The 129712-nt window shown below is 38.7% G+C and overlaps 14 protein-coding genes across 20 annotated transcripts; 4 read left to right on the forward strand and 10 right to left on the reverse strand.

Annotated features, from left to right (window-relative positions):
* Positions 1-7066: 7066 nt before the first annotated feature.
* Positions 7067-12482, reverse strand: LOC116204629. Of its 2 annotated transcripts, XR_004156384.1 has the most exons (4): positions 12130-12482; positions 11207-11468; positions 10254-10401; positions 7067-7260 (listed from the first exon to the last, which is right to left on the reverse strand). XR_004156384.1 is itself a non-coding variant. In XM_031536799.1 (3 exons), the coding sequence occupies exons 1-3, from the start codon at positions 12313-12315 to the stop codon at positions 10334-10336; spliced, it is 516 nt and encodes a 171-aa protein (XP_031392659.1). In that variant the 5' UTR covers positions 12316-12482; the 3' UTR covers positions 10110-10333. The 2 variants fall into 2 exon arrangements, 1 of the variants encoding a protein (XP_031392659.1); XM_031536799.1 differs by lacking the exon at positions 7067-7260 and having other exon boundaries at positions 10110-10401.
* Positions 12483-14567: 2085 nt separating this feature from the next.
* On the reverse strand, positions 14568-17631 carry LOC116204628 (disease resistance RPP8-like protein 3). Its single transcript, XM_031536798.1, has 2 exons — positions 16396-17631; positions 14568-15956 (listed from the first exon to the last, which is right to left on the reverse strand). Exons 1-2 carry the CDS (start codon positions 17372-17374, stop codon positions 14731-14733), a joined length of 2205 nt encoding a protein of 734 aa, XP_031392658.1. The 5' UTR covers positions 17375-17631; the 3' UTR covers positions 14568-14730.
* A 6367-nt stretch (positions 17632-23998) lies between these two features.
* LOC116204632 (cation/calcium exchanger 2) lies at positions 23999-26434 on the forward strand. The gene has a single exon (XM_031536803.1). It carries the CDS (start codon positions 24417-24419, stop codon positions 26172-26174), a length of 1758 nt encoding a protein of 585 aa, XP_031392663.1. The 5' UTR covers positions 23999-24416; the 3' UTR covers positions 26175-26434.
* Positions 26435-29652: 3218 nt separating this feature from the next.
* On the reverse strand, positions 29653-31830 carry LOC116202834 (cation/calcium exchanger 1). Its single transcript, XM_031534459.1, has one exon. The coding sequence runs from the start codon at positions 31676-31678 to the stop codon at positions 29900-29902; it is 1779 nt and encodes a 592-aa protein (XP_031390319.1). The 5' UTR covers positions 31679-31830; the 3' UTR covers positions 29653-29899.
* A 4776-nt stretch (positions 31831-36606) lies between these two features.
* On the forward strand, positions 36607-47442 carry LOC116205863 (polyribonucleotide nucleotidyltransferase 1, chloroplastic). Its single transcript, XM_031538551.1, has 25 exons — positions 36607-36984; positions 37388-37456; positions 38207-38313; positions 38412-38454; positions 39238-39321; positions 39502-39566; positions 39689-39845; positions 40263-40319; positions 40415-40528; positions 40926-41189; positions 41787-41861; positions 42151-42264; positions 42860-42952; positions 43341-43519; positions 43748-43931; positions 44050-44097; positions 44398-44470; positions 44856-44929; positions 45009-45116; positions 45203-45297; positions 45606-45669; positions 45970-46023; positions 46110-46151; positions 46434-46886; positions 47040-47442. The coding sequence occupies exons 1-24, from the start codon at positions 36688-36690 to the stop codon at positions 46800-46802; spliced, it is 2829 nt and encodes a 942-aa protein (XP_031394411.1). The 5' UTR covers positions 36607-36687; the 3' UTR covers positions 46803-46886; positions 47040-47442.
* A 569-nt stretch (positions 47443-48011) lies between these two features.
* Positions 48012-51698, forward strand: LOC116205866 (replication factor C subunit 3). The gene is made up of 11 exons (XM_031538553.1): positions 48012-48211; positions 48320-48430; positions 48508-48540; positions 48726-48894; positions 49327-49508; positions 49675-49811; positions 49932-50030; positions 50200-50269; positions 50346-50420; positions 50938-50983; positions 51338-51698. Exons 1-11 carry the CDS (start codon positions 48128-48130, stop codon positions 51394-51396), a joined length of 1065 nt encoding a protein of 354 aa, XP_031394413.1. The 5' UTR covers positions 48012-48127; the 3' UTR covers positions 51397-51698.
* A 187-nt stretch (positions 51699-51885) lies between these two features.
* Positions 51886-57663, reverse strand: LOC116205865 (cationic amino acid transporter 2, vacuolar). Its single transcript, XM_031538552.1, has 14 exons — positions 57260-57663; positions 56787-56988; positions 56503-56587; positions 55786-55926; positions 55583-55701; positions 55407-55503; positions 55138-55310; positions 54966-55032; positions 54292-54450; positions 53589-53853; positions 53047-53155; positions 52749-52861; positions 52545-52620; positions 51886-52437 (listed from the first exon to the last, which is right to left on the reverse strand). Exons 1-14 carry the CDS (start codon positions 57420-57422, stop codon positions 52281-52283), a joined length of 1926 nt encoding a protein of 641 aa, XP_031394412.1. The 5' UTR covers positions 57423-57663; the 3' UTR covers positions 51886-52280.
* An 8429-nt stretch (positions 57664-66092) lies between these two features.
* Positions 66093-70494, reverse strand: LOC116205616. The gene is made up of 10 exons (XM_031538249.1): positions 70272-70494; positions 69266-69488; positions 68975-69132; positions 68753-68898; positions 68567-68629; positions 68389-68481; positions 67935-68096; positions 67675-67766; positions 67291-67457; positions 66093-66809 (listed from the first exon to the last, which is right to left on the reverse strand). Exons 1-10 carry the CDS (start codon positions 70381-70383, stop codon positions 66493-66495), a joined length of 1533 nt encoding a protein of 510 aa, XP_031394109.1. The 5' UTR covers positions 70384-70494; the 3' UTR covers positions 66093-66492.
* A 7275-nt stretch (positions 70495-77769) lies between these two features.
* Positions 77770-79903, forward strand: LOC116205383 (histone-lysine N-methyltransferase SUVR3). The gene is made up of 2 exons (XM_031537978.1): positions 77770-78462; positions 79300-79903. Exons 1-2 carry the CDS (start codon positions 77787-77789, stop codon positions 79698-79700), a joined length of 1077 nt encoding a protein of 358 aa, XP_031393838.1. The 5' UTR covers positions 77770-77786; the 3' UTR covers positions 79701-79903.
* A 206-nt stretch (positions 79904-80109) lies between these two features.
* Positions 80110-83632, reverse strand: LOC116205384 (plant cysteine oxidase 2-like). The gene is made up of 5 exons (XM_031537979.1): positions 83063-83632; positions 82125-82246; positions 81765-81924; positions 81451-81654; positions 80110-80601 (listed from the first exon to the last, which is right to left on the reverse strand). Exons 1-5 carry the CDS (start codon positions 83313-83315, stop codon positions 80468-80470), a joined length of 873 nt encoding a protein of 290 aa, XP_031393839.1. The 5' UTR covers positions 83316-83632; the 3' UTR covers positions 80110-80467.
* A 12307-nt stretch (positions 83633-95939) lies between these two features.
* Positions 95940-99401, reverse strand: LOC116205838 (membrin-11-like). 2 transcript variants are annotated; one of them, XR_004156590.1, is made up of 5 exons: positions 98998-99401; positions 97822-97942; positions 97568-97717; positions 96638-96957; positions 95940-96482 (listed from the first exon to the last, which is right to left on the reverse strand). XR_004156590.1 is itself a non-coding variant. In XM_031538515.1 (4 exons), exons 1-4 carry the CDS (start codon positions 99258-99260, stop codon positions 96796-96798), a joined length of 696 nt encoding a protein of 231 aa, XP_031394375.1. In that variant the 5' UTR covers positions 99261-99401; the 3' UTR covers positions 96118-96795. The 2 variants fall into 2 exon arrangements, 1 of the variants encoding a protein (XP_031394375.1); XM_031538515.1 differs by having other exon boundaries at positions 96118-96957.
* A 2339-nt stretch (positions 99402-101740) lies between these two features.
* On the reverse strand, positions 101741-108110 carry LOC116204551 (protein RRP6-like 2). The gene is made up of 14 exons (XM_031536693.1): positions 107334-108110; positions 107041-107196; positions 106444-106602; positions 106285-106368; positions 105724-105803; positions 105568-105618; positions 105073-105172; positions 104183-104265; positions 103964-104009; positions 103551-103638; positions 103262-103434; positions 102834-103136; positions 102645-102746; positions 101741-102529 (listed from the first exon to the last, which is right to left on the reverse strand). Exons 1-14 carry the CDS (start codon positions 108009-108011, stop codon positions 101873-101875), a joined length of 2760 nt encoding a protein of 919 aa, XP_031392553.1. The 5' UTR covers positions 108012-108110; the 3' UTR covers positions 101741-101872.
* A 7429-nt stretch (positions 108111-115539) lies between these two features.
* On the reverse strand, positions 115540-117449 carry LOC116202908. Of its 3 annotated transcripts, XM_031534545.1 has the most exons (3): positions 116862-117448; positions 116535-116756; positions 115540-116275 (listed from the first exon to the last, which is right to left on the reverse strand). In XM_031534545.1, exons 2-3 carry the CDS (start codon positions 116694-116696, stop codon positions 116027-116029), a joined length of 411 nt encoding a protein of 136 aa, XP_031390405.1. In that variant the 5' UTR covers positions 116697-116756; positions 116862-117448; the 3' UTR covers positions 115540-116026. The 3 variants fall into 3 exon arrangements, 2 of the variants coding, with proteins under 2 accessions (XP_031390405.1, XP_031390404.1); XR_004156167.1 differs by having other exon boundaries at positions 115540-116408; positions 116535-117449; XM_031534544.1 differs by having other exon boundaries at positions 116535-117449.
* Positions 117450-119550: 2101 nt separating this feature from the next.
* On the reverse strand, positions 119551-124459 carry LOC116202407. 3 transcript variants are annotated; one of them, XM_031533948.1, is made up of 10 exons: positions 124304-124459; positions 123114-123342; positions 122644-122745; positions 122381-122550; positions 122162-122295; positions 121880-122057; positions 120938-121502; positions 120696-120808; positions 120338-120581; positions 119551-120093 (listed from the first exon to the last, which is right to left on the reverse strand). In XM_031533948.1, exons 1-10 carry the CDS (start codon positions 124384-124386, stop codon positions 119863-119865), a joined length of 2049 nt encoding a protein of 682 aa, XP_031389808.1. In that variant the 5' UTR covers positions 124387-124459; the 3' UTR covers positions 119551-119862. The 3 variants fall into 3 exon arrangements, with proteins under 3 accessions (XP_031389808.1, XP_031389811.1, XP_031389809.1); XM_031533951.1 differs by having other exon boundaries at positions 119716-120093; positions 123114-123358; positions 124304-124432; XM_031533949.1 differs by having other exon boundaries at positions 119716-120093; positions 123114-123806; positions 124304-124432.
* Between the last annotated feature and the right edge of the window lie 5253 nt (positions 124460-129712).

The following is a 129712-nucleotide window of genomic DNA, read 5'->3' on the forward strand; positions in this document are numbered from 1 at the left end:
CCCTGCCATGGTAACTACCACAGAAATATGCAAAATAAGTATTATGACACTACAATATTTAATGAGGACTTTATTAAATATTGCTTCCACTATTTATATCATATCAATGACCCTCACCATTGATTCAGAGAATATCATTCTCATAGTACTTCAAGATCCATATCTCACCAAGCTCTGAGTCAGCGAGGGCTGATTCACCCAAAACTGGCTATTTAGGTAGGGAACTCACTTTCCCAATTGCATCACATGCAACTCTTGATTAGTTGGGTGAATAACTCCTTTATTCAAATCTATCTTGTAGATCGATGCCCAACTACATGCCGCTGAACTCCTAATCCTATTAGGCTTGCTCAGTTAAGTCCGGCCCACTAGTAAACACCACGTCTTACTAGGATAGATGAGGGCATCCTGCGAGAGCAAGGTCTACACACTCATCGATCTTGGTCTTGACTAGCGTTACACGGTGGAAGGATAAGGACTTAATATTTTGAGGGATTTTATTAACATTTAATCGATCTCACCATACACTATTATGTAACAATTACATAATAGTCCAAACGCATAACTATTATGCTAACACAACTAAGACATTGTCCATGTCTAACAGTCATGCACCGCAAATATCAAACATAACCACACCAGTACCAAGCATAAAATCATATTTTATGCTATTATCTACTCGGATTCTAACTAGCTAGGCTCTGATACCAATTGCTAGTTTCACAGGATCTACGGAAGCGTAAAAGGAACAGAAATTCAAAATTTCCTACCCGTGAAACTAATTCCAAGACCTACTAGAAGAATAAGAGTAAATAAAAGCGTACCTGGAATATTTAAAATTGTCGACCGAGCGTCCCACGCGTGACGCCTCTACCGGTATCCACACCGACTTTGTCGACGAGTCTTCGAGATCGGCGATACTAGCGGCCAACACTCGAAAGAAACACCGATGCGACACCCGAAATTTTCAAACTAATGGACCTAATTTGAATTGAACAATTCAACCCAAATATATATACTTTATATGCATACACATATATGCACGCACACATATATGTCTCTGCACATATAATTATATGTGTGTGCTTTTATATATATAAAAGTATATGCATATACACACATACATGCATACATTCACACACACATATATGCATACAACCTCACTGCCCCTTTTTATAAGCAGCTGAGGGGGGAAGAAAATTTGTAACCCACCGATGTGGGACAAAGAATTAAGAGTTTGAAATTGCCATGTGTCATCACATGGATCGTGCATCAATTGTGTCCATTTAATCTAATAAATCGAGTCTAATTAATCGACAAATTTAATCTCATTAAATATCCGATTAATTGGTCGCACCATAAATCATCTAATCTCTATTAGACGATTTTGTTTGTTTCAAAATATCTCATCAATTTAGTCGTAGTGTGTGACCCTGTAGGTTCCCAATTACGTTGATAGTAATATCGAAATCTCTATTTCAATATCACAAACAGTGAGCGGCATCTAGCAATGCATCGCTGTTACTCAAGTAATCGGAAAGTCAATTTCTCGACGAACCTTGTGACTTACGTTACCGTGTAATATAATCCCTTTGTCCTCTATATCTCTATTGAGCCCAAGGCATGGTCGATGACATCCTTGTATGGCTCAATATCTCTCTTTCTTGGTTTATCAGGTAAGTCTATCAGAACAAATGAGCTCGATATCATTATATCGACTCATTTAGGTATGCATACACTTTTAAACTTAACCACCAAGTGGCCGTGAGATATCGCTCCCGTTTCGTAGGAGGGACAAATCCTATCTTGGTCACTCACATTCTTTTCCATGCTTTGTGGCATACCCAATAACTATCTTTATAACCAGCCTGTTACGGTGGCGTTTGACAGTATCAAAATATACGACATTATACGTAGGAATCTATGGTGACCTCAAGTCAAAGGACCATTACACTATAGTCACTTTGAGATATGCTAATGACAGTCACGTAACAACCCATGTAGCAATCTCATGGCGGATCAGTCCAATACACATTACTCTTAATGTATACATGTGGTGTGATTTGATATCTCCATATCCATGACCTATGAGATTTGGTCATCAATCAACACTCACACTAGTCTAACCGTATTACCGTTGTCCTAATTAACGATAATACTTTGACTATGGACATTTAGGAATAATGTTCAGTAATTATAGGATCTCACAATCAAGTCACACTTGATGCCTATTGAACCTACTATTCCAATGACATTATTGTGTAAAATCATATTTAGCGCAATAACAGATATGCCTCGTTTTATAATGAAATAGATATCATATTACAAAACTGATTATAGATTGCCTCTAGGGCATACACCAATTCCCAACATATTCATGGTAAAGTTCAAGAGCAGAGGAATTATTGCTGGTGGCAAGTCATCAGATGAAAGATTAAGACTGACCTTTGGATTCTTAATCTTGCTAGAGCAAAGGAATTATCTTAGAACTTTTGGTTGAGATCAGGATTGGTGGCTGGGTTCAAGATCATAAAATTGCATTATCTTAAGATCCTGCAATGGGGCATCCTAATTGGCGACCCACGTGACTGTCTTTGGATAAAGTATTTTATAATATCAAAAAATTTTATTGGTCAATATATTAAACTAAAACATTTTATAATAGATGTGTCGATTTTATTTTACTATATATGTAAAAGAAAGCAAAACTGGCTACTCTTTTAGAAGTTGCACCAGCTTTTATGTTATCGTCCTTGTTTTAGACTGTTGGTTATCACAAAAGTATGATTAATCTGGACCTCTGGTCTACTAGAAGGAGAAGTCTCAGAAGAAAAGCCTCCTTTTTTATGACAAATGTCGGTCGTTTCGGAGTCGAAAGAGTTACCTCTTCGTTGCATAGAGTGGAAACGATATATGACATCGTAGGGCGCTTGCTCGGATCACTCTGTACACATAAAAGTGCCCATGTTATGCACTTGAGAGCTTCATTTTTGTTGCAAGTCTCGTGAAGCATCTAATCTATCAAGTTGATTACATTATCTTCATTACACAACCTCCATGTGTAGGAAATTTGAACACCGACAACAATCATACAACCAGAAGAATGATTTTTGCAAGAATTCAGAAAGATAAAGAGTACTTATACCTCTGAGAAGGTTTAACCCTGTATTACGCTTCGCAAGGATAATCTCTAGGACAAGAACTCCAAAAGCTGAAAATATTTGATTTGCAGGAGAACGATCCCTTTATTGCATACTCTGGTGACATGTATTCGCTGCATGATAGAAATTGCCACAGTTTAGCCAATAAGTAATAAGCTTTCCCGGTTCCTTTGGTTTGCTTGGAATATATGAACTTATAATGTCCCCATCGTGATAAATTCAAGAGCAAAGGAATTATTGCTGGTGGCAAGTCATCGGCCGAAGTATACTTCCTGCAAATCCCACTTTCCAATACCGGAATTGCTCATGTACTGGCCTTTGGATTCTTAATCTTGCTAGAACATATAATTTCCAATGCCTGGGTCGTCGGATCCCTTCCACAACATCAAGTTAAGAGACCCTAGTTGCATTCTTGGAAGAAATGTATCAGTTGGGTGAGCAAAGCTCTGACACTTCATGATGCCTTCTCGAGATGCTTCTCTTAGAACCTGGTTCCCCGAGTCCAGGAGTTGTCTATCATGCTCCTCGGACTTAATGGGTGTCGGATACGATCACTTTCGACATTGTTGCTCCAAGCAAGGTTGTCAAGATCATGATCAACTAGGATCATAAGGGGGTCGTAGGATTAAAGATCGTAAGATCGCATCGAGGATCGTATGATCTTACCTATAATGAAAAAATATAGACAAACGAATACATATATACTTTTTTATGAATTTATCATTTACAACCTTTTACTCACGATTCAAAAATCAATTCTTATTCACACAAATTTGTGTTCCAAAAATCACTAATCACAAAAAGAGGTCATAAAACAGCGCAAATCATTTTCATAAGTTACCAAAATACGAATCATAGTATCATAATAGAAATAACAAATGAGAACAAAAATAAAAATAAAAAACATATCATATGTCATTGAAATCATCGTGAAGATCTTCATCATCATTACCGTCATATGTCATCGAATGAGCCAAAATGTCGGCCAAAAAATGGGGTTCGCTCGACCTAGAATTACTTTAAAATCACCCAAAGACGTATGGGATAGGATCAATCGGATCATAACTATCTTACTATCCTATGATCCAACTAGCTATCCTAGGCCTATCTTACCTTTGAGAACTTTTGGTTGAGATCGGGATAGATTGCCGTGTTCAAGATCGTAAAATTGCATTATCTTAAAATCTGGCAAGCTACCTCGACAACCTTGGCTACAAAAGTGTATGGAAATCTTACCTTGAGTTGATACCACAAGATTCCTACCTTTGGCTAAATCAAAATAGCTGATTCTATCAAGTAATGGGGCATCCCGATTGGCGACACACATGACAGTCTTTGGATAAAGTACTTTATAATATTTAAAATATTTGTTTGTCAATATATTAAACTAAGACATTTTATAATAAATGTGTCGATTTTACTTTACAATATATGTGAAAGAAAGCAAAACATAGTACTCTTTTAGAAGTTACATCAGCTTTTATGTTACCGTCCTTGTTTTAGACTGTTGGTTATCACAAAAGTATGATTAATCTGGACCTCTGGTCTACTTGAAAGAGAAGTTACAGAAGAAAAGCCTCTCTTTTTTGTGACAAGGGCGGGTATTTCGGAGTTGAGAGAGTTACATCTTCGTTGCTTAGAGCGGAAATGATATTTAACATCGTGGGGCGCTTGCTCGAATCGCTCTGTTCACATAAAAGTGCCGATGTCATGCGCTTGAGAGCCTCATTTCTGTTGCAAGTCTCACAATCATACAGCCAGAATGATTTTTGCAAAAATTCAGAAAGATAAAGAGTACTTACACCACAGAGAAGGTTTAACCCTGTATTACTCTTCGCACGGATAATCTCTAGGACAAGAACTCAAAAGCTGAAAATACTTGATTTGCCGAAGAAAGATCCCTTTATTGCATACTCTGGCGATATGCATTCACTACATTATAGAAATTGCCACAGTTTAGCCCAGGCAGCCCTTAGACTTCGATAAATTGTAGGCTGGCTCTACCATAGGTGGATGCCAATCAATTTCTATTTCCTTCAACCACTCACTATTTTGTGAAGGAGGGCTAAAGATGTTTGGGACAACATCGTAACTGATAAGAAAGAAGGGCTAAGGTTTGTCAAATTGCAGAGCAATTCTCATTGAATCAGTGGCAGTGCAGTCAGTTGAATTTTCCATGTGGATGGAAAAGCTATGTAATTTCTTGTTGATGTTGGTCACTCGAAAAGTGCTATTTCGGGTTTCAAAGTAGAGCTGACCACTTGATGCATTGCAGTAGAAAAAGGAGTAGTTGTCATTGCCATAGTTTGCACTCGCGCTTAGTGGATACGAAATTACGTTAGTATCATCCTCTGTAAATTCTTGGATATCTTTGAGATCCTCATACCACCTCTAGCACGTTCATTAAGCCATCCATCTTTCCATGGATTGATATTCGATGAATGAGAAGGCCTGACACTAGTCGTTGTCGAGGCACCGCTCCATAAGCTACTTCATAAGCTAGAATTTAGAGTAATCGCTATTGAGATTTGTTTAATACCATAACACTAACTCATATGTAATATGTATGTGTATGTGTATGTGTATATATGTACATACATATATGTAAATATGCGTCCACATGCCAAGCGAACAGAGAAAAAGTAAGAATCCATACTTAATCATAGAAAAATTTCCTGATTTTTGTATGAATTATTTTATAATATTAAATTTTTATTTGCCAATATATGGAATTGTAACATTTAATACATAATGAATTTTGTCAATTTTACTTTACTATATATTTATATTATAGATTATCAGTTATAGATGATTTTGATGATAGATAAATTAAAGAGTTAACTGTCATTTTGGTCCTTTCAAAATTGTCGAACCCTCATTTTAGTCCTAATATTTTTACCATCAATTTGACCTAACTTATCCTGATCCGTAGATCAAAATAATCCAATCATCAAATCTATTGACAAAAACGTGACGCCTATCCGAAAAAACTCCATTGTTAGCCATGTAGGATTCCATGTCGGAGGGCGTCACGGTTCCGTCAATAGATTTGACGATCGGACCATTTTGATTAACAGATTAAGGAAAGTTAGGTCAAATTGATGGCAAAAAAATTAGAAGGATCAAAATGAGGACTCGACAATTTTGTATGGACCAAAATGATAGTTAAATCTAAATCAAATTAAAGAAAAATTTATTTGTACATTAATAATGGGAAGCCAAGGATAATTAATCATGGTTAAGCATATATATATGTCCATAATTTTGTTCGACATGATGCAAAGATTCTGCCGTCCGCAGATTATTTTCTCCACATTTTGTTCTCTTAAGATGTAATGTAAAGGTGGGATTTGTTGCTTATATTACTGTATCATAGAAGATTTATTTGTCATTGCAAGCTATTTTTACTTGTGAATTAGTGAAAAGTTATACTTCGGCACAAATTTCAGTCCCATGCAGCCTCTCTATCACTTCCAATTTACAATTAGATGCAAAAATTTACCATGTCTTTTCTTCACTGAATCTTTTAAAAGGTGATTATCAATTAAATCTCCAACTAATGAGAGAAGAAGCTAGCTGCCCTATTATCAACAAGGGTTGTCTGCTATTGCCCAAGACTAATGGGTTTCAGAAAAGAAAGAACTGTTAGGCTTTCAATTTGGCTGATTGTTTTTGCTGCAAAAAGGAAAGGGGAGAAGACAAGCAAAACATGGAAGCCTGACTCCTTATCAAGTAAGCATTCCCTAATACTCCATGCCAGTCTTACGTTCAGTGACTACAAGCATAACATGTGGCGCTATCGTAACGCCAAGGCTTAGTTTGATTAAGCGAGAGATGGCAGAAGATGAACTCATTCATATTGTCTTTTATAAGACAATCTGTGATGTTCTTTTTGCTATAATTAATGTGGAATCAAAATAGGCTATTACTGCTAGCAATACAACCAGTCTTACTTTTACCATGATTTGAACAACAGAAATTACATAATGCGACATATGAATACCGAATTGGTACAAACGGGGCCAAGAAGTCTATTTATCTCCAAGATGACACCGGCCTCCACATTCTGAACACATAATTATGCCATTTCCACCACAACCTACACAACACATAACGGATAGGAACAAAAAAAAAAAAAAAAGGTTGGAAAACTCAAGCATTAGAGCCTAACACCTCTTAGGAGTAATTTAATTACTTTATGTCATTATCAAAAGTGTTACAGCTATACACATCGAATAGTTCTTATAGGTACAAGCAATTGCTAATTAAAGATGTTTTAAATGCATAATAAATTTAGGCTCCACATTTGTCCGCCTCGATTTGCGGAGGGACGAGCTTTAATTATTTTAATTAATTAAATAAGCGAAAGTTATTTTTCAGCACAAATTTCGGTCCCATACGGCGTTTCCCTCGCTTCCAATTTGCAGTTAAATAAAGAGGTTTGCCGCGTATTTTCTTGATTGAATCTTTTAAAAAGATGATTATCAATTAAATCTCCAACTGATGAGATTAAGAACTTCATGCAGGTCTTAGATTTATTGAACAAATAAGAACTTTTGCAAGCATAATATGTATCCCACGATCAATTGAAATAACAAATGCATGCAATGAATAGCAAAAAACAGAGGTACAATTCGATAAAAATTGCAAAGTTGATTATCTTACTCCTTTTGGGATAATGTTGCTCCAAAAACTTCTGATTACTCAAAAGAAATGACTTTTAGTGTTTGCCGTCTCTTATGCATGTTGAGAGTTTAGAATCGCACATGAAAAAGTTAAGAAAAATTTAATGAGTTTATAAGAGATTGGGTACCACAACCTACCAACTCGAATTATTGGGTAGAAGATGAGTCCAACCGCTTATATGTCCAGTGAATATTTTACATGATATCAAAGCCAAAATGAATGGGCTGAGGCTTCTTGGTATGGTGTTGTCATTGACTGGTATTGCTTCAATGTCCTTGCCATAATTAAATTTCAGACAAACAAAATTTTCCGAGAAATTTTTCCTTTATTAAAAGGTCCACATTTCGGTCATCACCGATTGACCCCAGTAGGTCAAGGAGAGGGTTTCACACATCTATCATTAGCATTCTGCTTCTGTAATTTTGTCAAAGATTACCACACCGATCATCGCTGCATCGTGTGAAATCTTTTAGGACCATTCTGAAGGCTATTTAGAAATCATCCTTGAACTATTCAAAAGTTATATAGATGCCCTCCAGGCTAAAATTCTATGTCCTTCGAAATCCTGCACACGCTTTTGCCCACTAGTGATGTCTATACATCCTGGAGAATTGTTCCCAATATCTCTGTTTATGCAGATGTAAATATGTACTCCTGTAATTAAAGTATGTCGGAGCTTTTTCCTTTTCCTTTTTCTTTTACCAGATATAAGCAGACAATCACTTCCCGTTTTCTAATTCTTTTATACTGTTTTTTTTTTCACAAGAAAATGGAAAAAAGAATAATAAAGAAATAAACAAAGACATTTTTTTTCATTATAAAATAAATAAATAAAAGGCATTTTCCCACACTATTTCTAGCCCCAGCAGGTTTAATGCTTATCCCCTCTGTGAAAAGATATAAGCTCCTTTATAGCAAAACTGCCCGCAAAGCAGAACATCCTCAATAATTCAATTTATTTCTACGGTGAAATCATGGGGTGTCATCAGTTTACTGATAATTGAGGTTAACATCCTCAATAATTCCATTTATTTCTTCAGTGAAACCATGGAGTATCATCAGTTTATTGATAATTGGGATGAGTACATGCTCGAGCATCAGCTTACCTAGCTCATCATGAAGCATAAGTAAATTCCGCATTAACAGTACAGTTTTTTAACTATATCACATATGGTAGTTACATCATACCTGACCAATGGAAACCCTAAGAAATATTTTCTAAACAAACCCCTCAAATGGAGTAAAAAATAGAAAGTGAATTTAGTGCATTGAGCGATATATCATAATCCATAAATTAACAACATCTAACTGACATACATTGACGAGGAGATGGCGCTTACTACTACATCGTTTTCAGGTGATCATATTAGGGCTAATTTTCTTCTCATTCAACAGATCATAAGCATATATAACGTTGTTTTGCGTAGGCAAAAATTGAATAGACACGACAATGTTTAATCAAGAACAAGAACTTGCACAAACCCTAGAAGACAATTTTTTTACTTCTGTTTTTCTTTTTGGTCCCATTGTAAGAAAGACGCAATGCAATACAACCAATAAGACAGCAAGTTCTTCTTTATTCCCTTCTCCTCATATCCGTTTCTTTCTTATTTCTCTCTGCCATGGAAAAGAGACCACTGAGACCCACTCAGTCTCATTGCATGAGCAATCAGCTGTCTAGTCCTACACACCAATTGCCTTTAACTTGCCAATTCCCCCTTCCCCCTTTGTTCTTTGAACCATCTTGTCATTCTCAACAACGACCCCTTCAAAAAATTTTCATTCTCCTCTAAAAGTTTACTGTAGGATTTTGGTCCGAGACCGGTGAGGTCAACACCGATGAGAGCGACGAAGACCGTCCCAACCTGGAAGCCTTCCTTCACTTAAGAGCCCCCTCGGATGTGCCTCTCGTCCTCTTATTGTCAGAGGCATATATAGATCCCAAATGCAGGTCCAGCGCATTGTTTGGGGTGTCCGATTTCGAGGCCGACTCATGTACCGTTTCATGTCCCTCGACCACTACTTTTTGCATTTTATCATAAAACTGTTCCAAGTGGTCCTGTAATTCTGAGGATTGCTTCTCCTCAATTTCCCTTTTAGTAATTCTGAGGATGTTCACCAACTATAAATCTAAATTTTTTTAGTCCTTAAGTTAAAAAGAAAAAAAAAATGCAAGCAATGTATCAGTGATGAGTTGACATATTGTTATGGCCTTCAGATTTTAACTGAATTTATCGGAAGAGAATCACATGGAAGACCAAATAAAATAAAAGAGACATTCAATAAGAAATATTTTCTAATTTCGAACTACATATTCATCTTGATCGTATCACAACAGAGCTGTACTTTCCTCTTTGGTAATTAAGCAAAAATAATAGGCTACTGTAAGAAATACAACAATCTTACCTTTAAGTTTTACCTTGATTTCAACAACAGAAATCACATAATGCTACAAGTGGAAACCCGAGAGACAAATCAGGCCAAGTTTATTTATCTCCGAGATGACCTCGGCCGCCACATTCTGAACACATAATGTTGCCACTTCCACCACAACCTACAGAATACATAACATAACAGATACTAACAATCAGCGAAATGGTTGGAAAACTTAAAACAGATAAGCTTCAGAGGTTGACACATCTTAGGAGTAATTGAATTATGAAGGGCATCTGAAAAATTATTTCTTTGAAACAGGTAGGGTTAGAATTTTCAGCTACCTGAATATTTTCCCCTTTCAGTTAACAGTAAATAGAATTTTAAATGCTAGGATTATTTGTTCATCACAATTTTACCAGATGAAAGAGGCACATAGAACTCCAGCCATTTAAGAAATATAGATTATTAATTACTCAAAAACGACTTACGCTGTTATCTAAAAAGTTACAGATACACACCAAACAGTTCTTAAAGGTACAAGTAATGGTTAAGTATAGATGCAATGCAAATCAAGCGGTGGTACCAGAAAGGAATACTCAGATCAGATGGGATTCATTGATTAGCTTCAGAAAGCAAATATTATATTTCTGGTGAGAGAAGCAAGAGCTCTTAAAATCACCTTCCGTCTTGATTACCACACGCATTTCATAATCAAAATTAGGTATATATAAAGCCCAAACTCACCACCAAATACATATCAAGTTCATTTGTTGAACTTCGCAAGCAAACAAGTACTACATAGATAAACTTTATTTCCCTAATGGAGCCTCAGTAACAAATTGACAAAATGCAAGTGGTATGTTGTATTCAAACTAAATAAGTCAGCTGGCTAAATGGCAGTCTCAGTTCCTATTCAAGTGGATCTTTTTACTAGCTGAACCCAGATATAGAAAAGCACTAAAAAGAAAAGAAAGGATCTCTACCTAGGCAACGGACTTTGACAATAATCCCCTGGCTCTCCAATATTGAGTCGACGTACAAGCCAGAGCCAGAGCAGGTAGCGCAAAGGACAGCCCCTTTAGCTTCGCAATCATTGCATCTGGGGTTATCTCCAATAGCTTTTGCTGATAAAGAAAGACCGACTGGCTTCTCGATTCTCTCTTCCGGGATAGGCTTGTCATAGCAGAAGAGAGACTCAAGACTGCTCCTTCGCATGTGAGAGTCTCCCACTGCCCTCAAATCAGCCTGCATAAAGTTAGCTCATTATTCAGAAATCAAATAGCAAGACTGAAAAGAAAAAAAGGAAGGTCTTGCTCCTTTAGTTCCATGATCTGATCTCGCTGATCTCAAGTCTAAAATGGCCAACTTGATCAGCCTCCAAGAAACCCGATATTAATACAGAGCACTAAACTGGTAAAATCATACACAAGCACAACAGACCAATGCAGTTCAATCAGTAGGAGACACAGAGGATGGTGCCATCGGAAACATCAATTCCTTTGCTTCTGAATGTAGAAATGTAACAAAAACAAAAGAATCATAGGCCCTTTCCACTCGAAATACAATCCTCAAACACACCAACCTGCAATCTACAAACACACACAAACTACAGGTGAAAACCATGAAACTGAACAGAGCCGAGAAGGTCATATCCATTAATTTAAAGTTCATTTGACATCCCTCCCAATTTCTAGTCAATTTTAATCAACTTTTGTCATCATTTCGGCCTGCAAGCATACAAATGAACTTGATACGCACCATTATCGATTCTTCCTAGTAGTTCATCCCAAACGCCATTAAAAGATGCAACATCGACGATCAAGATTCAGCCGAAATGCATCGAATTGAAAACTTAAAACCAAAAAAAAAAAAAAAAAAAAGGAGGAAAAAGGGAGATGAATCTTACCCCATCAGAGGCCGAGTGACAAACATAACCGTTCGAAGAGACTGCTCGCAACTTCTTCACCGTGTCTCCTCTTCCTTTGCACCAAAACCCACGGCAGATCCAACTATTCACGTCAAACAATCTTGGCGAAGAAATTCCGGCCAAATTAGCCGATGACATGGCCACCTTCGAAGCTAGAGAATCCATGGATTCCGTATAACATGTATAGCGAGGAAATTTATGACGAAATTGAAACTCCGGATGAAGAAATTAGAGGGAAGCTTCGGTTTGATCGCCAATGGTGACCCTCTCTGGACCAGAATTCTCGTTGTTAACGACGGAAAGACGGGAGAAGGGAGCTTCGCGGGCGGATTCCAAATAGATTCGGGTTATACCCTATATGTGGCCCGTCCTAGTTTTCAAAATGGGCCGAGTAAGTGGGCTCGGCCTTAAGTGGGCTTCAATGGGCCTCCGCTTAAACAAGTCACATCGACACTGACTTGGGAGATTCAAATGAATAATCTTGCTGCAATCCCACGGGATAAGTAGTCCAGCTTATTAGAGAGTACACCACCAGCACGGTGGTTTAGTAGTTAAGTATCAAGCGCTTCACTTAAATATTACGAGTTCGAATCTCACTGAGGACGTAAAACCCGTCACTATGTGGGTATATTATGGGATGGTGGTAGCAAGCCCATAATACTTGATTACAAAAGGCATCACTTTTGTTCGACAGTAAGATTCAATCTTCAGATTATACTCCCTTTTTTTCTTGTTATGTTTTGAAGTGCTTTGAATCTATTGGGTACAACTAATCTAATATAAACATCTGTTTGACCATGATCATGAGATATTTTTATTGAAATTCAAACTCTTACGTTACAACTAGAGTTTGTCTAATGATAGTTGAGTTTGTCACTGAGCGACATTCTCTCGTAATAATATCACTATCGTTTTTGTTTGTCTAGAGTTATCCTAAAATCGAATTAATTGATCATGACCAGTAAAGAAGATCGCTGCACTTTTATCACGAGATGAAAGATGTTTAATTGTCAGCGACAAATGATTTTAACGGTACGAATTAAGATTGGTCATAGTATAGGATGCTTGAATCGATAACCAAACCTATCTTTCTATTTTTCAATACAAAGTACTACTTGTATGATAATTGTGTAGGATCGTCTAGGAAATTTCCCCTAAATCATTGTACCATCGGTATTCTGACAGATAATAATGCTCATTGATCAAATCTTGGAGCCACATGCCAAGAGTCAGTTGAAACGAGCAACCCATCTCATACGGTGAAGTGGAGCTCGTTGCAGTTCGACCTTCAAGTAAAAGGTCACATTTGGTAAGTCGAACATTTGTTGATCTTTCGTGAATTGATGAATTGGTCACACAATAGATATAGTCGGCCGACTGATTTTATCATTAACTTTTTCTTACGCGTAGATTAGGATATAAAAATCAAGAAAGCGAGATGTGAAAACCAAATTAAATTAGTCTGAACGCGCATTAAATTCAAATGGACGGATGTGATTAATTAATGAATACATGGCATCTCCTCATAACACTGAATCATTACTCCACAATCCATTTACGCCGCCCGGGAGGCAGATACGTCTCCCTCCGGTATGAAAGGAACCGCATACCGGAAATCGCCACGTACCAACGTGTCCTTCTCATTAATTAATTTATTGATTATTAATTTTAATTTAATTATAGTCATTACAATTACAATAATACAATCCCCTCATGAATAAATATACACCCAAGGCGCATACGCCCGCCTAAGAAGACAAGGGCGGGCGCGGGACCCACCTCGATTTGCTTGGAATATTCAGAATATGAATCCGTATGGGGTCCGCATTGCACATTTAAAATACGTGTTATATCTGAATATTGGCCATACTGTCGATCAGTTCTGCTCGAGCATATCACGGACGAGACTACCAGGGAAGTTTGATGGGTTACTCGCCGGGGTCGGAGATAAAATTCATAATGACTGTGCCTTCGAGAACAATTTCTTATTTACTCGTTCAATGATTAGCGTGAACTTCACTTAATGCTATGCTAGAACTAATGGGGATACCAAACTTGACCTAACGGCATAACTGATTTTGTATTCTACTAAACGAGAAAATGCATGTATGTATTTAATGTACAAAAGATGGAGCGATATTTTATGAATTGTTCAAAAACTAATAATACATTTAATGGAGAAGGGAACAACGAGACTTAATTTATTTGTTTACTAAACTAAGCTTCATTTAACTTTACTTTTCCCTCGATTCAACGACAAAGTCATTACTTTTTTATTATTTTTTTCAAATTCTTTCTCGTATTTTTCTTATCTATTATTACAATTAATTTTTTAATGTCGAATTCCCTTAACTATTCAACATTTGCCTCAATTTATGCTTTAACATTTGCCAAAATGGGAGAAAAGGAACTTAACAAGGAATTATTCCGGCCAATAAATTGGAACAACAGATGGCAGATTCGTGTACAAAATTCCAAGGAGTAAATCGGCACTTACATGGTGCGGCGATTACAATGGCTTGATAAAAACAAGGATGTATTTACACCAAGTACACTCCATCTACATCTAGACAGAAGTGTTCAATGAGAAGGGATGTGCTTGAATGTAATCTTACGATCTCTTGCAAAGCTCGAAAACCAATCAAGTTCTTCCACAGAGCAAATCACAGTGAGTTTTCGGAGAGAGGTCAGTTCAGCTAAGTCACTCTCTTTGCACTTTGATGAAGTGAAGTTTTTCAGGTTCCGAAGATTCTTCAGGTGGTAGAATCTCAGCTTCCTCTTGTCATCAGTGGTGGTGAAATGGCGAGGGAGGTAAAGATGTTTTAGCCGTTTCATTTTCTGCAGGACATCAGGGAGGATGACTGCTGGAGATGTGGGGGTACATCTCACCCGTAGATCCAAGGTCTTGACACTTACGAGGTTGCGCAATGACTGGGGTAGGCATTCGACTTGAGTGTTCTTAAAGCTGAGGTACCTCAATTGGAAAAGATCTCCTATTGATCCCGGAACAGACCCCTCCACTGACTCTAACCCTTCAATCATTAGGACCCTCAGATGCTTGCATTTCTTGAACAATTTACCCATCTGCTTCCAGTTCCTTCCTTCACACGGTTTCTCTTCGAACAAGAAAAGAGTTCGCAGGTCGAGAGCTCTCTTTGCCTTAAGTATGTTTCCGAGACAGGAGTCTCGTTTAGCATCTCTGCCTAGAAGCACAGATAGCCTCTGGATTTTGCTGCAATCTTTCAATCCCGAAGAAGCAATTACCTTTACTGGCTCCTTGCTGCTCCGTAGGTCGAGAACATGCAAGAGATCCTCCTCGCGTGCCTTTAAGATGCATAATTCTCTGATGAAATTATTAAGGCGGTAACTCTTGATCCGTTTGGTCGGCTTATCCTCTTCTACCTGAACGATACCCGAGTCGACCAGAGGTTTTAACTTTAAAGTTGAATCTAATTTGCCCTCATTAGGCAACTTTTTGTGAGGCAAGTAGAACTTTTCTGTCGTCCACAAGTGGAAGAGCTGTTTTCCAGTGATTTCGGCTCCTTGAGGAAAGAGGCCAAGATAGAGCAAGAGGGGCTTTAGCTTAGGGTCCAGCTCATCATAGCATTGATCTAGCACCACCTTGCATAACGTCCGGCCTTCGTTCAAATGCCTCAGGGTTTGGCCAATGTTCTTCCGGACATCCTCCCAATCAGTTAGGGTGCTTCTCCTAGATAGAATGCCACCGATAGTGGAGATAGCTAAGGGTAATCCTCCACAGAGCTTGAGCAATTTTCTTGCTGAATCCTCCATGCCCGTGTCCAGGCCTGAACAACACCAATTCGGAACAGCAAATTAGAGCTCTTGATGCATCTTTTTTCTTTTTCCATAAATCAAAGATGAAACTATGTTCATATCACAAAAGAAGTCCATTCTTTTAGGCCACCCTTCCTTGGATGTTTAGAACTGAAATCCCGCAAACAACACAAGTTGAATCACACAACAAATTCATGCCCTAGAGTTTATTTGGCAACGATAAATGCGGCAAAAGACCAGGAACATTAATTCTAGCACTGAGAGTTCAGGAAGCATGGCATTGGCTTCTGTCAGAGATCACGTACGGTACTCCACACACAAAAATTCTTAGAATTCAATCACCAGTAATATAATATATAACTCTCCCGCAGCAATATGTATACGTATGCACGGAAAACTCAAAAGCACGTGTAAGTATAAACTTCTTGCTAGCTTGGATTATTGGGTTACCTTCCGTTTCGGGACGGTTGATTATCCGCATCAGGAGGTCGAAGCTCTCCTCCTCGTACAAGAAACGGAGCCAGTGATCGTGGAGCCTGATTGGGTCTATGTGCAGGGATAATGTCCTATTCCGGGTGGTTACTAGCAACCTACTCGGTCCTTCACGCAAAGGGAATGCACGGCTTATCCGGTCCCAGTCTGCTTCACTCCGGAGATCAACCAGAACCACAAGGCACCTCGTGTTCAGCTGGACCTCGCGCAGCCTATCGATTATAACCTTCTCCTCCATCCCGTGGACTTCCTCGGCTGTCAGGTCTGGGGAGACACTGCACAAAATCTCTGCAGCTAAGTCTCGGGTGGTTGTTCCGCGGGACATGCAGGCCCAGGCAAATCTTTGAAATCCAGAACGCACTTGAGGGTGAGAGAGGACTCTCTTGGCCAGAGTGGTCTTCCCGAGCCCAGCGATCCCAAAGATGGAAACCACATGACTGGACGCGGAGGACGGCTTCTCCAGGAGAGCGCGCACGATCTCTTCCACGCTGTCTTCTCTCCCGATACAAACGTTCGGAAGAATATCAGGGAACGATGGAGGTGGACTGGAGGATGATGGAAGACTGGGGGATGATTGAGGCGGCACGCTGCACGCTTGAGCAGCTTCGGCAAGCATGGGGCGAATTTCCGCGATTCGGTTCGCGACCTCATGCAGTATCTTCAGCCTGAGCAACGGATTCCTCAACCTTCTTCTGACCTTGTAAGTATCAATAATGTCTTCGCAGTCGTAGAGAACGCGCATAGCTTTTGAGACCACGGGCTTGTTCTGTCCTTCAAGTACAGCTCGCGACAGGGAGCTGCGGAGGTCCTCGAATTGTCTCCTGAGGGCAGCAACCTGAACCTTAACCTCGAACAGAGGTATCACCTCTGCAGTGAGCAGATACTGGAGAAGTGTCTTCAATGCAGATAGGACAGGGGCGATAGACGCGACTATCATTGTGGGAGGTGGCCGGATCGATGGATTCGTGGGATATCTTCGTGTCTGCGTGGTGATTCGTGTTGTTTTCAGTAATTAATCTCGATCGCTTGACTGTAGAGAGAGAGAGAGAGAGAGAGAGAGAGAGACGACGGAACAATAAAAGTAGTAATCAAATCAATCTTGATCAATTCACCCACTCAGATCGACTGTTGAAGTGTGAGAGAGCAGAGGAGGTTGTTGAGGCCAGTACAATGTAAGAAACAAACAAACAAACAAACAAACAACAGCTAGAATGGAGTGAACAATCAGACCGTTGGCCGCTGGTATTCAAAATAGGAAATTGCCTTATTTATCTATTAAGGCGGTTGGAAATAAAAATCTTTCCTTCTCTCCTTCTGATCTTTCTTTCGGAGGAAAGTTTCCGTTTCGGTTTCGGTTGTTTGTTTCCTAATTAATTGATTATTTAATATTTCACGAGATGAATCATATAAACAAGTATATTCTCTCCTAATTTAATTTATACCTGGACTGAATATTACCTTCCCTATTAATCAATACCGACCTGGAATTTTACTTTCCTAATTTAGGTTGCGTTTGGTTTCATAGTAGGATTTTAAAATCAGATTTTGATTTTGATTTTGAGTGGAATAAATGGGACCCACCCTTTGACTTTGTATGAATTATGTTGTTTTGTTGTGGAAAAAAATAGTATAAATGGGGTCCACTCTTTGACTTTGTATGAGTTATTTTGTTTTGTAGTGAGTAGAGTTAAGTTAGAATTTTGATTCTAAAATACTATCCTAAAACCAAACAAGCCCTAACCTTTACATATAATCACGGTTACTAGAACCGGAAACGGGACCTACATCCGGTCCGGTTGGCTTAAAAATCGAAAATGCATAAATAGATCGGTGAACCCAAAAAATTGGACGGTTTTTAGGCAAATCCATGTGAACCGGCCAGTTGGATTGGTTTAGAAATTTTTAAAGATGAAGGACCTAAAGGTGAATCTGGAAAGCAAAAAACTCAAAAGCCAAATGAATTTATGAAACCCTAATCTTCATCTTCACGGCATTGTGAAGATTTTTTTAAATAATAAATATTTATTTATTTTATAATTAAACGTGTGGTTTGACCCATTAAATCACGATTGAATCCATAAATTCATATCTCGACCGGTTTAATATTCGGTTCGATTCTGATAACACCACATGGAATATTATTCATGTTGCTAAAGCGCACAACACACTGCACCTATAGACCATCACACAACTGCATAACAGAGATGATTATTACTTTTGTCTGGGTATTTTGGGAGAAGGAAAGTCAACCCAACTGCCTTCATTCTCCCATTTGTAATATAGATTAAATTGATTTATTTATAAATTAAAAACTCTCATGCATTCGCAAATTGATTATTAAGGAGAAAATCATAATTGCGTATATTTGAAGTGTTAGGAAGATATATTAATTCATTGTAATCGGATTTTAACGATGACAATGAAATCATGAGATGAGTGACCATGATATGTTTTCTACATATATATATATATATATGGAGCTTATCTATATATACTGTGTCTCTCGCATAGCCTCGGCTAACCTCGGAGGGTGTGACCCACCCATGGAGACGAGCGAAGCTACTTGCTCATCTCATCGTCGGCAGCCTCTTCTCCTACAGCCTCCTATATGAACTCCCCCCATTTCACACCTCTGTTCCTCCTCGACCTCCCCCTCCAATGGCTTCGACAATATTCCTGTATCTTCTATGCTAAGCAATTCCCAAAAGCTTCCCTCCCTGCTCGCATTCTCCGTCTGAGACGGCAGATTGATTCAATATCGCACCAGACACGCGTTGTCCAGAGGTGGGTTCCCCTTCCTCGGATTCACCGAGTCTCTCTTCCTCCTCATTAAATCCCCATTCACGAATCATGGGTCGATCTCACATTCACTGCCCGATTCGCCATCATCAATGATTAAGAGCCCCCTCGGACGTGCCTCTTGTCCTCTTTAATGTCGGAGGCATATATAGATCCCAAATGCAGGTCGAGCACATTGTTTTGGGTGTCCGATTTCGAGGCCGAGTCGTGTACCGTTTCATGTCCCTCGACCACTACTTTTTGCATTTTATCATAAAACTGCTCCGAGTGGTCCTGTCATTCTGAGGATTGCTTCTCGTCAATTTCCATTTTAGTAATTCTGAGGATGTTCCCCGACTATAAATCTAGATTTTTTAAGTCCTTAAGTTAAAAAGGAAAAAAAAAATTGCAAGCAATGTATCAGTTATGAGTTGACATATTGGTATGGCCTTCAAATTTTAACTGAATTTATCAGAAGAGAATCATATGGAAGACCAAATAAAATAAAAGAGACATTCATTAAGAAATATTTTCTAATTTTCGAACTATAAATTCATCTTGATCGTATCACAACGGAGCTGTGCTTTCCTCTTTGGTAATTGAGCAAAAATAATAGGCTACTGTAAGCAATAAAACAATCTTACTCTTTAAGTTTTACCTTGATTTCAACAACAGAAATCACGTAATGCTACAAATGGAAACCCGAGAGACAAATCACACCAACCTGCAATCTACAAACACACACAAACTACAGGTGAAAACCATGAAACTGAACAGAACCGAGAAGGTCATATCCATTAATTAAAAGTTCATTTGACATCCCTCCCAATTTCTAGTCAATTTTAATCAACTTTTTGTCATCATTTCGGCCTGCAAGCATACAAATGAACTTGATACGCACCATTATCGATTCTTCCTAGTAGTTCATCCCAAACGCCATTAAAAGATGCAAAATTGACGATCAAGATTCAGCCGAAATGCATTGAATTGAATACTTAGGCCTTGTTTGGTTTCATAGTGTTATTTTAGAATCAAAATTCTAAATTAACTCTACCAACTACAAAACAAAATAACTCATACAAAGTCAAAGAGTGTGCCCCATTTATACCACTTTTTTCCACAACAAAATAACATAACTTATACAAAGTCAAAGGGTGGGTCCTATTTATACCACTCTTTTTCAAAATCAAAACCTGATTTTAAAATTCTACTATGAAACCAAACGCAACATTAAAACCAAAAAAAAAAAAAGAGATGAATCTTACCCCATCAGAGGCCGAGTGACAAACATAACCGTTCGGAGAGATTGCTCGCAACTTCTTCACCGTGTCTCCTCTTCCTTTGCACCAAAACCTCGGCAGATCCTACTATTCATGTCAAACAATCTTGGCGAAGAAATTCCGGCCAAATTAGCAGATGACATGGCCACCTTCGAAGCTAGAGAATCCATGGATTCCGTATAACATGTGTAGCGAGGAAATTTATGACGAAATTGAAACTCCGGATGAAGAAATTAGAGGGAAGCTTCGGTTTGATCGCCAATGGTGACCCTCTCTGGACCAGAATTCTCGTTGTTAACGACGGAGAGAAGGGAGAAGGGAGCTTCGTGGGCGGATTCCAAATAGATTCGGGTTATACCCGATTTGTGGCCCGTCCGAGTTTTCGAAATGGGCCGAATAAGTGGGCTCGGCCTTGAGTGGGCTTCAATGGGCCTCCGCTTAAACAAGTCACAGCGACACTGACTTGGGAGATTTAAATGAATAATCTTGCTGCAATCCCACGGGATAGGTAATCCGGCCATGCTGCCGTGAAAGCAGCTTATTAAAGAGTATACCACTAGCACGGTAGTTTAGTAGTTAAGTATTAAGCGTTTCACTTAAATATCACGAGTTTAAATCCCACTGAGGACATAGAGCTCGTCACTATGCGAGTGTATTATGAGATGGTGGTAGTCGATCCATAATACTTGATTCAATGGACCTTTGACTTAATTCACTAGTGTGTTGGTGGAGCTGCAGTGATCAAGTTGGACTAAAAGTCTCAACGAGTTATGACTAAATGAACATTCTGTGACGATTAAATTTTCTTAGTTGAGACAATCATAGTAAATTAATAATTCGGCCTAACTTTTTATTCAGTAAAAAAAAATAAAAAGGAGCTTGAGTACTATCTTACATGATTTCATGGTGTTTCGAGCATGGATTTTTACAAAGGGCATCACTCTGTTCGACAGTCAAATTCAATCTTCAGATTATACTACTTTTTTATTTTTTTATTTTTTTTATTTTGAAGTGCTTTGAATCTATTGAGTACAACTAATCTAATATAAACATCTATTTGACCATGATCATGAGATACTTTTATTGAAATTCAAACTCCTACGTTACAAGTAGAGTTTATCTAATGATAGTTGAGTTTATCACTAGCGATATTCTCTCGTAATAATATCACTATCGTTTTTGTTTGTCGAGAGTTATCCTAAAATCGAATTAATTGATCATGACCGGTAAAGAAGATTGCTACACTTTTATCTCTAGATAGGGGATAATCTTCTTCGAAGCGCTTTATAACATGTGTCACGAACAATATCTTTAGTTGTCAGCAATAGATTATTTTAACGGTACGAATTAAGATTGGCCGTAGTATAGGATGCTTGAAACGCTAACCAAGCCTATCTTTCTATTTTTCAATACAGAGTACTACTGGTATGATAATTATGTAGGATCGTCTAGGAAATTTCCCCTAAATCATTGTACCATCGGTATTCTTACAGATAATAATGCTTATTGATCAAATCTTGGAGCCACATGCCAAGTCAGTTGAAAACAAGCAACCCATCTCAACTCATACGGTGAAGTAGAGCTCGTTGCAGTTCGATGCTCTACTAAAAGGTCATATTCGGTAGGTCGAAACATTTGTTCATCTTTCATCAATTGATGAATGGGTCAGACAATAGATATCGTCGGCCGGTTGATTTTATCATTTAACTTTTTCTTGCGCGTAGACGAGGATATAAAAATCAAGAAAGCAAGATGCGAAAAGCAAATTTGTCTGAACGCGCATTAAATTCAAATGGATGGATATGATTATTAATTAATAATACATGGCATCTTCTTATAACACTGAATCATTACTCCACTATCCAATTTACGCCTTCTGAGCGGATGAAAAAAGTTATTTGATGATTTTATCTAGGAAATATCAATTAAATTATATAAAATTAAAAATTTGGTATTAATCACTTTAATAATTATTATAATTATTTTTTATTAAAAAATTTTTATTAATTCTTTCTTATTATATCATTTAAGGTAAGATCATTTGGATCTCTTGTTCTTATTATAAGATCGTGATTGGATCCGCAGATGTTTGGTAAAAAGAATAATATTCTCCTTTGAGAATAATCAAAAATGGAAAGTGTTTAATTGGAACATGAAAACGGAACTGAATTGGTCCTAGTTACTCTTCGAGACGGAGTGGATCTTGAAAGTGGTGGGCGAATCCGATACGTCTCCCTCCGGTACGAAAGGAAGACTATGCCGGAACGTGTCCTTCTCATTAATTAATTTATTAATTTTAATTTTAATTTAATTATAGTCATTACAATTACAATAATATAATCCCCTCATGAATAAATATCCACCCAAGGCGCATACGCCCGCCTGAGAAGATGAGGGCTGGCGCGGGACCCACCTCAATCTGCTTGGAATATTCGGAATACGATTCCGTATTGCGTCCGCATTGCACATTTAAAATACGTGCTATATCTGAATATTGGCCATAATGTCGATCAGTTCTGCTCGAGCATATCACGGGCGAGACTACCAGGGAAGTTTGATGGGTTACTCGCCGGGGTTGGAGATAAAATTCATTGACTGCGCTATCGAGAACAATTTCTTATTACTCGCAAAATGATTAGCGTGAACTTTATTTAATGCTAAAACTAACTTATGGAGATACCAAAATTAACCTAACGGCTTAACTGATTTTGTATTCTACTACCCGAGAAAATGCACGTATGTATTTAATGTACAAAAGATGGAGGGATATTTTATGAATTGTTCAATAACTTATAATTAATGGAGAAGGGAATAGCGAGACTTTGATTTAATTATATGCAAAAATTAACTTTACTTTTTTTCTCAATTCATCAATACAATCATTATTTTTTTAAAATTCTCTTTTATTTTTTTTATCTATTATTATTATTAATTTTTTAATATTAAATTCTCTCAATTATTCAATATTTGTCTCAATTACAATATTTATTCCTCAATTTAACAACACAATTATTACTTATTATTTTTTTTTAATTCTCTCTCATATTTTTTTTCCACTATTGTTATCTTCATCAAATTAAATCAAACTTAATTTCAGTGCGATTCCAATGTTTATATTTCTTTGGTGTGAATTTTAATATCCAGAATCTCAATTGAATCTCAATTAATTTAGTCGAGTCAGGTCGGTCCGCTAAAAGATAAAATTCTCACAACGTGAATTTTCTGTATTCACAAGAAATGTTTATTTTTCTCAGCGATGAGTAATATACTAATTGCAATGATAATATCATAATATTCCACTCTCGTCAGCACAGTTGTCTTTGAATAATTCTTTTTCGGGTCAGAAAGGAGGATCATGACCCGAAGAGGATTGAGAATCCGGAGATAGGACGTACGAGAGAAGTCGATGAGAATCAAACCCAGAATGCCATTGCGCTACAACTGTAAGTCATTACAGGGCGCACGTGCGCCCGGACGCATGGGATGTGATCTTTGCTTGTCTCAGTATCGTTGTCAAACCTCGGAGGGCGTGACCCACCCATGGAGACAAGCGAAGCTACTTGCTCATCTCATCGTCGGCAGTCTCTCCTCCCACGGCCTCCTATATGAACACCACCCATTTCACACCTCTGTACCTCGTCGACCTCCCCCTCCAATGGCTTCCACAATATTACTATATCTTCTGTGCTAAGCAATTCCCAAAAGCTTCCCTCCCTGCTCGCATTCTTCCCCCGAGACGCAGATTGATTCAATATCGCACCAGACACGCGTTGTCCAGAGGTGGGTTCCCCTTCCTCGGATTCACCGAATCTCTCTTCCTCCTCAGTAAATCCCCATTCACGAATCATGGGTTGATCTTACATTTACTGCCCAAATCGGCATTTTTAAGCTTAATCTCCGAGGAATTGTGGATTCCCCGTGATGGGTGTGAAGATCTTCGTGTCAAGTAGGAACCTTTACCTGGTTTTGCTGAACGTCTCGTTCGTTGTTCTGTCATGGGGGTTCTTGTTCATCACCTTTCATCCTAAAAATCAATCATCTGCGGATGTCCTTTTCCTCGGCAGGAGTAATCCTCCATTGAGTAACAGTACTGGTAATGGTAGCAGTGATAGCTGCGAGCCGTTGCGGAGCTTAGATGGCTACAAGGCTAAGTGCCATTACCTTAAATCCAACAGGCCCTGCGTGTCTCAGGGCTATGTTAACTACCTCTACCTGTTTTACTGCAAATTTGGTGAATCTCCATATTTGGGGTATGCCCTCTTCATCCTTTGGCTGCTTGTCCTGTTCTATCTCCTGGGGAACACGGCCTCCGAGTACTTCTGCTCGTCACTCGAGAGCTTGTCCAAGCTCCTGAAGCTGTCCCCGCCGATTGCCGGGGTCACCCTGCTCTCGCTCGGAAATGGTGCCCCAGATGTCTTCTCGAGCCTCGTGTCCTTCATGGGCAGCGGGACCCAGGACATGGGGCTCAACACGGTGCTCGGTGGAGCCGCCTTCGTGTCCTGCGTCGTGGTTGGGACCATAAGCTTCTTGGTTCGGGGCAGGAACTTTCAAATCAACAAACCTGCTTTCGTGAGGGATGTGCTGTTCTTTCTTCTAGTCCTCGTGTTTCTGCTTGTGATATTGATTAACGGGGAGATAAATGTTTGGGGTGCAATGGGATTCTCTTTGATGTATGTAGTTTATGTCGTGCTTGTCTATGTATCGCACTACCACTGGGGGAGCGAACGGGATGAAAGGGAAGGGGATGCCATTTCTGGTAACGGGTGTGTTGACGAGCTGAGTATCCCAATATTAGATGGAGTGCAAGAGAAGGGAGATATTATTGCTTTGGATGATGTCAACCCCGAAGATGGGAATCGAGTGAGAGTGGAAGTCGAGATCGAGAAGTGCTTTAGGACTGATCCTCCGTCCTCCTGTGATTGGTTGGTTTTCTTCCTTCAATTGCCACTGTATTTGCCCCGGAGACTGACTATTCCCGTTGTAAGCGAAGAGAGATGGTCTAAACCTTATGCAATTGCCTCGGCAACTTTGGCTCCAATTCTCCTCTGTGCACTTTGGAACTTTCAAGACCAAAATATGTCAATCAGCACCGGTTTTGTGGTATATGGATTTGGGATTGCAATCGGGATTGCTTTGGGAGTTGTCACTCTCTTCACCACTGAGACCTCGAATCCACCAAAGAAGTGCCTTCTTCCATGGCTTATCGGAGGCTTCCTGATGAGCATCACATGGAGTTACATCATAGCTCAAGAACTAGTCGGTCTATTAGTCTCACTCGGTTACATTATCGGGGTCAGCCCTTCGATCCTAGGGCTAACTGTCCTAGCATGGGGAAACTCGATCGGGGATCTGATTACCAACAGCACAATGGCAATCTACGGAGGGCAGGCTGGCACCCAAGTGGCCTTGTCAGGCTGCTATGCAGGCCCCATCTTCAATGCACTTTTTGGGATGGGCTTATCTCTGGTTGCCGCTTCTTGGTATAAATATCCTTCACCTCTTGTGATCCCGAAGGATTCAGAACTCCTCGAAACGTTTGGGTTTCTGGTGGCTGGGCTCGTGTGGGCTCTCATGGTTCTGCCGAGAAGAGATATGAGGCTCGATGGGTTATTGGGAGGAGGACTTATAGCAGTGTATTTGGTTTCTCTGTCTCTTCGCCTGATTCAAACGCTTCTCTAGTCATTTTCACGGTTCACGTAGATCTTAATTTCGACGGTTCAACCGATGCTAATGAATTCTGTGTATAGCTGTTATTATCGCCATTTTGCTGTCTAGCAGTGAATTACACATAGGGGCTGTATTTTTTGTTGAGGGAGTTGTTTAGTGTGTCGTGTTGTGCTCTATTAGTTCTGTTCAGTAGGACAGACATAAATCATATGTAATAGGAAACATGTGTACAAATGAATGAAGCAGATAATACAGAGCTGTTCAATTCATGATTTCTGGTTCCGATATCAATCATGAACTTAGACACGTGAATGGTATGATATCTCCTCTATAATCAAAGTGCTCGGGTTTTCTCGAACCGAGAGCATGTTTCCACGAATTGATTGATTCAGAAATACAAATAATCATACAGAAGATCCAAGTTGTCCTCCCCAGTAAAAACGGTCCCATAGCGCTTTTGTCCATCTGAGTTCAGGGCCTCAGTGCCAGAGACGTGCTGTGCATTCCTCCAATCATGATGGCATCAACCATGACCGAGGCTTATCCAAGAAACCTTTGCAGTGACCGTACCTTTTCTGATTAAGCCCGTTGTTGGGTCAAGTTGATATTCAAGTTCTCGGGCTTTCCGGTTGGTTTGGAGTTCTGAGTTTCTAGTGGCTGTATCGGGATGACTGAATTATAAGCTATGCCTCGGAGAGTGGAAGAGTTTGGACAGCTCTTGCCATGCGAGTGATTTCGACAATTGCCTGATATGACTGATTGCTGTTAGGTAATTAACTGAATGCCATTGGCTTTAGCCAGAAAACAAGGAAAGAGGGGCAAACATGTTTCATGCTCTTCCACACCACAATATTTCGTATACCTAAGCAGAAGATTGCGTCGACATCGTCTATATTTCACCGGAGATGTTACTGTTATTACCGACTGGAGATCTCTAGGTGGTCTAAGTTTAACAAAGCAAATCGGTTAGATTTCATGATACATAGGAAATTCTATCTCAGACCTCACAATCAGAAAGACATGGACAGTCGTTTGTCGCATCGCTCACCGTCCAGGATCATCTAAATAATGTTCCCATGCAAGCCTAAAGATGTCTCTGTCGGCTCGGGCCACAGTTTAGGTCCATCCTTATGCTTTGTCATCAAGATGTCGTGTATCCGTCTATGTGCAAGATTATGTTGACATTGTTTCTAGTTCGGTGGAGCTGTCACTGTTAATACCTACCAGAGATTTCTAGGTGGACTGAGTTCGACGGATTAATTAAGTTAAATTGTCTCAAACATGTAAAAGGTCTTATCTCAAACCTCATAAGAGAGTGATACAATCACGATCTTCACCTGAACTAGTTGATATCAACACATTACGCGATGGATTTTTGTAATTTTATATGACCGAAATTAGATAATTAACATATATGACATACATGTGAATATGGATATAAAAAATATACGCTATATTTTATCGAATAGACAGTACATGCTATAGAAATAAATAACATGATGGCAAATAAATACACAATTGAGTCATCCATTAAATAAATAAATAACTAATAATATGGATAGAGAGTCGATAATCATGTAATACAAACCCAATTAGATTGGCTTGTCTGTCTGGACGACTTATCCCATGGGCTTCATGTGATTTTTGGGGATTGGTTGGGCAAGACCAAACAGTTCTCGTTATAAAAGGGGAAAAAATCATTTTATTATGTGTTGATACAACGAAAAAGGGAGATATTATCCATAAGAATGAATTTTCATATCGTATTTATAAGGGAATTTGATACATTGAACTTGAAAATTGCCAAATATCTTGAGTAGTTAGTTCAAATTATTAAGAAAACTTTTAATTTCTCGAAAAAAATATTAATTATATATTATTACATACTAACAATATGGACAAATAATCAAAATACGTCGTTATGGCACAAATTAAAAGTATTGTAAAATCCAATGAACTTGAATTAAAAGCCCAATTTAACGCAGAGCTGAGGGTTATCAAATAGATTGATTCAAGCAAGTGATGACGTATTACCGGGAGCTAAGGGTTATCAAATAAAGGTCTTAAATATCGCGTTTCGACTTTTATATATTATATATTGATTCTTATCTGCAATGGATTATGCACATCTCATGTTTTACAGTCAAAGACCACCTAATAATTTTTCCTAGCTTAGAGATGTCTCTATCGACTTTGGGGCACGTTTTTGGTTCATTCGGGTTCTGTCATGGTCCAGTGATTTTGGCTCTATTTCTATGTCTTATCACAAATGAAAACAACCCGAACTAATTTTCAGATCGCATCTAACTTTTTAGGTGCATTTGGGAGGACGTGTTTCCATAAAGCAATTACTGATCCATTCAGTTCTTACCAAATAAGATTGGCCTATCAAAAAAAAAAAGACCGAATAGAAGCAGTTTTGGTTCTTCTAACCGAACTCCGCCGTTGAATCGCAGAATCACAGTAACATAAACTAGAACTGATTGCGATACCATCTCGCTAACATTATCATATCAAATAAAGCTTTACGTTCTCGCCTGTTGTATATTTATCTTGTTAAATAACCAATTGACCCAGAATCAACTAAACATGACGGATAAACTACAAAAGGTTGAGATCTCCACTGGCAGTATCTCGTAGTCTGTATCGGTGCAATACGAGGAAGGCGATCGGGTTAGCTGAGAACTCCACCAGCAAAGGACTTCCCAAGATCAAATGGATATGCTGTTCTGATGCATGCATTTATATCCATTGTTCTTTTCTCAATTAATTCCCATTTGATATGAGATTTTTCTTATGGATGCTTTTGTTTTCTACTCAGTACGGCTCAATTAGGGACCACTCCAAATTGAATTTACAAGTGAGAGGGAGAGATGAGAAAAAGACCCTTTTGACATGTAATGCTTTATTGGGATGATCTGTGTATGATAAAGGGAAGATTTGTGATGTATCATTTCTTTCTATCCACAGCTTCAGCATTGTCTACAAAATGAAATCACGTCTTTGTGGTCAACTCTAGTTCGTGATAGTCGAACTAGGAATTTCTTTCTGTCGATCAGGAATCTCTTTTTGATTGGAAATATTTTCATACTATATAGATGAGCTATGTAAAAGATAACATGGGAGTGGTTTTTCAGTAATTCTGTCTCATCACGTAATGTGAAGAAATACTGCTAGTGAAATAATTTGATCAGTCCTTACTAATTGCGTCTTGTGAGAAATGACCATTCAGATTTTCTCATAATCAATTGATAATCGAAAACAGTGGAGTCCAAATCCTCTTTTTTCTCGGAAGAAATTTAAATTTTCATTTTAGATGGGGACCTCGGCTGCATTGAAATGGCTCTATATATATACTATCTACTCATTAATTGGAGCGGATGATTGATTCTTTTGTCCCATCAAATCATCGATACGTGAATCCTGCAAAGTTTATCAATTCTTAATCGAGGAAGCGTCATTGTTTGTGGTATTGTCATGGAGAACACGATTTTGCTGCTAAATGAATCCTTGACAAGAAAGCTGATGTATATCTCATGTTTACACACACCAAATCTATCTAGACTCAACTGATGCGAGTCCAAGAAGTAATGTTCAGCTCAACGCGAATTACCGAAACAGATTGAAACCTTTCTTATCGAGAGTGTCTTAATAAGAACAAGCAAGAATATGATAATGTCTGTCCCACAAAACCTAGGAATTTCGTCCATAAGGATAAAGAGCTTCGAGGACTAATCCTAAACCTTTAGAAGACCAGCAGTCCTGGCAACTCTGAGGGACAGGAAGCACAAGTAGATGGCCAGAAGCCCGAACCCGAGAAACCGGTCCAATCTCATATTCTTCCTGGGCACAATCACGAGCGCCCAGAGCAAACCGCTGATGAAGAATCCGAGAATCTCGTACACAGAACTATCTCCTGGAATTTCGTAAGGCAATGGGTACTTCGACCAGGACTGGAACACCAATGATAAGCCCAGGCCCATTAAGGTGTTGAACATGGGTCCGGCATAGCATCCTGAGATTGCGATTTGAACCCCGTCGGACCCGCCATTGATGGCCATGGCCGTGTTCGCTATTAGGTCCCCGAGGGAGTTGCCCCAGGCCAGGATGGTCAGGCCTAGGACCGATGGGCTGATGCCAAGAATAGTTCCAACCGAGATCAGCAATGAGATGAGTTCCTCCGCTATAATGTACGTCCAGGTGACCGACATCAGGAAGCCAGCGAAGAGCCATAGGGAAAGGCCGTTCTTGGGCGAGGTCTGTTTCTTTGTGGTTGCAAACGCGAGGTTTCCTAGTACCATCCCTATGAGCCCCGAGGTTAAGTATAAGAGCGTGCTGCTCTTGAAGCTGACATTATCTCTCTGTGAGTTGCAGAGAGCTGCTAATAGGACCGGGGCAAGTGTAACTGAAATTACAGCATAAGGCTTGGACCATCTCTCCTCGCTCACGATCGGGATCGTGAGCCTTCTAGGCAGCTGTAGGGGTAGCTCCAGGACCTGCAGTAGCTTCACAAAGTAACTCCAAGTCAAGTAGTCGAAGCCCCGGAAATATTCCTGGAATTGCAATTCAGTCTGATCCGTCATACGGCCATTCTCTATTTGGACTGCCACAGACTTTTCTTCTTCCCCAACGTTACCAAGTAAAGCAATGCCACTCTCCTCCAAACTATTTTGATCCACCGAGACCGGGTTTGATTTCCTCTTCTTTCTGTGGAATAACTGCATAGCAAACACGGTGCCGACATAGATAAAATAAATAGAGACGAAGCAGATTGAACACAATAGCCCTATTCTCTTCAGAGAAATGATCACGAGGAGAGAAGCAAGGGTGAAGAGAAAGAATAGGAGGTCCCTCATAAAACTTGGCCTATCAACTGCAACCTCGCGAGAGCTGATTGATATGCTAATCACTCCTACAACCGCATTCGATACAAAAAATGCCCCGCCTAGTATGCTGTTAAGCCCGACGTTGCCATTCCCAGTCCTCGTGAAGGAGATTATGCTCGCAAAGACGTCTGGGGCTCCATTCCCTAGCGAGAGCAGGGTCACTCCCGCTATGGTGGGGGAGAGCTTCATGATCTTCGACAGGCTCTCCAATGAGGGGCAGAAGTATTCTGCAGCGGTGTTGCCAAGAAGATAGAACAGAACAAAGAGCCATAGAAGGAGAATGGTGTGCCCAAAGAAGGAGGAATTCCCAAACGTGCAGTAGAAGATCTCTAGGTAGTTTATATAGCCCTTTTGCCTGCACTGTGGATCCGACCTCACATACCGGCACTTGGACTTGTTATCCGAGAAATCGTGAACGCTACTGCAGGCTTGTGGGTCGTGCTCTGGTGGCTCAATGAGGAGTCGGGGACCTGTTACAGCAGTGGAGAAGTTCGGTAGGCTCGATCCCAGGTCATTGGATAGTTGGGTTTTGAGGTAGAGGACGAGGAAGAGGAGGAAAGACAAATTCAGGAAGATGGAGAGTTTAGTTGGAGACGGATTGGCCATCCAATGGGATTGATGTGAAGACATGTTGCAAATTTTGAGAGAATTCAAATGGCGGGGAATGGCTTGTCCCAATGGGATAGTTTAGGAGGAGGATGTATATAACTACCCCGAAAATCAAACGTTCAAATAAAGGTGTCCGGTCACTTATCAAAGTTATAGCCGATACGCATTCACGACGTATCATGTGATTCTCAATGTATTGTGCGGCTGTATTTAATGAAGAGGAGAGTTGCAACGAGGAAAATGTGTTAATTGGTTAAATGACCTCGTAAAATGATAAGATTACTAATTCTACATTGGATGAACGTTCGCTCGGTATTTGCAGCACAGTGAATCCATGTGCTACTGCAAAGCATATAATAGTTTCTTGTAGTATCTTTGTGGCTAACAAATAGAGGTAATTAGTAATTCATATGGCGAGATGTCTAATGATTCGGATTTCAAAATTATTTCAGATGAAGGGGGTACATTTTCTTCTCCTGTAACCTTATAAGGTATTGTTGCAAGCTCGTAAGACGATTTCACAAGTGCAAGAGCGTGCGAAATACACAGAAGAAACCGCTTGAAAGCAACGACAAATCGGGGTGAACCTACGAGGAAGCAAGCAAATTAAGTGTGAGTATATGCAAATTGATACATGATGACAAGTCCATAATGAAGTTCAAGTGCCGGTTAGGTTCATGACAGAAGGACTCTCTATTGTTCTTTGTTCCTGCACTTGTCCCATTGCTCTTAAAACAGGTTGGTGAGTCTGGGATGTTTAAATAGTCCATTCAATGGGTTAAAGCTTCCGTTGGACCACAATCTTGCCTTCTGCTGCCCATTGAATATGCATCTTCTGAGGTTTGATTTAAATGGGCAAGCGTTATTTTGGTTTTTGTTATGTTTGAATTACAAGCTCCAAAAGACAGAGTCCTAGGAAACTTCCTGGGAAAGAAGGGGGAATGATTTTTTTGGAGGGAAAATAGAGGGAATGTAGCAATTTGAAGCTTCTTCGAGGCACAAGGCAAAACCAATCATGATTCAATAATGGCTTGGCCACAAAGTGCTTTTAACAAGTTATGGACCCCTGTACTACAAATAAAATCCATTCACTGACAACGCAATTTGCTAACTGTACCGTACCTCGTGATTAGACACGAGGAAACACTGAGGAAGTAGTGTTGGGTCTTCGTGTTGGTTAGAGCAAAAACATTTGCCAGCTACATCTAGCAAAATGGTGAAATATGTTTCTCCACAGCATTGACATTTCCGGTTTCATGCCATTGATAATTTGGTTTGATTGAATAGTAATGCGGCAACATCAATATGGATTCCTTTCATATGGAAGTTTCGTCAAAAAAGATAGTCGAAGTGGCAATACATTTCGTAGTTTGCTAACTGTACCGTACCTCGTGATAGCAATATGGATTTCTTTCATATGGAAGTTTTGTCGAGACATACAGTCGAAGTGGCAATACATTCTGCAGTTTGCTAACTGTACGGTACCTCGTGATTAGACATGAGGAAACCCTTAGGAAGTAGTGTTGGGTCTTTGTTTTTGTGAGAGCAAAAACATTTGCCAGCTACATCTAACAAAATGGTGAAATATGTTTCTCCACAACATTGGCATTTTCGATTTCGTGCCATTGATAATTTGGTTTGATTGAATAGTAATGCAGCCACAATAATATGGATTCCTTTCATATGGAAGTTTCATCGAGAAAGACAGTCGAAGTGGCAATAAACTCCTCTATCTTGTGGAACTACATGAAATGCAAGATCCGAAATACGATGAGAACTTAGAAATGCAAGGCTGCATTATCGGAAGTGCCTCAACTTGTGAGAACCAATGTATGTGTTTTTTGTAGTTGTTGTCGAATTTTGGGAGAAAGGCGGTTTCTAGTTCCTCTGTAAAGAGAGAAAACTGGAAAACTTCTTTTCCTTTCAAATTCTAAGTTGATTCTTTTGGTAATGCCTTATGTAGAAGGACTATGTGTATTAAAGAGATTCACTCAATAAAAGTAGACAATCAATGAAAAAAGATACTTCATTAAATGAATAAGATATATACAATGATGAAATTGCAACACAACGAGATATAAATAAACAACTTAGTCCAAAATTACAGAGGATAACTTACTTTGCTTTCTATCGAGACAGGTAGTTTAGGCTCTGAATTCAGGTTTAAGATTGCTTGTAGACGAAGTAGAAGGAATGCGACCATGTTGAGACGCTCTGGGCGAATAGTTGTGGGATGAGGATGAGACCTTCTGTCAACAAGCTGATGGAGTCGTGACCATGTCATTGAGGATGTAATCCTGTCGCCACAGACTTGTGAACTTGAATGGAATCCCTACTGCTACAAGTTCGGGATATCTAAATTACTCTTGCTCTTAAGGATACAAGCTCGTCTAAGCTGAAAAATTTGCAAAGATTATGTCCGTTGAATGAGTTGTCTGTGTCAATCTTGTGGGATTTTCTAGTATTTATAGATTTTTCTCCCTTCTTAACGGTTATAAAATCTCCTCTCTAATCTTGAGAATGTTGGCTCCTTGTTAGCCAACTGTTTTTAACCGTCATCTTATCCCCATATAATCGTTATTCACAACATTAACGTAGTCCACCTTGGATAAGTTTTATCTTCTCGATCTGCAACTGCCCAACAGTCGTGATTTAGAGACGACGTCATGACTGCCCAGATTCTAAAGCAATTATGATTCGAATACGACATCGCCACCGCTCAGATTCTAAAAGCCAATCAATCACAGAATCTGAGTCATGAGTGCTATGCACAGTTACGTCCAAATTCTGTCTACTCACAAGCTCAGAATCTAAATATGTATGCTGTGCCAGAAACGACGCCGTTCTTCTGGGATTATATTAATATTACGTCGATACCCTCAGATTTTTGTAATTTACAGGAATGCTCCCGATACGTCTAATGACCTGATTGAATCACGTGGCAAGTCTCTGAAAATCATTTTATTCTGGTAACAATAGCACATATATTGAGAGATATGACATTCGAGTTTGAACATAACCTCACATCGTACGTTGAGCCCATACTAGGTACTGGCTTATAAACTAGCTGAAGAGGCTATGTAATATGATTTTACCAAAAGAGATGTGGCAAATCGAACACTTTTAGGATCACTTCGTCTCGATTAATTGTAGCTTGATATCCCACTCGAAAATTTATTAATTATCTCATACATTAGCCCAGAGTCCAAAGCCCAGAAGGCAGAGGATTATCCATCATGGGCCGCCGGCCCACCCAAGGAAAGCCCAACTTCCCCCTTCTCTTTTTGTATTGGCACCATTTTGCCCCTGAAGTTTTCCTCTTGCCAAAATGGACCCTGAAATTTCAGGATTTATGGCACGCTTCAGCGCAATGTTAACATCGTCCAACACATCAGGTGATGGTGAGTGATAATATTTGTATATATGCATACACCAAGATCCCTAATAGTGTTGCCCAAAAAAAAAAAATTTAAATTTAAAGGGGAGAAAATTCAAGGTGGGCAATGTTACGTATTTTTATGATTTATCCTCATGAGTCATGAATATTTCAATTACATTTTTAACATAAAATGAAAGCTAAAGATCAAATAATAATCTCTTAAATAAGAGACGGAACTCACTAAAAAGCTCAACGATAAATAAAATTAAGAGTTAAATGCACATTGTCCCCCAATCTATTCGGTGAATTTAGGCTTACCCCCTGACTTTCGAATTTTTGCAAAGCACCCCCTGACCTTACTGAATAATAAGCAATGTGCCCCTTCAACATAATTCTGGCCAAATTTTCGGCCAAAAGAGGTACATGCCACTCACATGTCATGTTAAAATGGGTAAAATAAAATTGTCACTCCATTAGTTGCTGCAAAAAAAAAAGAGAACTTAAAGGTTGTACTATGAAACGTTTTACTGACTTTGCAAGAGAGTTCGAATACTATGGGCTCGATGAGACTAACCGAGCATGATAATTTTGGTAGGATCATAAGCACAACCTTTCAATTCTTCTGTCTCATGTGCCTAAAACAAGTAAAGGATGAGACTCGGACAACACTGATGACCAGGGAAGGAATAGTTCTATCACTAGTCGAGTCCTTCTATACGTGCTATTGTTCAATAACATTTGATGGAAAATCGGTTCCCAATCATGAAATTGATCCATTATAACTTGCACCAACGAAGATGGGGTCTATCAGCTCACCGGCGATGGTGGCTGTAGCTCACTAGAGATGGGACTGCCTGGGAGATGTGAATGCAACTTTCTCTGGACTTGCTTGGCGAGAAGACAGAGTGGGTGGATATATGGCGCCCTAATTCCCAAATCAACATTCTCTTCTTTTTCCTTTTTTTTTTTGGTTATTTGCAATGAATGGAGTGACAATTTTGTTCCTTTTAATTTAACATGCGAGGAGCATGTGTCTCTTTTGATCGAAAATTTGACTAGAATTATGTTAACGGTGCACCTTACTTATTTTCAGGTAAGGTTAGGGGTACTCCACAAAAATTTGAAGGTCAGAGGATAAACCTAAATTCACCTAATAGGTCAGGAGTAAAGTGCATTTAACTCTAAAATCAATTAGGAAGAAAGCATCACTCTTCATTCATATGTTGACTGACTTGTTACTTAATAAACTATTTCTCAACTTTTTAAAAAATGAAAATTGGAACATTTTCTAATTGATTTCGGGTTTAAATGCCTGAAAACACCCGTTAAGCTGAGTACATTGAGCATTTACGTGATCTGCCCCAAACTGAACGGTTGATCACAAGATTAGATTTGGCGGCGTCCTCTAAGAACGGCGCTGTACGAAACCATGGCTCATGGTTAAAACGGGACGAGACTAAAATTGAGGGTCCTGTTTTGAAAAATTTAGACATCAGGGTCCAAAAAAGAATTTCTGCAAAGCTTCGTGCACCGGCTGCCGCGCCACGCAGCGGAAACGGATAAAGTCCCTCTCTGGTCACACTCTCCCCTGCGGTTCTCTGCTCCTCCGCTTCCCTAACCAGCTCGGACCCCATCGACAGCTCCGACGAAGATGCTCGTAAACCCTAGCAGCATCCGCTGCAGGTGCCACTCGATCAAGCCCCCTTTTCCCAGTTCCGGCAATGGCCGCAGAGTCTCGCCCCTCCCCCACTTTTCCCGCTTTCTCCAGCCCAGGAAGTCCAAGTTCCATTCACTATCCCTGCTTGCGTCGACGAGCGGTTATTACTCGAAGCGGTTCAGTGTTCGAGCTGTGGTGGAAGCTGAAGATGCTGACTCTGCGCTGGCTGATGGTCCGAGTTCGGGATTTCCGCAGCCTTTCTCCGTCGAAATTCCGTTCGGCAACAGACGCGTGAGCCTCTTTGTTTTGTACAGTGTTCAGTTGTAGGTCGTTAGGCCGAAATTTGTAATTTTGGAATGGCGTTTTTGTATGAGAGGTGGCTTAGCTTCCATTTTCCGGTTGACTGACGAGTGTGGCAAGCTATCTTGCTTGTGTTTTGTTCTGTCTCATTCGGAAACTGGAAATTTGCTGTGTTAACTTGGCCGAAAGTGAGTTTGAAGATTGCCTTCTTATTGTTTTTAAGCGTGTTCCACCGTTTGAAGTTATTTTCACTTCTTGCGCATGACAATGCACTAAGGCCGAACTGATTTTGAGGAAGCCCATGTCGAGTTTGGCCTAAGTGCAGTGGCATTTGTGACATTCCCCAGTGTTGCCGCTTGGAGCATTATTTCATGCTATGTTGTACTATCTGCAGATTTTAGTTGAGACGGGTCATATGGGGAGGCAAGCTAGTGGAGCTGTTACCATAACAGATGGCGAAACAGTAAGTTCCGATTGTGAGATAACAATCCATAGGCTAATTGTTGATGAAAAAGTTCATAGTTCTAGGAGTTATATGTCCCAGTTGTTTTGTTCTGGAAATGCAGCTGTGCTGTAGTCTTTATTTCTTGGAGTTCAGTATTGTTTTCATAGAGTGAAAGTGGCTCTAGTACTGGTATCTTTTTGCAAATTATGTGCTCTGTCTTTACTATTATTATTATTATTATTATTATTATTATTATTATTTTGTACTGAAATACAATGAAATTCGACTCATGTCTCATTCTTTGATATGTCATGTAATTCTTCTTAAGAAAGTTTGCATCTGGATGTTTTATTCCAATCACTGTCACATAAATTTGAAGATAGGAACAGATGGAAAAAAGAAAGCCTTATTATCCATCCTCAGATTTAGGTATGGATATAGATATCATGTACTCATTATAGTACAAATATGATTTAGTGAGCTAATTGAAAAGTCTGATTGAGTTGAACTATGTTGGATAAGAAGGTAGATGAGGATACCTAGATATTCAGAACCAGCTCTTCTCGCTGTTATAACATGTAAACAACTTTACGTACAGATCTTCAACTTAAAATGTTGAAGGCTTGTTATTGCTTTTGATTGAGGGAACCCAATAAAAGCTTGCTATTGTATTATTGTTCAGCACTCAACATCTCCATTTTCAATGCTGTTCTGTAAGGATCTTCTGTTATGGTCATGGAGCTGATAAGTTTATGTTTTTCCTGACAGATTGTCTTCACTTCAGTTTGTTTGTCAGACACTCCAAGTGAGCCTTGTGATTTCTTCCCTCTTTCTGTTAATTATCAAGAGCGGTTTTCTGCAGCTGGTCGAACTAGGTTTGTCATGAAAACTCCACCTTGTTATTAAAAAGCTCACACATTCATCAGTTGCACAAAGTAAAGTTTTTCATCTCAGTGTGTTTTTTCAATTTCAGTGGAGGTTTTTTCAAACGAGAAGGGAAGACTAAGGATCATGAGGTACCCTGTTTCTCTTTGCATTCATTTCTTTTTTTTTGCTTTTAGCTTGTCATTATCTTGAAATAGTTGCTTTCATTCCTTCGTTTTCCCCCCATATCAATGCAATTGCCTTCACTAATATGGTTAATTCACGACTTCCTGTTCCTGGGAACATGTAAAAGTTTCATCAGCCATTTTTCTTAAATCTGTATGGATTGGTGAAAATAGCAGCTGCCACGTATGATGAGATGATGATGTAAAATAGAGTTTGAGGAGCAGTACATTGTACCAAAAGAGTAAAATTTAAATGGTTCATGAGAAAAAAAAAATTGCTATGTACAGAATAAATGCGAAGTTACATTCTATTCATAAGAAGTAAATGTCAAAGACATTCTTTTTAGGGGTATGGCAAACGTTAATTCTTTCATTTTCACAAAGGGAATTAGCTAAATAGGACTTCATCAAGATTCATCTGTTCATAAATAGATGGGTTGGGACTGTATATTTTTGCTATAGACAAGTGTATAGGTGGGATATGCATTTTGGAGTTAACTAACTCCCTTTCTCTTTCTTAGGGGTGACTTCGTGGGAAATCTTTTTGTACATCTGTTCCTTAGCACCTTCTTGGTGTTCCTTAATGAATTCATTTAATTCTCAAAAAGAAAAGGAAAAAAAAAGTCTGTTCTACTTGGATAACTGACGATGTCATAATGTTTGATGTCATTAAACATTAAAAATCTTTAATATCTTTTCCTAAAGATTGGCAAGTGTTGTTTATTTTGTAAATTTGTTCTATATGTGTAGGTTCTCATTTGTAGATTGATAGATAGACCTCTACGTCCAACCATGTTCAAGGGCTTCTACCATGAAACTCAAGTTCTATCATGGGTATGGCTCACTCTGTCCATCATCAGTTAAATTCATCTTGGGTTCCTCTGGATATAAATTTTGCAAGAACAATCTTGTGACAATCTTTTATAATAAAAAAATATTGATCGATTCATCTTTTTTAGTATTAAGTATATGGGTTTGATCTTCTATGTACATTTTCCAAACCTGATGAACCAGGTTTTAAGTTATGATGGTTTGCACTCCCCTGATTGTTTGGCAGTCACAGCAGCTGGAATAGCGGTGTAAGTCTGCTCATGTGTTTGTTCTTTACTCGCTCGGCACTTGGCATATATTCAAGGAAAAGAAAAAGATACCCTTCCACGTGAGAACTGTCTAATTTTTTCAAAGATATTGAATACTGCAGAGCCCTTTCAGAAGTACCGAACACAAAAGCAATTGCAGGGGTTCGAGTTGGTCTTGTTGGAGATAAATTTATTGTGAATCCTACAACTAAGGAGATGGAAGAATCAGACTTGGATTTGGTGCTTGCTGGAACCGATAGTGCCATCTTGATGATAGAGGTGAATTCTGAATCCTGTTCAAAAGTGAGGTCTATGTAAGATAGAGACTTTATTTTGTTATTTTTGCATGATTTATTTGGAGTGGCTAATTATTGCTAATTTGATGTGGCACTATGCTTTTTCAGTAACTTGCATGTGGTGGACAAAATGTACCAGACAAAAATTTGGATAGTAACAGGCATGTATTAGGAACTCTTGGTTTTATAAACACTTGCATTTTAGTTAATTTTATTGAATTTTTTTGTTTTATAGTCTGTACAGCTTTTTCTTTGTGAACTTTATTAACATGTGCACCATATAGAAAGCCATGGGTGTTGAACAATGAACGGATTCTTCTATACTGATTGTGAGTCCTTTCTTGTCCTCTTGAAGTTCTGACTCTGCTCTTCTCAAAACTTTTGTCATTAAACTTTGCAGGGGTACTGTAACTTTCTGCCAGAGGAGAAATTGCTTGAGGCAGTAGAAGTGGGGCAGGTTGGTTCGGTGACCGTTGATGTTCACTTATTTAATTCCCGCAAAAAATTCCCTTTCAGGAATTCATTACATGTGTTTTCCGATTGTTAATATAGGAAGCAGTACGAGCAATCTGCAAGGAGGTGGATGCTTTGGTCAAGAAGTGTGGGAAGCCAAAGATGATGGATGCAATTAAATTACCACCGCCGGAGCTATATAAGCATGTTGAGGTATGCTCGCCTGATTTAGAATTTATTTTGCTACCATCAATTTTTACATAACCAAAAGGGTTCTCTGTTATCATATATATTTGTTTCGTTGAAGTTAGATTAAAATTCCTTTTTTATTTTCGGGGTAAAAACTTAAAGCTTACTTGATGCATAACAACAATGATGGCCTTTTCATCTACTTATTTAGATAACACTAACTCAAGTGCATTTATGTGAGGATGCTATGCATCAGATTGTTAGTGAAGTTAGTTCTTGCCTCTTGGAATAGCCTCACTTACTATTCGTACTTGAGTCATTATCATATTCTCCCTTTGCACGCACCTTTTAGGCGTGGTGAATTGTCCTTGCCCTCTTAGATTTGAGGTTTGAAAAGGTCCTATTTATTCTTCTTTGTAAGGAAATCGCTGGTCATGAATTGGTGAAAGTGCTGCAAATCAAACAAAAGATACCCAGAAGAAAGGCACTAACGTCTTTGGAAGACAAGGTATTGACTATACTCACAGAAAAGGGATATGTCAGCAAAGATGCAACCTTCGTTCCAGCGGAGACAATACCAGACGTACTTGAGGATGAGGATGAAGATGAGGAAGTAGTTGTGGACGGGGAAGTTGATGAAGGTGATATTCACATCAAGCCACTGCCTAGAAAATCAACTCCCTTGGTAACATTCCAGAGTCCATTTGTTCCGTGTTGCTATGTCTGTTTAAGCTTGCAATCAGCATTGGTCTTCCAGTTGTAATTTAACTTCTCTTTTTAGTTAAGATGTACTCCACATGTTTCTTTATTGGACAAATGCCAGGATATTTTATCATGAACTAATGACAAGAAGACAATTTCATCATCTCTCTGCTTTTCATTTAAGAAAGTAAGAAGGGAGAAAATCTTTGTTGGCGTCTTGAGAATATTTTGGGTGAGATAAAGAAAAAGCTTAACACATCAAAACAACTTACTGGCTCTTCCTTGTCTGAAACTTACTGGCTCTTTTTATTAAGCACAACATAGTTTGCCTAATATATTTGCTAATGTCAGCGTGCGCAACTTAAGGTAGACCACCTGCCACCATCCCATTGGTGTGGTTGGCTGCTTTCTGGATATTCAACTTTAAAATTAAGTAATCTGTAGCCTTTCATGTGATAACAACTTTTAAAGTTGTCTGATGGGACGTGAATCACTACCTTGATAGGTGTATTCTAGCTTAATGTTTCCAATATTATCACTGATGTTGGTTAACCTTTGCTCTAATCTATTCTGTATTTAGTGCTTTTCTGAGGTGGATGTGAAGCTTGTTTTTAAGGAAGTCAGCTCCAAATTCCTTCGAAGACGTATTGTAGAGGTACACCTACTGCTCTGGCTGGAGTTATCGTCTTGGATTTGGCAGAGCTCTTTTTGTGTCATAAAGCATCTTTTGAGAGACTGAAGCTTATAAAACATTTATAGTTAATGTTGTAAACATCAATTATAATTTATTTTGAGTTTCCTTGTACTTATCAGGAATTGTTTCAGAATTTCTGTAAATTTTATGAGTAGAGGGCTTTTCAGTATGTAGGAAAAAGCATTAGCATTACGATTCATATACTTATTATGTAGATCTCGCGTCCTTTCCTTAAATAGACTTTTTGCAGGGGGGGAAAAGAAGTGATGGACGAACATCAGATGGAATACGTCCAATTAACTCAAGGTGTGGATTACTTCCTCGAGCACATGGTAGTGCTCTTTTTACACGTGGGGAAACGCAGGTTTGAATTCTTTCTTCTTGCAGTAATTATTTACTTTTCACTAAATGCAAATTATATTTAAATGTGGTCTCCTATTCTCTTTCTCCCTGTCTTTCTCCCTGTCTTTCTCAGTCGTGATTTGCTCGCAAGAAAGTACTTTAAACCTGAAGTCATCAGCTCAATGTGCATGTGGGCACACATTGCTGTTGTTCTTTGTCTTAAATGCTTGTCTAGCCTGATTCTGATCTCTTTCTCTCTCTCGTGATATTTGCTAATTCGCAACAAAATGCATATGCAGTGCATATTTAGGAGACTAGACATGTTTGTTTATAAGATGTTGCAGCTAAACCTGCACAAAAACCATAAATATTGACTTATGCAAATTTGGGTTACAAATGTGAATGTAATTGATTCAATATTTATTATCACCTATTTCTTCCCATTTTGTATATGTAAAAGGATTGGCACCCAGTTGCCCCTATGAACAATATTTTTTAATTTTACCATTCAAATTATGGACTACGAACATAGCAACTGATATTCATGTCTCTAGCTTTAAGGGTTGAAATTTTAGGATCTAGGTTTCTTTTCTTTATCTTCTACTTTGTGTTTCCAGTCATTGGCAGTGGTTACCCTGGGTGATAAGCAAATGGCGCAAAGGATTGACAATCTTGAGGGTGATGATGAGTGGAAGAGATTTTATCTTCAGGTGTGTGTGGATTGCTCCTGTTATTCTTACTACTGGGGTTTATATTGAGGGATCGAAGTAGGTAGGACTAAGTGGATATGCAAAAGATTCTATGTTGTTTCTTGCCTAATGAGATCTCACATCAGCTGTAAAAGAACTCTGAATAATTAGTGGAATTTTAAAGCCAAAGGCTTATGGTTGAGCACCAAAAACTTCCTTAAGTATAGCAAACCAATCCAGTAACATAATTCTTCTCCTAGATGCTTGAGATTGAGTTTGGATGAGGGATACTGTTCTGCGTATTACTGGATGTTTAAAGGATGCTATGTGAATCTCAGTTGCTTAGCATGGTAAGTTTTAATTAATATTGTGCGCTAATGAAGTTTGCAATGGGTGTTTGATGTTCTAGTACTCATTTCCTCCTTCATCTGTTGGGGAAGTTGGGCGAATGGGAGCACCTAGCAGAAGAGAAATTGGACATGGCATGCTTGCTGAGAGAGCTCTTGAAACTATATTGCCTTCTGAAGATAATTTTCCTTACACAATCCGTGTTGAGAGTACGATTATTGAGAGCAATGGCTCCTCAAGGTGGGTTAGCGTTAGTTTCATTACGATGGACCAAGGTGCTCTTAGCTGATCTCTTATTTTTAGTGTATAATAGTGCCGTCAAAAGTTGGATGCATATAACCTTGTTTTCATCCAATCAACTGACTTATTTCATTTGCTTTTTCCGAAGAAATAATTTAAAATAAATTTAAAGTGTTTGTGCCTAGTTTCAAGTTCTCATTTGTTGATGACTTTTTGGTGGTGTCACAGCATGGCATCTGTCTGCGGGGGATGTTTAGCTTTGCAAGATGCTGGGGTTCCAATTAAAAGCTCCATTGCGGGGATAGCCATGGGAATGGTATTAGACACGCAGGAATTCGGGGGAGATGGAACCCCTCTTATTCTTTCTGACATAACAGGATCTGAAGATGTATCAGGAGACATGGATTTTAAGGTTTTTTTTGGGGGGGAAAATGTTCATTATCTTCAAGAACTCCAAGACTTTCTATTTTTGTCAAGTAATGGTGAAATAAAAGCTTAAATTTGCCGACCCATCTGATTTTGTGCTTTAGGTAGCAGGAAATGAAGATGGCATAACAGCATTTCAGATGGATATAAAGGTATTTAATTGATGCATCGATGCCTATTTGTTCTTCAGAATGTCTACTTTCTCCCTCTTGGTGGCTTTCCTGTCAGTATATTGCTTTCCTCTTCATGTCAGCACATTTTATATAATTTTGAGAGTTCTTTCTGTTGTTCACTTTTTTTCTTTTTTCATTTCTATGTTTGCTTGGAGATTATACAGTGTCAGTAGTTAGGATAGAAACTAACACTATTTGTGAATCCTTTAGATCTCCCTTTTGAGCTTTCTAGGAAGTTTATTTTCTCCATTAAAATAGTTGGAATGGGTTCTTCAATAGGTTGGAGGAATTACTTTACCCATCATGAGGAAGGCACTTCTACAAGCAAGAGATGGTCGAAGGCATATACTTGGTAAACGCATGCTATAAGTTATTCATTAGATATGAACATAAGCAGTTGTGGAAAATATTTACCAAAATTTAGAAAAACTGAAAGCTGCATTGATGAAGTAAATTGTGAATTCTTGTTGGTTATGTGGTTTTGTTTGACTTGTTACTTTAATATTCCTTGCTTTTTTAAAGGAAAAAAAATCTTTTATGAGTATTCCTTGCTGTTAAATATGAAGTTCTCGTTTCTCTCCTCTTATAAGTCAAAACCTGATGTAACTTTTTGGTAATTCAAATTGATGCGAATCAACTGATGTCTAACATGCAACTATTAACTTGGAATGTTTGTATTGCTACATTTACATGGACTTCACTTTACATCAAGAATAATCTGTTTTTACCATATTCAGGGGAAATGTTAAAATGCTTGCCTCCCCCTTCGAAAAAGCTCTCTAAGCACGCTCCACTGATTCATGTGATGAAGGTTTGTGTCAGATAATGTCAGTTTTGATGTTGTGCTCTACACATTTGTATATATTAGCACATGCTATCTTTTTATGCAGGTCAAACCAGAGAAAATCAATTTGATCATTGGTACCGGCGGGAAGAAGGTGAAGAGTATAATTGAAGAAACTGGTGTAGAGTCCATTGACACCCAGGATGATGGACTAGTATGATTGATCAAACACTTGATCTTTGATTTATAGTGTTGGCAAAATTATGTGTAGGTTTTATACTATTTATCTTTCTTTTTCAGGTGAAGATTACGGCAAAAGATTTGTCTAGTCTGGAGAAATCTATGGCCATCATCAGTAATCTGACAATGGTTCCGACTGTTGGTGACATTTATAGGTATTTGCCTCCAGAGTTAATTCTCCTTCGCTTGCCCTTGTACCTAGAAATTGGAATGCATATTGCTTTATTTAGCATGGAAGTTAAAAATCATCACAGAAGATATTTGAAATTTGATTTTCGATAATATGATGTATGATTCACCCCACCTCTTGTCTTCACTCAGATTTTCAATGGATGTTTATGCTTAGCAGTTAATGTCTTGCTGCTGGATGTTATTATTTGATGTAGCATTATCTTGTTTCACATTTTACCATTTTTCTTACACAAGGTGTCTTATATAGTCTGGTTGATTACATTCTCATCAGGGACTGTGAGATCAAATCAGTTGCTCCATATGGAGTTTTTGTTGAGATAGCACCTGGTAGAGAGGTACGTATCTGATACAAAGTTACAAATCGCAAGAAGTTGTTGCATGAGACAAGCTAATGCTTTATTATTGAAACTCCATTGTCTCCTAGGTGAATTCGCGTCCGAAACTGAAAAAATAGCTGGAGTTATCTGGTTGCATAATTTTATTAATATTTCATATAAAGTGCCCCTATGCCTTGGTACATCGTCTCGACAATTTCATCATAATTATCAAACTGTATAATATTATCAAACTGTAAAAGTATCTATTATATATCCTGGTGGTGGTTGAATTTGCTTCTCACAATTATATTTTCCCAGGGTTTGTGCCATATCAGCGAGTTAAGTTCAAGTTGGCTTCCTAAGGCTGAAGATGTATGCCTCCTCTTCTCTCAATTTCCGTTTATGAAGTAACTGGAAGTACTTTTGTGTTGATATATTCACCTGTTATACTGGCACAGGCTTTTAAAGTTGGGGATCATATTGATGTAAAACTTATCGAGGTAAAAATATTTCTCCACCCGCAATATGTTACTAGCAGTTGTTGAAGATCTTCAATGCTATATTTAGTGGCTTTTGCTAACAGAGAGGACCTGGACGGTGTTGAAGAACACTGATTTCTTAGTAATAAGCTTCATTGACTTGTTAGGTTCAGATAAGGCATTTGTTAAGGCCTCGAAAATCTCGTGTGTCAATTTGCGTATCGATGTTATTATTGTTGGTAGTTCTTTGTCATGTTTACTCATTTAAAATAATTTGCTGCTGGCCATGGGGACTTTGTCCAGGTGAATGACAAGGGTCAACTTCGTCTGAGCCGCCGAGCACTAATGCCTGATTCTGAGCAACCGAATGCCAGCCCTAAGCAGCAGACAGATGCTTCTGAAGATGGCTCCACTTCACCAACGTTGCCCGACTTGGATGGACCGAAGAAGGTCATGATCAAATTGAAGGACGAATCTGAGTCTTCCGAGGGCAGCACTACCTCACCTAGAAGCAGCTCACCAGAGCAAACCACACCACCACGGAAGAAGGCCGTCAAGAGAGTGGTGAACCCCACCAAAGACCGGACTTACATCAACAAAGAAAGGGCTAAGAAGAGCACAACATCCAAAGAGGGAACTAGTTTAGTTAATGGAGAGGCCAAGATTGGATGAAGACTGAAGATGAGAAACTTGTGGAGGCTCATTTACATAGCAACGGGCCCTTTTAATCAGCTTCTAGAGTGAACCGTTGAAGAGGTATGGCAATATTTCTCTGCCCTCTATTCTGTTCCGTTGAAATCTTAATCGTCACAACAATATATATATATATATTTTTTTGCTAATAGACCAACTGATCCGCCCGAACTCAAGTTCCGCATGCTTATCAGAAATTTGGCCTTTCTTTGTCAGGAACCTGTCATCGATGAGTTTCTATCCCCAGCCATAGAGCTTATCTTATAAGGGGCCTGACATTGAGGGATGGAGATCCCTCTTTGGAACCGCCGGTCTCATCGCAAGGACAAAATATTTGCAGGAGAATGCATGAATGGAGTGTCTTAGACAGGCCTCGGACTGCAAAGCGAAATTACATAGCTAGAGGATTCCAAATGCTAGTTAAATCTGTCCTTTGCTAATTTTGCAATCTTCTTGTCTGTCTAAAGGTTTTAGCTTCTGCTGATCGACATTACGAGCCCCTGGATTAGATTCGCGTCCTTTTCTACTACCACTGCAAGTACTATCGCTTTTCAAGAACGAATTGCTTGGTGCTTTTCGACTTGCTGTTTTCGACTTATCAAATCTGAAATTCAGGTGATTCATCTGTCTAATGCTCTAGGATTAGTTAAGACGGGTTAGATTAACAAAGATGCGAAATACAAAATATGCCTTCATCATTCTCATATATGTCAACTAATATCCTTATCCAGCAAAAAAAAAAAAAAAAAAAAACTAACATCCCTACCTTGGGGGATATAACGACACCCCAACAGCAGTAATGATACAAAAAGGTTACTCGGATGGGCATTGCTTGAGTGCATGTTTCGGTCTCCCCGAGGTTAAACCGACGATGATTTTTGATGGCCTTAGTAAGGCCATATCTCGTTCTGAGTTTGAAAGCGAAATTCTGGCCGAAGAGATGTAGTTCACATCAAATCTCACATCAAGCTCGACTAATAAACTAGGATATTGCATCAAGATCGACGAATAAGGGTGCCGGTGGGGGTGAAATTGTCAATTGACTGTAAGTTGAGACCTGAGGGGCATGAATGCTTCAAAAATAAAGTTGTGGCAGTAATTTTGAAAGTTCCCATAATGTGGGAGTAGTTATGGAATAATTCCAAAGTAAAAGGACAGGGGAGGCCAGTATATAAAGCAGGACACTGTTGACAGTGTCTGCTCTTTCCCGCCACTTCTGCCTTCTTCTCTCTCTCACTCACTGTCCTCTTCCACCGGAAACTGAGGCAGAGCCCCTCGTCGCCGTCGAACTTAGAGCTCCGAAGATGCTGTGGGTCGACAAGTACCGCCCCAAGACCCTAGACAAGATGATCGTTCACGAGGACGTTGCTCAGAACCTCAAGAAATTGGTAAAAGCATGAGCTTTCAATTCATTCGCATGAACAATTTGAGCTCTTTCTTGGTGCTGCGTTCAATGGCTTATCATCCTGGGGGTTGTTCTGTCGCATTTGGTACAGGTCTCGGAGCAGGATTGTCCGCATCTGCTCTTCTATGGCCCCTCCGGCTCCGGCAAGAAAACCCTAATTATGGCCCTCCTCAGGCAGATGTTCGGATCCAGCGCCGAAAAGGTTTTGTCCATTTCCAGTGTCCTTTTCATTTCTTATGCGCTTTGAAGATGTGATTTAGTTCCCTCTTGTTTTTGCAGGTGAAGGTGGAAAATAAGACATGGAAAATTGATGTAAGTATCAGACTTTTCTTCTCCGTCTTTTTCTCTGTTCGTTCCCCTTCAAAAGTTTCCGGAATCACATGCTTTCATTTTCGTCGCAGTTTAGGTGGATAAGCAACTATTTTATCGGATGATTGTGTTGCATTACTCAATTGAGAAAATTCTTCATGCTTTGTCCTTTTATCCCCTTGCTTCAGGCTGGTTCCAGGACTATTGACATAGAGTTGACCACATTGTCAAGTACCAACCATGTCGAGATGAACCCCAGTGATGCAGGATTCCAGGACAGATACATAGTTCAGGAGATAATTAAAGAAATGGCCAAGAATAGACCCATTGATACGAAAGGAAAGAAAGGATTCAAAGGTGAGGAACTGGCTTCCTGCTTGTGTGGATAGGGCGCAGTTTATTGAAGTGCTTGGAGCAAGCTTATATCTGCCAATACTCTTCACTGAGCAAGTGAATTTCCCAATTCAAGTGATTGGATTGACCTTTTCTAAAATGCTGGGCAAATGTGATGCACCAGCTTCATCATTCCAAAAGTCGACCTTGAAAGAATGATGATATGGAGCACATAGCTTGATAAATATTCTTAACAAACTAGAAAATGTTTTCTTCATCAGAAAATTACTCTATTTAATGTAGCAGATAAATGATAGAGCTGGTCAAATTTTTTTTTCCCTATATTTTACAGATTCTATATGGACACTCATAAGTTAAATGCTCACTTTCTATTTTCCCAGAAAGATTGAACGAGCTGGTACGCTGTACATGATATTTTGATTTTGTGTATTCCAGTATTGGTGCTTAATGAGGTTGACAAACTGTCGAGAGAAGCTCAACATTCTCTAAGGAGGACGATGGAGAAATACAGCGCATCATGCAGGCTTATCCTTTGCTGTAACAGTTCATCAAGAGTCACTGAAGCCATCCGTTCTCGGTGTCTCAATGTACGAGTAAATGCACCGACAGAAGATGAGGTAGAAATTCTTGTCTGCTGAAGCCCTTGAAGTAATCGAAAACTATTATAAGCCCTGCAAGGATTCTAAAATCTGGTTTTGGAAGTGTCTTAATTGGTTTAACTATGCTTCATGGGATTTTTGTGCTGGTGATGCACTTTTGTCTTTTTCCAATGTATCTTGGTAGATCATGAAGGCGTTAGAGTTTATTGGTAAGAAAGAAGGACTGCAACTTCCATCTGGGTTTGCTGCTCGTATTGCAGAAAAGTCGAATCGTAATTTGAGGAGAGCTATACTGTCTTTTGAAACTTGTCGTGTACAGCAGTAAGATTCTGAAACTGTTACTTATTTAATAAGGCTGCCTGGAGTGGCACATCCTTTCCTGTCATTCTTGTTTGCGTTTTATGTTTTTATTTATTTATTGGTGGTATACTATTGAATCAGGTATCCTTTCACAACTAACCAAGCAATCCCTCCAATGGACTGGGAAGAGTATGTTTCTGAAATAGTGTCTGACATAATGAAGGAGCAGAGTCCTAAAAGGTTTGGTTAACCTTACAGTACTTGTTTACCTGCATGATCTGGCGCTTATAACAGGGAACATCACATTCTTTTCTAATTGGGACGATCGCTTCAATTCTAAAAAACTTTTAGATACATGTAATTGTTCATAAAATGTTGCAGCATAAAATTTTTATGTTCTGTGCTGTAGGTTATTCCAGGTACGAGGGAAGATATACGAGCTCCTTACTAATTGCATTCCTCCGGAAATTATTTTGAAGGTATTGATAGGTCTCTTTGACAGCTTGATTGTTGTCAAGCCTTGACTGGAATTTAATTCTCTATTTTCATTTGCAGAGGCTGCTTTATGAACTGCTGAGGAAATTAGATGCTGAATTGAAGCATGAGGTCTGCCATTGGGCGGCATATTATGTCAGTTCCTCATAGACTCCCTATGACTTGCTTTATGTTGATGTACTTGCATGCTCTCTACTGTATATCTAATATTTTTTCTTGTTTCAACGTGCTTGGAGAGCCTCTTGATGGTTTAGGACCAAGGTCTTACCTCTCCCAATGTCAGACGTATTCTACTTGCCAGATAGTCGTGCTAAAAATGTAGTATACTGTATTTTACATGTCCAACGACCTGAGTAAAATGGTAAAACTCACTTGATTGGGTTTTTATATGCAGAAATTCGAAGATTATGTAAGTAAAGCAATTAAGTTTAAGGTGTTTTTCAACTATTAAATCAAAAAGATTAGATGAAATTTGATCTAATTATTAATTAGGTCCCGCAATGTGAAGGTGGCATGTGGAGTCTTTTGTATTTTGCTATTTCACGATTATTTTTTTCTGGATACTATTTCACAATTGTAATTGTTGTAGACGAAGCAAGGGAATGATGTCTCTATTGATATACATTGTTTAACTCCTTTTTTGCACCCGCAGGAGCATCGAATGCGTCTTGGACAGAAGGCCATATTCCACCTTGAAGGTACTTTTTCTTTCTGAAAAGAAACTTGTGCCTATACTAAGCAAGCTGTTTTTTTCAAGATTGTTTTGGAAAAAGAAAATCCCACGTTGAGACGAGGTGGCCAGCATTATGCTGTACTTTGATCAATTGGGAATTCCCCTTTTTGAGCATAATCTGTCTAATCTTCCAAATGAGCCATATATCTTAAGAAACCTTAAGTCAACAAACTCATGAGTTATGGTTGGAAGATCTTCTAATTTCTTCGAGGTTGTGTACGATCTTCAAGTCCACGTGCATCAGTTAGTACTTTCTACCATTGCACTTGTGCTCGCGGACTCGGCCTTTCTAATGGGACTTGGGGCAATTCTTTTGCAGCGTTCATCGCAAAATTCATGAGCATCTACAAATCATTTCTCATCGCTACCTTTGGGTGAGGCAGCAGCAGCATATGCTCAAGGATCAGCTTTGTTATGGTCTGTGCATATAGCAGGATGGAGTCCAATTTCGTCGCTGTCTGAGTTTCTACTTCCTTGGTTCCATGGATGACCCCTTTCCTTCAACCATTTTGATGTTTCGTGACTCTTGAATCGACATGGTGGCCGGTCAGGCCCCAGGATGGATTTCTCCCTTTATGTTTAGCCCATCCTTGATCTAGTTCCGAAGATAATCCAATCTCAAAGTTGCTCTTTTAACTTAATTTTTATCGGATGTAGTGACATTATCGTCACCTTACTTAGGTTCTCGAAACCGAGGGCAGCGCCGCTGCTACTTAGTACGTGACCGAACACTTTTATCCCTGAAAATAACCGCCATCGGATGCCAATAAAATTCTTGATTTCAGTCCCAAATTCTCACTGAAGCAGAGTGGTCGTGAATGTTGTAAGAGTCGCACGTTTTTATGGGCCAGTAACCCATTATGTCCATGATACAAATATTTCTAATATCTTCGTCATATATTGAGAGCAATCAGCCGACGCTTATTTACAAATTGAAAAGTTCATCATCGACCTTACAACCTTATCCAATCAAATCGACACAAAACACTACCTGCAATCCTGAGGATTCAAAGAATAAAAGCAGCTTCTTCCTTGAGACGTAACCATATTTACATCAGACAATTCCAACCCCACGACTGATCTTCCGATAGGATCATACTATACAGACAGACAGACAGTTAAGACCGATGAATCAACCACAGGTTGAACAGATTCGGTGACTTATACATGGAGGGCATGGAGTCGAAGGAAGCTGCCTCAGACCAGAAAGACTAACGTTGGCGATGGTCTGCTGACGATTCTTTTGATGAATCACTGATGAATTAAGCCAAAGAGTCTCCAGAACTGCGATAAATCTCATCGGCATGGGCCGTTGGAACATACACTGCATCTGTTAACGAGCTGTGGGTCCGACCATAGAATATGTACACAAGAGCCCCAATACATAGCCACACAGAAACCCGGGCCCATGTCGCACCTCTGGCAAACCCGGAGAGAAATTTAAGTTTGGTTATGATAGGTAACCACAAGGAATATTTGAATTTTCTATTTGATGATAGAGTTACATCATGAAGAATGTCACTCACCCGAGGTTGATCAGCAAGTAGACATTGATGAGTATGCAAGCAATGGGCAAAAGGGGAACAAACGGGCAAATAAAACCTGAAACAAATCGAACTTTAATTTAGGGAATTCCTTTGCAAGTCTTAAAGAGTAAGGGATGCAAGGGGGGGAAAAAAAATTAATGATAGACAAACTGGACTACTTATTAGTTTAAACAGCAATTATACCTCCCGAGTGACCGAAGCTGTGCCTTGCATCATCTTGTTCGATGAGGGTCAGCACAATCAGTCCACCCAAAAGAAGACCACCACCAATTCCAGACAATGAATAACGAACCAAGCTGGCAGGACAGTTAACCGTGTCAATACAAATTCAGATAGAGAAACAGAAGTAACCAAGCATCTATTCCGAAGATTCACGACCACATATGCAGTTATTCTTCCTAGATGTAATAACACAGCCCTATAGTTTAACTACTCTACAGCTTAAGCGAGGAGAAAAGGTAAATCATGAAGTTATCCTCACCTAGGAAGTCCCAAACTTGAGGCTGCATATGTTAGGACAAACACCCCTACACAAGTGAACATTATTGTCCAGCCAGCAATTTTTCGCCTCTTCTTCTCAGTGATGACATCTGTATATCAGAACATAGTTAGCTTGAAGCCACAGTGAGATGCTAAGAGAAAGCAAAGGCCAACAGATACATGTCTTTCAGTACAAGCCACCCAGAACTCCTTATATATGCTTTTTGGAGGTCACTAACTCCTTAGGAAAAGCACAAAAAAAAATATTCCCAGTTAAACTATCATTAAGCCAGTAAACCACAAAGCCAAAACAGAGACTTATGAAAAAAATACTATATTATCATCTCAAAAACACAAAACCCTAATTTGAAGGCGGAAAATCATAGATGACGTATCAGCACCACAAGTTGATCAATCTTGAATTAGCGAATGATCGGGCAGAAAACCATCTTTGCTTTAACAATTAGAAGCAAACACAAAAGTTTCCTAGCTGATAACTTTGACAAAGGGAACATATATCGAGAAAGGAAATAGGAAACTCACAATTGAAAAGAGCTTTTTCCACAATAAGAGGACACTCAACTGAGACTTCCTTTCCCTCAAGTAAAGGCTGTTTACTATCCTCAGAAGTGCCAGCAGGAACTTGGAAACTCTTCCCAATAGCATCTTGTGTGCTCAATCGCAATGTGAGAGAATCGATTGACTCCTGAAGTGACGGTGGAAGTGGTACCTCATCAGGAGGAACATATCTCAGAATCAGCACAGATATTGCTACCATGGTGAATGCTAGAAGAGTACCCACACTGACCTGCATGGAAAAGACCACTTCATTAGACTATATCTATCCACATTCACAAGAAAAACTTTAGCTGGCAATAGCAAGCGTCTTCAATGTCATCCCTTCCTTTTATATCCCTTCTTTCAAGCTACGAATATAGTATGCTCTGAGAGAATTCAAGAGACCTGTTTTGTTCCCCCCGCCACCCCACCGCCCCCCAATATGGAGACAATTCAGATTCAAAGAGGAAAGCAAATGCTGTAATCATATTTTCTCCCTTTGGCATAGATGGAAAAAGATATCCATCAAAGAAACAATTTTTACATGGTAAATATGTGCAAATTATTTAAGGTAAAGTAGCAACTTACTGATGCTCTCTGAAACCAAATTCAAACTCCATAAATATCTAAAGTCTAAGTAAGACAAACACACAGATATCAGCACTGGGAACAAGTGTGTCAAGCTTACCATCCCAGCCAACTGTGAAACATCCATAAAGAATGCTAGGGTTGCAGCACCAAAACCAGTAGCAATTGTGCTCTTGATAGGGACTTGGGTCCGTTTATTCACCTCTGAAAAGAAAGAAGGTAGCAATCCATCTCTGGCCATTGCCATCAGAATCCGAGGCTGAAAAACAGAGCAATGAGACACGTGAAGACCTTCCCTGGCGAGTACAATCCTATATTGAACAAAATGGTAGATCTCTAGATATACAACTCCCAATACTTCTAAAACCATAAATTTCATGTAACTCAAGAACCAACTACCGTCAAGACAGTAGTAAGAGAATCTCATCTTGTATTTACTAGGATCATCTCAATTGGCACATATTTGACACTATACTGTCACATTAATGAATTTGAAGATGCAATAGAACAGGAAAAGAAGGTCCTTTCGACTTTCTCAAACTTCTTTTATAAGCATTTAAAACGTCACCAAGTAAATTCAATTAGAAATGGAGTTGCATACAGTAAACAGGTTAAGCTCCACTAAAAACTCTCAGTCTTCAATGTAACAAAACTCATTATAAAAGAAATTCTAACGAGTTCAAAAGATACATGGTTATGAATAGCAGACTGGTATCACAGAATCAAAGTCTAGACCAGCATTCTGAAGGAAAACCTTGAGTATGCTCTATTTACCTGAGGGAGAAGCGAACCCATCAACGTCGAACAGAGGGCAGTAACAGCTCCAATTGTGACAATGATACTGCATCAACAGTGAGACAAGTAGTCATGAGTACAAACGCTTAATACTCCCTGAAATAAGGTGTACCTGAATGGACAAGAATTTCAAGGGATCTCAAACACTCACGCTGCCCATTGCATCCCATGGCTGGCAAATGCAGATGAAATGGGGGTGTCAGGATCCATTGCATAATAAGGTACAAGACCAACAACTACAACTGACACCATCATGTAGAGGGCACAACATATTGAAAGGGCAAACCCTATGCCTAGAGGCAAATCTCGTTGGGGATTCTTCACCTGTCAAACAAACACCCAGATGCAGTGATGATTTCAGAAATAAGTCAAACTACAGCATTGGGCCTCATGAATGCAGAACAAGGGAAAAATATTTACCTCTTCAGCAGTGCTGGCAACAGAGTCGAAGCCAATATAGGCAAAGAAGACTGTTGCAGAACCAGCAAGCATCCCATCCACACCAAATGGAAAATACCTGCAAACTCAAAGAAAATTTAAATAAGACTCAACCAGATCAACTTCTGTGAGTAAATACAATAGTAGCACAATAATACCCAGTAGGAAGTTCATATCCAGCCCATCCAGTCTTGAAACCAAGGTACCCGCCAGCAATAATGACAAACATCATAGCACATACATTTGCAGTCGTGACGATGCCTTGTGCTGCAGTGCTCTGCAAAATTATGTCCACCCAATGAGAATTTGCAAAAAGATAATGACGCTAACTCCATGAAAAACAGAATAGGGATAGTCATACCTCTTTGATTCCTACACACAATAACCCAGTAACGATAATTACTAGGAGCGCAGCACAAGGATCCACCACCATGTTAATCACAGGAATATATTGGCGGGCTAAAAATGTAGGAAGACTGTCCGCTCCACCAAAGAGCAATGCCTGGAAATGGTGAAATGGCAAGAGTTAAAGTCCAGATCACATAGTATCATCCTGAGAATAGGAGACACACTTCAAGAGAAACTCCCCTTCAAATAAAAGTCCGAGCAACTGGAGCAACTCAGATCAAGTAAGATATGGCATACTCATTGAATGGAACAGCACTCTTCAAGCACACAAGTGTTAGCAATATTAATTTCTTGTGATATTTCAAAATGCAAAGCATGCTATTCTCTATTTCAAGCTAAAGAAAGAAGGAATGACAAACATCTTCGTAGTAACTCAATGTCAAAACCAGATCAATCTAAATATGCACAATTCAAATAAGACGGGCTGGAAATTAATGGCTTTAATCAATCAATTTTGCCAAAGACGAAGGACCAGAATAAATTGCCACTGACGTCATTGGAAAAATAGAGTGTAAAATTGTCGCCAGAAAACCGAATTCTAAATGTTAGTAAAATGAAATCATCAGCAGACATATCCGCAATTGTCATAGATCCAACAAGATAATCAAATAAGGCATCCAGGACCTTCTGGAAAGCCAAAAAGGTTGAAAAATGAGAAGACATTGCTAACCAAATTCGGGGAGATGCCACGAGCCACTGCAGAACCACCAATGGTGTATTCCAGTATGAGCGCCCAACCAATCAGCCAAGCAACACTGCCAAGTCAAGAGTGTTAAGGCACTGAAAGAAAGCCCATGTAATACTGACGAAAAGAATGCTTTGTTCAAGCATGCTCTCAATATTAACGAAACCATCCAATCCTAATCTATTAAAACTGGAATAACAGTAAAAATTAACAAGCATGAGTTTATCAGTTGATGCCTAAATATGGAATATGAGCTCCAAGAAATATACCCTTCTCCGACGCAAATATATGAATAATGGTAGGCACTTCCAGCAGATGGGCAACGGCTCGCAAGCTCGGCATAGCAAAAGGCTGACAGGGCTGCAGCTATCCCAGCTATTAAGAATGAAATGGCGAGTGATGGTCCTGAATGCTCTCTAGCAACAGTCCCGACAAGAATATATACTCCAGCGCCAATCGTAGAGCCCACACCTGATCAAGAACATCATACAACGTTGCTTCAGGACGCTAATTAAAACCCATAAAACCAGTCTGAGCGAAGGAAAAATCGATCAGACGATAATTAGATTACTGAAGTGGGGACTGAAAATTCAGAGACCACATGAGACAGAACAATCCACGAAAAAGAACATCGGAACATTCCCAGGTAGACAGAAAACGCCAGACATCAAAAGGAAGCAACACGAGCCACAGAAATTCCCAGATAAACGCAAATTAAGCGCAGGAGGATGCGGCGGATTACCGATGGCGATCAGGTGAAGAACGGACAATTCCTTGGCCAACTGGTGGCCCGACCGCGACCTGGCGTGAATAGAGTCGACCTGCTTCCTCCGCACCAAGCTCCGGAAACCACTCCACGTCCCATTTCCGCCTCCACTGGTCTGAGAATCCGCCGACAGACCCATCGCCGGAGAGGGAGAAATTGATGCTCCGATTGAAAGAAAATGCAAATTTTGCAGCTCCGATTCAATCTGACAACAAGAAAGCACGAAAAGAATCTGCCCAGCAATCCCCCGGAGAAGGAAGAGGAGACTGTGGAAGGATTGGATTCCAGGGGAAAGCCGGTAGATTTGAGCAGACAGACGGAGAGAATCCTCTCTCTATTTAATAGCGGAAGAAGGAAGGACTCCGACGAGTAAATAAACAATGAATCAATTAATTACTAATTATTAAAAAAATATATATGTTGTCGTCTGCCCGCTGCCCGGGGCGCCAAGACAGACTGCCCGCGGTTACTGTAGTTTTTTGCTGTTTAGATTCAGATGAACAGTACAGTCGGATCTTTCCTGGACCCCACCGCATTTTCCTATTTGTAACTTTTGGTTCCCAGCTGGGCCTACTATTTTTGTTATTTTTTCGTTCAAGTTATTATTAACATGAGTAAAGTAACAAATTTTTCATGAGAAATTAGTGTTACATCAAATCATAATTTAAGAAATTTTTTATATTAAATTAAATTTTGACATTTTAAGTGTACATCAAATGACTCATTATGTTTGTCTGTCGTTCAATAGCAGACGGAAACATCTGATGTGACATTATTTCTTACTTTTTTTACATCAATTTTAATATTAACCTATTAAATATACATCGTATTACCCTATCCGTTAGAGGGTTCCGTCGAATTTTTAACGGTAGACAGATGAAATGAATAATATGATGTACATCTAATAAGTTAAGGTCAAGATTCATGTAAAAAAAATTTTAAGATCAGATTTAATGTAATATCGATCTTTTGACGGGCAAATTATTAATTTACTCTAATAAGTAACAATTATTAATACTATTTTCTTTTCGGCGCAAGTCTCTTCTCGCACGTGTTTCGACTTGTCTTTGGTAACAAAATGCATACGGCAACCTGTCGATTGGAACGCACCTCGTGATTATTACACATCGATATTTGTTTTTTTGGCAAGAGAAAATTTGGTATTCTCTAATTTAAATTTTGCACTCAAAAGAATATTCAAAGGAATCAGTGGAAGGGGAGATATTCAACTGGGGTTTCAAGTTTCATATATTTCAAAGCTCATTAAATCTCATTTGAATAAGGTCTATTTGTTGCTATATTACCTCGCTTATCAGAACATATAATAAGTAATAAAACCGTACTTGTTTGTGTTACTCTCAACGGAAAGTCGAGAAATGAAGCACGTATGCCCTATGCCGGACTGATTAACTATCGACGGAACCAACCAATTGTGTAGATATTTTCCTTTTGTAAAATTGCCATAATGTGACGAGAAAATTAATTGATTGGTCCACATGATGTTGTTTATTACGATATCCGATAGTCGCGATAGTATGGCGGGGTTATGGGCTCTGCATGCAATTTTTAGATCTTCTGTTTACCCTTTTTCTTTTTCTTTTTTTTTTTTTTAACCAGAAAATGCATTTTTTGCCAATAATAAATACTTTTGTCTGATAATATTGAGAAAAAAAGTTTTTTGTTTTTGCTAGATTTGGGCTTATTTAGTGGGCAGAGGTAAATGTTTGATAGAAATTGAAATTGGAAATGGAATAGAGAAGCAAATAACTGTTTATGACTTCTTCTTCTTTTTTGATGATTGTTATATCCAACTCGAGTTAAATTGTATCTAAATTTAAATCTAAAATTATATAAAGTCCAATATCTTCGGGTCAACAAGGATCCCTCTTCTTAGATTTCAAATTAGACCACGTAAAATGGAATTTTCATTTACCATTCCATTTAATATTTTCGCTCATGCCAGTTCATCGCTGTAATATAGCTCTGACTTTTCACTGACTGTACATAATAATATCTATAATGTTTTAGTGTAATTGGTGATTTAATTACCTGAAATTATCTCATTCATACAAAATTATCTCAACCGATGGTCGATAACCGTTGTCGAAAGTGGCCAAGCACTGTCTTGTGAAAGTAAGTCGGTGAAAAAATGAAAATATCGTGTACAAAATCGTTATAATTTTAATAGTGTGATTTTCCAGAATTTGATCACCTTGTGATAATTGGATCAAAAAAACCGAGCCATAGTCGCTCAGTCTCCGACGACTACGGTGCCGATCCTATCGTCTAAGACATCGGGGACGGTCCGGCTAAGTGGCCGAATAATCTCATAGCTTGTGGTGATGAATTATGAACAGAAAGAAAGACTAGGCAAAAATGCGGGCACTAGCAAGTTGCAGTGTTTGTGATTTCATTAATTAACAACGGCATATGCAAAAAGACAGAAATGCATCGGAAGTACGAATGGTGTCTGCAATTGCACAGTGCACAGAAATCTCACAATCTGCATTTTCGTCTGACACTGTCAGCACTTAGAACTCGTCGTCCCATTATTATTATTAATATTATACTGCGTGAGAGCCGTTGGATGGGAAGCGTACACGGCTGTCATGCGGAGTTTTCGTAACATAGATGGTAATGATTCCATTATGTATTTTCTAATTAAATCCCTTCTCTTCTTCTTCAACTCCACTGTCATGGAAAAATCCTAGCGATTGATTAGTTTCCGGCACAAACTATTATGCGTTTTTTATATTCGTTTCTTCTAACACTACAAGAAAAACCCTTTTTAGGGACAAATAATGAGAAGCGAGCCTCTTTAATTCTTATTTTGAGATAAATATAATAGATGTCTCTTATGTGAATTTTATTTGCCTCTAAAAGCGCCTAAAATTAATATTTTACTAAATTATAAATCTATTCCATGATTATTAGTAAAGAATATGTATTTTGCCTCAAAATAATAACTTTTAGATACATATTAGTTGAGTCATATAGAAAATTTGTCACTAAATATATTTTTTAGAATGCAAAAGACTAATTGCTTCTAAATCCAGTTTTATTTGCCCCAATATATTCTTTTAGAGGTAAAATACAATTTTCTCTAAATCTAATTCTTATTTGCCTCAAACTTACGAAATTTTACCTACAAAATGAGTAGATAAAACGTTGAAAGTTTGATGGATTATTTTTACCTAAAATAAATAATTTATTCAACATGAATTAAAGGATATTCAAATTACTCTCAATATGAGTGAAAAATATATTTTATTTATTTATGGATGTGAATTACATTATACACATTTTGAATTAAATAAAATAGTACATTATTATTTTTGTTTATTTTACTTCATCCGTTGTGTTTATATATGATTTATTACACAATTTTTTGGATAATTTAACAATCCTCAACTTACCATTCGAGAATTAACAATATATATATGCACAAAGTTTGATTTAATATTATATGCATATTAATTATTTTCTTAATTTTAAATAAATATATAAATAAAATTTTTATATATTTACCGAGTCTTGAAAAAAAAATTACATATAAATTAAATGAATTCAATTCAAAGATGCATCGCTGGCGAAATGGTAAAGGCGCGAGACTAAAAATACTAAACTAGAGGTCAAGGGTTTGAATTGAATTCACATCACAATATAAAAATACAAGAGAGATAATGGTCAAATATAATTATTATCATTATTGCTTCTAAAACATTTATGGCAAAGAATCGAATATTTACTGTCCTATTTATTCCTTCAAGGAGTGGGTCCCCCTTAGCCGAAATCTTGATTTCGTCCCTGAGTGCCGGAACAATCTGAGCAATCTCTTCCAAATATATAAATAGATAACGGACGGGGGAGATCCTATTTGGTTCATGCTTTTACATATATATATATATATATATATTTATTTCACTACAACAAAGCAATTTATTAGTGACTAATTAATCTATTTTAGTTGCTCAAAAGTCACTTTTAATAATTAAAATATTTTTTAATCATACATATATTTAGTTGCCATGTCCTTTAACTATTGAGTTTTGACAACTAAAGCGTAACTTTTTAGATGTTAAAGTCGCTTTATCTCTTAGTAAAGTGAAAAATGTAATTGTTAAAGAATTCATAGCAACTAATAAACTCTTTAACAACTACAATTTCAATTATTAAAGAACAAAATATAGTTGCTAAAGTTTATACCAACAAAAATGATTTAGTTGCATTTCAGTTGTAACAGTTTAGTAGCTAAAAGAATTGATAACTAAATATATGTATGATCAAAATATATTTTAGTTGTTAAATGATTGCATTTCAGTTGTAACAGCTTAGTAGTAAAAGGAATTAATAACTAAATATATATATAGTTTAAATATATTTTAATTGTTAAATGCGACTTTTTAGTGACTAAAACTCATCACTTAGTTGCTAATAAACTAGTTTGTTGGGGGTATGTGTGTGTATATATATATATATATATTATATAAACCTATTATCACTATAACTTTTGTTTCTCTACCGATGATGATTTTATGGTTCATTGGGGGATGAATGATGAGTACGATAACATGCATATAAAAAATCCTTCCCTACTAGCTAGCTAGATATAAAATCCTATATATATATAAAAACCTATTATCCCTACGACTACCCATTCCATTGTAAGATCGAAAGCGTTAGTTCCATCAACTTGGATCTGACTAGATTAGCTAGGTAAATGACAGAAATCTGTATTCATGTGATCCGGGCTATCCACGAACAAAAAAAAAAGAAGTCATTGTGCTAAATATCATAGGTACCGATCCAAGTCATTTCCAGCCCATATATATATATATATATATATAACCATATGGATTAATAATTAAATATCCAATGGATGGAAAGCGTATAAAACCAAAGAATCCACGCCTCCTGTAGGCCCGTGATGAGGATCTCCATATTGCCATGTGAATCATGATTAACCATCTAAATCAAAGACCAATAACACAATATAATAATATACGGTCCAAAGTTATTCTAATTCTTTTTTATTCTTCTTTTTCTTATGTTTGTGGTAAAAAATAAAAGAAGAAAACGTGGCCAAAACGAGTTCCCTCCCACAGCATAAAGTTCACACTGTTCTTGAGAAAGGGAATGTACAACCATGCTTTCTTGTCTAATAATAATCTAAACGTTTTAAATTTAATTTTCGTTAATGAAATTACATGTATCTCTTTATTTAAATTTTTATTTTTTTGTACGAGGGTCATGCTCCTCTCTTATAACTAAGATTGCAACGGAAATCTATCATGAAAATTTATTATATGAATTCAGTCCACCACCTCTACGTAACCATCAATTCTTCAATCTGATGTCATGATTATAGGCCACTGATAATGGTTCAGTCCCATTGCATTAAGAGTGCCTGGGGTTTTTAAAAGAATGAAGAATTAATAGAAAAATGAAAATTAAGACTTGAAATCAGGTTTGAGTTATTGTGAATAGATAAAATCTATGGTTGGTAGAGTTAAGGCCTTGTTTAACTTTAGATTTTTTTTTAACTCTACTCAATTCAACTTATTTTCAATTTAACAACACAATTATTATTTTTTCTTTTTTCTTCAATTTTTTAACCATTCAATTCAATTTTTAATAATAAATTCTCTCAATTATTCATTACTTTTTTCACAATTCAACAATACAATTATTATTTTCTCACAACTATTTATTACTTTTTCACACTTTTTCTCATAATTCAACAACACAATCATTACAAACAAATTAAAACCAAAACTCAACTCAACTCAACTCTAATATCAAACACTACCTTACCCTTCAATGAACCAATCCGAATCGAAGGGGTTAGTCGAGGCCCATTAAACTTTTCAAAACCATAATACACATAGAAAAAGACAATTAAGAATGTGGCATCGAAGATCAAATTGAAAATTACAGTAAAAGAGGTATATATAACATATTGACAGGTATATATATATATAATTAAGGGATTTTATATTCAATTCTTTTAGGCATTAGTAGTCACATGTCCATTTTTTTCACTTCTTCTATCTCTTGTTAGTCTCGTATCTTCCTTCATAATTTAAAAAAATTTGCTAAAAATAACTTCTAAAAAGGGATGAAAATATTGTGAGCATTTTCATTTTTTTCAAAACACATGCATTGCATTTGGTAACAAAGTTAAGTTTGATTTAATTTGATTTAAGGAAATAAAAATAAAAGTAGTTGGGAAAAATATGTGAGAGAATTTGAAGAAAAAAATAAAATAGTAATGATTATGTTGTTGAATTGAGAAAAAAATGTTGAATAGTTGAGAGAATTTAATATTAAAAAATTAATTATAATAATAAATAAAAAAGTATGAGGGATAATTTAGAGAAAAAGATTAAAAAAGTAATGATTGTGTCGTTGAATTGAGAAAAAAGTAAAATAAAATTAAGGAAAATTAAATTTGATTTTATAAATAAACATGGCAATAATTTTCAAAATGTAGAAAAAATTTCTACCAAAAAATATAAATATATAAATATATATACGCGTACAGCTTTTAAAATAGAATATATGATGATCTCTTTGGAACCGGACACTCTCGCCGTGTGCTCCTGTGGAGAGGGCAAAAGGTCAAGTTTGAAACGTGTGGGTAAAGAAGAGTCCTCGGAAAAGATAATAATGTAGAAGTTACGACCATTAGAATAATCATTGCAAATTTTACATAATCTTCGCCGATGTTTTACGCATAAATAATCATCTTTTGTAATGCCATAAAATCTTGCGGTGCATCTCCGAGGGTTGATCATTTTAAATTTGTATGTATGAAAGGATAGATTTTGAGGCTGGTCAAGCTGAAATATAACAACCATTTTAGTCATTCGTTTGTATCGCCTTGTTTTTCCGTCAAAGTAAGTCGTGTGGTGGTTCGGACCGAAGGAGGTTTAGGAGCCCGTTTGATGGATTAGTCATAAATACTTTTCATTTTCCGCAATTAGAAAATATCAAGATTCTATGATGAGGTCTCGAAAGTGGTATCTTATCATCTTATGTCATCAATTAAGACGTGAATTGAATTGATGGGCGGTGGTCCTCCCTAAGACATGGAACTAATTAATAGAGAATCTTTTAATTATTTTTACTTGTAAAAAAATTGATAAAATAATAATAATAATGTGAATAACATTGAAAGTTGCCATGAAGTTCAATAATTTAGCTTGAAGACAAAACTTTGGGCTCAAAGTCGACGCCAATTGCGTTTGCCTGTTGATTCACGACAACGACATGTCCACATTATTGATGGCCATCGAGCAAATGAATTCGTTCCACCGTAACCAATATAGGTTGATTCAAGCGGTTTGACGCTTGTTTCCTTTAAGTAAGTTCTCAAGTTTGAGTCATGTGAATTGAGAAAACTCGTGTTGAGAAAGTCCTTCATCATGAAGTGTGGTGTAGTTAAAAAATTTACGTCGTCATTGGATGAATTTATACTCTTTTTTTTCCATCACAAACTCTATACATAAAGTATTTTATATCCAAGAAAAGTCCAATGCCTGAATAAAAATACCTCATAATCTCATCGAAAGAAAAAGAAAGAGCCGACTGCGACTCTATGATTTCTATAGATGGGCTTGAGGAAGTAGGAAGAAACTTCAACCATTGACAATGGTTTTCTTCGTTCACATAGTCATTTAATTCTCAAGTCTAAATCAGCTGCATGCTCATTAACAAGCTGACCTTCATTCAAATAAATGCCGTGGCGTAACCAATATAGGTTGATTCAAGCGGTTTGACGCTTGTTTCCTTTAAGTAAGTTCTCAAGTTTGAGTCATGTGAATTGAGAAAACTCGTGTTGAGAAAGTCCTTCATCATGAAGTGTGGTGTAGTTAAAAAATTTACGTCGTCATTGGATGAATTTATACTCTTTTTTTTCCATCACAAACTCTATACATAAAGTATTTTATATCCAATAAAAGTCCAATGCCTGAATAAAAATACCTCATAATCTCATCGAAAGAAAAAGAAAGAGCCGACTGCGACTCTATGATTTCTATAGATGGGCTTGAGGAAGTAGGAAGAAACTTCAACCATTGACAATGGTTTTCTTCGTTCACATAGTCATTTAATTCTCAAGTCTAAATCAGCTGCATGCTCATTAACAAGCTGACCTTCATTCAAATAAATGCCGTGGCGTAACCAATATAGGTTGATTCAAGCGGTTTGACGCTTGTTTCCTTTAAGTAAGTTCTCAAGTTTGAGTCATGTGAATTGAGAAAACTCGTGTTGAGAAAGTCCTTCATCATGAAGTGTGGTGTAGTTAAAAAATTTACGTCGTCATTGGATGAATTTATACTCTTTTTTTTCCATCACAAACTCTATACATAAAGTATTTTATATCCAAGAAAAGTCCAATGCCTGAATAAAAATACCTCATAATCTCATCGAAAGAAAAAGAAAGAGCCGACTGCGACTCTATGATTTCTATAGATGGGCTTGAGGAAGTAGGAAGAAACTTCAACCATTGACAATGGTTTTCTTCGTTCACATAGTCATTTAATTCTCAAGTCTAAATCAGCTGCATGCTCATTAACAAGCTGACCTTCATTCAAATAAATGCCGTGGCTGCTAAGATTAGTGCCCGTTTAATATTAAGGATTACTCGGTCAACTTGACGTGGCCTTGCCAGCGAAAACATACACTCATCCGAATCAGATTTCCCGTTACTTTTTCGCGCTTTTGCAAGGGACAGGCTCAAATTGCTAGCATAAGAACAACATCGAACAGTGTTGTTTTCGAGATGTTATGTAGGCAGTTGGAGTCGGATGAAATGACCCTGATTCTCATTGTTAAAGCAAATGGCTTATGAAGAGGAGACACGTCTGGGTATGAGACAACTACTCTTTTACAATATTCTGTGTTTGCTGGCATTCAATGACACAAATGATGCATCGGCCGAAATTTCGGATTCCGGGCCCTCCAATCGGTGAGACTACAAGATGCCTTTCACTTTCTTGAAAAGACGGGATGTCTACTTCACAAGTCTTGCAAAGGAACCTAACACTGCCCATACATTGATCCTAATCTGCAGAAAAATCTCACCTGTGACTAACCGAATCCTTGTCTTCAGCTACAGAGACTAACTAAACCTGACTGAATCTCTTTACAACTATCGTACATGTCATAAATGGATGTCCTGTAACAAAGGGAAAGGAAACCATGTTTCAGTAAAAAAACTGCCAGAAACTGAACAAGCTAAGCCTATTGCTGCTCTTTGCAGTGACCTCATTGGTGGAATCCGAGTCGCTACCAACTGCTTCATCGCTGTCACTTGACACGACCCGGATTCTGTCCGCATGGTCGATGACCCAGTCCGCAAACTCAGGAGACGAGACCAAGTCTGACACCGCCTCCCTTGTCCAGTGAGCCTTTGAATCCTCCCACTCCTGTTCCGATAATTTCTTCCGATTTGGGTTTTTGTGGAGAACCGAGTAGTAGTCCGGGTGGTTTTTCCTCGCCTCAGATGAGGGAGATACAACACCTGCATGGTAAACAAGGAAACCTCTTTAAGAAAGAATCTTCTCAAGAGACAATACGTTGATAAAACAAGAATAACAATCTGTAATAGGTAGACCTTATGGGAAAAATCTTTCAGTGGCTTCAAAACTAACAATGCACTAATGCAACATCGAACCTCTTTCGCATTTACCATAATTCATGAATTATTCTAAATCCAGCTCTACCAGGTTCCTTTAAAGCTAAACTTTGAAAAGGTGATGATTTGATTGGGTCGACTCTGGGTTTCTGCTCCTGGCGGATTAGGAATAATATAGAATGGACTACGATGACATAAAACTCGATGCGGCATCACATTATCAGAAAGTCATAGACATGATTTTTCATTGTTTTACGGGAAATTGTTTTGCGCATTTCACAACTTATCTGAGACACAGACGAAGTATCAAAGTTAGAATATTCATGAGGATAATAACTACACCAAACAAAGGCTATAGAAATTTTACCCTTAACAGGTGAGTCCAACCAAGCTGCAGTTTTCTTTGGTCTACTCCACAGCTTACTCTGAGATCCCTTTGGTGGTGTCCTAGCAAGGAACTCAGCACAACTAAGCTTAGTACCTTGCGGGGACCACTGTTTTGAAGGACTCCAATTCAAAGAACACGACTCGTACCTGCACAAAATCAATGCGCAGACATGTTAATCTCAGTTCTGGGACCCAATAGCAATGTTTGAAACAAATAACCACAAGTGGAACACACAGCATCTTGTAAAACAGTTAGTATGAACTTCCAGCAGATTAACAATATAAGTGTAATAGATGAAATGCCAGCAGTAAGAAGGAAGCATCTTCTTTTATAAAGTTGGATAAGCAAGATCAGATAACTTACGCTGCTTCATGCCAAAACGGAGAACTAATAAGATAGGAGAAAGTGGAACACAAGACCAAAGCTCCCAATGCCAATAGGGTGTCTAGAGTGCTCTGCAAAAGTAGTTCCATGACACCATCAGAACGGATACCCATAATTGCTTAAACAGAATATTAAGACAAATTTAATTAAGAAAGAAAATATTTCCTATAGATTCTTGTAACATAGACTTATGGATATGCCCAAGTAAAATAACAGAACAAGTAAATGAAGTGGCAAACCTGAAAAATAAGAGTAGCTGCAACAACCCGCATAGCCCATTTCACAAATTGGGCTACGCCAACATCAACAGTCCCATCTTCTGATATGACAAATTTTCGCACTATCCAGTAACCCAACGCAGCTCCGGCAATTATGATTCCAATCAGTAGGAAAAGAGACACCTGCATGAAACAATTGCAGAGTAAAACAACTCTTGCCCTAGTTAGTTTAATACTAATGGATAATAACTAGTCTCGGAATAGAACAGTTCTCAAAACAAATTTCACAACAGCAATTTATTCATCTTTTGCATGCTTATATTTCCAAAAATAACGATGTAAGAAATTTTTTAAACCTGTAACTTTTCCCAGCAACAACAAAAAGAAATTTTCTAAATACAGGAGGCAACAATTCGACCGAAAACCATGCATACCATGATCATGGCTGTAAAATAAGACAGGAGAAAGGACTCACCGGATTATGCATCTCCTCGCTGAGCCCGAAATTGACAAGAAGCGCATTCACCATCATTGAAAATTGATGCAGAAGGAAAGATCCAGCTCCAAGCTGAGAGACAGTTAATTCACTTAAAACGCTATAAAATAAAAGAAGGAATCTTCAACTGAGAAGCTTCATCAGAGAAGATACTCACCATTGATCCATACAAGGTAAGGTAGAAGGCACTCTTTCTTCCTGTTGGCAATAACTTCATTCCCTGAATAACAATGAGGTAAAATCTTAGAACACGTGCAGAATATTAAAGGGCTAAATCTCATTCAGATAAGAAATCTAAAAATACAAGCAATCAGATGGCAACATCTTGAGTAGCGGCGTTTACCTGGAAAAGAAGAATGATAACAACAAGCAGAACTCCTATTGCCATTGAACTGCTATAATAGAAAGGAACCCAACTGCTGACGACTGGAGCAAGCAGCAACATTAGAAATCCCAACCCAAGACAGATGAGGCGCCATTTTTGAGGTTCTGCACAGATACATATTATTGATATCGTATAAAAGTGCAGCATGAAAGAGAGGCTTCTTGAACAAATGGTCCACACCTTCAACAACAGACACTGTAATGGGACCAGAAACTTCACCAGTAAGCTTCAAATCAACATATCTATATTCATAAGGTGACATGAAAGAGCTCCACATCCCTTTATGAATGGCCTTCCAGTCATCTTTTTCACATCGACAATATCCAAGTGAAGCATTACTGCAAAAAATAATAATAATAATGAGTTAGACAGAGCAGCAATATGCATCCAATAATCAGAAAAGGCAGACATAATTTAAAAGTAAAATAAAGGATTGGTAATTTACAAGAACGAATTTGGGCTTTCACTTACCGATGGAAGCAAATCTGAATTCTACTATGCAGTCTATCTGGAGTTGAAGCTGAAGGAACTACAAGGACACGGAGTGCATTTGGATAGCTTCCAAGTTTCACCCGTGATTGCCCAGATATTTGGACCCGTTCACAAGACAAAACATCTTTGCTGCCAGGGCCAGGTGAAAGGCCAGAGAGTGGGGATGGTGTAACGTCCAGAATCGGTTGTCCAGGGTGTACGCCTGCAGTTCAAGAGTGATGCTTCAAAATCCCCAAACAAACAAACTCGTACTGACACCATCAATAAGAAAATCTATAAAAAGCAAGCTGACTGCTGTATAACGCATATAGACCGCGATCGCAATGGAAAGGATGATACTTTCTCACTCGGCAACTCCAAAACCTTAAGTATAATTTGACATCACCTATCAATAAACTGAGCATTTCATCAATTGGAATCTCACGATTGCAGATTTAGCAATTGGTGGCATTTGCAAGTACCACTCACTCGGACGAACTTAAAGCATATCCAAATGACCATTCATCAAACCTAAGTTAAAAATGGAAAGATATTACGAGGCCAGCAACTCAAAATTCGAATGCGATTTGCCCACTTGCATAAAGGCCAACTAATAAGCACAAAACAAGTTCTATGAGAAGCTAAAACTTAATGCTTGAAACAAAAGATAGATACCGGATCACAGTGCAAAGGGAAAGGGCTTACACTAGCGAGCTTTACCAACACACGAAATTGATGAAACAGTTCGTACAACACCCAAGTATAGCAAAGCAGCAGACAGAAACCCCTAATTCGAAGTTCTTCCGCTCGAAACCGAAATGGGCTTTGTAACATCAATCCAACCACTGAAGCAGCACCAAACCGAAATCAAGATTACCGAAGGTTCGCCCCATGAAAACCCAATTGAAAAAGCACCGAGCTTTTCAATTCCTGATGAACTAAACCCCTAAAAACCCTAAAACTGGAAGAATACAAAGCTGCCCACCATTGAAGCAACTGAACGTACCTTTGAGAGCGGGGACCTCGAGTGCAGCAGAAGTACGGATAAGCACCAGAGTCGAGAAGAAGAGAGAGAATACGGTTGATAGGACGACGAAGAGAGAAGAACAACTCGTCATCGCTGTCTATCACTCTTCTTCCCCTCCCTACGTCTCTCTCGCTCGATCCGTCTGTGCAAAATTGGACGAGGAAATGAAAAGACCGGGTTTGGGGGATGGCGCGTGTATTTATTTCGTTGAAGTTTGCGCGTGCGCGTCGTTCTTAAGCTGGTCTTTTCTTTTCTGCGTCTTTTCAGCGTACACAAGGGTAAAAATTGAAAAAAAAAAGTCCTCAATCTTTGGTTTCTTCCCACTTTCGTCCCAAACTCTTTTTTTCCCACTCTTATTCTCAACCTTTTACATTTTTGCCATTTCGATCCTATCATTAATTTTCCATCTTTCACATTTTTGCCATTTCGATCCTATCATTAATTTTTCCATCGACAGCGCTAATGTAAATTTTAAGTTTCTGATTTAATATTTTCTTTAAATAAAAAATTACTTTTTGGAAATTAAAAAAAGAAAGAAAGAAGAAAGAAATAGGATGGTCAGGCTAAGCCGAGGAGGGAGGGGATGGAGGGCGTCAACCAACAACCCATATCCCCTCTGCAAAATCTTCAATCTCCTCAAAGCATGCCGAGGACCTTGAGGAAGGGGGCTGGATTGGGGGTTGAAATCTTGGTCAATTTGAGCGGTGTGGTAGTCAACAGACATTCCCCTTTTGAAATGCATCTCATATTCAGTGGAGGAGAACTCGAAAACTCGAAGATCGTGAAACAAGAACAAAGCCGACTGAAGACAAGGAGGAGCAACTAACAAACCTCACCGCTGACATTGCCAACATGCTTTGATGATGCCAAGGTCATCGAGTAGGATGGGATGGGGAATGTTGTGCTAGCCTTTTTGGCGCCCTTGCCCCTTCCTCCTTTTCTAGCATTCCTTCCTCGTTTTGTAGTTTCTATAGAAATGTGACACGTCTTTTTTTAGGGTAAATTGCATTTGTGATCCAAAAAGTTTTATAAATGTTTCAATATGGTACAAAAAGTTTTAAAGTTGTTTCAGTATAGTACAAACCGTCATCTCGCCATTAACGCCGTCAAGCCGTCCTTTACAAGACTGTAAATTTTGCACCATCATGTAACTTACGTAAAACATTTTGTACTATTAAGTTACAATTTCAAAACATTTTGAACAATCATGTAACGTCCCACAAAAATCGATTTTGCACAATTAGCATCAACTTGACGGCGTCAATGGCGAGATGACGGTTTGTACGATACTGAAATAACTTTAAAACATTTTGTTCCATCAAATAACAAAAAAACTTGTTGTACTAAATTGAAATATTTGTAAAACTTTTTGGACCACTAATGTAATTTACCCCTTTTTTTATTAGCTTCGCAATCCATGTTAGCCCTCCATTGACAAAAAACTAATGTCAGAGTCAAATTGGCAAAAATTATGAAAGGTTAAGGATAAAAGTCATACAGAAAAATGATTTAGGACAAGAGTGGCAAAAGCGTCAAAAATTGGGGATCAATAAAGTCTTTTTTAACATAAAAAAATAACCAAATGGTATATTTTCATCTTTTCGGCTAAATAAACTTAAAACGGAGGGAAAAAATCGATTGACACTCCCCAATAAGTCATTTAGATTCAAATCTCATTAGTAAAGCTTTTCTTTTCTGTTTATTTATGCTTTTTTTTATAAACTCTTTGGTTAAGTTTTGCCCTAATTCTTTCTAGGAACATGGAGGAAAAAACAAAGTTAGTAATCAAAGAGGATGTAGTGCAATAGCTCATGCATTCGCCTTTGTACTCCTTGATATAATTTCTATTACATTGTCCTAAGCCATGAGCCTTCTTATGTAACTGAAAAAGAAAAAAAATCAACAAATGCATGTGGTTTCATTTAGATTTATTTGTCCCGATATGAAATCCTCTATTTGAATTTCAATGAGGTATCTCCCTCGAGCACACCCATATGTTTGCAAGTTTATAACTATGAAAAGGTCATACCGAGATTACTACTATGCCCATCTTTTTCTAGTGCTTGGTGATAAGTCGATACGAGTTTTTCTTGTTGGTAAAAAGCCGAAACATAATATCTCAAATACGTGCTAAGAGGCACAATATCGCTTCTTGAAAATAGCCGATGCTTCTCACAATATGCAAGGGAGCTGTGCAACACTATCCCAGGGATTCAACTTAGCTCGGACTTGAATTTGTTCCCTGATGGTCTTGCACTAACCGATAGGAACCAAGTACACCATACCTGTCTGTATGAATGCTCACACCTTTCATTTCTTTCTCTTCAGAAACTTATAATTCTTTTCTTCACAATGCAATTTACGAATGCTTCTGTTTATATATATATATATATATATATATATGAGGGATTTGTTACATTTTTTACATTGATCGAGTAGTTGATTGTACCAAAAATCATTTTTTTTTCATAATAGATGTGAACCTTTTGGATTCTTTATTTTCCAAAAAAATTATTTTCACTAAAGAAAAATAACTTTTTTCCGTAAAATAAACTTCATAATTGACAATTGTTGTGCTATTAATTATGAAAATAATATAAATTCACAAAAATGATGAGGGCTCTCTTGTAATTTCAAATGAGCCAACTCCCGACCAAGAAATGTTGCAGAGCCATCGAAGGAGAAAATGGAAACCTCCAACTTCGGCGAGGAGCAGAGGGAGAAAAACCCTGTGCGGATTTCCCAAACCCTAATGACTTCATCCGTTGCGCGGAGCTGGTCCTCCCATGGCTGGCTTCGTCAGAGCTCGCATACGTCTCCTTAACATGCAAAGCCCTCCACCAAGCCACCAAGTCCCTCACCCTCCGCCGATCCTTTGGTGAGGGTGTCAATAGTGATGGGGGGAACCAAACCCTTTGAGACAAGGGATAAGGCCTGCCCTTGAATGCCAAACTGACCCTCGAGGCCCCTAGCCTCGAGCTCGAGCACTCAAGGAGCCAAGGCTCAAGTCTTCGAGCCCATCTACCCCTAGAGGGTAGAACCCCTCGAACCGTGAAAGGTCGAGCCACAGGGGGTCGAGCCTTTTGAGGCGAGCTTGGGCGTGGGCTAAGGCTCGGACCTTCGAGCCCCTCGAACCTCAAAAGGTCGAGGGCCTTGAGGTAAGCTCGAGGGTATAGCCTCTCGAGCCATGGGGGGTCCAGGCCTTCGAGGGGAGCTCGAGCGAGGGCTGAGGCTTGGACTTTCAAGCCCCTCGAATCTCATAGAGTCGAGGGCCTCGAGATAAGCCTAGGGGGTATAGTCCCTCAAGCCGCAGAGGGTCGGGCTCCTCGAGGCTAGCCCGGGCAAGGAGTTGAGGCTCAATCCCCCGAGCCCTTAGATCCTCAGAAGGCCAAGGGCCTCAAGGTGAGCCCGGGGGGTCATCCCATCGACCCGTCCTGTGAGTTTGGGGGCTTGTCATGTTTTCGAAGCGCTTGAGGTCGCATACTACTTTCGAACTCCGAGTCAAGGGTATCGCGTTTAATTAATGTTCATAGATTATTATTGATCTAAACTATCACCATTCAGAGAGAGGGAGAGGTCGTGGGGTTTAATACCCTGAATGACAGAGGAGGGGTCGTGTCCCCGTGCCGTTGGGGGAGTGCGAGTCGAACTTGCTGATCTATGGGTTATGGTCTTGGAGGTGATACAACGTGCCCTCATTTGATACCTTATCAAGATAATCGGTTCTAGGGTCCTTAGTTGCCCGGGGGCCGACTCGGCTTGGTTGTGCATTAATAATTGCCATATTATATCCAGTCGTCGGTGAGCCTTCCATTCCACTCGTTTTTGGGGAAGACCAGCAGCGAGCCAATTGAAGTTCGTAAGGAAGATCGTAAGGAAGAGCTTGCTACAACTTCGGATGCTCATCATGCTGAAGAAACTACTTCAATTTTGAAACTGTCCAATAAAATTATTTAATATATATTGAACGTACTTCATTTTGGTTGTTATTTTTTTTATTCATGTTCCGCGCATAACATAAGTATGTCATGTTTAGTGTTTAACTAATTACAAACACATAATTTAGGAAAAATTTATAAATTTATCAAATAACTACCACTCCATTCATTTTTCTCTCCATTATTTTCGCGTTATTCTCCTTCACAATTCTAACATATATCGTTCTCCATTTTAAGTGTGTGTATGCATGTAACTTTTCAAGCTTTAATCCTTCTTCATTGCTTTTTTTTTTTCTATATTTGTCTATCTAATTTGAATTTCTATCAAATTTCAAAATCACAACATGACTAAGATATCAATGCATATCACAAAAACAATATTAGAATTTTTATTATAACATCCGTACGCATAAATATCAAAAGAGGCATTTTAGAATACCTCATATCATCTTCCCCGTCCCCATCCTCTCTACTAGACTCGAACCCTTGATCAAAGGGCCATAGATAGAATGGCTCATAAACAGACCAAAGGTGAGATTGTGAAATCCTCTAACAACCAGCTATAATTATATGGCGTAACAAAGGCCTCTTCGAATAGGACTTCGTTCGACTGAGGGATGAAGTTCGAGCTATTCGTGCAACAGCGCACAACTTCGAACACGCAAGGGATCTGCGGTCCAACACCTCTCAGCCGAGGAGGGAGTGGAGGTGGATTTGATGGAGGCGGCCTCCCCCAGGGTGGGTTAAGGTCAATACTGACGGTGCATCGCGAGGTAATCTGGGAATTGCAGGGGCTGGAGGTCTATTACGGAATGATGATGGGCACTAGATTTGTGGATTTTTGCACAATGTCGGCTTGGCAACCTCGACGACAGCTGAACTCTGGAGTGCTCTGGTGGGACTACAGCTGGCTTGGGACCATGGCTACCGTCACGTGGTCTTAGAACTCGACTCCCAAGTGGTTCAGCAACTGCTATCAGATGGTGCAACCCACAATCAATGTCTCGAATCGTTAGTGAGCAGCATTAGCGATATTCTCCACCGTGACTGGCATGTAGAAGTCAGTCATACGTACCGCGAGAGCAACACGTGCGCTGATTGGATGGCTCGATGGGTGGTTTCCTTCTCATTGGGTTCATATTTCTTAGTTGCTCCCCCGATTAGTCTTCACGCTCTCCTTGAGGGCGATCTTGCAGGGGCTTCCTTACCCCGTTTTTTGTGTAGCGTAGTTTCTTTCTTGTAAGGGTTTTCGCCCTCCACTATCACCAAAAAAAAGAAAAAGAAAAGCATATTGGGCTCTTACGTATGGGTTTGCTTGCTCAATTGTGAGCGTTCTTTTTTAGCCAAATCCATATCATTTCGGCCCATCTCCCTCTCAGTGTATTTGTGATTCTTTTTCCGACGTACATTATTTTGTCTGGAAAAGCCCAATTGGCCCTAACCAATCTAATCGAGTTGGTCAACTCACTAAAGAGTAAAACTCTTCAATCATTTTCATTCACAAAACTCTAATTCGATATCTTATTTAAATCGAACATGCGCCAAACCCCATAAACTAACCCAGTTGGTTTGTTTATTTGTTGTTTTATGTGTCAAACTGCCTCTTACATATGTCCAAGGCAAAATTCTATCGGCATGCAGCTATACATATAATAAAGTGGAGTTGTGTAGGACCGACTAGATGGCCTTATAATGCTTGAATTGTTAATGGAATTTTCTCAAATTTTTATAATATTTTTAAATAATAATAATTCTAATTTTTAAAGGATATTTTATGATCGGAATGAAACATAATATTTTTAAAATTTTTTGGAGATGCAGTTAGTTAAATAATATTCAATAAATCACAAATTTTTTAACTTTATAAACGAATGAATATTTTTTTATAAGATTTTGATAATATCGGATTTTGTCAATTAAATAAAGGTTTTTATGCCAAAAGTTTTAAAATTGAATCATTCAAGGCAATTTTGAAATACAGAGAGGGAATTCTCCGAGTTTGGTAATCGAAGGATCCATAAAACTTGTTGTATCGGGAGAGAGACGTGCTTCTCAACCCTCTAGCAACTTCGCGTGAGGGCAAAAATAACTCTATTTGGAAAGCATAATCCGTGCTCGAGTATTCATTGCTCTGCGAAGATCATCATCACCGACTTCTTCTCGAATCCACTTTTAAGTTCTTCCCCTGCTAAGTTTAAAGTTCGAATTGTGTCTTCTCAATCTCTCAACACCATGTTGTTCAAAGTTCTTCATCTCTATCTTCAAAATTTAGTTTCGACTTCGTATCCATCTCCAAGATTCATCCCCAAAATCAAAGATAGTTATTTGTTGAGATGGCAACGGAGGCCAACGCCGCCCACAAAATCATGAATAAAGACTTCGTCACAGGAGTCAGGACCTCGTCAAACTCAATTGGTTTGATGGCATCGACTTTAACTAGTGGAAGGACAAGATACTTCTTCTCCTCACTGTCCTGATCGTTGGATATGTCATGGATCCAATACTGAGACCGCTGAAAATGCCGTTCTCGAGGAAGTTGCAAATGGCCGAACAAAAGAAGAAGCCTGAAGAAGACGAATTCACATGTCGAGGACACTTCGTTAACACATTATCCAATCGTTTATCCGATCTCTACATGTCCATCAGATCACCGGTGAAAATTAGGAAGGCAATTGAGTAGAAATAAACACCAAGCTTCAATTTTTGCCCTTAGGGTTAGCGAAAAAGAAAGATCATATCTTAGTGGATATGACGATTCGGTCTAGTAGATTATGTATCCCTTTCATAATTAAATACCCTTAAGGAAACTCGAAAGGGTGATGGTAAATAAAAAAAAATGTGTAGTGCAGTGGCACATGTCTTTGCCAGGTAATCGAAAGGTTACGGGCTCGATATTAAATAGGACTTCTCGTGCCTCTTTATTAGCTAATTATGATTTCTATTTCATTATATTGGCTCGCGAACCTTCTTTATAACTGAAAAGGCAGATAAATTAATTTTGGAATAAATCAAATTTCGATATGACAAAACGCTCTCGTTCAATATTAAGGTGATAAAAAATGTTGTATTTTTTTAAAAAATAAGTTGTAACGCACGCCTACACCTGGTAATCAAAAGGTTCTAATTTCGATACTCAGTGGAATTATTCATGTCATTTTATTGGCCATTAGAATTTATATTTCATTGTACTAGGCATTAGAACTTTCCTTATAACTGAAAAAAAAAATTATTAAATGTTTTTAACCCTTTATTTTCCTTTTTTCTTTCTTCTTATAAACTAATTCATTAAATTAATTGGCGTTAGTCTTATTGGCAAATAAAAACTATATTACATTTTTTACATTGATTGAGTAGTTGTTTGTACCAAAAATCATATATTTTTTTCACAATAAATATGAACTTTTTGGATTCTTTATTTTCCAAAAGAAATTATTTTCACTAAAGAAAAATAACTTTTTTTCAGTAAAATAAATTTCATAATTGACAATTGTTGTGATATTAATTATGAAAATAATATAAATTCACAGAAATGATGAGGGCTCTCTTGTAATTTTAGATGAGCCAACTCCCGACCAAGAAATGTTGCAGAGCCGTCGACGGAGGAAACGGAAACCTCCAACTCCGGCGAGGAGCAGAGGAACAAGAACCCCGTGCGGATTCCCCAAACCCTAATGACTTCATCCGCTCAGCGGAGCTGGTCCTCCCATGGCTGGCTTCGTCAGAGCTCGCATACGTCTCCCTGACATGCAAAGCCCTCCACCGAGCCGCCAAGTCCCTCACCCTCCGCCGATCCTTGGACGCTTCCAGGGGCTTCGAGAAGTTCCCTGTACCTTTCGTCAACTCCGTCGATGACCTTCCTTACGCCTACTTCCTCTACGGTCCGTCGCAGCTCCTCCACTCGCTCGACCGCCAGCCCTGGGGCTCCGTAAGCCCCCACTCGGCCGTTACCAACTCACACATGGCCGACGCGGCCAGTGGGGACGTGCGTGTGGGCTGTGATTGCGAGAGATGCGGTGGCGGCGGCAGCTCATGCCCTTGCCTGAGCTTGGAGGGGTTGGATGGAGTGGCGACTGAGTGTGGACCGAGCTGTGGGTGCGAATCGGAGTGCGGGAATCGGATTACTCAGAGCGGAGTCTCAGTGAAGTTGAAGATCGCGCGGGTTCGGGGGAAAGGTTGGGGATTGTTTGCTGATCAGCTCATCAGGGAAAGACAATTTGTCTGCGAGTATGCAGGTAGAAAAATCTGATCTTTACCCACTCGAATAAGCATATGATTCGTTTATTCAATTGCATTTGAAGTGGGGAGATGGAGCTTTTAGTTGATTGTGGCTTCGATTTGATCGGTCTCTAGATGATTTTGTGCTCTGTTGATCGGTTTCTTGTTGGCATTGGTTGTTCAGTTCGAGTTTGGTCGCATTTGGATCGTTAAATCGATTGTTAAATCGATTGACATAACGTAGGACGGACGACGGGCAGCTTGTGACTAGAAAAAAAGATCGGAAATGGTAGGAAGAGAACACGGATGCGAACTGATGATGAACTTATGCCAGTGTTGATGTCATGTCCGGTCCTGTATGAAGGAAAGAAAATCAAAGTGGAATGGAGTCACCATTTAAACCGAACTGTTTGATGTGGTGGTGAATCTGTATTCTTCTTGTTTTGAACTTTGTATGCTGCTCTGGAGCAAATTGCGGTGCGAACATTAAGCCGTACCGGCATGAACGTCTTCCTCTCTACAGAGAAATCAAAAGTAAGTGTAACGGAATAGTCTTCCTCTCTACAGGGAAATCAAAAGTAAGAGTAACGGAATTGATATGGCGATTCCATTGCATTCAATCTGCATTTCATCGTACCATATCCTTAATAGGATCTGCGTAAATCACGACAGAAGTGCACTGACTCCCAATTAGTCCCCCCTATGAGTGAATTCTCTACGTTCTTTTCCCAGTTAATATGTTTAATACATTGATTTCTGTTATCAGTTTTATCAACTTTCAATTCTAAGTAGGTATGAGTACGGAAATGGTCCGTTTTCGGAACATCATTTCTGATTTTGATGAGCTTTAACAGGAGAGCTATTAACGACCAAAGAAGCTCAGAGGCGGCAACAAGAGTACGACCGACTCTCCTCGACAGGCCACTTCTCCTCTGCCCTTCTAGTCGTGAGGGAGCATCTTCCATCTGGTAAGGCCTGCCTAAGGCTCAACATTGATGCCACGAGGGTCGGGAACGTTGCCCGCTTCATCAACCACTCCTGTGACGGAGGAAACTTGTCCACGGTGCTCATGAGAAGTACCGGAGCTTTGCTTCCTCGCCTCTGCTTTTTCGCTTCAAGAAACATAGCACGAGATGAAGAGCTGAGCTTCAGCTATGGGGAGACAAGGCCGAGGCCCGACTCAGAGAGCCGGCCGTGCTTCTGCTTCTGCGGCGCATCTTCTTGTTCTGGGACTCTCCCATCAGAGCACACTTGAAGCAATGACTCTCTCTCTCCTCTTCTCATTGCCCCGTCTACCTCAGCGGCTAAGTGTAAGAGCGACTATTTTTCGGCTTGTATCGGCGTTAACTTATAGCGAATGCTAATGTATATCTTCGGAACATGATAACTTGGGGAATAATCTTTTTCATATTCTATGCAATGACAATAGAGTACGTATGCTCAGCTTCGGGGCTGAAATAGCTTTCGCTTTCGTATTTGGAAGCAACTTATTCTTTTGCAAACCGAAGATTCCAGCATCGGAAACCGGAATAAAGCCGACGACAGATTTACGAAATAAAGAACCCCGAAAACTCAAAATCATTCAACCGAACATTCCTTCGACTTGAAGGCAAAGCATCTTTATCTCGAGCGGCCAAAAACACTTGGGAAAGAAGAAAAATAAATAAATGAATGAATTAAAAATTAAGGAAGTTGACTGTGTCTTCGTAATAATAAGATCCGCAAGTTATGAACAAAACCGCTAGCAGGACCCACTGGTTTTCTGAAAATCTAGAACCTCTCTCTTTATATGCCATTCTTGTGGAAGTAACAGAAACAAAAGTCCATTAAAAAAAAAAACTAACTCTACATCTTTAGATCGAAACCACGGAAAGTCGATGGTCGCGGGGCCTCCTGGACGGTCGACCCCATGGTCATAGAAATTCCTAAAGGAAACTGTAAAGAGACCACGGAAAAGATGTATCCGCGGAACTCAGGGCCGGAAGCTAAGAACTATATATTTATAATATTTAAGGAGCAAAGCTAGCAGCTGCTGGTCTCCATAACCTGCGGGCCTAAGTACTCGATCCCGTCCATCTGCGAGTTCTCAGGCATGTCGATTTCTTCCAACCACCCATAGGACTTGCCATCTTCTATGCCCGGACAAGTCTCTCCACCTGCATTTTCATGGAACTTGGAAGTTAAGTCTTCGACCCATTCGGCGCAGACTTCGGAGATCAATACTCGAAGAGAAATTATAGAATGCTTCTGCAGACATCAGTTTTCTATATCGAGCAATTGGGATTCAGATGAAAACCGAGCCGAAAAAAGCTAAGATTAATGTTGTGAGGCCACTGACCGGGATCCGCACAACTGTCTCGTAAAATTAGACAGGATCCGGCATTGTGTGAATTTCATCATACCCTCGGTTTAAAATAATTTGTTTCGGTCCTTAGTCCATGGCATATAGATCATTGCCGTACATAGCAGGATTTACAAAGACCCAAAAGATTAACAAAACCATTTATTATCAATTTATGCTGCTAAAGTTATTTATTCAATTTTTTTGTATATTAAAAAATTCTGGAACACTGTGAGCATATGTCCACGTTCATTGAAACACATTAAAAATATGTAAGAAAAGGAAAGGTACAAAGGTACCAGGTTGTCATTATAATTAAAAGAATCTAGAATGCGGGAAAATAAAGATGATGAAGCAGATCGCATCATTTGTCAATGCATTTGGTTAATTCATCACATGCCGTTTCTGAAAATAAAAATTTCCCCCCATCTCCTGAAACACATGCACAAGAGGAACCAAACATGTACATGCCTACGAGTCAGAATCCTGTAATTTTTAGACAACTACTGAAGGCGAGTCACGTAAAAGTCGTGTTTGGTTCGATAGAATGCCATAATAAACCATGCCAAACTTAAACTGCGATTCCACTATTGGAGATTATATTATTTTAGGCGAAACATGGACTTTCAGACGAAAATCCCGGAAATGGAAGAGTTTAGCTTACTTGAGAAGGCGCTGTAAGGAAACTCTTTATAATATGAGCAATCACGACCATCTTCCTTTGAATAGGGAGGCCCGATAACGTCAAGAATCGCGGATGGTGTACGAGCTGTGAACGCGTGGATGTTGCCTCCTGTTGTTGGATACAGCACGGAAGAATTACAAGGTGCTGTTAAGATGCCATCAGCTTTAACATTCGCCAGTCTCACTGCAAATGCACTAAACTCGATCAGAAAATTGCCCTGAGATTATTATCTTATTAATAATCGTGATCAAGTTTCTTCCTTGTGCATATTATGAAAGGTACGGTAGGCTTACAATGAGAAGGTGCACTGGAGGCATTTGATGAATCAATGGGGTCCGCCCAATCGTATGACTTGATGTGCATCGAACCTAATAAGAGTTTATTAAACACGGTCATCCCGGGATGGTTGTGGAGAGGAATCACGCCGCCAGAAGGTAGAAAGAATATACACAACTGTTAAGGAAGAAGCAAAAACAAAACGATATTAGCCATTTCAGTAAAAATTATGCAATGAGCATTGCGATGTTTTTTCTTTTTTGGTGAAAAATATTTTTGTATACACGGAAGTTGATATTCTTTGCGGCAAATAAACTAAAAAACAACGAAGTTTTAACAAAGTGAGAAGTACATCACAGCGGGATTGTCAATCTTACCGAGAAATTGTCACACTTGCATATGGTAGTATATGTGACCCTGGGAACCCCTTTGACTCCATTTTTGGTCTTGAAGAACTGAAGCTCCTCACTTAGCCCGACATCTTCGGGTTTCATGTTATCTGCAACATTGTGAAAGGGGCTATTGTCTGAGCGACCTCAAGCAAATTAAGTCACACTAAATTCACTGCAATTCAAATAAACCAAGTAACCACATTCGATATATCTAGAGGGACAAATAGAAAGGTCATGAGGGGCTCAATTCGATTCACCAGTTCGCTCATCTAGATTATCGGGACCTTTTACAAGACAACCCTAAGGCAATGAGATTCCACTCAGAGCTATGGATCAAATGGATCCCATCCGAATTCTTTCATGTGATTGGCTTCAGTCATCTATGCTACAAGAGCATGCAATATTACTCGATTAGTCCAAAAAATCTATCTTTCCACATATCTTCCCACATGATGCTAAGCAATGAACAAGCTTCAATAAGTGCAGTATGACATAGAAATCCAAACACTCGAAAATAAGTACCCGACTTGTTTCGATCCAAACAATTCCTATCCAATATCACTAAGGCAATAACCAAAATTTCGAAACTTCTAAAATTAAACACATCCCCGTTCAACTAGATATCAACCTGAGCTCTTGTATTCACTCCAAGTTCGTTCCATTTTCGTGAAACCGGCCCCCATCGATCTCCCGTTTCCGCAATGGACAGAAGCACTTATTGTGGCTATCCTACACCCCGTATTCTAAATGGTTCGGCAGTAGCATTATCACCATATATATCAAAGCATTTTAGCTCCGAATTGAATCTCAAAGATGCCATTTTCATTGGGATCAATCCCACACTCTCCATATAGATTTCCCATAAAAAAAATCAAATTTAATACAGGCTTACCAAATAATAAGCAACTACCGTAATAACTCACCGAGAATGCGGGAGAGCCGCTGCACGTCCTCCGGTGGCGGGACGGTCCCGGGGCCCTTGAATATGTCCCGGCACGCATCGAACAGCTCCTGGAGGGCAATCGGGAGCGGCGGGACCCTCCGCTTCACCCTCCTGATGTATCGCTTCTTCTTTATAACCTTAGTATTGGTGATGTACCCAACCTTGTGGCCACCATTGTTAATGTTACTCCCATGGCTATGATGCTGACCCACCATTCCCGCCCCTATCCTCATCTAATCTCCTCTTCGGACCCCCAACAACAGAAAATAACGAAACCCAACAATTCCGCGGATGATCCGAAGCCTTCAGCACCAGAAAGGAACGAACTTGTCGGGTGAATCTCTCTGGGGACGGGGTGGTTGATCTGAGGATGCGAAACACAGTGATGGTGAGTGGTGAGAGGTGAGAGAACAGTGCGGGTGAAGGGGCAGGGACAGAGACACCATAAATAAGGAGGGGACAGACAGTGGGAGAAGAGCAAAACCAGGGGCCATGGAGGAAGCAGAGAAGTTTCTCTTTCCTTATTCCATTGAAAAGAATTTCTGGGTGGCGGAGAGAAAATGGTTTTGGAATGTAAAAATCGAAACTTTTTTATTTTTATTATTTATTATTGATAATTCCAGTTCTTCCCGCCCCTAAGTTTGAGAAGAAAACTGTCGGTAAAGCCACCCCCGGTTTTGTGAGCGACATCCATAATGCAAGGTGGGGTGGGGTGGGGTTGGTCTTGGTCCGGTCCGGTCTTCCAGAACCCCCGAGAAAATGGGTTAGTTACAGTGTAGTCCCTGTAGTTTTGGTAAAGTCTCAACATGCACCCTGTAGTTCGGGTTGTCTCGGTTTGCCGACCCGAATCTTTAGTCGCGTTCGGTTCAAGCGCTCGAGGTGGGGTTAGTATATGTGAGAGCTTCGGTTTCTCCATTTCGCCTCTCGAAATCCTGATTTTGCAAGTACTCAATACATTTGATCACTGGAAAATTGATTTCGGTTCGAGACCCTAATTTTACAAGTATATTGTATAGATTATAGTCATGGCACCGCTTTCCTTGTCAAGAGTCGTATGGATATGCAACTCTCTTGAAAAAAATCCGTCTTCCGAAACAGACGACAGTATAGCGCAATCAGAATAAATGAAATGATATATAGATGGTAATATTGGAAAATTATACCTCCTTCCATTCCATGGTTTCAAACTATCCGTAACGAATCACGCAAATGATAGCGTCTTTGCATGGGCGGTTTTTGAAGTATCGAGGGGCCAAATTGAGGCCAGGCTAGATTGCATTCAGACTGCAATTAATAGCATACTGCTAGACGTACGTAAATGTCAAAGTTGAAAGGGGGAGGGAGAAAGAAAAAGTTGCATTGTTGACCAAAAAGAAAGAGTCATGCAAATGGTGAAGCTAAAAAGGGCTGTCCAAATTGGATGGATAAGGTATCGCATCATTTCTTTACTTGGGGGGGTTCGAGGTTGGCTGGATTCTGACCAAATCACTGTTTCTGTTCGGTGTTTGTTTTTGGTAATGTTTAGGAGAAAATTCTTAAATAATCTTTATCAAAAGATAATACTAAACAACAGGTAAGATTCCTAATTTTCTTTTTCCGTAAAATGGCGAATTTTCTCGATCTTTTAAGTAACATCAATCTCTATCGACCTGTCTCTGACTACGGGAGGTTTTGAGAAAATTCTGCCGATAAAAATTCCTAGTGGCAATGAGAAAGAGAATGTAAAATAGTAATAATTAAAAAGTTTGAAGTTCGATTATTGTGATATATTTATTCATATTGTTTTATTAATCATTATGATATATATTTTTATAGTATGTTTATGAACTTTTTTTTAATAACAAAAAAAAATTATTGACAATAAATTAACAAAAATTGGAATATAATACTTGCATGCTTAAAAAACAGCTTCATTCATCTGTTATAATTTTTCCCACGTCACGTAATAGGCAAGATTCCTGAAGAGGCATTGTTATTTTACCGTGTGCCGAAAGAATGTCCCACCATTTCCTTTTTTTTTTTTTCCCTGTTATTCATTGTCCCACTCCGACCATTTCTTTATTCTTTCTATGTTTTTTTTAAGTAAAACGATGTTGTAGCCATTTGCATGTTTCTGCATGTGATATGTAATCCATTTGCTTGACTTTAGGAACGTCGCATGTACATGCACTTATTGGATGTAGCCCGGCATGTAGCGATTTATCGGGTTAGAGTCGGGCTTCCGCTTTGCGTGCATCATTATTCACTCGGGGAGGCTTTTTATGACCGTCCATAATCACATTCAAACACATAATGCTAAGAATGACTTCCGAGATAATCCTCAAAGTATAGTAGGAATTAGTAACCACAATTTCCTGCCCTCACGATATTCCAATAAATTTCCTTTTACCTTATCCAATATTGGTCGGGACGTTATTTCGGATTTTTGTTTTACTTGATTCGGGCATCGTACATATATCGAGTAAATCGAGACTACATCAAGCTCGTACTCATGGCATGTAAAAATCATTATCTTGTCTCGACTATTAACTTTTGAGCAGTAAATCAATATAAATTAGAGAGAGGGGATAGTGTAGTAGTCTTAATTAGAAATTAATGTTGTATTTGGTTTTAGAGTTAAATATAGTTGAATTTTGATTTTAATTGAGTTGTAATGATTATGTTGTCGAATTATGCTAAAAAATGTGAAAAAAAAGTAATGAATAGTTGAGAGAAAGTAATAATTGTGTTGTTAAATTTTGGAAAAAGTAATTAATAGTTAAGAGAAAGTAATGATTAGTTGATAAAAAGTAACGATTGTGTTGTTAAATTGTGGAAAAAATAATGAATAGTTGAAAGAAATAATGATTGTGTTGTTGAATTGAAAATAAGTGGAGTTAAGTGGAGCGGAGTTAAAATTAAAATTAAAATTTGTTTGTGAAACCAAACAAATCCTAGAGATTTCACATGTAATTCTCATAAATAGTAATATTAATTCACATCTTTATATTTTTGTTTCTTTTACTGTTGGGAATTATAATCTCACATTGAAGGATCTTCTTTCTCTATGCTTTTAGCTTCTATATCCCTGTATAAATCATCCAAGCGCTGTTTGATGAGCCTGCGTAGTATTAGGTAGTTGGTCAGGTAAAGGCTGACCAAGCCAATGATGCTTAGCTGGTCTTTTCGGATGATCAGCCACACTGGGACTTTTTCATTGTAAAGGAATTCGATGCTTTTCCTATTTCTCATATCTATTGAACCCGCTTGCCCTAAGGCAGAATGCCCGAGTAAGGCAAGCAACAGGAGTGCAGAGAAAAGGAGACCTGGTGAAACTCTCTTCCATGTCTCTTTCTCTTATAAAAGATATTGTAAGAGCACGGGAAGTGTAAAAAGGTAAAAAGGTACTGTCAGTGGACTTATTTTTTTCCTCTTAACTTAAGGGTTTGGCACGAGTTAGCGGGAGAAAAGGTTTTAAGTAAGGGGGTCTTTCAATCGCAAACAGAAGACGGATCTCAGACACACAAGGTTTATATGAGACTTGGATACCACAACTTATTAACTTGAGTTTTTAAGTGGAAATGATCCCAAGTCCGTATAAACCCGATGGAAATTTAATATGGTATCAGAGTGGGTAATGCTTCTACATGTCCACGTGAACTCACATTATTACGCTGACCCAATATCGAGAGCAGCCAAAAGAGCGTCTCATGTTAGTCCCCCCTCGCCCGAGCACGGAAAATGAGCCAAGCTCAAGGCCAGCTGTTGAGGGCGGGTGTTTAAGGACACGTGACAACGTGTAGGCAAAAATAGACCACACGTTGCACGTGAGGGCTGGTGTTAAGAATTACAAAATCTCAGCCCGATGAAAATTTAACATGATATCAGAGCGGGTTACACTTCCGCGTACCTATGTGGGTTCACACTACGCCGATCCAATATCGAGAACAACCAAAAGAGCGCCTCGTGCAAGTCTCCTCTCATCCGAGCACAGAAGATGAGCTCAGCTCAAGGCCAATTGTTGAGGGCGGGTGTTCAACGGCACTTGACAACGTATATGCAAAAATAAACCACATGTTACACGTGAGGGCGGGTATTAAGAATTGCAAAATCTCACATGGAAAAGATGAAAGAACAACCATTGGCTTATATGAGATTTAGATACCACCACTTATCAGCTTGAACTTTTAAGTGGATATGGGCCGATGTCCATATGAGCCCAATGAAAATTTAATATGGTATCAGAGCGGGTTACGCTTCTGCGTGTCCATGTGAGCTCATATTACGCCGACCCAATATCGAGAGTAGCTAAAAGAGCGACTGGTGTTAGCTCCCCACTGCTCGAGCACAGAAGAAGAGCCCGGCTCGAGGTCAATTGTTGAGGGCGGGTGATTAAGGACACGTGACAATGTGTAGGCAAATGATCACATGTTGCACGTGAGAGCAGGTGTTGAGGAGTAAAATAAAATAAAAATCCCATATCGGAAAAGAAAAAGAAAATTCATGGATTAATATACGGCTTGTGTATCACCACTTAGAAGTTTGAGCTTTTAAGTGGATATGCATCCAAACTCATATGAGCCCAATGAAAATTTAATATTTACTAATTCCATGGAAACATTTCTTGTAATCGAAAGGATAAAATCAACAATAGAAATGAAAGGTTTGTTTGTTTTCAAGGTTAAAATCACAAAAATTTTAATTTTAACTTTGACTCAACACACTACACAATAAAAATATATATTTTTCAAGTCAAAAATTTTAATTTTAACTTTAACTCAACACACTACACAATATTTATCATTTTCCACAATTAAAATCAAAATTACTTTAATTCTAAAATCAAACGCACCGTAATTGTATCCGTGGATGTGCATGTGTAGATTTCATATGGCTGGATACAGATAGATTGGTCAAAGGCAATAAATATCTAAGGGGGGGCAGGCAGCGCCTGCTAGATATTTGTGTCAATTACCGAATTTAGCAATTTAATTACGCTAATTAGACGGCGGGTAAACTCCTGAGTGGGGTTGGGGGGCCTAGACGTCTAATCTCACCAGCTGTAAGGTGAATGGGATACTTACGCGTAGAGGTGGGTCCCCAATTAAGCGATAAAAAAAGAGAAGGTAGGACCCAAAGAAACTCAAGTGGGACCCACATGATCAGATTCAACCTTCAACCAAAACACGCCAAAAGAAAATAATAAATATCCTAAAAACATACGTACTATTCAATTTTTTTTAATTTAATACGAATTTTAAATTTTTTTAAAAAAAATATAAAATTTTAAATCTTTTCTAATCTAGCACGCGGTCTCCTTCCGTCCATTCGCTGTCGTTAAATTGCTTATGTGACCATTAAATTTGACTCGTTAACCGTTAATTGTTACGTATCACCGTATCATTGGTTTTCCTTTTCCCTTCAACCCTATGTATTTTTCATTAACGGCCAATGATATAGTTACACGTGACAATTAACGGTCAATGAGTCAAATTTAACGGCCACGGAAGCAACTCACAGTGGAGAATGGACGGAAGGAGACGGCGTGCTAGATTAGGAAAGATTTTGAAATTTTGTGTTTTTTTAAAAAAAAATTAAAATTCATGCTTGATTAGGAAATTTTTGAATAGTACGTTTTTTTTTAGGTTATTTATCCCAAAGAAAAGGCCAAAAAAATAATAAAGTTGAACTTTATTGTAACCCACCAATTGAATTTTCACAATGCCGTTATTTTTTCCCCTCGAGTATTTTTACCGCCAATTTCCACCAGAAGTTTCCATTTCATCTATCAATTTTGCCCCTCCGTCAACACCCTTAGTGGAAATATAACATGGTTAGTAACGTGAAGATCTAAGTAGTTGATAATCCTCCCTCACTCGTTCATGTCGTGACTGCATTTTCCGTTTGTTCCTCGAGATAATACATCGGACCCCGAACTGCACATAACCACCCTTTGTTCACACTCTCCCACTCCATTGAATCAATCACTGCCCTGTTCTTTCCCTGTCCATCGAAGAAACAACATGGAATTGAATTGGATGCTCATTAATCAGATTCCGTTGCCTGAAGCTACGGTTTCAGCTGAGGGCTCAGAGATCTGGAGCTGAGAACATGCTAAGCTCTCCAGCTCCACTCGGTCTTCCACTTTTCTGCTACCGAGTCCCCCAGCAGGACCGTATGTGCTCAATGCAGCACGGGTCCAACGGCGGGTGGCCTCCGCCCTCCCCGCGGTTCTGCCACGCCAGAACAAGAGCCTCAGCGGCAGCGGGAGCGACACAGAATTCGATTGGAAAAAAAAAATATATATTTGAAATACAAAATGACATGATTTTTGCATGTCTTATTAAAATATAGTATTTTTGTCACCGTTTGGCACACATAGGTAGCCATGTCACATATCCGTCAATGGTGTTGACGGAAGGGCAAAATTGGTAGACGGAATGGAAAAGTTTGGAGGAAATCAATGGCAAAATTATTCAAGGGATAGATGGTGACATTATGAAAATTAGAGAATGACAGTAAAGTTTAACTCACAAAAAAAAAAATGTATAGCTCGATTTGGATAGTATTTTGTTATAGGAATGGGTCCGGGATGGGGATGCAATGGGACGGTTTTTGGTGCTAATAAGACTGTTTCGAACTTTTGGAAATGTAATTTCTCCAAATTGAAATTGATTTGAAAACCATATATGACGAGAACAAAATATTTTCGGTAAAAAAACTTTTCGCTCGGATAACCGAACTACTCCAAATTAAGAAAATTTGCTGCGTTTGGTTTCAAAGTAGGATTTTAAAATCAGATTTTGATTTTGAAAAAAATTGGTATAAATGAGACTCACCCTTTGACTTTGTATGAGTTATTTTGTTTTATTGTGGAAAAAGAGTGGTATAAATGGAGCTCACTCTTTAATTTTGTATAAATTATTTTATTTTGTTGTGGATAGAATTAAGTTAAAGTAGGATTTTAAAATCTTATTATGAAACCAAACAAGTCATTAATCATTAGCGTCTAAATTTATAATATTTAGAAGTTCAAAAAGAATCACCCAAAATAAGGAAAACAAAAAACTAAAACAAACGTTCGTTTACTTAGAATCAAAGTTCCACAAAGTTTCATTTTACATAATCGACCGTAATTGATTTTCAGCTAAATGCGAGTTTTAGCACTCGGAGAGAAAGTCGGAGTTGTCCCTTTTATTATGATTTGAATTTTGACGAGTTATTTATTTCCAATTCTTTATTTTTATTGCTTTATTTATTAGAATATTTTTTTTCGCTGAATAAAAGGCTAGGTCGGGTTATTAGCTCACCGTGACTGCCCCAACTAAGGGAACCTAACCGCCACGGAATGTTCCTTTCGCCATAGCTCGCTGAGACTTTTATCCCAACTTGGTCACCGCAGCCCCACCAACACACTAGTAAATTAAGTCAAAGCCCACTGGATCAAGCATTATGGGTCGACCACCGCCATCCCATAATACACCCACATAGTAGCGAGCTCTACGTTCTCAGTGAGGTTCGAACTCGTGATGTTCAAGTGGAACGCTTGATACTTAACCATTAGACCACCGTGCTGGTGGTATTTATTAGAATACTTGAATTCCACATTTACTATAACAAAATACATCCAAAAGTTATATATAATAGATTCGGACAGGAGACTAACCGTAGATTTTAAAATTAGACAATCGTAACCATCCTGAAAATCAAATTATTTGAAAATTTAGGGCTTGTTTGGATTAAGAGTTAAAATCACTTTGATTTTAACTTTAACTTTAACTCAACACACTACACAACAAAAATACATATTTCCCAAGTCAAATTTATAATCTCAAATCATTTGTCATTTTCCACAATCAAAATCAAAGTTACTTTAACTCTGAATCTAAATGCAATGTTAAGAACTGAAGGTTTTCCAAAACCAAATTAATTCGGTTTATTAAATTTGATACACAATGTTTACCAAAACTTCTTTTTTTTTTAACACAACCCTGCCTTTTTCTCCTAAAATAGGTAAATACCCACACTACACATGAATTTTATTAATTCCTATTGTAGGTTAAGTGTTGCTTTATTTCATTTTCTCTTACCCATTATTTAAACTGCGCGACTCTTTCATGATAAAAAAATTAAGAATGCGGTACATATTATGACGATCCTCATAATATTTTTTTTTTCTAGTCATCCTCCTAACTCATATTAGTAGAGGTTGTAATTTTATGAACATCCACGGACAATTTTTAAAAACGTGAGTGATAAGAGATGATGGATGCATTTTGTAGAAGGATTTAGTTTTTTTAAACATTAATAAGTATTATGAAGAATATTATAATGTTGAGTATTTTCAAGAGGGATTGCACGTATGTTAGATTTTGGGGAGACAGATTGAGAAAGAAACAAAAACGTGGGAGGACTAGAAAACGGTGGAAGTAAATGAGTACTAGTTTAGATAAAAATAGTGTAGTGCAATGACACACATTTGGTTCCATATTTGATAGAGTTGCACATATTTTTTTATTAGTTATTAATTTTTTTATTTTATTGTATTAGACTCATGAACTTTCTTTATAATTGAAAAAAGAATGGGCACTATTTGATTGAATTTACAATCGTGCCCTTAATTTAAGGGCTCCTATAAATTGAAGCATACGTAGTAATGATCAAAAAACATATGTAGCATGGCTCTTTCCCCATTTTCCTACCCCAAAAAAAAGGTGTAGTAGGGTATTTCGAAAAATTAAAAATTACATCAAAGAAGATTCTTCGTTTTTTTTATAATAGTATACATGGAAATATGTTGTGTTTAATTACCAAAAAAAAAGTGTAGTAGGGTATTTTGACAAATTAAAAATTACATCAAAGAAATATTTTTTTATATAATAGTATATAGGGAAATATGTTAATGTCTTAATTTTAGGGAGAAAAGTACTCTTCTGCTTTTCTCTATTATTTTCTTGGTTGCCACTACGGACGGACCCTGTACTTAGACTAAGAGACGTGATCATTGAAGAGCGAAAAATAAATTATTAAAATTAGAATATGTAAATATTAATAATATTCGCAAATGCCACTTAATGCATCAATTAAAAGGTGCGCCTAAGGCCCCAGCCCCTTGATCCATTCTTAGGCTCGATTGTTTTTTCCAAACCCAAACTCATCTTAGAAGAATCCGGAGGAACATTTTTTTAAAGTTTCTCTTTTTATGAATTACTTTTTTTTTCCCCTTTGGATAGATGTGCATAAATATATATATATATATATATGTATATTTTGGTTGTTGACAGTTATATATGAGCGTTTTTTTTTTGGCTGAATATAAGAACTTCAATCTTTTCCTTACCTTTTTCAGTAAGTGGACCTAACTATAAGATAGATTTACCCTTCTTTTCTAGGATTAAAGATTTTTAAAAAAAAGTGATTTCAAATATTCTCTAATTTATACGTATTCTGAGAAACTCTTGACGTCAAGGGCATGTAAATCTTTTTGTTAATGAGAGTCGCCATATAAGAACGCCCCGTAATAATACGTTGGGCCTCATGACTCGTGGTGTTGTCCAACCTATGACTCAGAATCACGAGATACAGAGTCCGATCTTTATCGGCAGGACTTTTCGTGTCTCTTTATTACCAAAAAAGAAAGAATTCCTTTATCTTTTGAATTGTTTTTACTGATCTCACGATGGAGGTGACAAACAGTGGGAACGATGAAAAAATGATGCCGTAGTTAAAGAAAAATCATTTGAAATTTAAAGCCGTGATAGATCTAGCACTAATGTACAATTATTATACTTTTTAGGATTTTTTTTTCTAAAGTACCTGCAGAAAATTTTAGAAAACATTGAATTAGTATTTGCATCATAACCTGTTTTATGTAAATACAAAATTCATCGATAACCAGCCGTCTACCCAGAAAAGAAAAATCATGGATAGCACAATTTTTAATTTTACTGGGAGAATCTCAAGTAATATTACATATATAATATAATTAGGGAGAAACAATAAAATTCCTAATGTTAATCGTACTGTTATTATAGAAAAATGGAAAAGAAAAAAAAAAGAAAAAAAAAGAAAGAGAGATGGGAATAGAAAATAATGAGGTGCCTGGAAAGCCACCAAGTCTCCATATAAATACTAGAACTTCTTGCTCGTTCGATATCATTTGGAATACGGCTAACGCAAGCAACAAAATTTGTCATGCTTATGAGAGTCCTCGATCCACAAGTTTGTGAGTTCAGCTGCTTATGAGCACACATAGTCCTTGTACTATCCGCATACGTCTTGCACACTCGCAATATATAGATTTGTGAAGTATTCTTATCGATTTGATCGGTGGATCGAATCATAATTGATAGTCGTGTATGATCACGTGACGTCCATCCACCATCGGAAGGTGAAAAAAAGGCTATGGTCCTAAGGCCACCGACGTAATAAGTAATCGAACCACGTGTATCCGAATCGAGTGGAGTTGAGAGCCACGTGGTGCATGGCGCTCACAGCACAGGGAGAGGACTGAGGAGAGCAACGAGGTTTCTTCTCTCTCCACCCTCCAGCACTACTTGCCCAATCCCGGGTAAAGCTGGCCGCCATTTGCCTCTGCCCTGTTAAGTGTTAAGTTGATCACTTGCCTCTTCCCCACCTCCTCCTTTTTTTCTTTTTTCTTTTTAAAATAAATAAATTTCGACTATACTTTTTTATACTTTGTAAAATAGTCAGAGATTTCCTTCCGTTTAAAAATTTAGCCACACACCACCCATTCTTTCATTGACGTGGTACCAAGAGAATATTCACTTTGCCACGTGGATCTCATGTCACAGAACTGCACAAATCGATTCGACACCTTATTTCTTTACCTGAACCAAATCCGATTTAAGAAAAAAAAGAGTAGAAATCAGCGAAAAGAGAGGCAGTGTGACTAATTTCGAAAGAATGAGTACCGCTGATCATTTTATAAATTACATGGGATATTGTCGAAATTTACCTCCATTTTTTTTAATGAATTATAAGGCCAAAGCCCTAAGTTCTATTAATAAAAAGCTAAGGATTACAGAGTCGAGGCGAGGAGTCCCTTGAAATGCCACCAACCAAGAAGGAATCGGGCCCAAGAGGAAAGATGACAAGAAATGAAACCCTTAATGAAAAGGAAAAAGTAAGATTCTACAATCAGTTGGCACAAGAATCGTTATTTTTTTTAATCTTTTCTAAGTAATTATTAAAAGAAAGATTTATGATATAGTACAACGAAATTAAAATATAAATAGTGAAGCACGGATCATTAGCGTCTCTCAAACATTCCACAGTTACCATTTAGACTGAACATCAGCTCCTTGGAGGTGACTCCAAAGACACTTGTGCTGCGTTTGGTTTTAAAGTAGAATTTTAAAATTAAATTTTAATTTTGAAAAAGAATGATATAAATGGTTATGTATGGGGTTCACCTTTTAACTTTGCATGAGCTATTTTGTTTTGTTATGAGTAAAATTAAACCGAATAAGCCCTTGATGTGGCCAGCTTCTGCCTTGCTACCAGAGCTGTCATCTATTTTTCTCTGATGTTAATCTTTCTTTCTTCTCCTCTTGGAATGCATTGTTTATCACTCGGGTTGAGAACTTTTGCTCATAACAGTCCCCATTGGGCCTCATTTTATTGTATTAATGGTCCTAATGCCATCTCTTTCATTCTGCATTCCGTTTTTGTCAGGGAAGGAGAAATGTAATATGGCCCATTAATATCCTTTTATGCTTAATATATGTTTTATCTTCACGAGCGGAAAAAAGAAAAAGAACTAAAATCAAAATCTCTTAATTATAAGGCGAATATGTCACTTCTGCCATCCCTCTCTCACCCTTATTCTATTTCCTCTTCACTATTTTCATTATCATGCGAAAAACTTATTGTTCTTTCTCAAGCTTTTGATAACACCGGATAAGTGCTTTAATTAAAATTTTTAGTACCTAATTAGATTTAGCTTGTTTGTTTAGCAAAAGATTCAACTTAACTTATTAAGTTGAGTGAAAAACGCACTTAATAATTTGGTTAACGGGAGCCTATTTTTTTGTTTCTCCTTAATCGCTCAGCAAACCAAGCAATTTTGAAAAAATTGCGGTGGTGCCTCTATTTTTTTAAATTATGCAAAATGGTCCTAGTTCAGATCAAAGTTAAAAGCGCAGAGAGAGAGAGAGAGAGAGAGAAGAGAAAGGAGGCTAGCGACAGGGCGGTCGAGGCCCCAATCCCTTTCCCCTGGCAACCACCGTCCTAGATAAGCTCATATATAGATTGAAATGAAATAGAATAAAAATGAGAGAATCTTATAAAAAATAATGTTATGGTATTGAGAGAATTTTTTTTTTGTTGAACTTGATATGGCAGAGTATAATTAAAATATTGGACTTAAAACCAATATATCATTCTATAAATATTCTTAGATATAAGAATTAAAAAAAAAATCATGCTTGATATGCAGGAATGAACATTACTTTAACTATTCTTAAGGAATGAAATGTTTATTCAATTTTGTTCCATTCTATTCCATTCATACATGCCAAAATTAATGGATCATTTGAGAGAAAAAACATAACGGATCATTTTCATTATCAAGGGAAAAATTTATTATCGCTTTCGAGTTATAAGTAATTAAATGAGTACCTTACAAAGACCGTAAAAGCACCTCATTATTTAGGTGACCTCCGAGATCATTGGGGACCAAGCGAAGCGTTGGTCATTGGTGTTACTGCCCCTCCCTGTCCGTTGCTTTCTATGGGCAACAAATGCGAGAGAAATATTAGGTAAGACACGTACCAAGGTAGCATGTGTTAGTTCCAATTAAATGTTGAGAAAAATATAAAAGAAATAAGTGTTTTGGACTCCATTAAATAACGTGATAGACACTAAATTGAGACTTTAACACCACAGTATATGTGTTAGTCTCGTATGATATTTTCTCCAAATGCAAAGCAAGGGTACACTATTTCTCTATTTACTGTCATTATTATTATTCTAATCCGTCTCAAATTCACCTTCTAAACATGATCTAACAATAAGTGAGCTTCAACAATGATATTGAACGAGAGGAGACCAGCAGAACTCAAATTGCGAACTTCAACGACATTCCCGGAATGTATATTTAATGAAACGCTTCTGAGAGATGGCATCCAGAAGTCTAAACTACTTCTCGCAGCTCAGTGGGCTCAAAATATGCCGTTAATAAACATCAATTGCTCATCACCACATGGTTCAGACTTCAAACCGTGTCGTTGGCACCACAAAGCGGGAAAATCCATCCTTCACTATCTTCAGATATCGTATTCGGAACCAAGGACCGTGCTAGGAGCTCAGGAGTTCAAATCCACCATCAACTGATATATTGGTCTTTGCAACTTCAGCACAAATTTTAAGACCGCATGTGTATAGAGGTAGCCATCATCCTAAACAATGCAACGATTCACACCGTCATACAGCAGAAACATACCAGTCGAAACTATATGACTTCTAGCTAAACTTCCTTCCACATGAAAATCTCCCAAACCAATCAGAGGAATATCCGAATGAGCTTGCATAGAGGAACATTCAAATGAATCACCTCAACATCTCCTGGCATTCGATTTTTCCCCCACCAGATGTTCGCCACAAAAAGTTGCTTATCTACATTTCAGATGACTGCTCTACCAGGGAACCATACACATCAGATCGATTTAAGGAGAGTGAGATGTTCAATGTGGCCTCTGAAGTCACTGCGACTCATCTCGTCCACCTCCAAAAGGCAAACAAGATGATGACTGTCACTATCATGCCTGCATATTTGATCCATACATCGACCCGGTGGCGCCTCTCGATGAGCTTCAACACAGAGTTGGAGAGCCCCACCGTGTTGAGAACGTCCAGTGCTTTGCGTTGTACTTTCTGAACCGACACATAAAAAGGAAGTCCTCATCAGTTATACAACAATGACATGAATGCTGGGCTTGTCACGTATCCCTCCCAGGCAAAAATTAGCCAAAACTAATTTTTGCTATCTTCGGAATCAATGCTCTTAATAAGAGTGCTTTGATAAGAACACAAACAACGATGGCAATTACATGCTCAGAGGAAGTGGATAAAATTATGACTGAAACAGGAAATGTAGGGGAGGTGAAGAAAAAGAGAATTCAGGAATTCAGTCCGGATTCTTCATGATCCTCGTATACTGAGTACTAAGAAGGGAACATGAAAGCTCATAAAGGAACCATGCTGCTGCTTCATATGAGAACCTCTGGACCAATATGGCAAATAGAAAGATTCCTATTTTTTCTGTTTCGACTTAATACATCACCTTGAAAACTTCATGAATCAGCATATGATTTTCTGTTGAATTCTTCACTGGTTGGGCGTGTTAAAGGATTGAGGTTTCAAATAAGAGGATAAGATATTGGACTAACATCCCACTTATGCTCTAGATTATTTGGTAAGTGGGATTTTGAAATATGAATTCGGGATATCCACATAAAGATGCTAAGTGCCAGTTAGTGAATACCTTCAAACGTTCCCTTTGCTCAGAATATTTTGAGAGTATAGCTACTCCAGTTTGAAGAGACTCTTCAAGCATCCGGGATGAATTACGAGCAGACTGCATTGCCTGAGCTTCGTCGTCGAAAATCCTCAAAACATGATCATTCTCCCCATTCTGCAACGTGCATTAGAAGCTTCAGATCGTGAACTATAAGAATTTTTTATGTCGAACATCGATATTGTTAATATATGTTTATTTTTAAATAGACGATAACATACAGCTCTCCCAAGCAGCTCTGCCCTCTCTTTCGCTTCCATCATTCTCTTTTGATTTCTTGAGAAGTACCTATCAAGACCTTCTCTCAAGGACTCTGCCTCTTCAGCTACCTGTTCCACCTTCCTGTATTACAATGGCACATGCATAGTTCAGCAGAAGCTCAACATCACCCCACTTGCAACCAATAACATACAAAGATAAATCCGGAACTAGAGGCATTAATACTATAGTTCATATGAGAGATGGGCTCTCCAGAATAATTTAAGCGGTGGGAAACACTCCTTAAACTAGTCAAGGCAAGAAGTAGGAAAAGCTGGTGTTCCAGCCACAGAAAACAGACAATTAAAATGACAAAATTGTGCCGCTAGTATGTTGGCAAAAAATTAGCCTACTCTAGCGCAATTACATTGTATCTCTGCTTAGTTCCATTAATTTTATTACCATCAAACAATTTAATCAGACAATGACAATTTCATTTCATTAGTCGATTAGAAGTTTCTTATCTAGTTTTGTTATAGTACGTTAAAAGTACATCCTTTACTTCTCATATATAATGCAAGTTTTATTTGATGCATCGATTTCTTTGGCTTCAATGTCTTTTTAAATAATTCATCAATTAGAATAAGTTCTCAGTGATGCATATCGTGCAGTATGTACACAAGGAGATCAGTGTCGTAGTTCAACATGAATTGAGCAGCATAGAAATAGCAATTATTGACAATACTGTAAGAAGCTGCCTGAGAAAGAAGACCAACGTAACCACATCAGAGGCAATATCTAGCTCATCAGATCTTCGTCCAAACTTGCGTCCAGGAGGATAATAAGCTAAATTCCATACCAATTATTCTCTAATATGTTACATGAAGCCAAGCTAATCACGATTGCAAACCACAGAGATGAACTTATGTCTGTGTTAGTTCAGCAAGATCAGACTATGGGACTTGAAATCCAAACAATTATTCCCTAACCTAAAGCATACATCAGCGAATAGCGATCCCGAGCCATAGCTATGAACTAATGCTAACAAGATCAGGAAATGGAAGATGGAGGAATCCCCGAGGTGAATACCGATGGCCAATTTCAAGCTCACGGGACCTCTAGTTTAAGTCCTGCTTCTGACTAAATCCAAAATCACCAGATACGAATGCATCCACTGTCCTAAATGATGAGAGCGGTACCTCTTCCAGAGATCGCGCTGGGACTTGGCGGCGATGGAGCGCCAGAGGCGGTCCATCTCGATGCATAGCGACTGGATCTGAGAGATATCCCTCTTGATCGAGTTCGACAGCTCCGGCGAGTCCAATCCTCCGCCGGCCGTGGAGCTCTCGAGCCTCTCGAGCCGCTCAATCCCGTCCCTGGCCCTGAGCAGAACTCTCTTCGCGCTCTGGTAGAGCTCCGACAGAGTCCCTCCGCCGCCCGGCCCGTCAATTACCGTCGCCATCGAAACGGATCCGTCGCCTATTCAACGTTCGCTCTCCGGCAATCGATCGGAATTCCTTGCGTTCTTCCTTTTCTTCGTTTTTCTCTCTCTGTGAAGAGCTGAGGATTTTTGCCGCGGGGGAAATTGGAAAATGAAATGCCGAAGTGAAAGAATGGCTTGAGCTTCCACCGAGCCATTTGGACGGTGACGTTGCAGGCCACGCGAACCACCCAATGACACCATGCCACGTCATTGCGGGTCCATTGTCGGGTAAAAATTAATTGGTGAAAAAACAAAAAAATCCTTAGATAGGAGTTAATTTGAAAAAGAAAGACACAAAAACACAAAAAACTAATCCTCAAACTTGCGTTGCGCAGACCTTTTGTGGTTTTTATTTTATATTAATATTGTTATATTTATAATTTTCTAATAAGAAATTTGAAATCAATAATCATTCTGAAAATTTCTAGTACATAAATATATTGTGGAAATTTGAAAAAATTAATTATGAAAATGTCAAGAAATCTATATATATCAATACACACGGGAAACGAATGGTCGACCACCCAAGAGTTGAGGATTATGAATGGGGGCTCCTCATCAATCAAACGGAGATTTTTCGTGAACTCTCATATAATGAGTCTAAATTATATAATATATAGATTCTTTAGTGATTTTTTCACTATGCAGAATAAGAAAGCATAAAGTAAAGTATAATATATATGAGGATAAGTTCTAATAACTCGAATAGTTGTCAAATTATTCTTATATAGTCATGGAGTCTGTGTTTTGTACGAGATAAAACTTGGTAATTTATAACAATATTAAAAATTGGAAATTCTTGATTTATTAAATATTTTTTAACTAATAATATTTTAACAGAAAATATAGAAATATTCTTTTTTGTTGGGATCATAGAATATCTTTGAAAAATTTTAATTATTATAAAATTAGAAAATATATATAGTCCAAGAGAATTTCATTCAATAGTTCGAGCATTCTGAAATCATTTGATCGGGTTCAGTATAGCTCCACCTTATTATATGTACAGATCTCGATAGAATTTTGCTCGGGACAAATGTAAGAGGCAACTTGACACTCAAAATAACAAATGCATATACCAACCCATGTTGGTTTCAAATGGTTTAGTATTTGTTATGTTTAAACAAAATCTTAGTTTTAAATTTCTTGGACACAGAAAATGCATGATTAAGAGAGTTTTACCTCTTAATGAAATGAGCCACCTAAAACTGGAATAGTTCGCCGGATATCAGAGTCCGCAAAAAAAAGAAAAAGAAAGAGTGCGATGGGCCGAAATGAGACGGGTTTGACCCAAAAAATAAACTTACAATTCGGTACGCAAGCCCATACTGTAAAGGACCAATTTGTACTTAAACCTAGGCTGAGGTTTTACCAGCTCGCTCTTGGCCTGTTGGTGAGCCATTCTATCTTTGGCCCTCTGGTCAGAGGTTCGAGTATGGTGGAGATGAGGAGATGAGGAAGATGATATGAGGTATTCTAAAATACCTTTTATTTTGTCCTACCGAAAAAGTACGTCTTTTTGTTTTTGATATAAAATAATGTTGGTAGTCTTGTGTAAATTGAGCATACAGCTTTCTTAAATATGAAGGTTTGAAGCTTGAAAATTTACATACGAATATACACTTAAAATGCGAGAGCGGTAGAAGCTAGAATTGTGAGGGGAGGATAGAGAGAAAATAACGGAGAGGAGAGTCGGTGAGTGAGATCGTGAATATTGATAATTTTTTTAAAAAAAATTATGAATTATGTGTTTGTAATTAACCTTCAAAGTTTACATACGAATATACCTGTAAAATGCGAGAGCGATAGAAGCTAGAATTGTGAGGGGAGGATAGGGAGAAAATAACGGAGAAGAAAGTCGGTGAGTGAGGTCGTGAATATTAATAATTTATTTTAAAAAAAATTCTGAATTATGTGTTTGTAATTAGTTAAATGTGATATGAGGCAATGAAAACCCTCGACCTTTATAATATTAAAGAGTAACAACATCGTTAACTTTTATTTCTTACGTTATTAAGATATAAGATTATTTAAGATTCAACAAAAGTAGTTTATTTATAGTTTTCCCAGATTATTTTTTTTAAAAAAAAAAGACTATCTAAGATGCTCTAAACATATAATCAAAACTAAAGTAGTCAAAATATATACTTCCCAAAGGTATTTCATTTATGGCTTTCTTTTTTTTCCCCGAAAGTATTTATATTCTCATCTATTATGATGGCATCCACCCTTCTATTACGTCACTGATTTAGCTCAATGATAGCTCAATTTGCCAAATCCGTAACCCCATGGTTATGAACGTTCGAGTTTTTGCTGTTAAACTTTTAATTAACGAGTACACTTTTTTCCATTTGGTAAATTAGTAAAAATTAACATCCAAATTTTCAAGGTTAGGAGTCGTCTGTGGGGCACGGAACCTTTGGGTCACCGTAAGTGGCCATGGCCTATGCCCGTACGTAGACTGAAGCGGCTGCCACTATTCATTCATAAATAACTTCCTAATTTTCTTTTTTCGATTGCCAATTCGTCGTTTTTCTACAGGTCTTTCTCGGAGTACAAAAGAATTCGCATCTTCCCGCCTGCATCATCACTCAGCGAAACGTTCCGCTACGATTGCCTGAAGCAGGAAATGCTTGCCGCCGTTTCCCTGGCCCGAACTCCTTAGCCCCATCGCTCCCCTGGACTTGACCTTCGCTCGACCCACTCTTCTTCCCCCCTGAACCCTTCACGACCTTTGGACTCTTGTCCTTGCCACTGTCGGTCACTGGCTTCCCTTTTCCGTCGTCCTCTCCGAACCTCACCTGTCTCCTTGCAGCCTCGTAATCAAACGGCTTCACCTGTATGGTCTTACTTTTCTCGACTTTCCAGCTGTTCTTGCCATCTTGGCCGATCGAGTCCAGGCACTTCTGGAAGCTCGAGGACAGCTCAGAGAGGGACGTTGGCTCATCCTCCTCGTCTCTTTCCATGCCTGAGCTCACCGAGACTTGGCCATCCAACTCTTTGGCGCTCTCTGAGCTCTTCACAGCAGGCCCCTCCTCGCCAGAGTCATCTTCAAGGACTATAACGTCAGCAGCATCAGAGGTAGATAATTGCACGGTGGAAGTTTCTTCAGCATGATAAGCTTCCAAAGTTCTAGCAGGCTCTTCCTTACGATCTTCAATTGGCTCGTTGCTGGTTTTCCCCGAAAACGAGTGGAATGGAAGGTTCACTGAGGACCGAATCTGCTCCAGCTTCTTTTCTCCCTCATCCTGCAAGTCATATCACATTGCTCATCTTATCCATAAACAACAGAAATACTTGAGATCCCCAAATTATTGCAGAACCACCAGAAGAGTAGAATGCAAACAGGGAAAAGCATTTAACCTTTTTTGCCATGTCGGCTTTTCTCTTCGGGCCTGAGTTCCCGAGCAATGCCCCGAAAGCACGGGTTGGCTTCTTCAGCACCGGAACAGTCGCACTAGAATTCTGAAGAAACAATAATCAGTCTCAGGGAGGTCCGGCGAGAGGGAAAAAAGCCAAATTATCATATCTCAGAAGGAATAGATGACATACGGCAGTTGCAGAACTCGGGATCCTTATATTGGCATCAATATCTCTACTTTGTCCATTATTTGGGGGGTTCTTCACGTGAGAACTTGAAACAATACTGTTGCGTGGAGTCTTTGTCTCCCCTTTGACAGGATCCTCAGAAATTACTGTTGTGGTATTACCAGCTTCAAGCTCCAAAGTATCCTCCCCCATAGACGAGGAAGTTGATGTATTCTCGGTAACAGCATTTTCCGTGGCTAATTTTGGGGAAGCATCAGCTTCAGGAGATAATGTTCCTTCATCAGTCGGTTGAATTTCTACTGGAACCTGACCAAATAATGAAAAGAATCATGATACATTGGATGAAAAAAATTGTAAAAACTTTAATGAAGGTAATCATCAACCCATGCTAAAGCACGTCAAGAAAATCAAACTACACATCTGTAACTCACAATTGTTTCCACCCGAGCTTCCTTGAGCTGCTCTACCACGGCTTCGAAAGCAGATGCATTCTGTATAGCATGCCTAACTATGTTGACAGCAGAAGCCAGATTCCGCTCGATGAAAGAGTGCTTTGATTTGATTATTCGGCGTAATTTGCCAGTAGTGACAGGCATGTGCTTGGCTTTTCCAGCAGAAACCACGGACGAAAGAAGAGGTTAGTACAAGCTTACAAGGTATTCACGATAATGTAACATGATGAAAATATAATCAAATAAGAATTTGTACAACATTGCATACCAATTTCCAGAAGAGTTCTATTAGGCAAGATATAACCAGTGCTTTCGTCCTCAGCACGAGCAACAACATCTCGCCATTCATAGAGACCCTACAAATATAAAACTCAAATGAGTTGCTAGAGGAAAAAAGACAGAAAACCATGCCAAATCATCAATATTTCTAAACATACTATCTTAATGATTATAGATGCATGCATACAAAAGTCTAATATATTAACACTGACTTCTAAAGAGCTAATAAGGAAATCTAAAAGATGTTTGACATGAGTTACAGAACAGAAAGCCTGCAAGTATCCTTAAGTAGCACGAGAGTTTAGCATATGAAATTTACACTATTGAAGCTTTTGATACATATTGACAGTTTGAAAATAAAGAGGAAGTGCAATGAAGAGGAGAGCAAGGAGATCAACATACTGCAACAACTGCAAGCTGCTGAGCATTGAAGTCAGCTCCCTGCAACCTGAATCAGCAGTACCAGAAATTAGGGATCATACTCATGAAAGCTAAATGGAAAGAAGGTGGCAAAAATTTAAAGGACATAAAATGGGACAACATTTAAAGCTAACCATGTTCGAGGTAATTAATGAACATATCTTGGCAGCAAATTTTAAATAGCGATATATAGCAACAAACCCATAAATATGAAGGTATGAAGTTTCCATCAAGAGCTCCTTCTCATACAGCTGCATGCATATATCGGCGCTACGTTGGTAGACCTGCCAATTACTATGAAGTTTCAATCAATATATTAAACCCATGAAGCGTGATATTTTTGGCTCAGCATAATAAATCACATTTAACTCCTCCAACAATGCCTATATTGTTTATATTATCTAGAATAAATACATCCTCTTTTTTTTTTTTTCTTTTTACGACTCTTCTGCATAAAAGGGTTGATGACTTAACTTCGTATGAATTAAACTTCAATTGCAAATATGCTCCAGATTAACCTTGTTTGTGTGTAAAAGCAGAAACAAGGAGAAACTGCCAAGATTTGCCACTTCAGTTATTCATTGAAAAGCTGTTGATGGCAAGGAAAAACTCCTGAGAAGGCTCCAAGGTGCAAAAGTTCTTAAGTATTTATGTAGGAAAAACTTCCGCCCGTATTAATTTTTAATTTTTATTAAATAAAAAATCTTACAGGGGATTTTGCACATGAGGTGTTATTTCTTGGTTTCGTCCAGTCATTAATAACATGATTATTTTTAGATAATAGTCGATAGAAACAATGCTCGTAAGGAGTCTCGTTGAAACCAAGAAGTATAGGCCTACCTGCCATCCACACCAGAATAAATGGAGTTTTCGAAAAAACCTGCTAGTGGAGGAAGACCTCCTAGGGATAAGAGACATAGGGCTAAAGAGAGCTGTATAAGCAAATTTATTTATTGCGACTTTGCTAGAACCACCTTCATAAATTTAAAAAGCTTTCTTGCACGTCAGCTTTACTAGCCAAAATCAGAACTAAATTAGACTCTCCGCAGATTCAATGGCAGTCAGATGCTCAGCTTCCAAAAGAACATTACCTCAACCAAAGCTGTATCTGAATTTTCAGAGATTTTGTGCAACTCAAGTCTCATTAGATCGTAGATGTACAAAAGGTAGTGTGTATCCTCCCTCGCATACCTATAGAGAGAGAGAGACTACTTATTAGAACACAGTACAATATGCAAAATTTAGGAGTCCAGGCAATAAGTTCAAATATAGCTGAAAAATAAAATTGGAAGATTCAAAACCAAAACAAAAGTTAAAACAAAATCTTTCTATTCATGACGGCATCTATAGATTTACTTTCCAAATGAAATCAACTATCGCCTGTTTCCTTGTTGGATAAATGTAACTTGAATATATAAATTATACTTTCTATCTAACTTTAAGATCATTCTTTGGGGATTATGAAATCATAGAGGGGTCTTACACAAAATATACGGTCACATAGAAGAAGTAAGCAGATGAAAATTATAGCATACAAAAATAAAATAAAATGAAATGACAATTCAATGCTTCCCAATCCATATTACCTCAGCATTTCCTCAGGAAGAGGACGTAATCTCCAATCCGCATTCTGGTATCTGCAAGGGTTAAAGCAGTCAACTTCACTATCGTTTGTATGGTTGCAAACCTCCGAAATCAAAGATAAGAAAACATGAGATCACAATAGTATTTTGTAAACTCACTCTTTGTTTGCAGCAACTCCACAATAATGATGCAGGAGAAACTCCAAACTATTTCTCTCCAACTTCAGCACCCTGGATGCCTGTAGATGAAGAAATCAACAGTACACTTTTGAGAAAGCGAATGCATGAAAAAGCCAAGGTTCAAAAGTGGCAGTTAGCTTGAGATCACCCTCTCCAACTACATATAAGAAACAACAAACCAAGCACCCACAAAGAAAAACATCTAAGCACCCATAAAGAAAATATTTCTAGCCAAAACAGAGTATCAAATCTGCATAAACTTGGAGAAGGAGATTATTTCTTTGCAGCATCATCTAGACAAAATGTAAATAACTTATAACCCAGTGACGTAAATAATGGTTTTAATCAGATCTACAATTCAGTCCATATCCACAAACAAACTATAAATTCATGAATGGAAAAACACATAACACTGATAGCTTGCTTGATCATATTGCAACAATATTGTCCATTCAAGAAATCCAGTTTCTGAAAGCCTGATATATGACCAACAAGCTAAAAGGGGCAGGATAATCAAAGTCAGAAGAGCGGACATATTACCTGTCCAGTATCGAACAGGTTGCACACATATATCCCGAAGTCCCGCTGAAGCCACACGATATCGCGATCTGCTCCATGCATTACCTAATTTACTATATATTATTATACAGACAAGAAAATCTCCTAAAAGAAATAAATGGGCACGAGGCACATATCAACCTTTTTCTTGGCAGGATCCTTGAAAACCTCCCGCAAATATGGTCCAATATGAATCCGCAGCTTGAAAGTATCCACCACAAAATCCTCACTTCTGGTTGAGATTTGCATCAAGCAAGTCATCCCTTGAAAAGAGCGATATTGATTATGTTCCAAGTCAACCTACAATTAGAAAAGAGGCTCTAAATCAACCTGTACAAATCGAATATGGAAATGCTGAAGCAAATGTTCCATGTGAAAGGAGGCTCCGATCACAAGTAAAACCACATGCCTGCGAATCCTCCCAGGCTGTTAGTGCAACTGCACCTTAGAAACCAAATTCACTAAAATGGTAGAAACAGAACAACATCTAAAACTAATATGAGTTCCTCTTTCCCTTGGTTTTGTGGCGATAGATAAAAGATGTCCTAATCACAAGGAAAACAAACAATGGGAAAGAAAAGATCAAATTTTCCTGAGCTTCATATCCTGTTTGAGTCAATCTAATCCCAAAACAAAGATGTTTTGCCCAGTAAACATCAATATACAAGAAGATTGTCACTTCCAAAGCAGCAGACACGGATCACCCAGTAAAAGGGTACCCCTGGTGAAGTCTCTTACTGCAAACTCATTAACTGCACGCAATTTCGTCGCCAATGCTTTGAGATCCTTGACATCTATGACCATCTTATATGGAGTTTCCTCCAGCGGAAGTGGCTTCTGAGGCACGATGTCGCCAGCATTTTTATCAACAAAGTCCAACACAGAGAGCTTCTCCTGTGATTGACAGCGAGAAAGAACAGAGCGATGGAGAGAGAGTAAGCATCAGCAAACCTTTGCAGCTCTTCAATCACAATTTGCATGCGAGAACTGAAATTCGAATGTCATAAGGAATTCAATAAAGCGAAACTCACCAGTGGATGAACAAACCTTTCACCACCCTCGCTCTTCTGCAGCCACACGTGCTGAAAGGGCTGGTTCGAGTTATTCACCAAGATGTTGTACTCGTCCTGCGGCTTCTTCACCGTCGGTATATGGAACGGAACCTTTGATCTCACGGCGCCGCTGACTTTCTTGTCCCTCAAAGCCGCTACCTGCACGCTCGACGCCTCGCCTGCAGCGTCGCTCCCCGCCGCTGCCGCCCCCTTGTTCTTCTTCTTCTTCCCGGACACAACCTGGAACCCGTCCCCGGGGTCCATGATCCGCTTCCCGCTATCCTCCTCCGTCTTCCTCACCCTCTTGAACTCATCCACGGACGCGTCGAACCTCTCGAGGGCCTCGTCATTGAGGTTGACAAGCCAGTCGTAGCCGTCGTCGAGCTCCTCGGGGAGCGCGCCGAGGGGCCGGGACATCAACTGGCCGGCCGAGGAGCCAATGGAGCTGAGGAGGAGCTGGGAGTTGCGGTCGATGCCGCGGATCGGTGACCGGAACTCGTCGAAATTGTAGTAAAAATGGAAGTCGCGGTCGAAGGGGAGGGTGCGGGAGGAGGAGTGGAGGTTGGAGACGGAGGAGTGGAGGTCGGGGGTGACGGACCGGAGGATCTGGGCCCGGAGGGAGCCGGCTTGATCGGGAGGGGGAGGAGGATCGGACATGGCAGTGAGTAAATTAGGGTTTTAGGGAGGGGCTGGGGTTTTGTACCGAAGTTATGTTGTTACCTGTTCAGGAGAGATTGAGTGGGGATGGCGCTAGCGCCAGTGCCAGTGAGAGAGTGGAAGTAACGAATCATCAGTTATGTAAAACATCAATTTTGCACCCTGAAGTTTGAGTTAGTAGCATTTTGACCCTTTTCTTTTTGTTTTGCAATTCATTAAAACTTCAAAAAAGGGTCCAAGGCAAATAAAAGTAGAGCAAGGCTTGAGTTAGGAAATTCAACACTAAGGTTGCGCAGGCATGTTGTCTTATGTTTTGCTTTATCAACAATGAGCTGTATCAGTGCTTTATCTTCCAATCTCCTACTGTGCTCTAAGAAAGTTTCCATAGTCATTTTACGTGCAATGTCATTTTGGGAAATTTGGATCGGGATGATAGCGCTCTGTGCGCCAGTTTGTTAACAGTTATTAGTTACTTTCACGAGATTCAGTGTCGTTAGTAAATGCCTATTTGTAAGATATATGCACGAAGGAGTTCCCCTTCCTCTATATAAACAACTTTTTTTACACCTATTTTTCATAATTAGTGAAAATAGCCGAGCCGTGATGTGTGAGTGACAATTTGATAATTTTTCCCGAGTCTCAGAGGAATTTCGGGTCAGATTTGGAGGAAGTAGGCTGTGGATATTGATTCAGGTCGAACCAGTCAAAGCCTCTAAAGATAAAGCCAGCTTGTTGGAAGACCAAGCCCGATTCCTGAAGCCTAATGGCTTGAAATCAAGCCTAGAAAAGGAAGCGGAGAGGCCTATTCTGGTAAGCCCAGTAAATTAAGCCCCCAAGGAATATATACACATATATGCATATGCATGGAAGTGCACGTACACTACAGAGGCTATGAAGAATTTATTTTTGGCAGCCGAATTCTACTTGAAGAAGAAGGGGGCAACATCTTGTGTAATCTCGGATATATAAGTCGGATAAATCTCTGATATATTTTCTCATTTTATCTTTAGGTAGGTTAGGAATAAATTTTCTATTTGAATTTTATTCTGATATTGTATATTATGGCGTATCCGATTCCAATATATTCTCTAGGTTTTCATTGTAAACGCCTATATGTACGTGTCATTTTGTTCATTTTTGGATTCCGTACATCAATCAATCAAACCGATACTTTCATTATATCTTTCGTTTATCGCATTTTACCTTTCTTGCACTTTTGTTTGTCGCACCTTTCAATACCTGCACTTTCAATTCCCCTACCGTTTACCTTCAACCAATTCCTAGTGAATCAAAACCACCGTCGTTTTTGGAGCTTCCAGGCATCAAGACGAGGATCTATCACCCTTCGGCATCACCATCCAAGGTTTGTTTCAAGTTTGGGTTCACTTGTTCGAGTGAGCTTAACCCATCTTAGGCTCGGTTCCCAAGGCTAAGTTTGTTGGTCGAATTCTATTGAGCTGGCTCCATAACCGCTTGATCGACTTCGAACTTAGGTTCATGTTCAAGTAGAAAATTTGGTGAAGAATTCAAACGGCTAAATCCCTGAGCTGTATTATCATTTGAGGCGCGAATAATTACTTGGATTTGAACTAACCGCCAATTAATCCCGCGGACTTTCTAGGGCCATGGTACACACTTTGAGTCGGTAGGGCCAGCTAGTGGCAGGTCACATATCTTGCAACGGCTTCCTAGCACGCCTGAATCCTCCGTGTATTGCTAGATGGTTGTGCGATTTTAGCGTGAACACAACTATATATGTGCATCTTAAATGAATAAAAAAAAAGGAAAAAAAAAGAATTGCTACAACATCCGACAAATTCAAAAAATTTATGGAAAGGTTCGTGATAAAAAAATGAATCACGCTAATGTCCTTGTAATTGTCTTTGAGTACTATAAAATCCAATATATCAGTCTAGATTTGGTTATAGAAAAGAAATAAATTCAGTGATGGGTCTAAGACCCTAGAGATAATGGATACAAATAATTTTATATCATATTCTTATTAACGTATTATTTAAAAGCTAAAACGATAATGGAATATTTTGAAGTTGCTTACACCAATTTTATGCACTTCGCGAAAAGAAAATGGATCGAATAAAGCCCACGAGAATCCATGGACGCGGCCCATGATCGAATTATCGATGAAACTCGACCAAAACCGTGGTAACACCTGTTTTGGACAATCACATGACGGTTGGCATTGCGGGCTGCGGTTGTGGATTATTTCAAGGCTAAAGCCATATTCGTCCATATTTGGTGGCTTTCATTTCCTTACGTGCAAAGATCCCCGGAGGAAATAGAAGATTGCATAATTGGATAAATGAAGAAAGATATATTCCATTTTGGTCGACTAGAAGATGCCAAATTGGGTGGAGAATATACATGGCAGCAAAGGAAAGAGGTTATCGATATACATGGACGATTTCTTGGACCTTGTTTCGTAAGATATTCACCTGTAGGTGGATTTTCATTTTATTTATATTTCGTTATTCTATTTAGATCAATAACATTTTCCGAATAAGCGAATTATTTCTCCCATAGTCCTTAGGTTAGCTAATTACCTGGGTTAATCGTTTATTTCCCCGTTTTTGTTGCCTTGGGCGACACTCATGCTTAGCCTATATAAGTTGAGTTTCTTTATTGTAATACCCCTCAGTACATTAATCAACTAGTCATATTATTTTTCCTATCTTTACCTTTATTGCACTTACACCTTACATATCTAAATTACATGCACTCTTTACCTTCCATGCACTAAACCGCCTCCCGGGGCAACCCTATTGACCTTCCAGGGTCACCCTATTACCAATCCATCGGATACCACATCTAGTCTTGGCTTCCGAGTCAAGGCATCCATCGAGCTAAGGTTCTAGCCTATAGCTCAATCCTCTCGGCTTCCGTAGCCGAAACACCCACTATCTCATGGGTCTCCTTCAACCGTGAGCGGATAGCTTCGAGGCCAACTTTCTCTCGTGGCCGTGACATCACGAGCACGTTGGGAGAACCAAAGCGGACTTTCTCTCGTGGCCGTGACATCATCCATCCAACCATCACACGCCGGACTAGCACATCTTCTAGGAAACCCAACCGCCGACTAGTCCTTCGGACTTTAGAGACCGAGGCTCTACGCACTAGACCAATGAGATCGACTGGTGGTTTCGCCACTACAATTCCTTAGGATAGCGCCTTGGCACTCTAACCGCCACGCGCGTGTGCTAGAAGGAGGTCCGTGTGGAAAAGAGGCGGAACAACTTTCTGGCACGCTGGTACTCTAATTGCCACGCGTGTGTGCCAGTAGGAGGTCCGTGCGGAAAAGAGGCAGAACAAAAGTAAAATTAAAACTAAAAATAATTAGAAAAATTTAAAATTGTTCTTCAAATATTGCATATTTCAAGTTCCTTGTGCTTTAGTCGATCGCTTCAAAACATTTTCAAGCACATTCCTAATTGCATGGTAATGAGGGAATGGAGAAAGAACGGATATTGAATTGAATTCTCAAGGGAAGAGAATTAAGGGACATAGTGAGAAAGAACATGTAGACGTAGTGAAAAAGAGATAAAGATATATATAGAACCAATTATCAAAGGAGAAGAAAATTAAGGGACATATTTCTTTGTCTAACAATCGGTTTTTACGGGGAATGTGAAAAAGCTCAAGTTGGATTATTGAATAGTAGATCTAACTGAGAAGCCTACTCATATATAGTAATACTAATATCAACTATGATTGAGGTTGTGTTTGATTTTAGAGTTGAGTAGAGTTGAATTTTAGTTTTAATTGGTTTTTAATGATTGTGTTGTTGAATTATAAGAAAATGTGTGGAAAAAATAATGAATAGTTGATAAAATTTAATATTAAAAATTGAATTGAATGGTTAAAAAAATTGAAAAAAAAAGAAAAAAAAGAAGTAATAATTGTGCTGTTAAATTAAATATAAGTGAAGTACAGTTAATTTTTTTTTAAAAAACCAAATATGCTCTAATTAGTAATTAACTTAGATTGTAAGCAAACATGTAGCAAGGTATAACCCTCTCTCTCTCTCTCTCCCCCCAACTTCCCCCCTGCAATAGACCGAAAACCCTCAATTAGACCCTTTGCCCGACACGTCCGACCTCCGTCGGGCACCACCACTTTCACCATTGGGAAGCTAAGACCCTCCTATGGTCTTAGCTTTCACGATTGCCCCTTCCTTCCACACATTTTTTTTTTTTTTTTCGGATGGGTAAGAACGGTGTAGTGATGCAATTATGGCCAACCTTTGAAGCAGTGAAGGTGTCACCATTTCCTTCTTGACGATTTGAGTCCGACCTTCTCCGTATGTTGGTCTTCTTCACTGAGGTGGCTCAGATCTGATGGCTTAGGTGGTGGTCCCCTTAAAGAGCAACGTGACCTCACCATGGTGGCCAGACCGGTGGGATAGGTGGAGTGGGCTCTTCGGGCTGTGACAGCGGCCGTCCCTTCTTCCTCTCCATTCGGCAGCGTGGTGTACCCCGATGGCAACGGCCTCCCGTTCCCTCCCGAAGGTTTCACTCCCTCTCTCCGGCGATTCGCTCGGTTCTGACAGTGAAGCTAAGCTGCTACTATGTCGTTCTGATAGGGCTAGGTTCAGATCAGGCCAAGCTAGGTTTGGGTTGTCTCGGGTTCATGACCGACCTGTTGTGCCCTCTTCAGGTCATAGCCTTCACTTCCCCGCTCATTTACCAGTCCATTTTTGCCTCTCTTGTGGCAGCTTCTTGTCTCCGGTCTTCTTACCAGCATTCTCAGCGACAGTATCCCGCCCATCATGACAGGGATTGCGATTCCTTCTCTTGTTCAAATCAATTTTTGTGGCTTGCCTCTTTGTCATTGATAAAAACATGGACGGTTCCCCTTTTGACGGTCGCTAGTTTGAACCGATGGAAGGATCTTTAGTTGCTTAGCTGCTAGTTCCTTTGGTTTGATTGTCTTGGGATTTGGCTATTTAGTTAAGTTTATTAAAATTGATTATATGTCGTTGGTTTGAACTGATCGAAGGAGTTTTAGTTTACTTGGTTTGACTGTCTAGGAATTGCAATTTGCAGTGGGCTGCCCTCGAATACCAACGCAAGGCATCTTTTTGCTTTATCTCCTGAACTGAGATAGAAATTCACCATGAATTAATGGACTTGACTGAGCACCCCCTTCCTGGTTTTCACTGGTTCTGTGATTTATTGTTGCAGGAAGGTGGTTGATCGGAATTCCTAGATTAAGGATGGCTTACTATAAATGTAATGTTCTTACTTATTGTGGCCTTTTTAAGTTTAATTTTCTTTATAATTTTGCCCGACGAACCAATCAAGTGTCCTGCTCTTATAACTCATGCGTAGTGCTTTGGTATTTTCTTTTATATATGATTTTGTAGTGTACTGATATATCCATTTGAATATCAATGAAAGATGCTCATTATCGAGGTATGAAGTTTTAATTTTGTCAGTATATATGGTAACTTTGAATTTAATATGTATGTTCTGCTTCAGTACTTCAATTTAAAACTTGCACGTCATCCTCCTTTGGAAAAATCAACACCAACATTAATAGAAAGGGGAGCAAGCCCTCATTGAGTATGTTTTCTGATAATAAAAAAATACCATGATTAGTAGCGTTTTCGGACATCTCCTGACTTGGTTTCGACTATTTCCACACGGTCTCAGAAGCGATCGTTATTGTATATGTGAGCTAAAGATTCCGGCATCATAATCTGACCCATAGCTCAATTTACATCATCCAAAACTCAATGATGAATGACCATCCATATATATATATATATGTATGTACCACTTCTAGACCGTGATTTTACTATATTTCCTAGGCCCACCGAAATTACATAACTGTTAATTTAATTTAATTTTTTTTTTTGCAAATCATATTTCAAAGAGGCCTTCGAATTGGACGAAAGAATAGGGGAAAAAAACTTATGAGAGCTATTGTACTTCTCTTGAATATCTCCATTTGGATTGAGAATTTTTTTTTTCCATTGATTGAAAGAGTTTTTTTTTGTTAATCACTTAGAAAAGTACAATCTTTATTTTTTCCTAAATATAACACGTTCTTTAAAAAATAATACAGAAATACACGATCTTTACATTTTTTACTAAATATAGCACAACCATTGGAGAGTAGTGTAAAAAGGCACGATATTTATACATTTTTTTAAATATAGCATGACTTTTGAAAAATAATACAGAAAAATACGACCTTCATACACTATCTTCTTTTTTAACGTGTTAGAATCACATCTAAACTTGAAAAGGCCTTTCTGTGCCACTTTCCGGAGGTCATGTTATATTTAAGAAAAAAATAAAGATCGTATATTTATGTACTATTTTTTAAACATCTTGTTATATTTAGAAAAGAAATATAAAAGTCATGCTTTTTTAGGTAATTAATCGATTTTAAAAAAAAAATTCTTCAAGGTAGTTTGAAGAAATAACACTCTTTTTTGGATATGCATTCTCATTACCAAAGATCTAACGGGTCCTGCTTATTTCACTTTGAGTTAATTTGACTAATTAAGAGGTAAAACTTTCTCAAATTCCAATAATAAAATTTTTTTGCTCACAAGACTTGAATCAAAACCTTATTTAAGAGATTAAGTGTCGAATTATTTCAATCATTTCATATTTGTAACGAAATAAAGCTCTTCATTTGCCCCCAAAATCCCATGATGCAGACTAGCTAGGCATAAGCTTTACCTGACGGGAATGCCCTCATTCTAACCTTTACATAGGAGAAAATTTTAAATGATTATATTTCACGTGACGAAAAAGAATTAATAAAAATTATTTAATAAAAGATAATTATAATAATTATTCTAGTGATTAGCATAAATATTTTTATTTTGTACAATTTAATTGGTATTTCTTCACACTACGTGGCCATGTAAGTTCTAATAATTTTGTTTACATCAGTTAGGAGATGAAGGGCAAAACCGGAACAGAGCCCAATGAACTTTTCCTATAAAAGGGGCAGCTAGTCCGGTTTGTGATTGCTCCGGCGATGACGGCGGCAGTGGCTGTAGCTTCGCGATCTACCCGATCCGGAGACCGCTTTGCTCTCGGAGAGGACACGCCGGCTTCCGCTCCGGCGGTCGTCACTCCGATTGATCGCGAAGCCTGTTACCTCGCCATCTGTGTGTGTGTGCGCGCGCGCCTTTTATGATTCTTAATCGATCGATCGATGCATCGTCACCCGCCTACCCATCAATCATCATCATTCATCTCTTCTCCGCAACATAATTATTATACATATGTCTATGTTGACGGCGACTAGACATAATGAGCTCCCCCGGCTCGGAGAACTGAAATCAGAAGGTAGGAACCGTAGGATTTGACGGGGCTGTGACGACGATGAGAGCAATAAACAGAAGTGTCAGGCAAAATTGCAGAGAACCGTCCGTATCTTGGCGTGGCGGCTCCGGGGGCCGAGCAGCAGCCATGGCGGGGTTCCTCCGGCCGTATCTTATTCCGGTTGCCTGAGAACACTGTCTCCGATCTGAGCCCTAATCTTCTTGATCAATTTTCCCCATGTTCATTCCGCATTATTTTTTTAAAAAAAATTCTGGGTTGAGTTTTTTTTTTTCGTCTTTGTCAAAATGGTGATAATTATAGAAAAACTATGCTACGGTACCATCTTTTCTTCTTAAGTAATAAAAATAATTTATTTATTTATTTGTCATCTGTAATTAGTATCATCATATTATGGTTAACAATATGAAAGGACTCGATTGATGATTATCATATCTACTAGATTGATGTCGTTGCAAGTTTCAATTTCTTGTTCGTCGATCAAACAGAAGGAGAACCGCGATATCGTCACACTGATACATCTGGTATTGATATATCGGTATACAGATAGACTATAGAGCCAAAAAAAAACACACGCACACGCACAACAAGTAAGCATCATATATTATCAATAACATGCTGGAGAAAATCCGAGCTGAAAAGAAGTGAAATGTGCCTTTCCAAGCCAGAAGAGACTCGGGACAGTTTTCGGCCTTACGGGGGCGGAGCATTCACATCACCGATGTGCTCACTGGCAGATGTCTTTGGACATATCTCGGCCTTATCCACCAATCGGACTGGAACAACAACTGGTATCGCATGCCGCCATTCTTTGAGCCCCTCACCGGTACTCGACTTCATCGCGAAACAGGATACAGTCACAGCGATGAGGATGAATTTAAGGGGACTTACTGTCAGTGGAATAGCTGTCACGCTCATCGCCATAGTCACCGTGTCTGCATGCTGATCCACAAGACAAGAATTCCCGTCTCCTTTAAGGATCGAAAAATCGGCATCTAAAGGGGAATCGCTACTCGATGCAATCTCATTCTGAACCTAGGTTCCATTTGATCCGCTGAGACAGTGTTTTCGGAGACTGAAATTCGAGAATCAATTTGTAAAACGACTTATAATGGACCGGAACATACTTCTGCACCAAATACAGACACCACAGCCTCAGATTATTGGTTTCAGTTTTCAATTTAGAGGTGGCAACGGGTACCTTCGGGGCCCTCGACGAGAATATCGACCACAGCTTCAGTAGAACGATGTTCGCTGTCTGAACCACCTTGAGGACGGTCTGTGGCCCTTTCTGCGGGGAAACTGTACGGACCACAATCTCATCTCGCGGGTGCTGGCTCGTCCTTTCACTTGCCTCAAGCATCTTCACAGCCAGCCACAGCAAAAAAGGCCGCCACTTCCTTGTTCACCTACTCAATTATTGCTGTTCAAATTTTATGAATACATCTTTAGAGAGTGGTGAACCGATAAAAGTGTTCGATCTTAAATGGAAATATCGGTGTAGAAACAGATCCTGCAATGCAATTACTCGTAGATAATCAGAACCAATGCGAGGAGCGCGGTGAGAGTAGTCCGGGGTCTTTCCCAAGTTAGCGTGTCTTTGAACCCGGGGAATACACCTTTAAGCGGTTTTAGCAACTCCTGCGAAGGGGAAGTGCAACTCTCTAAGGACAAATTCCGGATTGTCTCATACTTTCCGAGGAACACAAAGTATACGAACAACGGTAGCCTTTGTGATATCAACCTCCTCTGCTTCCTTCACTTCTAAGGCAGAATCCAAAGAGCCCGACATATTGATCATCTTCAGAATTAAGCTTGCGCCGCAAGGTTGCCTCACCCCACCTTTATTCGAGCTGTCAGCAAGCTCCTCGAGCACGATATCTGCCTGTGGGAGCTCGTCAAACGGGGAGAAGATCATGAACTTTGCAGGCAAAAGGGGCGATGCGGGGCATTTCTACTGCAGCATTGGAGCCTTATATATATTGCACAGTATCGTCCTATAATGGCCTTCCCACACATACGTGGCATGTTCATGTTGAGAAATTAGATTATAAATTTAATTAGGTTTATTATTCAATAGATTACTTCATTTAATCGTAGATAAGACCGAGATTTCGACGAGTGTGGATTAATACTTCAAGGTCTAAGTGTTGGATTTTATTCAACAATGTGGTCCAACATATGTATTAGCTGTTATGTATCATATGCTATCTTTGATGTTGGCCCGATTAAGTAATCTAGTAAAGTTTAAAGTGATGGGTCATAATGGTATCTCGGTAGAGTATGAGGTCTAATATGTAGATATCATAAACTATTTTTTGATTTTATGATAGGCTGGATTAGAAATTACAATAATTTCATGCATTTAGATGCAACTAAAGGGTTATGATCCTTGAATCATACGTTAAATAGACGCTCTTCTGAGACCCCATCTCAAATAGAGAAACAACTCAGGTCATAACGCATTGATTTGGAAGATCACAATACCCGTCTCTTGCTCATCTCTTGTTTATTAATCTAGGTACGCTTCCGATTACTCAATTAATTCGACGATATCAGCATGTGCGATCTTGGCATTTCAGGCAATTCAATTTCTAACACAAAGAACGCGTTCAAAATGAAGGTTGCTTCAGACCACGGTTTTGAACCTTGAGATCACAGCCATGAAGAACAAGACTTGGGGGTTTCCGAGTTCATCCATAAAGGTTCGAATGATTATAAGGGTTCCAGTGGGACATGTCGCACATACAATAAACATATTCAATAAGAAGATCATTTGGCACCTATTGATCATTATGATCACAGGTTCTTGTGCTGAAAGTCACTGTCATACGCGTTCACATTGTGCTCGTTATCTTGGGAAAATCGATGATAACTTTGATAGTGCTTGATAACACCAAATAAGTGCTTAGATTGAATTTTCAGTACTTATTAAATTAAACTTATTTTATGAACATAAAAAGAATATATGACTTAACTTATTAGATTAAATCAAAAAGCCATGCTTAATAACTCAAAACCTACTTATTTTTCATCGCTTAGCTAAGAAGGCACTTTCAATGAAAATACAGAAGTGCCCCTAAACATTTTTTTTACTTGCAATTAGGTCCCATTTGAGCGGATGAAATGTGGTGGGGTTCCATCAGCGCAAAGGAGGTTGCCGATGAGGCATATACTCGTCGAGCAATATCCTCTTTGGCAATTCGCTGGCAACCCCCTCTGTGGCAATTGGAGCTGGCGACGTTGCCCTCATTGCTTTGATTTCCACCCCCTCTTTTCGAGGGGAATTCACACGAGGTCACCGATAACCTTTGTGCTCACCTGCAACCTCTTCTATGGTGGTGATAGCAGGCGATGGCGGCACCTCCCTCTCCGATCTCAATTAATTTTCTTTTAAATTTCAAAAAATTGTTTGCTTTTTAATTTCTGAAAATAATGAAAATATCAAAACATTGGCACAAATGAAGATAAAGTATGGGGCAATAATATAAAACACTATTTCAAATTACTTCAAATTTTTAGCACTTTTAGTTTTACTCCATCAAATAACTTTCCGTTTGGTTTTGCAATCTGATTTTAAAATTTTAACTCCAACTTTAACTCTACTCACTATACAACAAAAATCAACTCTTCCAATTTCAAAAAGGTGGGCCCCATATATAAACCCATTTACAAATTCATTATACTCAATTCAATTTTTAATATTAAATTCTCTTAATTATTCATTACTTTTTCAACAATTCAACAACTCAATCGTTACTTTCTCTTAACTATTCACTATTTTTTCTTATAATTCAATAATACAATCATTACAACTCAATTCAAATCTTACTCACTTAAAAACTTATTCTATTGAGTGCAAGTTAAATGTTCAAAATTTTAAAACTTAAAAATAAGTCCACACAGACATCACCTTCCTCTCATCCAGCGAATTAGTGAGCTCAAGTTACTGATAACTAATAAGCAGACAAGCCAGCGATACTCGAAGATAGCAATCTTCCTCGTATTCATATAAATAATGAGTAGGGACTTAAGAGTGTACGGTATAAATTTCATAATTTTGCAAAATATTTTCTCTCTTATTCTTTCTTGGCCAAGATAATATGTCTCTTATTCATTAATCAGTATTTCTATTTCTTATAATTATGTCTATACTTAGCAAATGAAACGAATCGCTTGATGAATATATATCATTACAGCTAAATCGATGCAGTTGCTTGTTTCTCATTTTCTTGCTCATCAATCAACCGGAAACAGAAGTGCGACTACATCACGTATATAATTCACATATATCATTATATACGGCATAGTCGGAAAACTAACTTAACGTACAAGATAAGATACTCCACGGTGCCGAAAAAATGGGTCTCCGTACAGATAGATCTGATACAGGGAAAAACTACCATAATATACAATCACATGCCGAAGAAATGACATAAAAAGATATGAAATGATCTCTCCAAGCCAGAGTACTTTGGCGGCAATTTCGGCCTTATGACGTGAGTAATTATAGTCTGACTACCGGCAGACTACTTCTTTGGACAGTTCTCGGCCTTGTCCACTACTCGAACGGGAACCACTGGTATCGAATCCCACCACTCCTTGAGCCGCCGGTTGCCTCGGTCACTCTCTATGTGCTTCCCCATCCTTGAGTTCATAGCGAAAGAATAGACAGTGACACCCATGAGGATGTATTTGAGGGGAATCACTGCCAATACCATCGCTGATACACTCAGTGCCACCATCACTGCATCCGCATGCTGAGTCACCGGACAAGAAAGTCCCATCTCTTAGCATCGAAAAATCGGGATGTAAAGAGGAATTACTGAATGCAATCGTACTCCACACTGGTTTTTGTTTTGATTCATTCAAGTCGATGTTTTCGGAAGAAGCAATTCGAGAAGTGATTTACTTTTAGGCTTTACAGAGCTCCATAGAACGACTTAAGGAAACATCCTTTTGCGCCAAACAGAAAAAACAATAGCTTCACATAATGGTTAGTACCTTAGGAGCCAGCGAGACGAATATCGACCACAGCTTTAGTAGTGCAATGTTTGCTGCCTGGACTACCGCGTGGACAGTCTGTAGCCCTTTCTGGGCAGAAACTATACTCTCCATCGTACTTTGCTCAGAAGCTGTACAGACCACAATCTCGTCTTGCCAATGTCGGCTCCTCCTTTTCCTTGCCTGAAGCATCTTCACAACCAGCCACAGTGAGAAAGCCGCAACTGCCTTGTTAACCCATTCCCTGCAGTAGGTTATTAGACTCTAATTGAGCATATAGATAAGTTACCTAGGGTCATAAACCGATAAAATATTTGATCTTTAATGAAACCATCGGTGTAGAAATAGATCAACTTACTCATAGAGAACCAGAATCGTTATGCAGAGAACAGCGAGAGTAGTCACCGGTCTTTCCCAAGTTAGTGTTTCCTGGAGCCATGGAAGTGCACCTGTAAGCGGTTTTAGCAGCTCCTACAAAGGGAAAGGGCAACTCTCGTAGAAATCATTCGGATTTCTCACATTTACCAAGCAACGGAACTTAGGAACTATTTCTTCCTCAAAATATATATTTCAATCAATTAAATTGATTTATAAGTTTACCATGAGAACCATAGCACTGTCGCCGATCCCTTCATCCTTCAACCCTTCAACTGTAGCCTTTGCGATCTCGACCTCCTCCGCTTCCTCCCTCACCTGATTGATTGCTGTGTTCAGCAAAGAGTAATCCCTCTCAGGCCCACCCGAACTTGTACCCTCATAGTCCTTGATCTCTTCCTTTACAATCGACACAGAGTCCAGTGAGCCCAACATATTGACTGTCTTCAGAATCGAGCTTGCGCTGCAGGGTTGTCTCACCCCATCCTTCTTCAAGCTGTCTGCAAGCTCCTCAAGCACGATATCACCTTTTGGGAGCTCATCGAACAGGGAGAAGATCAAGAACTTCATGGGCAAAGGGGGCGAGATTCGGAGCATTTCTCTCGCAGCATGGAGCCTTATGATGCTAAGAATCGTCCTAGAATGGACTTCCCATACTTGTGTGGGATGCTCTACCTTAAACTTGGACAGGAATCTGTGCATCAGCATGATCTCCTTTGTCAGAGCGAGCCAGTGGTCCCGTCTCGTGGAGCTCGTTATCTCAGGAAACTCGAGGATGAATCCCTCTGATCTAGATATCAATAAGGTCAAGTTACTGATTAATGATAAGCAGATCAAGATGGCAATCCTAAAAGATGACCACATCACAACCAACCAATAAGCAGTTCTCTGTCGTATTCCAGAACCGAAAAACAGAACAACGAAATGCTTCACATAACAACATGTCCAGGTTTTTTGGCTGCAGTACTTGTCTCATTTCAAGATACGCCAATAATAATCCCATTTCCATTAAACTTACTTAGATATTTTAATATCAATCTCATCGATATCGTCGATCCTCTTGGGGTCGTAGGTCTCCACAAATTTACCGAAGATCTATTCTTGTACAACCTTTTTGATAGTGTCAAAACTTCTGGTAGCCCTTGACATGGGAGAGAAAATGCTTACAGTTCGGGGGATTCATAGGCCATGGCCTTGTCGAAAAGTGGAGCCCCCCAAGGGCCAGTTGCAGCCGGCCTCACGGTGCCTTCTTTGTCCTTTGAAAGGTCGATCTTGACCGCATCTTCGTAATTTATCACTCCAGATGCCTCGAAATAGAGCGCGTAATTGGTCAATGTGAGCCTGCCTGAGGGGGTAAAAAAACATGAATGTCCATTCTTTAGCATTAAAACTATGAATACATTTCTCAACCTGTAATTAAAAAAAAAAAAAACAGATTCCTGAACAAACCAGGCCAACTTGTTCCTCCGATATGCCGAACTACCCTCTGTGAGCTCACAGTGCCTTCAACGTGCAATATGAATTCATCTTCTGCTAGCTCCACAGCCTTCGGATTTTCTTGCTTTTGCAAATGCTTAATGCACCTTCGACAATATAACCAAAAGTCAAAAAAGAAAAAGGGGAAAATATTCTGCAGTGATCAGGTGAAGTTTGGAGTCGCATAATTACTGGTCAATTTCTTTTAAGAACTTATCGTATGCCGGAAAATGGAGCCTGCTTGCTGTCGGAGCAGTCAGGGTCTCGAATGTGAATCTCCCATTTACAACATCAGCGACCAGTGGGAATAAAGAGCCCAACCACACAAACGCGTCCTCCCCAACATCAGGCTCGTGATCAACCTACCAATATTCGAACACAAACACATAAATCATCGATTAAAATTTGGTGTTCCTTTTATCAGCTTCATTAATTTCAGCACGGTGAATTCTTACAAGGAGTGGCATAAGGTCGGAATAGAAGAGAGGAACTTCATCATTCTCCTGCGGTACTTTCATGAGCCTTTTCTTCTCTTCTTTCTCCTTCCCCACACACTCCTGCAAAATTCGAGGGGGCATAAAGCAGCAATCAAAATAATTGCCAATGAAAACTAGAGCAGATAAGAAATCTCGGCATAATACCAATTCAAACCCGAATTTCAATCCCCTGAGCGAACAAAATCAATGTCATCTTAAGAACATTCCACAGAAAAGTAATCAACCAAACCGAAGATAACCAGAGTATCCCGGACTAAAGTAGCATCTAAATGGACTGTTTTTTAATTCAATAGTTCGAGGGGAATATCTATTTATCAACCTAGAAGTGCATAGTCTTTAACACAAACATTGGCGATTAGATGAATACGTAACAACTAAAACGCTGAACAACTTTTCAGGTAATTAAATCAGTGGATTATATAAAATACCATTGCGGCTTCTTCATCAGAAGAGCTGGGCATCTCCCAGGCAAGCATCATGTCATAAGTCAACCGACTGAACGATCCATCAGTGAAATTTTCTCCCACGCGCTCGCACATTTTGCTCAGAGCCTTAGAGCTGCAGACCTCCACGAACTTCCTCGAGTAACCACTCGATTCAGCTCTCCACTCAGCTGCGAACTCCTCCTCAAGTCTCTCCACTGAGGTCCCTATTTTCCTGGATCAAGCACGCACTACATTGAGGAAACTAGTGCTATTAACTTTACAAAGTTCATGTGAATGGTCCCGATGAGGTAAGCAAGAACCCGAGGATTTTCAGACATGCTGCCACCTCATAGTCTACGCTTTCACAAATTCAATCCACTGTGGTCCGATAACAGAGTAATCATAAACATCACTGGAATGAATCGTACTCGAAACCTTCCGGCATATCCATCGAAGTTAATAGATTATCAAAATATTGCTCGGCATTACATCCGCCCTTCCTGCTGCAGGAAATTATTTTACAACCAGCGTGTGCAGTTTCCGGTGTTTGGTCGATGGAAAACCAGATGCCACATAAAAACCATTTTCGAGCCATTTTTGCGGAGCTGCAGTAGCGCACCAAGATCGTCGAGCAGTCCCCCTGTGCAGGGATGGGATGGACCGAGGAGGACTGAGAGTGGCAGTCACCTTCCCTGGCTAAAAATACTCGATATTCCCTCAATAATTTAGTAAATTTGACATAACTCGCTCCATAATTACTGCACACAAATAAATTGACTATTCATCCCAGTAGATCTATCCCCTGACTCAAAATCCCGGATCCGTTGGTGCTGCTGCTGCTGGAGCTCTGTTACAATTGTTAAGAGTCGGCCGAACATCAAATATACACTACTGCTGAATTCGGCCAAGAGGCCGACTAGAATCAGTCTTGGCCTATTGACCGAACACAGCTCGTAATCTCACCAGAAAAAACTATACCAACACGAATTCGAGAACATATATATTCGCCTCCCTCGTACTGATTTTGTGATACCGAAGAAAAACTCTCTGGATTCTCACATTTCGCCAAATTTTCCACATATGAACAATCAAACCAAACCATAGGAAACCATCTGCTGATCAATGGGAGACCGGTGAAGTGAGATCGCAACTATAAGAACAGTGAGTCAGTGAGGCTATGGGGTTATACGTACAGAGCGCATCTTTGGACGACGTCGTTGGCGACGGCGGACAAGTGCTTCCTCTTCATCATCATCGTCGATCCTCCTCCGCTCATTCGGTGCTTTGGCTTGACTGTCTGTCGCTCTTTCTCTCTACATCGGAGAGCTCGGCGGGCGACGGTGGAAGATTTAACGGAATGCATGGTTCTTCACTAACAGCTGCCAGATGGAGGCTCGGGAGGTTGCCACGTCGGACGAGACATGCAACAGTCGGTGCAAACCCCGACCATAATCCTCGCTCTTCTGTTTTTGATGGGATCTGGAACTTACAATTCCAAATTAGATTTTTCTATACTGCTATTAATCCTAAGACCACATTTTAGGGTGCAATAAGGCTTAATTTCGGAGTGCTTTTGTTGATGAAAAAGTGTTGAAATATAATTTATGAAAAATAATTTTTGATTTTCGGAAGCTATTGAGTGTTTGACATTCTTTTTTCTAATATGCTGAAACTTTAAACAGAAGAATTAATTTTTCAACTTTTAAAAAACACGGCATATAATTTATATACTTCAGTGGAGCAACTTCAATATGCCTCAATTATACACAGATTAGAAATCGAGACAATTCGAAAGGCCCAATTCAATTTGGAACATATCCGTTTAATAATGTAAATAAACTTTCTTTTATAGATGGCGACAACGATGATCATCAATATAATTGGCAATACGAGAATAATTTTTTGTTGTAAGCATAGAAGAATATAATGTTGATAAAACAATGTCACAGTAGTTTTAATAGGTTAATATTATTATAATACGGAAAATGTTTAGTCGAGAATGTGCGGTGAAAGAAGTAGATTTCTCGGTGGTTATAGCGGCCTCTTCCGTGGTGGTGGTCTCTCGCTCTCCTCCAGTAGTCGCTCCTTCCCCCTCTCCGGTCAGATCCGCGGCGGCGAGTGGAGGCGACCAAACAACTCCTCGAACAGTAAAAGAGATGGTGCTTCCTGTTCTGCCCGACTAGACCTCGACCGACCCACCCGCGTCCGATCCAGCTGACCGGCCAGCTCAACCCAACTGCACTGCCTCTAACCAGTTTGTAGTGCTCTAACTCCACGACCCCATTGCCTATTCGATTAACTCACCCCTTCCTTCCGCCGGCAACTTCTTGTCTTCGGCTTCTCTACCTCCCACTACGACAGCATCCCCGCCCTATCACAATAATGATCTAGCTGCTGGTCCGCTCATTCATCCTTCGCCTATTTGAATCAACCTTTTGGGGCTTGCCTTTTTTTTTTTTTTTGGTTTTTGACAGGTCTCGATTCGTCGTGACAATTGCTGGTTTGAACCGACCATGGAGTCCATGGCTGCTTGGTTTGATCATCCTAGGATTAGGTCGTTTCAGCACCCATATGACGATCGCTGGTCTGATCGACCTAGGAGGCCATGCTGCTTTGTTTTGATTGTCTTTGGTTTCAGGCCGTTTAAGACCGATGGATCGATTTTTGGTCTAAAGGCTACGGTCGGCGAAGAGATATTGCGTACGGATACCGGCCCAATATATCCCTTCTACTCTACTTTGTCGTGGAATTCCTGCAGCGAAGTAGAATTTCATCGTGGATTAAGGACAAGTTTATTCCCCTTCTCAATTATTATTGGGGTCATGATGAAAGACAGCTAGAAGGTTGTGATTAGAATTAACGGCTTCAAGATAGCAAATGATAATTGTATCTGATTTTCTGTAAAATGATTTTATTCACTTATTTTCCTTTTTCGTTTGTTGGTGGATAAACTGTTTATTCCACTCTTGTAATATTTTGATTGGACATTTTCTCCGGTATCCGCTTTTGTGATGGTTTTTAAATGGAATCCACTTTTACCCTTTCAGCAAAAAAGGAAGCATATTTCTTTAAGCTGTACACTAGTTGCTTATGTATTTTCACATTTTCACCGCAAGAAAGGAGAGAAGCGCGGTGTCCAATGCTTACCCAAACACTGGTTTTTTGCTGAACAGTGGATGCAAAAGCGACTCTGCTGCTGCAACTATGTCCCCAGATGCAGCCTAAATAGTTTTTTTTTTATAATGAATATTCTAAGATCCAACTTTTTTTTTTCCTTGTGTGCACCTTAATATCCCCGAATTGACCCACTTTAAGTTAAAACTCTTCCTGCGTTGAATTGCTCAATACACAAGACTAAAACCCAAAATTTTGTTTAAGTGAAACAAGTGAACAACTAACATTGGTTATTTTTTTTATATTTTGCTTATTCAGAAGTGGTGCATCTAAAAATGGAAAATTGGGTGATCAATTAGTTTTTATTCTATGCAATTAAACAGGGTTTATTGTATAACAGAAAATAAAGTGTTTACTGCATCGAAAAAAAAGAAAAGAAAATAAAGTGTTTACTATTTGTACTTCTATCTCCTCTCATGACATGAAACCAAATAATTGCAACAAAATGAACAAAAAATTTATTAGGTTAGCGAGACATAAATCTATACAAAAAAAAATACAAGACGCGTACTCGTACTACGCACAGTTTCTCGTGAGTTTTCTTTTTGTCCTTTAATAATTAAAAAATATAATTATTGTTCTTAATTTTCTAAAATGTATATAGATAGTAGATACTTTATAGCAATTAAAAAATATTTTCATTTATAAAAACTAGCCATCACTCGTGCGCTTCACGAGTGTGCGTGATTGCATTTGTGCTTGAGAGCAAACCCGATTAATGTTTTAACAGTCCAAATCATCGGACTATTGTCTTTTGCATATCAATAGCTATACCCGTTTGAAGAGAATATCCATAAAAAGTTATTAGGCGGCTACGTTAGACGCGCAAAATTGCTTTCACGCCTAGGAGCAAACTCGATTATTACTTTAACCATCTAATCCGTTGCAGTATATATTGTCTTGCACATATCAATACCAATACTCGTTTAAATAGAAAAGCACGAAGAAATTGTTAGGCGGCAATGTCGCTAGCAAATTGATTAAATCTAAAAGAAATGAATAACTCTTGAGTTCGAGTTCTTGCCTATCAATTTTTTAGGCTATCCTGTTCATACAGGTATAGCTATTAATATGCATAAGGCAATGATGTAATGATTTAGACTGTTAAAGCAATAATCGAGTTTGCTCCAGGAGCGAAAGCAATTGCAAATGCCGAAGCACGTGCGTGAAGGATAATAAATTTTTCTATAATTAAAATTATCAAATTATGAACGTGTAATTTCATCAATTTTAATTTTTTTATTAAATTATTTTGCACATTAAAGTTATATGAGCCACTCAAACTATCTCCAATGGGTTTGTCTCTTTCTTATCTTTGAACTTGGTCTCACACAACTATATAGACATCCCGTTAAACAGAGACAAACTTTAAAGAAAAAGAGAGACACATACTCCAATGCAAGTCTCTGATCCGATCCCACATAGATATTATATTAATTAAATGAATATAACTACTATTATATATAATTAATATATAGTCTTAATAGTTTAAAATTATCAAATTAATTAAACATAATTAAAGATACAAAATACATAAAAAAATATTTAAATTAATAATAAAAATATCTTAATTAATTAAAATTCATTAACATAAAATAATATTACATGAAGTTAAAAAAATTACACGATGTAAAAAGAAAAATACACTCATTCAAAAAGTTACATTATGAACGACAATTTGAAAAAATGACACCTTGTTGCGGTTAAAAAATCACATTCTTTTTACAACAAAAAATATTAAAAATGATTGAATTGGCTATTTAACGGCCAAAATTTGGCCATTCAACCACCAAAACTATATATATATATATATATATTTAAAAGGGAAAAAGGCAACTGCTGCGTTGGGCACAACGGCTACGTAGATGCTCGTTGCCGAAGCCCATCTCCGTGCAGAGGCGTGCGCTTCTGTGTTCCAGCCGCTCGCATCTCTCATTGCCACATTGCCACGTGGGCAATGAGAGATGGCTCTCCAGCCTGAATGGAGATAGTCTCATAATGCGGGCACACATTCTAGTACGACATAAAAGTGGATGTAGTTTATTTTTCCATTAGCTACTTTCTACTTAATTTTGCCTAATTGTTCTCCGTATCATTAACTATATTGAGGGAAGCAAAATAAAACAAAAATGCAATACTTAAAAGTGTGAAATTGTTCAAATATTTAAATATATATCTTTTGGGAAAAGTACAAATACCCCATTGTGATTTGAGAATATGATAAATTGGATTTTGTGATTTTTCGAGAAACAACTAACGCCATATGGTTTACTCCGTGAGACATAATGGACATCATCGTTAGTTTTTCATCATTTTTGTCGTAAAAAATTTTGCCATTATTACCCTCAAACTTTCAACTTTTTTTTTTTTCAATTTGATCTTAAATTTCGGAAAAAGAAAAGGGGGAAGGGGCTTGGGTTGTTGATCGGCGACCCCGACCCTACCACCGAGGGCGCCTGCACCCACAGATGATATCGGCGACCATGGATTGGGATCGGGGTAGCAGATTGGCGGGCCCCGCTTACGAATCGACTGGGAAGTCGAGTTTGAGATCCATGTCGATTCGGGGACTGGGGCCACCAATCGGTGACCGCGACCCTACCCTCAAGATTTCTAACGTCCTCTGTGGGTGTCGGCGATCTCGGTGGTGGAGTCGAGGTCGCCGATCGAAGGCTCGAGCCGCTTCCTTGTTTTTTTTTTCAAATTTTTGGACCAAATTGCAAAACTGATGAAAAAACTAATGATATGGTCCATTATGTCTTATGAAGTAAACCACATGGTGTTAATTGTACTCGAAAAATCACATATTTTAATTTGTCTTAAGTTCAAATGAGAAGGGATTTTTGTACTTTTCTGTTATCTTTTTTCCTCCTCCCTCCTTTATTCCATTTCAATTTTTACTCTTCTTTCTCTCAGTCCGTTTTTGCTCTCTTTCTATCATTTACTTATTTTTCATTTTTTATTTGTCTTAATTCTTATCCACAAATTTTCCAATTTTTAATTGACCTAACGTTTCACGGTTGAGTAACATTAAAATTCAATTTTAAATGGACCTAACTTTTCACGGTTGAGTTCTGCGATTTTGAAATATATGATAATAATTCAACTAGCCCTAACATAAGTTGCTTCCGATGGAAGCGATTGGAGAGCTCTCGTGGGTTATTGCAAGAGGAGTTTAAAATACATAATATATATATATATATATAGATAGATTAGAAGATGTATAATTTACCGATATATTATATCTAGTGGTAATGAAGAGACCCTTATGCTGCATTTGGTCAATAAAGTATGATAGTTTTTGTACCGAGATTTGCCAAAATTATTATATAAACATTACAAAATTTTCTTATCCATCTAAGTTAGGTAAGACTTGGGATAATCTTATTTTATTTATTTATAATAATAATATAATCTAAGTGAAAGTT

This window comes from Punica granatum, chromosome 4 (genome assembly GCF_007655135.1).
Source record: "Punica granatum isolate Tunisia-2019 chromosome 4, ASM765513v2, whole genome shotgun sequence".
Taxonomy (NCBI): Eukaryota; Viridiplantae; Streptophyta; class Magnoliopsida; order Myrtales; family Lythraceae; genus Punica; species Punica granatum.

Excerpts from the sequence above, each read along its gene's own strand:
- LOC116205863 (XM_031538551.1), top strand. The coding sequence starts at position 36,688 with ATGCTCGTAAACCCTAGCAGCATCCGCTGCAGGTGCCACTCGATCAAG. Across the intron at positions 40,529-40,925 it reads AGCTATATAAGCATGTTGAG|GAAATCGCTGGTCATGAATT; the intron begins GTATGCTCGCCT and ends CTTCTTTGTAAG. Across the intron at positions 42,265-42,859 it reads TTACACGTGGGGAAACGCAG|TCATTGGCAGTGGTTACCCT; the intron begins GTTTGAATTCTT and ends TTGTGTTTCCAG.
- LOC116205616 (XM_031538249.1), bottom strand. The coding sequence starts at position 70,383 with ATGACGAGTTGTTCTTCTCTCTTCGTCGTCCTATCAACCGTATTCTCT. Across the intron at positions 69,489-70,271 it reads CGAGGTCCCCGCTCTCAAAG|GCGTACACCCTGGACAACCG; the intron begins GTACGTTCAGTT and ends CTTGAACTGCAG. Across the intron at positions 68,899-68,974 it reads TACAGTGTCTGTTGTTGAAG|AACCTCAAAAATGGCGCCTC; the intron begins GTGTGGACCATT and ends GTATCTGTGCAG.
- LOC116202407 (XM_031533948.1), bottom strand. The coding sequence starts at position 124,386 with ATGAGCGGAGGAGGATCGACGATGATGATGAAGAGGAAGCACTTGTCC. Across the intron at positions 122,551-122,643 it reads CCGACCTTATGCCACTCCTT|GTTGATCACGAGCCTGATGT; the intron begins GTAAGAATTCAC and ends GAATATTGGTAG. Across the intron at positions 120,809-120,937 it reads ACAGTGCTATGGTTCTCATG|GAGCTGCTAAAACCGCTTAC; the intron begins GTAAACTTATAA and ends TTCCCTTTGTAG.
- LOC116204628 (XM_031536798.1), bottom strand. The coding sequence starts at position 17,374 with ATGATAGTCGCGTCTATCGCCCCTGTCCTATCTGCATTGAAGACACTT. Across the intron at positions 15,957-16,395 it reads CAACCGTCCCGAAACGGAAG|GCCTGGACACGGGCATGGAG; the intron begins GTAACCCAATAA and ends GGTGTTGTTCAG.
- LOC116205838 (XM_031538515.1), bottom strand. The coding sequence starts at position 99,260 with ATGGCGACGGTAATTGACGGGCCGGGCGGCGGAGGGACTCTGTCGGAG. Across the intron at positions 97,943-98,997 it reads CAGCGCGATCTCTGGAAGAG|GAAGGTGGAACAGGTAGCTG; the intron begins GTACCGCTCTCA and ends ATTGTAATACAG. Across the intron at positions 97,718-97,821 it reads CAGAGCTGCTTGGGAGAGCT|AATGGGGAGAATGATCATGT; the intron begins GTATGTTATCGT and ends TGCACGTTGCAG.
- LOC116205383 (XM_031537978.1), top strand. The coding sequence starts at position 77,787 with ATGAGCCAACTCCCGACCAAGAAATGTTGCAGAGCCGTCGACGGAGGA. Across the intron at positions 78,463-79,299 it reads ATTTGTCTGCGAGTATGCAG|GAGAGCTATTAACGACCAAA; the intron begins GTAGAAAAATCT and ends GAGCTTTAACAG.
- LOC116205866 (XM_031538553.1), top strand. The coding sequence starts at position 48,128 with ATGCTGTGGGTCGACAAGTACCGCCCCAAGACCCTAGACAAGATGATC. Across the intron at positions 48,541-48,725 it reads ATAAGACATGGAAAATTGAT|GCTGGTTCCAGGACTATTGA; the intron begins GTAAGTATCAGA and ends CCCTTGCTTCAG. Across the intron at positions 50,984-51,337 it reads GGCCATATTCCACCTTGAAG|CGTTCATCGCAAAATTCATG; the intron begins GTACTTTTTCTT and ends ATTCTTTTGCAG.
- LOC116204629 (XM_031536799.1), bottom strand. The coding sequence starts at position 12,315 with ATGGATTCTCTAGCTTCGAAGGTGGCCATGTCATCGGCTAATTTGGCC. Across the intron at positions 11,469-12,129 it reads GTCACTCGGCCTCTGATGGG|GCTGATTTGAGGGCAGTGGG; the intron begins GTAAGATTCATC and ends AACTTTATGCAG. Across the intron at positions 10,402-11,206 it reads TGTCAAAGTCCGTTGCCTAG|GTTGTGGTGGAAGTGGCAAC; the intron begins GTAGAGATCCTT and ends TGTATTCTGTAG.
- LOC116202908 (XM_031534544.1), bottom strand. The coding sequence starts at position 116,696 with ATGCTTGAGGCAAGTGAAAGGACGAGCCAGCACCCGCGAGATGAGATT. Across the intron at positions 116,276-116,534 it reads TCTCGTCGAGGGCCCCGAAG|CATGCAGACACGGTGACTAT; the intron begins GTACCCGTTGCC and ends CTTGTGGATCAG.
- LOC116205384 (XM_031537979.1), bottom strand. The coding sequence starts at position 83,315 with ATGAGGATAGGGGCGGGAATGGTGGGTCAGCATCATAGCCATGGGAGT. Across the intron at positions 81,655-81,764 it reads CTCCAGTGCACCTTCTCATT|TGAGACTGGCGAATGTTAAA; the intron begins GTAAGCCTACCG and ends GTGCATTTGCAG. Across the intron at positions 80,602-81,450 it reads TCCTTACAGCGCCTTCTCAA|GTGGAGAGACTTGTCCGGGC; the intron begins GTAAGCTAAACT and ends ATGAAAATGCAG.
- LOC116204632 (XM_031536803.1), top strand. The coding sequence starts at position 24,417 with ATGGGTGTGAAGATCTTCGTGTCAAGTAGGAACCTTTACCTGGTTTTG.
- LOC116202834 (XM_031534459.1), bottom strand. The coding sequence starts at position 31,678 with ATGTCTTCACATCAATCCCATTGGATGGCCAATCCGTCTCCAACTAAA.
- LOC116205865 (XM_031538552.1), bottom strand. The coding sequence starts at position 57,422 with ATGGGTCTGTCGGCGGATTCTCAGACCAGTGGAGGCGGAAATGGGACG. Across the intron at positions 55,927-56,502 it reads GTGGCATCTCCCCGAATTTG|GCATTGCTCTTTGGTGGAGC; the intron begins GTTAGCAATGTC and ends CACCATTTCCAG. Across the intron at positions 55,504-55,582 it reads GGATATGAACTTCCTACTGG|GTATTTTCCATTTGGTGTGG; the intron begins GTATTATTGTGC and ends TTGAGTTTGCAG.
- LOC116204551 (XM_031536693.1), bottom strand. The coding sequence starts at position 108,011 with ATGTCCGATCCTCCTCCCCCTCCCGATCAAGCCGGCTCCCTCCGGGCC. Across the intron at positions 107,197-107,333 it reads AAAGGTTTGTTCATCCACTG|GAGAAGCTCTCTGTGTTGGA; the intron begins GTGAGTTTCGCT and ends TGTCAATCACAG. Across the intron at positions 105,804-106,284 it reads ACCTGTTCGATACTGGACAG|GCATCCAGGGTGCTGAAGTT; the intron begins GTAATATGTCCG and ends CTTCATCTACAG.